We start from the raw sequence: 123,571 nt of genomic DNA, 5'->3' as shown, positions 1-123,571 counted from the left end.
TATTTATTTTCTTCTGCTGATATTTCTGATTGAGTATTCAGTGTTGCTGTTAATATATTTTTTCAGCATTTCATACAATGCAAAGATTCTTCAGATTCTTGCTTTAGATCCAGGAGAAATCTTGATTCTCACCACTGTGGCCTTTACTCAGTGTTTACTGTGGTCTTAGCTACAATATCCCAAATCATACTATTTCATTTGATCCACAGTTTTGCTCCATTTTATCTCACTGTTACTGTCTTTTTCTCCCCAGCCCCAGAACTGCATCCTTCCTTTGTTCTACTCTTCCAGGTTTTTGTTCACCATCCTCCAAATGCTGTCATTAGATCATTGGGAGTCAATATTCCTCTTTACAAATACAAACTGAGACACAGAAGAGTCTTAGCTGAAGCATGTTTATAACATTGCTGCAGTGGTTAATTTGCTGGTTTATTATTTCAAACCGAATTCTCTTGCATTTTTCTATTGCTCCCTTTTTTTCAACCATCTCTTTCCTAGTACAGGTCCATTCCTGTATTGCAAATGCCTTCACAACCCACTCCTCTGCTGCTTCATTAGTCTTTACAAACCTTTAGCATCCTTTGCATGTTGGCAGTTGTAGTGCCATGACTGCTCAGGATCCCTGCTCCTGGTGTGACACTTCCTCTTCTGCACCTCCCCTGCACACCTGGGAATTTGGACCACAGTTTTATTCTTGGTGTTGGAAGAGCACACTGTGATGTGAGCCTCCCCTAAATTCCTGCACAGACCATTGCAACACCAGTTGAAGTGTTTGGTTTGTCTGAGTGTCCTTGAGCTCAGTGAGAGCCTCCCTGGAATCCTCCTTCCCTTCTTCCCTCAATCAGGGCACTTGATGATCTCTCCTTTCCAGTCTTTCTACTGATTCACTCTCTGCCCTACTAATTTTTGGCCATATCAGTGTATACTTCTCCTAACTCTTATCTTGCACTTCAGAGGACAGGCACTTTTTTATTTCTTAAGCCACAAATGCAGGTTGAACTTTCAAAACTTTGGTGGCCAAAACAATGTGAACACGTGAAAGCTGCATTGCAGATTGCCCCCTGTTCTAGGCTTTATTGTAAATTGAAATGAGCAATCTTGACAATGCCTCAGCACATTCTTGTTTTGATTGCAAAACAGAATTAGTTGTGCACTTTATGCAGTATTCTCCTTAATAAATACAATATATACAATATATATATATATATACAAATATAATAAAATAACCTGAAATACTCTGTTAGCAATTACACTTTATTTTTCCTCTTTCTTTAAAGATGTTTATTGCTTTATCTATTTTGGACTGGAAATTCTGTGTCCATTAGCACAGGTTTCTCTGGGGACTGTAACATGTTTTGATTCCTCTGCTAAGGTGTATTTTTGCTGCTCTGAATTCTTAGTTGGGTTTTTTTGTTTTTGTTGGTGTGTTTGTTTGGGTTTCTGTTTGTTTGTTTGGGGGTTTTTGGGTTCTTTTTAGTTTTTTTTACTTTTGGTTTTATTTCCTGGTAGTTTTCTTGCTTCTAGCTCTTGGTCCACTTGAAATATTTCAGGGATGTGAGTTGCCCAGAGCTGTAATTCTCTTGGTGGAGTCTGTATCTCTTTTTCACTTCAATAACCAGAGGAGAGCACAGGTACCTGGCTGTGGATCTTCCCCAGCCCCAGGAGACTCCGGGTTCTGCTCCACGACAGGAGAGATGCTTCATCCACAACACTTCCACCTGTATTCAGTGCAAATTTTGCTGTTGCTTGTAAACAGTTTTCAGCTCATTTCTTTCAAAAGATGATTTCCTTCTTGATACGACACTGCAGATCTCTGTTACCTTCTGGCTCATTCCCTTCTCTGACTGCTGGATTTTGGGTTGTGTGATGCCTTACAGGTCAGGATGTGCTGGAGTTCCTTTTCTTCTAACAGGCAGCATCTTCAAAGAGGGCAGTGGCACCTCTAAAGGAGAGCTAGGGTTCCTGCTCTCACAGGTGACTTTGGGAGTTTCAGCAGTGCTCTGTTTGTCTTCCACTGAGTTTCAAAAATGCAGCAAAACTCAGTCTGTCTTCATGCTCACCCTAAACAGCTGCTTGATCAGACTTGGTGTTTTATTAAAATCCTAGCATGTGTGGATGCTGCATGATGCTGCTGCAGTGTAACTGAGTAATGGAATACCAAACTAAGTCTCTTTCCTCCAGTACTGAGCATCATCTCATTTCATCTGGCAGCTCACACGCCTGCTGTGAGTTTTTGCTGGTTTAGTTACTGTGGGGATCAGATTGGCAGGGTTATCTCATGTCTCTGTATGCTCTGAGATCCCAGAGCAGGTCAGTTCTCAGTTAACACTTTGCTTTCACTGGCAGAGGTACAGCAAGGGGGGATTTTGCTCTGGTGCTCAGCAGGTAGCTCTGTTTGCCCAGATCTGTTAAGCCACCTGTGTTTTGGGTGTAGCCACACTTGTGAGCTCCCTCATGCTCTGAGCAATGCTGTCACACACTTGTCCTGTGCTGGAGGGCTCTCTGCCAATCTCCATTTCAGCCAGAGCCTTTTGGCCCTTCTCTTAGGAAAAGGGCTTCCAAATTCCATGGCTTGAGATCTGTTTGGTGTCCTGAGTGCCAGAGCTGGTGAGGTGTTTGCCAGCTGCACCCTCAGCTGCCATACAGAATGAGAACTCTTTGTCCATCATCCAGACCTTCCTGCCTGTGTCTTCAAAGCACAGTTGAAAATCTTTCTCTCTAAGGTATTCTTTCAGCTTATTTCCTACCAGAACTCATTCTGGATCCAGTGCTGTTGGCTGATTCCTGTAGGAGTTTATGAGCTGAAAGCAGTGAGTCCTTTACCACACGGGCCAAATGCACTCTTCTCCCATCAGCAGCAAGATTCCAGTTTCTTTCTTGGAGCAGTATCCCAAAAAGGCCTAATTTTCACTTTGCCAACCTGCTCCACATTCAGTCAGCTCTCTAACTCACGCTTGTTCATCACTTCTATGGGTTGGACATCTTTTGGAAGACTTTGGTTGCTCCCTTGTAGGGATGTTAGTTCATTTTTGGACACTGGAAATATAGAAGATAGCTTTCATTTTATTTTTTTTTTAATTTTAAAATACTGTAACAGCAGTGAAAATCATACAGAAATCCCTGTTATGTTTCTAGACTCCCTTTCTCCCTGTGCAGCCCCTCCTGAGCTGCTGGGGTGCAGCTGTGCTCCCCCTTATTGCACAGGTAAACACTGAAGTCACTTCCTTGAGTGCCTGACAGGCAGCTTGCAAACTTGTGCACTGCTTCTTTTTCCCTTTATGCAGATATTTTTAATTTGCTTGGGTTGTTTTGGGTTTTTTTTTCTCCTAACAGGAATTTTCATGGCATTCATGGGAAACTTCTTTATGCTCGTAGCAGTTGTAGTTTCTCAGGCTTCGTTAGAACTTCCTAGAATCGTCCCTGTTTTTAATTTCATTATTTAAATATTGGCTGCAAGTCAGGCTTGTTGTGTAGAAATGGGCATTCTTCACCTGTTCTTTGAAAGTGCTCAGCACTTAGAGATTTCTTGGAATACAGCAGGGAGCTAAGAGATAAGACTCTTTGAAAATCAGGCTAACAAACAAAAATGCATAAACCTCTTTTTTCCTTACTTGTACTCAAGTACATGGATAAAGTAAATCTCAAGAAATGAGAAATAATTAACGTGTAGTTGCTCTCTGTGCAGCTCCCAACAGCTCCAGTAGTGTTCTTGTGTGGGGCTGCAGTCAGAACACACCTCTGGAGTATGGACCCACAGGGGTGATTACTGATTTTTTATTGAATTACTGATGCAGCTGTAAAAACCCAAATCCATAATTCAGTGTCAAAGTAGCTCTGCCCATTTATTTCTTCAGTCACACACAGGGAGAAAAAGGGCACTGCTTAGCCAGGTGGGTCCTTCACTACCAAGCACCTTAAGAAATCCACACAAGCACTTTGAAGGTCCCCCTGGAATGAGTAGATGTGACTTCTTGATGTGATTATTTGATGTTTCCTTCTGAACTGAAAACAGATTTACTGTTTCACAGTATCTGGTGTGCCCTTGGTCACTAGTGCAGCCTGCTGTGTCTGTTCCCAGAGGCAGCAGCAGACTCTGGTGTCCTGGGGGCAGTCCTGGTCACCCTGGCATTGCTCTCATTTGGCAATTATGTCTTCAAAAGACAGTGCCAAAAAGGCAGTTCTAAAAATAATGAGCTTTTCAGTTCACAGACCTCTCTGGAAAGCCTGCAGGCTTTTTGCTACCCAGTGTGTGTTGAAATGGGAGAGTGGTGTAGCAGAGGTTGCTGGAGCATTGGCTCTGAGGAGTTCCTGCTGTGTGGACATCTCCTCCCATCCTCTCACAGGGATGGGGAACAGCCCCCAGGCATCCTGTGTGCACCAGAGGAGCCTGCTGGTCACATCTGTCTTAACCAGGTGGGCAAGAGTCACAGAGAAATTCAGATTAGAGCAGACACATAGGGCAGGAGGATCATTACCTCAGTGGCATCTCTCTCACACCCTGCTGGGCCCCTTCCTTCTCCCAGTCCTGCTCAGCACTTGCAGATCAGTGCTGAAATGTGGCTGTTGCCTGATGCAGAGCTGGCCAGCTCTCACCTGCTGGTCACCCATGGAAGACCAGCAGGTGCCAGTGCTGCCCTGGGCACTGGGAAGGGGCTCTGGCATTTGGCTGAGGCTGAGGCTGCTGTGCTTCAGGAGCCTGGAGCACACAGCCCTGCTGTTGCACAGTGGGAATGAAGTCTTTCCTGGCAACAAATCCTGGTCTTTTCCTCAGAATCATTGTAAGAATAACACCCATTGCTTTGTCTTTTAGTAGATTTTATTCATACAAGTGGTGCATCTTTCAACTCCTTATTTTTCCCTCTCCATTGTTACTGTAGCCAGCCCTTCATCAGTGAAATACAACACTTTGCAGGACCTTTAAATTTGAAATTTTATAGAATATATCTGTTATTTCAATGTGCTGACCAAACTTCATGCTTTTGGGTGTTTCTGAGAGTTTTAAGAGCTTTTTTGGAGAGGTTATTTTGGGTTTTATTTTGGATTTTTTTTAATCAGCCACAAGGTTTGGAAGTGGAAAAACTTCTTTCTGTGCTACACACAGTTTCTTTTTCCTTCCTGGATTTTTTTTTTTTTCTGAAGGGACCAACACATAGCACAATTTAACTTAAATTTCTAATCCCATGCATTCCTCAAGGCAGAAACCTTTTGTGCCTATTGATGCTTCTGAATTTAAGAACTGTACGTGGATAAAATCTTTCATAGACCAATCAAAAAATTAAGTCTTAGATTAACCACATAATAATCACAGAAGAAAACCACGTATGGATTTGAGACATTCAAATTTAATTCCCTCAACTTACATTAAGTTGAACTATTTCAGGTGTGTCATAAGAGACAAACTCAGTGGATATTCAGAACAAAAGTTTTCCAGCTGCTCTATCTAGGTTCAGTGAGTGGACAGGACTAATTTTGAATATATCAGGACTATAATTTTGAATATATGCAGGCTTTTAGGGCTACTGACTTAACAAGTAACTGAGTAATGGCTTGTATCTCAACCCTATTAAAATTCTGCTAGTAGATCCCCTTGAAGTGCCTCTTTCAACAGTATCTGCTACAAGCACGTGAAAAATACCCAGATTCACCCTCCAAATTGCCAAACCTCAGGAGCAGCCACTGTGCACAGATCTGGGCAGGAATCTCAGCCCCTTCCTTGCTCTGAACTGTGCACCCTTTTAGGACACCCACATGTCCAGGATCCATGCCTTTGGATCTGATAATTTGCTGTCCAACTCAGGCATTCTAAACTCTAAATCCTGAGAATGGAATGGAAAAAATTAGACTTAAAAGCAACTGCATTGAAGCTAATCTTTGGACTCATCCTTGGGCTCAGTAGAATAAGCAGGGAATTCTGCATAAAAACACTATGCATAAAAGAGTTGTTACACTTTACTGCATAAAAATAATTAATAATAATTATAATAATAAAAGCCCACCACTTTTTTTTTTTTTTTTTTTTTATTACAGCAGTTGCAGAGAAGAAATATTTTAGTCCTGGAGCTCAAAAGCTGAATGTGATTTCAGGGATCTCACACGTGCTAACATAATGATCAAAGTCATGTTTATCCCAGAATTTGGGGATGATTGACCTGAAATCCCTTGTTCCTTTGGAGTTTTTTGATGAAATGGCTGAGATTATCAGAATAACCTAAGGAATTTGGATGTCCATACTCTTTCAGGTCAAAAACAGTCTTTAGGGACAGCAGCCTCTATCCATTATGAAAACAGCAGGTACTAGTGTTGGACAAAAATACTTTTTTCTCTTTCAATGATTTCCTTGTTTTCTGCAACACAAGACAGTGTGAGAATTCCACTGGGCAGTTCTGCAGACACTTTAGCAGCAGGGATTCACAGGCAGGCCAGATTTATCAGTCATACACTAAACCAGAGTTTTCTACCAAAATAAAATTGCTTATTTGGTTCTTTTTGTGTAAGTTTTCCTAAATACTTCTAAATTTCTAGGAAAGATGTCTTTTGCCAGTACTAATGGCTTGTTTTTAAAGATGCTTAACCAAAATTTTATAACTTCCCATAAATTCTGGCTGACTAGACCCCTTATAAATAGTTTATTGATCATGCAGCCTCTGTCTGGGTTACTAGTAAATCTTGGATCATTGTGGAAATTACAGGATGGCTTTTGTTCCCTAAGGATAGATGAAGGAATCGCTTACTGAACTGAAGTTGAATGAAGAAAAGATTTAAGGGGCAGATCTTCAGCTCGGGTAAAGTGGCAGGGTTCAGTGGAAGCTACTTGATGTCAGCTGTGGATCTTGTCCTTCAGTGTTGAAGGCATTTCCTATATGTAATTTTTCTGTCTTACTGTAAAACAATTTCATATGGTTAAACTGTATTTTCCTATATTGTTCTGCAAGTTTATATACACCATAGTGCTCATCTCATCTCCTGTAAAATAAACTGTACAGAGACACATTGAGCATGGAATTGTCTTGACCCAGTTGCTTTTTCTTCTCCCACAGCCCCAAAGCTCACAAGTGCATTTTGATCCAAGACATCCTGTGCATATTATATTGTTGATATTAGCTTGATGCAGCTTGAATTTGCAGCCACATCTGGGGTGTAATCTGCTTGTGCTTACTCTTTTCAGGTCTTTACATGATATTCAGAACCATATTGTTCCTTTGGATTTGATTTTAATTTTTTTTTTTCTGGAAATCAGCTGAAGAAACTCATGTGGTTAAGTGGTTCTTGAGCAAGCAAGCTGAGCACGAGCAGCCTGGAGCAGCTGCTGTGGAATGGGTGTGTTTTCATGTTTTAAGTGATCTGGAGCTCTTCCCCACCCAGTCAGTCCTTTGAAGCTTCACGTGCAGCTTGAAGCTCAGTGGAAAACACTTTTATATCTAAAACCTTGTTAATGAATTTCCTCCTTTTGGTATTTGAGTTAACATGCATGCTGACAGGTTTTCTGACCTGTCAAAATCAGACCTGCCAAAATCCTGCTTTACCCAACACCTGCCTGTGGAAGGGGGCTCCGAGCACTGGGGTCCCAGTTCTGTGGAACAACAACTCCCCTTCCAGCAGGGTGTGACTCTTGGAGGCAGCACACCCAAACATCTCATAAACCTCGGTGGAGATTCTTTCTAAGAATTTTTCCAGTTTTGAACTCACATAAGAATTGGTTTCTGTGACTGCCTGCACTCTGTGTTTGTGCATGGAGGTGGGAGGTGGTGGCAGAGGTGTGCACAGTCTTCTCAGAAAGGAGAAGACACTGAAGGTAAAACATTGAAAAAGTTCCAGGTGAAAGCTCACTTTTCACAGCAGTGTTTTTGCACCTTGTCCAAAGTTACCTAAATCTGTTAAAAACATCTCCAAAGGCTGTTTGAGGTTCTGGTGCATGGTGTAGAGCAGCTGGTGAATACCCTCCACATCCTGTGGTACATTCAGCTACAGCCTGACAGCAAAAATCACTTCCTTGTAGAAGACTTTGACATGACCTTGAAAGCCAAGTTGGGGAGTTACTGAACGAGGCATTTGCTGTGCTGGTGTAGTGCCATGGCCAGAAAAACATCACAGTGAGAGGACCAGAGCAGGTACTGGCAGTGGCAGGGTGGCAGCCTTGCAGTCTGCAATATTTAGATGCAGAGGGCACGAGGTTTAACACCATTCTGCACAGGAATATCTCTGCTACACTTCTGCAGCCATGATAATTAAAAAACAAGCTCAGATTCCACAATGTAATTGAGCCTTTGACTTCTGAGGTCCATCCAAGAGGAGAAACAGGAGATTACTGCACCTACAGTGTTCCTTAGACACCTACAAATGTCTCAGGCCAGAACCTAAAGCAGTGCTCCTGGAGCCATGGGCCAGCCCTAAGGCAGGTAAGTGCTTTGGTGCTCTTGGGGACCCTGACAATGATCTCTTGGGTCTGTCTTCATCTGTGTTCATTTGTGGCCACTGGACACAAAGAGACAGCTCTGCCTGCAGAAGGTCACAGATGTTTATGATGATTTGCAGTGTTCATGGAAGGATTCACATAAGGCCATTGAAATAGGAGTAGACATGGTTACTGCTGTGAGTCAATTGAGAAAGTTAAACTTATTTTACAAGGTGAATGGGCTGAAAGTGTTTTTTAACCTTCAGAAATCAATGTGACCTGTGCTCTGCACAAGGCCCTTAGAAGTGAAAGCTATTTTTAAAGCAAAAGTAAAGCTAAGTGCAAAGTTAAAGCAGTTGGTTTGGCTCAGATCTTGGAATCTTTCCTGGTTTGCTGCACTCTCACCATTTCTGTCATGTGGTTTCAATGAACACAAGGGCAGTTTCTGAACTGATGGTCAGATGGCCCAAGGAATTCTATTTACACATCTTACTTTGAACTATCCTAACACACAGGAGAGGTTTCAGCAGTCATGATCCTCTGGCTTGACTTGAGCCACAGAAATACTCAGGTCATATTTCTTCCTTGGGGAAGTTACTGTTTCGGTCCTTATACAAATGAAAAAAATAATTACAGACATGCACTGGTGAAATATTTATTGTAGGGACAAACAGTCCAACCTCAGTGGTCTGTGCTGCAGGCTGTTTGCACTGTTGTTTTCACAAGTCCCTGAAAGCAGAGGATGAAAACTTTCAGCTCAGATTTGATTCTGACTTCCTGTTTTATCAAGTAGAAAGCCAAACACTCAAGTCTCCCAGAGCTACAGCAGAAGTTGCAGGTTTTTTATATACAGAGCTATGATTTTTTATTTTTCCTTTTTTTCTAAAGACTGTGTGATTTGTCTCTGGTTCTTTTCTCAAAGAGACTGAGACTGGATTTTTGTATCAGCTGCTCAGGTATCTTCAAGCTGAGTTCTACAATCAGCTCTGCTCTCAGGCTTCAGGGGCTCTTCCCACTGTGCTTCCACTTTCTGCAAGTCTGTGTGAAAGGGAGGAAGGCTGGATGGCACTGTGCTGGAACATGGAAATGTGGGGGTTAAGTCCAGACACCCTCTTAGCACTGCTGACAGTTCTCAGGGATCTTTCTTGGTGCCTCACATTCTCATGTGAATGAGAAATGGAGCTGCAAATTGTGTGCAGTTGTGCTTTAGAGCACAGCTACCAGCCTGGCTGCTGAGGAGCTTACAGAGAGCACAGCACACACGAGCTCAGTGCCTTTCTGAGCTTCCCTGCTTTGTGCTTTCCTTCATTCCTGAAACCAGTTCATTTCTGACCTCCCAGGTCTGTGGAAAGTAAAACTCTGGCTTGGGCCAAAGGTCCACACAGCCAAGTGTCCTGGCATGACAGCAGCAGTGAGCTCCAGTTTCACAGGGAAGGGTGGGGGGAGAAAGCTTTGTCATGAATTACATGGAATACATTGTGATTTAGCCCTGGATTTCACTCTGATCCTCTGCTCAGCAGTGGCAGTGTTGGACTTAAACACGACTTGACAGATTTTTTTTGCCTCCCTACAAATAGATGGACAGTTTAGTCAGTGATTGATAATTGATTTTCTGTGATACCTTTCTCAAATGAAAGCAAATAAATCCACTCCTTTCCTTCCCTTGAAAGACAAAAGGGAAAGGGAAAAAACAGACAAATTCTTCCTAATGCCTTTTTGCTGGTTTTGTTCCTTTCCTTAATTCTTCTAGGTGGTGTTTTGCATTCTCTTTGCTGAACTAATGTGATGAACGTGGTGCTCAAGGAAACAGCCTTGGAGCCTTTGAGGGCTGTGTAGGTGGCAGCTGAACTTTAATTTCCTGGAGCTAATTGCAGCAGAGAAGCTCACAAGCAGCTGCTTCTAATTGTAGTTGTGTGTGGCTCCAGGAATGGCTGCAGAGATACCTAAACATGAGGTGACATTTAGCACAGCAGAGAGTTTGTGGGATTTGAAATAGCAGGTGGAAAAAAAATAGTTAAAAATCCAGAAGGATGGTTGCTGTGGAAGCTGGGAAAGATGATGTCAGCAAAATAACATCATGAAGAATTTTACAGATTACAGAATTTTCCTTCATGGGAGCTCAGACTGATGGAAAGAGGGAAGAAAATTCCTGAATCAAATGAAAAGAAGTGAAAGGAAGGAACAGTATTATCAATTCCAAGGCATAACTGACAGAGCTTTCCAGAATGGAATGTTTGTGCTTTACTGTTTGAGCCTTTGAGGCACAGACTCTGGCATGTAGGAGCAATATATTTAACAAAGAATGTAAGTACACATGAATAATTAGCATACATTTGACATCTCTGGCTGTAGGAGGAGCCACTGTGTCTGGAAGGTTGTGCTCTAGGTGTAGTAAAATATAAAAGATTAATATCCTGTCTCACAACAGATTACTGAGATGGAATAAACCTTATTTGTACATACCAGATCAGTTATCACACCACATCTCATGGCAAAGCTCTTCTGAACCCCACAGGCTATTCTGGGCTTGGAATGCAATTTATTAATTATTTTTTTGTCATGCAGGTTTTGACAGGAAGAAAAATCCTTGGCAAAGACAACTCCAAAGCTGTGGCAGTCAGGTTTGGGTGTGGGCTGTCTCTGATGTCCTGAGGATTAATAGATCACCTTGTCTTACTGAATGGAGTGCAGACTCCCAGGACTGTGGGAAGCCTTTATCTCCCACCAGGTTTTCTCATAGGGCAGTGGAAATCTGGGAGTAAAGATGAAGAGAAAAAACCTGTTACCAGATCTGCACAAACATAAACCCCTGGGGAATGTTAAACTTTCTGTAGCCTGACAATTACTCAGTGTGCAAATTATATACATAATTCACATAAAATACCACTTTTAAACACCAGCTTAGGTCAGGCTGTCTCCTCCACTCTTGTTTTGTCAGAACAAGATCCTATTTCTTGTCCTTCCCACTGTTTCTGTGTCCAGTCTGTGCACTTGTAGCATCCCTGGCTGCTGCAGGTGGCTTTATCAGCTCCCCAGGCTTCAGTGTCCCTCCAGGGGCTCCACAAAAGGAGCAAAGAAAATCCCAGCAGGATTCCTGACCTTCAAGTTCCCAGGAGGACAGTCAGCTACTCCTGACTCTAACATATGTGAATTGTGAAGTTTGCTGCTGTCCCCTGGAAATATTTACAAATTGGGAGTTTGTAATAATTCTGTCAAGTAAATCATGCTGTATTCGTGGTGTTATCTACTTAGGAAGGTGCTTTCTGAAGGAATCCATGTGATGGTTGTTTTTGTCTGGATCAGACCTCAGGCCAACAGGACCTGCTTATATAACAAGAGTTGATTTTATAAACTGAAAGAGGCAAAAAGCCCAAACACATAATAGAGAGGAGATAATGCAGCTAGAGGGGCTGCTTTTCAAAACACTCAAAACTGGTTTCTTGACCATATGAAAATCTTTAAAATGCAATTAAAATATAAACTATTTCACTGAGATGCCATAAAATCTTACCATTTCAATGTTTTTAACACCTAAGTAAAACACGTTGTAAATCACTTTGATCTCTTTTGTGTCTTAAACAATGGCTCTAGAAGAAATCAGTCTGTTTTAAATTGAGGAAGACACAATGTGTGCATGTGTGGTGTCTGGTGTTTCCAGTGGCTGCTGAAGAAATCCATTGCAGTAAAATTCTTCATAAGCAGAATTCATATTCTAGTAAAAACCCTTTAAAAACTCCAGATCTATTATTTTAAAACAGATCAAACATTTACAGTTTATTAATATATTACTGAAATATACAACTTTGTATTGATTAAATAAACACAGATAGAACTGTAAAAGAAATACTTTTTTTTTAAGTGCCAGAAATATGTTTTTGAACTAGAGCTAGTCAATGAATTGATCTGTTCTTTGCAATAGAAGAGTATAAATATCACAGGTGGCATGGCTAAACCTTTGTAGCCTGATAAATAATCACTGTAAGCTATATTAGCTGGATCATAGAATATTAACCAACTTTATTGCATTTCATGGGTCTCTTGATGAGTTTGGATGTGAGAAATGAAACTTCACCATGGCTCTTGTTAAATGGAGGAAGAAGGATTTCACAATGTTCTTTTGGTGCTGTCACAATCCCATGTCTTTATCCATTTTGGGTCCCCTGGGAGGAAGGTGGAGGCAGAATTTACCACAGTTGTTTTGTCATTAAGGACACATAGGAAAAACCAGAAGTCATGGTGGCTTGTGTCAAAAAAAAAAAAAAAATCCAGAAAAAAATAAAAAGTAACAAAAACTGCATCAGAACATTTCATTTGGGCACATGCCATGGAAATAGTTGGGGTTTTCATCTCATAATGACATTTCCAGCACTAAACTTTTAAGTGAAGATGCTCAAAAATGCAAGCAAAAGCTTGGTCCTTCCCAAGTTTGTTTTTTGGGTTTTATGTATCTGTTTGGTCTGGTTTGTTCTAGAATTGGGGTGGTTTTCTGGAGCTGGGGTATGATTTCAGTCTGTGAAGGAAGGAGTCTTCCACACACATCTCTCTATTGATGAACCACTCCTATGAAAAAGAAAAACTAAGAACTTCTCATGATGTGAGTCAAAGGCAGTACCTATGGATGAAGCTGATAAAATGTGTCTCCAGAGCCTGCATATTCCCAGAGTTCATCCTGCTTCCTTGTGTACAACTCAAAAGCAAAAATGTCAGCTGAAAGCCAGACTGCTCCATGCAGAGGAGCTCTCCTGCCCAGCCACAGGTCAGCCACATCCAGATAAAAATTGTTTTTCTCAGACCAAGGAAACGGGAACAGCTGGGATATCACCTGCTTGGTCCTCACACTGCACATCCCAGAGCTCTGGGCAGCTGCAGGTGACAGATCTTTGCAAACACTGGCTGCTGGCAGCTTCTGTCCCAGGGACAGCCTCCTAAATCTCACTTTCCTCAAAGACTTCCTCGGTGGTCTCTCCGGTGGTGACCTCTCCCTCGCTGCTGTCCGACATGCTCATCTGGGGAGGGCCTGGGCTGGCCTCTGTCCTCTGCCTGCCCAGCAGCTGCTTCAGCTGCACGTCCCAGGGCTTGCTCACCTCCAGGCAGAAGCGCTGCTTGCTGCTCAGCTGCTGCTTTTTCCGTTTCTGTGAACATTTCCTCAGGTATTTTATGTTTTCCCCGACAAAGCAGAGTTTGCAGCCAAAGGGATCTGCCAGCAGGAATCGGGACCACTGCTTCTGCAGCTCTGCTTTCACCTGAGGGGAGGGGAAAATAGTCACTGGTGATGGCATGTGAGGAGCCTGCAGTTCACTGACACTAATACTGGTTGTAAAATAAGAGCTTCCTGCCCTTTTGGGCTTTACCTTGCACCCTGTGCTTGGAGGGGAGGAACAGATTTGTTTGCTAAATCAATCTGAAGAGTTCAACCTCTTCACACTGACTTAAGAAAGTTTTTCCTCTGTAAATGTGACATGTGAGAGTTCAGATGGCTCCCCTGTTTACAGCCTGCTGCAGCGAGGAGGAGGAGGAGGAGGAAAGCCCAGGGGCTGTGCAAGAGAGGACCACGCAGCTTTACCCAAGTCCTGTGCTGGTGCAGCTGCTTTGTTTTGTTAAAACATTTATTGGCAGCCTGATGGAAACCCTCAGCACTGAGTGTCCCCCTGCCTGTGCTGCCCTCAGTTTCAGCTGTGACATTCTCCAGGTTCTGCACTGGTTCCTAACTCTGAACTCCACACAAAGTGTCAGCAAGGTCTCCTCACAGCTCAGGCACACACAACAATCCTTCTCCAGCCCCACAACCAAGGACAGCGCTGCAGCTCCAGGCCCAAAAAGTGCAACCAGCAGGGAATTGAGGAGAGCAAGCTGGGAGGATGGGACTGCATCACCTGCAGCTGCAATTGCACAATTCACCCCAAGCTGGAAATGGAGCAGAACTGATCCAAGAGTGAAACTCCTGAGCCAGGGCCCATCCTGGGTGTACCTGTTGCTGCCTAAGATAAAGAACGACTCCAAAAGTGATCACGTGGAGCTCAGGAGTAAACTCAGGGCTCAGCCTGACTGACCCCACATTCTGGGCTTTGAGCTGGTTAAAGGGGGGGTTTCAGGTGACCCTAAACCTCCAATGGCATTTCAGACCTCCCAGGCCATCCCCACCTCCACAGTGCTATCACCACTCAGCCTTCCATGGAAAATCTTTGCATTTGAGTCCAAACCTGTGCTAGTTCTTGCTGTTCTCTTCACTAAAAACATTTTTACCAGCTCAAAAGAACACATACATGCTCTCAATAAGCAGAGCTGGTCAGTGTGTTCATCATCCTCAGTGCCATTAATGTACTTTACTAATGAACTAAAAACTTCTCTCACAGCATTGTGTCTTACCTCTCCATTAGCAAAGCAATAGAGAACTGCTACCAGAAAACCCTGTAAGAGAAAGGGAGTGAGAGGAAAAAGTCAGTGTGCAGGAAATACCTGAAGGTATAACTCAAATGTGACATTAGTGGTAAAACCATAAATATAAACAGTGTTCCTTAATGTTCAAAAAGGAAACTAGTTGCCTGCATTTATTTATTAATGAAATACTCAGTCACTTGTTTTTGTGAAGGTCCTTGGCAAGTGCAGGGCACATTCTGTGCAGATGCTGAAGAACAGATTACAAAACCCAGTTTTATCTTCATTTTGCTACCCCATAATGTTTTTCTCCAAACCATTGCTGTTATACTGTGACTGCTGCTATTTCCAAATGTGGTAAAATCAAGAAGATGCAGCTTGGTTTCTCATATCATCTGTATGCTTGTTTGTGACTGTTTCACATTTGGGTTCTTTTTACAAATTATTTCTATATTAAGTGATTAGTGTTAGTTCAAAGTTCAGCTACAGTGAGTGTTATGGCCATTTGGAATTGCGGTTTTTCCTTTGAAACTGACTTAGACAAAAACCTTAAAAAATCCTACAGATACAACTTGTTTTAAACCAACCCCCAAATTATTATTTCCATTTGCCTCTTTCTGTCTGTGTTTGATCTCAGGCTAAAGCAGATTACACAGGCTGCATCTCAACCCCACAGACATGCAGATTTATTCCCACTGCTTCAGGAAATGCCCTTTTTTGGTGTGTCCAAAGGCATCTGTGCCACAAGTTCTGATTAAGAGAATAAATACTCTGAGTCCCAAGGAAATATTTATATCGCAACTAAAAAGGTGCAATTCAGATGACAGCATTCAATTGTTCTCATATTTATCCAGAAATGTTTCTGCTTTGCCCAGACATAAGTTTAAAATTAAATTCACATACACAGAAGCTTCCAACATTTTTCACTATATCTAGAATTAACCAATAGCGTTCTGAGCCTGCTGTTAATTTTCTAGCAGTCCTGAATTATTTAGAGTCATTAATTCCTTAAGCATATGTGCAGTTTATCTGCCACACCAGTGGAAATGGGGACAGGAGAAATAGCAAACAGAATTGCTTTCTCCATGTATTTTACTTCTCTCTTTTTTCATGCTTCACCTGGGTTATGGGAGGAAGATATAGTTAATTAGAGTTAATAATTAGTGATATTAAGTACAAATTGTAACAATTACATCACAAATATATAATGTAGTTTCATTTAATATTTCAAATATTAAAATATCTTGGAATATATTATATCAAATACAAATTTCCTAGCTTAAAAAGCAACTTTTTATGCAGAACTTCTCCTGCTCCTGGAGGCAGTTCTCTTTTTTTGGGGGGGCAGAAAGTTCATGGCTCTGCTGGGTGGTTTTTTGTTATGAGTATGAACTCTTAAATTTGACCTCACAGGCACCTCAAGCAGAATCAGGATTTAAACATCCCTGAGCCTGGTGATAACCACTGGGAGAAAGGCAGGGGCTCAGGAGCTGCCTGTGTGAAGCTCCCTGGGCTGATGTCAGTTTGTAAAAACCTCTGGGAATGTCGTTCCCTGTCGCTGCAGGATCGGAGCAGGATCAGACAAGCGCTCTGAAATCCCACCAGGAGCTGGAAGACTTCGCTGATTATTTCTATTTGATGCTCACTTTATATCCTGGTTCCTTTCATGCTTGCTCATTTTTCTCCCAGTAAATTGATTTTCACACTTCGAAACCTTTCCAATGTGTTGTGACTTCTCCAACACACGTGTTCAGAATTATCCCAGTGTGAGTGAAAAGGCAGAATCAGAAATTCAGAAGAAATGTTCATTAGCACCAGTAGGAAAGGACAGATGCACAAGTGAGCCTCGCTGTTGTTCTTCAGTTCTAATGACAGTTGTAATGTGATAAATTACTCATCAGATAACCCAGTTATCTCCACCAGAAACCAGTGGTTTTTTCCTAAGGGTAACAATTTCCATGCACAAGCGAGCCAAGATGTTTAGATTGCTCCATTTCCTAAAGCAAAGCAGCATCATACCTACAACAGAACTCCTATTTAGAATTTAATTTTGTGCTCCTTGAAAATGTTTGAGTTAAACCTTCAGCTGAGATCCCAGGGATAATTGTTTTTCTTTAACAAAACAGTTTAACTGCCTTTTAAAACTACTGAGAAGATTTACAGACTAAACAAATGTAATTGGGTACAGTTTATGTGCTTTTTGGCTAATCCCTTCATAAATAATGCTGCAGCTAAAAAACAGAATCTGCAATAAACATTGGCTAAGATCTCTGGGTATTTTTTAATGGAGCTTTGCTTCTAAAGCATGGCTTGCTTCCAAGCACATGCATGTTTCTCTAAAAGGAGTGAAGTTTGTGTTCTTTAGCAAGGATGAGTAAGCTAGTTTATATATCAGATTTCTTTGTACAAGCCAGTAAATAAAATCTTCACTTAAAATGATTCTGCGCTTTTAAAATAACATCTAGGCACTGCAACCTCTCTAAATAAGGCTATTTCTAACCGAGGAACCATTAAGCTCCCTTCCAACCCAAATAATTCTGGGATTTTGTGAACACCATGTCAGCAGGCTCCTTGGGGTTGTGGCTCTCCAGGAATTCTCTGCTGTCACTTGGGACATTTCTCCCCTCAAGCTGTGGTGGAAATTTTATATATTGAGTATAGCCTCAGTAACAGTGTCAAAACACTGCTGCATACATACACCAGAGCACAGGTGGATATATGCAAAGGTTAAAACCCAGGATCATCATGAATTGTGGGAAAAGTGCAGCAATGCTGGGATGGCTTCGTGCCTCAGGCTGCAGAACAGGGCAGCAGTGTCAGAGCAGTGAATCACTGAGGAGCTGCCACTTGGAGCCACAGAGATCACTGGGCTTTGCAGCAAATACAGATCTGGAAATTGCTGTCCTGGTGTCCCAGGGAGATCAAGGCAGGAAGATGTGGGTGAAGGACAGCTTTGCTGAGCAGGTTCATCAGTACTGTCTCAACAATCACTGAGCAGGCTGCAGAGCTGAAGACAGAGGCAGAGGCAATGTTTGTGCAGTGCCCAGCTCTGGCCGGGCAGCCTGGAGAGCAGAGTCCCAGGGAAGCACCCCCTGGGCTGGAGTGGCCACCAGAGAATCACCCCTGAGCTCCAGTAACAGCTGCCTCTGGAATCTGCACTGGGAGCTGGATGTTTTATTGCACTGGGGCTCCTTCACCCCCTCAGCCTTGCAGCTGAGCTCTCAGGGCAGAGTTCATGTTCCCTTCCTCACCTCAGGCTTTTCCCACTCACCCCAAACTAAGGCAGGGGCACTGAAGAGGAGCCAAGTGCCTGAACATCTGTAAAATCCTCCTGACTGCATGGGTGTCCATCCACGAGAGACATGATTTCTGTTCCATCCATGTGAGGGCTCTGACAAATTTTCTGCTAAAACTAAAAACTGATGCAATGTACAGGACTTTTGTGGGTGCACACCTAGGAGTCCACTGTGTCACTTTGCAGATAATGTGAACAAATTTGGGAAAAGGAAGCCCAAACCTTGGATGAGGCAGACATTCTCATGGTTATGATTTTGGCTGGGAGTGTTTTAAATGGACCATTTGAATCCTGTTTTCAGGGGTCTTTGATGAACTGTTACTTTTAAAGAGGACACCTTTTTTCTGAAAATGTCTGACTCCTTTTTTTGGTGTTTGGGACTATCATTTTTGAGTATGCAGTTCGTGAGTGTTTTATCTTGTTGCTGCAGCAGAGTATTTGGAGACATTGTAGGTTGGGATACAATATTAAATTAAAATCCACTATAACTGTGGTGAGCAGCAAATGTACACGGATCTATGAAAACAATGCTTGCAAAACAGTACTTACATGAAATGAGCTCATTGTCAGCTGAATGAAGAGTCTTATATGTCTTGAAAGTCCTTCCACCTGTTCATCAGTGATGAAGGTAAATACAAATTCGTGGATCCCCAGCAATGGGATCAGCACAAGTGTAGATCTTGCCAATCTTAAAAAGAAAATGATTGTTGTATTTTTAAACATCCTTGGTGCCAAAATAACAAAAACTCAAAGAAATTATTCCAAAAACTTGGCCTCAGTATTCTGACTTTGGAATGGTAGCAGCAGTTTTGTGAATTATTTTGAGAATAATGTGTGCATAAATCTGTGGAAAGTCTAGTTAAAAGGCATGTGTAAATGAGGAGTTTTCCATGGCACATCCTGGCCAGAATAAAGTAATGTCTGACTCTCCATCAGGCTACAAAGATAGTGCTAGAGGGCTTTTCTTTGTCTTCCCAAATTTCAGTGACAAAGGGAAAAATGTGTCACAAAAATGTGTCACTGCAGCAGAGGGCACAGGTGAGAGGAGATACCTGGGACCAGAGATCTCACTGCACTGAAAATGTGAAAATGCCCCCAAAGCTCAGCACACAGGGGCTGACCTGCCTTTGCCTCTCAGACAGGGAAATGTCTGCAGAGCCTGAGTCCCCATTCTGAATATCTATTAAAAATATTCATCATATTCTGAATATCTATTCAGAATATATCTATTTCCCACATTTTGAATATCTATTACACCTGGTGGTGGTAGGTACATGTTTAGAGAAAACTGACAGGTTTTTGATGTGACAAAATTTTTAAAAAGAGGCCAGAACTTCTGTGTCATTTGTTACATACCTGTATTTGTAGTCATGGAAAGTCATTTGCTGAGCTTTCAGTTTGGAAATCAGCATTCTGAGAATTTTTAAGAAGATGCCAAAGTTAACCTCGAAGGAAAATACATATGGTTTACTTACTGCAAATGTTATGACACTAATCAGTTAACTGTTAAATAAATGTATAATTGATATTAAACACTTGCAAAACCTGCCACCAAATAACTGGAATGCAGCTGGGATGAGGTTGGAATACAAGCAGGTTATTTTCACATACTAATCATGCAAAGTTGAGTAACTTAGCATTGCCTTATTCAGGTTGGCATATAATTTGATACATGATCCTTCAGTACAAAATTACATTTCAATTTTTTAATACAGAACCCTGCTTCCTCATTTTTTGAACAAAGCTTTATCTCTTCTGTCACTTCATGTCTCCCATGATATTTCTGTGGTCTTATTTGTTCCAAAATTTTGAAGGACAAAAATGGCACTAATTACAGAGACCAAGGAGGGAGAAAAAAATACAGGTTATAGAATTCTTACTGCAATGGAAAACAACATTGGTCCTCGGATGATCCACCAAATCCCCATGTGTTCATTTGTTCCCCAGCACCTGGAGAATAATTTAAAATATAATTACTTTCATAGAAAAAAAAAATGTTAAAATGCTCAGATAACTTGTGTATGTATTTCAAAAGGAACTTGGTGAAGTTCAATTTTTTCAGGTGGCCCCCAATAGAAATGGAATAAAACTAGGAAGAGTTTCACCAACAACTCTGAAGATCTTTTCACATCAATGTTGATAAAGGTTTCCCTAGACCATAAACTTCTGAACTGTCTGGAAAACTCAGTCCTTGAATCCACAAAACATGACACCAAACCCTCATAATGGAATTAATCCTACTTAAATTATCTGTCTGAAAATGGAGACTGGAAATGAGTAAACTGGGAACTGTGACCATGCTTCTTGATCTGCTAAAAATATGCACACTGTTTCCTTGAAGCTGTCTGTTTTTCTCCTGTTTTAACCTTCTGGTTTGTCCTATTTCTTCTTGCTGATTAGCCTGAGGTTCTGTGGGATCTTGGCTTGTCATTTACAATTTATAAGACATCTGACTCTGTAAGACCGTAATTATGGTTTGGATGTTGCTTATTATCCATGTTGGCATTGCAAATAAAATTCTCTAGAAACCACAAAAAGTAAGAGGAGAACAAAAGATTCCATACATAAAGCACAAAGTTTCTGTGATGTCACCAACAGCATCCCTGGAGACCAGAAACTGGTGCTTGCCAGTGCATGCTCCTGTCCCTGATGCCCTCACCAAATATCAGCTCTCTCTGACTTCCAGGTTTTGTCATAAGCCTCCATTACAATTCACTTTTTTTTCTTTAAAAAGTGGCAGTGAATCCAAATTGAACTCAAAGTCTCCAAGAGAAGCTCTGGTCTCCTCTCCTCTGACAGGATGCTCTCCATGAAGGTCTTGGTGCACACAATTTGCTTCATGTAAATGGATGAACATTTCAGGAGCAGTGGGAGTTCATTCTACTCCTTGCTAAAATGCATAAGTAAATCTGAGAATTCCTTTTTAAGGAAAGTTTTTTAATGTAAAAGTACTAAAATGAACCTTGAAAACGTAACAAGTATCAATAGGTGCTGTATAATCTGATAATTTGCTGCTCAGTTCTTGTGTCAAGTACTGCCAAGGGCTTTCAGCCAAGCAAGCAGAAAGTCAAGATTCCAAAGAACATTTTCTTTAATAACCTACCCTGTGTTCTCCAGTTTGGATCTGCTTATTCCCCAAGGGCCCACAAACAGGATTGGAACAACTGAAAAGAAGAGAAGAGTCTATTCCAGCCAAGCTTGTAGAAATGTGTGGTGAAAAGATTTCTGCTTTTCAGTTTTCTATTCAGAATGGTACAAAAATCAACTTCATCCTGGTTTTCCCCATTTGAATTTGTAGTTCAAAGACAAAATTATTTTTTGTGGTATAGTTGAATCTTGCATTTTCAGACTGATGAATACATTCACACATGAGCACACTCCTGATCTGCTGAAATCTCAATTTCTGACCCTGAGAACTCAAACTGGCACACGAGGCCTCACAGACCACCCTGGGCACAGCTGTTGAATTTTAAAGGAGTTTTCAGTGAAGGCATGGAGTGCTGCCTGGATATTGAAACAGCTGACAAAGGATTGTTGTCCTGGACCCCTCCAAGAGAATCCAAATCACCTCACTGTTGCCCCCAGCCCTTCCTGGAGATCACAGACTGAGGCTGAAAATAAAACCCCTAAAGGATTTCTGCATTATTCCAATGGACTAAAGCACAAATCTCAAATCATCAGCTGCAACAAGGAATGTTCCACTGAATTCTCAACCCAGTAACACACAGGGGATTTTCTGGTGGAAGTGGAAGAAATCAGAGCTGTGGGTCCAGAGCAGGGATATTCAGGATTCTGGAACTCTAACTGAGGTCATGGAGAAAGCTGGAATGTGGCAACACAGAGAAAGGGCCAGAAACAAAATACTCCCCAAGAGAACAGATTTGTGAGCAGGTCAAAGGGGGAAAGAGATAAAAGGGGTCTCACTTGGGTGGGAGATGATGCAAAGAGAGGGTCTGCAGGAACACCTGGGGCATGGGGAACAGAACAGAACTCAGACCCAGGGGGATCTGAGGAGGTCCCATGAGGAAAGGTGACACCAGGATGAGGAGGGGATGATGCCAAATGCAGCTCCTGTGCAGCAGCTGAGGAAATGGCAGTGTGAGCCCTGGGTCAGGGGTGCTACAAATGGCTGTAAGACATGTCCCATCTTAGCAGGGATTGTAATAAATATAAATAAAAAGTAAAGCTAATTTGTGGGGAAAGCCTTTAGAAAATTGGTGAATGTGAAGTGACCGATGGATGAGGACCAACAGGAAAATAATCATTATTATTATTATTATTATTATTAATACTCTTCTGATAAGGAGGAAATTTCCTAACAGAGCTTGTCCACTGCAGTTTGAAGAAGGAATGAAATGACTGATCCCTGTTCCCACAAGCTGGTGATCAAAGCAATGAGGGGATTTAGAGATAATGAAAGAATAAAACAACCAACCAGCACAAAGAACAGTGGTCTTGGTGCATCAGCAACCTGTGGGCTCAGAGAGCCAAGAGTCCTTTAAAGAGGAACATGAGAGGGAGCAGAGAAATCCAGGCATGAATGGTGAGGACCCCCCAAAGGAATTACCTTTAAATTGTCTTTATTTCATAGATAATGCCTGAAATGTAAGACCTGGCTCACACAGTGTTTCAGATTGTCTCCTAACTTAAAGCACACCTTAGATCTTTCAGGTGAGCTGGGAAGGGGAGCATTTAAATGAAAATTGCTAATGATTTTGGTATTTTTGCTGTAGAGGTGCTCTATTACAAAGGGAGGAAATGAAGGTGCTGGTAGCACCATAATATTCAGTGATGACAATATACAGCCCAATATAAAGAATTTTCCACTTCTGCCCACCAGGCATCTGTTTTCTTATGAAACAATTCCCTGATTTCCTGCTCAAGCTGAACTGCAGCCAATGAACCACTGCTGACATATCTCCATTTACAATTGCTGGCTTCAAAACTAATGAATAAAACAGAATTCAGATTTATTTTATTCCCCTCCACTGACTCAGCAAAGCACCACATAATCAGTGCTTGGAAACAGATCTGGACTTACCCCATCCTATCACGATGTATGTCTGCAGCAGTCGTCTTTCAGAGAGCACCACAGTTATCAATAATGTATGCAGATAAATCCCTTCTACTAAAAGCCAGAAGTAATTTGCCCCAACAAAGTAATGCATGAAAAACTGGGCAGTCCTGCAAATGATTACAGTCTGTGGGGATGAGAGACGAGGAGTCACTGCAAATATAGATGTCATGATCTGTATGTGAGAGTTTTTATTGATGAGCTGTTAAATTAATAGTCATTAACATCTTGCAGGTAATTTCCCTTGTTGACATGGGCAAGCTGCATTCCCACAACAACGTACAAGAATAATTTATTCACAGTGGTCACAAATGAGATGTAAATAGGTGCCAAATAAAATCAGAGATTTCTTTCTAAAGGCTGCAAGGTGTGAGTTGTTTTGCTTAAGTGGCTGTTTCTGAACATTACAATCAATTAATATGTTCTTTCTATTCGCTTAAAATAAATCTCTTACAATCAGGATTTCATCTTGATTATCCCAACTTTTATCCACAAAATCTCAGCATCCAAAGCTCAATTTACAAACACCTCAACACTTGATGCTGTAAGGCAAATTTCCAAAACTGTAACTGTTCTGAGCACTAGAAGCACACATTTACTATTAGCTATGAACTAACATGTTACCTCTGGACTCAGGTATAATATCCATCCAGTTTCATCATTTGGCCTTTTTGAGTAAATATTGTAGTACACAGAGTCTTTTATAAGAACTGCTGCTGCACGCAGGATAAAGGATGCAAATAAATTCATATGGATGTAGTTTCTTGTGCAGTGAAGTTTTCTGTGGGAGAAAAAATAATGTATGAATCCTCTGGAACAGATCTAATTTGCAGAAATAAAAATTATTAAAAAACAGCAAAAACCCAGCAAAACAACTGTTGCATTCTTATTGTTGCCACCAATGGATTCTGCTTAGAAATTGCATTTTTATTGTTCCTTAGCAAAATACAAGTTATTTACATGGAATCAACAGGGCGGTTTGGGTTGGAAAGGATCTTAAGGCTCATCTCATTCTATCCCTCCTGCCATGGGCAAGGACACCTTCCACTAGATCAGGATGCTCCAAGGCCCATCCAGCTTGGCCTGAAAATCTTCCAGGAGTGGGGCAGTTTCTCTGGGTGACCTGTGCCAGGGCCTCACAGAAAATAATTTCTACCTAATATCTACTCTAAATCTACCATCTTCAGCTTAAAGCCATTCCCCCTTGTCCTATCACTCCATTCCCTTGTCCAAAGCTCATCCCCAGCTTTTTTGTAGCCCCTTCAGGTACTGGAAGTCACTGGAACACTGGAAACTAAAGAAAAAAATCAATTTCATAAAAAGAAGAATATGAATACAGGGCTCTGTACATTTAAAATGCATGTAAATTTATACTAACCTGAGTAAAGAAAGTATAAACAGAGCCAATACCAGTGAGATGAGAGAAAAGTAATATCCTACAGTGTATAGCAGCTGTAATGTGGTGAGGAGTTTATGTTCTTCTTCCTGGGAACAAAGAAAAATATGTTATGTAGGCAGGGGGACAGAGCAGAAACACAGCTCAGAAACTTTGGGGATTGTCTTCTTTGAGTTTCAAGGAGCCAGGGCAGGATCCTGAGCTCTCTGCACTGCCTTTTGAAATCAGTGTATGACAGAGACACTTGCACCCAGAATTTCTATTTAAATACAAAGGCACTCCCAGAATATTCCCAATTTCCCAAACACCATTGGCAGTGCAAGGCTGAGCCTTGCTGTGATTCTGTGGTGGGTTAAAAGCTGCAGAGATGAGCTCAGTGAAGCTGCACACACCAGGGTGTGTGGCCTGCAGCCACTGCCAGCTGTGCCTGAACAGTTCTGGGAGTCAGCTCTGACTGACTTCCCTCCTGAGTTCAAAGGAAAACAAATAATTATTAAATTAGAGCTGTCCTGAATGTCTTTGAATGCCAAATAAGACCTCAGAGGAGGAAGATAATCTTTCATAGATTATCATGGCACATCCTGAGCTGAAAGGTGCCCACAAGGACTGTTGAACTCCAGCTCCTGGCCCTGCACCAATTTCCTTCCAATTTGCCTAATTTAACATTTCTTTCTCCCAGGTATTTTGTATTTTAGCTGCTTATGTCTACCTCTCAACTATTCAAACTTCTAGCCTAAGGAAAGCATCTCTGAAGAGGGAATGAGATCCAGGATCTGTAATTTTCATAATCCCTATTTGGCCAACAGAGATTTTCTTGGAACCTGTGTCTTTTCCTCAATGAATTTGCTGTTTTTCTTCTTCTACTACTCAGCACCAGGGACTTCAGCACTGCCTTCCTGCCAGCAGTTTTCTCTAATAATTTGATGCTCATGAGCCAAACCTCTCTTGAAGGGGGTGAAAGTGCCCAGGGAAAGCAGGAGATTCCCAGCTGTCAGTCCCTCTGCTCCGTGGAAATATCCCAGCAGGTAAAAACCTTGTAAGAATCTCAAGTTATCATCTTGGCTATTTCAATTTTGCAGCACCAAAGCACATGAAATCAAGCTGATTCCTCTGATGTGTGAAGATACAGGCTCTGGGTTATTTCCAAAATCTTGGGGGGTTTCAATTATATAAAACAAACAGGTACAAGCCCACATTTAGTGTTGGTAGAAAAACTGGTTAAAGCTTTCAAAGAAATTGCCTGTTGTCACACAAGATGAAATAACATGTCTTGCAGAAACAAATATGCTATCCAGAATGGTCAACAAACCTTGGAAAACACTCAGAACTCATGAATATTTATTACATTTGCATAAATAAACTGAAAGTTTGGAAATCCATGTACTTACTATATAAAGAGCTCAGTAAAAACGTAGCAATACACAGAGATACTAAACTAATAATGTTTCATAGCTAATCAGTAAAGCAGTGGTACTTGATAAAGTAAGAAACAAAACTCGGTCAGTATTAAAAATCAAAAAATAATGGTAATAGTGCTTACCTAAGAGACCTAATTCTGACATCTGCTAGGCTGCACTCCATGGCAAAAGAAGTTTGGCTGACAAAGTCCAGCCCCTGGCCTGATGCAATATGAGAAATACAGGAAGGATGGCGTTAGGTGAGGGTGAATCCCCCAGTCTCTGACCAGCCAACTTGGAAATAACCAATTAACAGCTCATGAAATGCTGCAAGGCTCAGAAGGGAAGTTGTCTGACTTTGACAGACTAATGTGATGTGGGAGATGCTTGCTTGACAAGTTGCAGTGGTTTTTTTTGTATTTTATTAGGACAAAATCAGCACATGTGAACACTGGACTCTGAAGAGAAAATAACTTGTGGCATCTAAAGCAGGAATCCCCTTTTTTAATATTTTCTCTTCTGCTTCTTATAAATAAAATAACAGCTTTCCTCTTGGTAATTTAAATGAAATCTGAAGATCTTTTGCAGGTATTAAATGGAAATATTTTGTCAGTTACTCAGGAAAGGATTAAGAAGATTAAAGTTTTCAACCATAATATAAAACATACTTACATTTTTTTGGAAATGATTTTTCTCAGAACATTCTGAACTATCCCGCCAAATGTCTGTGGAATTTTCCTTTGTTTGCCAAATCCCTTCATCCAAGCAGACTCTGTATACATGTCCTACACTTCCTGAAAGTAAACAGAGTTTTGGTTTGAAAGGTCAAAATAGAGATTTCATTTTTCATACACATCTGAAAGATTTCTGCCTTACACCTCCACAATAGACTCCACACCATCCATACTCAAAAAAATAATAAAACCCACTTTTCTTTTGCCTTTGTCAATATATTTTTTATATTGACATAGGACAAAGTGGGAATGTAATCCAGCAGAAAGAAATTCCCAAAATGTATCTGGCTTTTACAGGAAAACCCACACAGTAAAGCCAAAACAGAAGCCCACCTCTCACTTTATTAATTTTTCCTCGTTAAGCTCATGAATGGGTAATTCATTGAGCAGGATTTGGGTGGGGAATGCTCTTTCTCCTGATGCTGCAGGCTGGTGTTTCATTTCTGTGCTCTGGGGCCCTGCAGCAGCTTGGGTGAACCGATGAAGATTTCTTGGTTTTCCAGCATTATCCCAATTTATCCTAATTAGGAATTTGCCCAGAGCATCAGAGGAAGGGTGTGAGGACCCTGGGTTGTGTTTGATGTTGTCCTTAACAGCTGCCATCTGTTTATTTCTAATCAGACCTGAGCTTTTCCCATCATTTTTGAGTTGAAGTGTTTAAGGGTGGTGGCAACAACCAGAATATCTCATTTTGCTCAGCTCAGAGCTGGGAGAATTGCTTTGGGAGCACAGTTTGTTGTGATGGAGCAGGATGATATGAACACTAGACACTGGAAAAAAACTTAAACCATCCATGAAATGTGATCAGAAATTTTGCTTTTGTAGAAATTCAGACAGAAAAAAAAGTCTCCATTCCATGGAGGCAAGATGCTTTTGTTTATTATGAAGAGCTGGGTGTGTTCTGAATGGTTGGCAGAAGAAGTTGGGGAGATCAGATAGAAACTTGGTATCTTACTGCTTATTAGCATCAAAATTATTTATAAAATTATTATATTTATAAATTTAAAATACATTATATATATTAAATATATATTATACATCTATTTTAATATATATAATGCCTATATTCTAATATATAATATATAAAACACATATAATTTTAGTCTATATAATACAATATATTATTATACATAATATGAGTTTTATATATTTATATATAATATATATAATTTTAAAATATTTTATATGATATATTATATATATCATACAAAATATATTATATTTATAAAATAGATTATATAATTATTATATTAGATTACATTATATAATATCTTATATCTTATGTTTTATATTATATATTACATTTTATATTATATTATATTATATTATATTATATTATATTATATTATATTATATTATATTATATTATATTATATTATATTATATTATATTATATTATATTATATTATATTATATTATATTATATTTTGTGTATTATATATAATATATATTTTATATTATAGATTATATATTATATATTTTGTAGAATATATTATTTATTATATATTATATAAAATATTAAATATATAATTATATTTAGTATAATATATTATTTATTATATAAATTATATAATATATAATTATATTTAATATAAATTATATTAAAGAACAAACCACGTGTTTTTTGCCTGCAGAAAGCTGGGATAAGCAGCTGGCAGTAGTCTCCCATAAATTAAAGGACTTGGGCAGAACTGGTCCCTCCGAGGGGAATTAGAAAAGCAGCTCAGAAAGGGAATTTGGCAGGATTCAGAAATGCTGCCCTGTGGTGATAGCAGAGCCCTTCCATTCCTTCATGGGAATCTTGTTTGGTCCCAACCCTTTTTCTCCTGGGGGTGATTTGTTCCCCCGTTCCCGAGAGGCTCCCAGTGCATTCCCTGCAGGAAAGGGAGGCTTGGGGGGCTGCTCTGCTCCCCACTCGCTGCTGCTCCGCTCTCCTGCACCGAGTTTGGCTCTTCCAGCTCTCTGCAATCGTGTCTGGAGCAGCAGGGACCCCCGAAACTGAACCCTGAGTCTTTTACTCTGAATAAACCCTGGCAGTGTGCTTCTGTGACCTTGCAAATGCTGCTTTACAGCAGAAAATACAGAGCTGTGGCAAGCACAGATGGAGAAAAAGAGCAAAGAAACATCGAAAATGATTTTGTGCCTCAGTTCAGAAGTGGTAGAAAGAGGTGCGACTTTTTCTCCCTTCAGAGGACACTGAATTCCTTTAGCTGAATTCCTGGCACAAACTCCAAGACAAGGTACCACTTTCACGTTACCATTTTCCAGCCACGGCAAATACGAAGGACAAGGGACAGAGACATTTCCTGGGGGTGAGTAAGGCCAGCAAACAAACTGATCAAATGTCCCATTGCAGTGTACTCCTGGGGAGAGAAGCAAATACGAGTTTTACACAAAGCTGTCCAGACAATGGACAATCATGGAAACCATTCCAGGTAACCTGCAGCTCCTCCAGAGTAACAAGATGTTGCAGATAAATGTTGTGTATTCACTGTGCAGTGCTCCATGCACAGCACAGAAACAGGAGCTGCCCTTCTGCCCTGACTCCACTCATCATCACCTGAAGGCTTCACACTCCCCACTGAGCTTAAAATCACCAGGGAGCTCACCAGGGTCTGCAGATTCCTTCTGAGGGACAGCACAGGGACAGCTCCAACCTCTGCTCTGGGACAGGGACAGCAGCCAGGGAACGGCTGGAGCTGGGCCAGGGGAGGTTTGGGTTGGATTTTAGGGAAAGGTTCTTCCCCCAGAGGTGCTGGCATTGCCCAGGATCCCCAGGGAATGGTGACATTCCCAAGGCTGCCAGAGCTCCAGGAGAGCTTGGACAGAGCTCCAGGGATGCCCAGGGTGGGATTGTTGGGGGGTCTGTGCAGGGACAGGGACTGCACTGGGTGATCCTTGTGGATCCTTCCAGCTCAGGGTGTTCTGTGATTCTCTGATTTGATGATTGTATGATCCTCAGGCCTCTGTGGTCCAAATGGAAGAGTCAGATCCCAGCCATGCTGTCCCTCGCTGGGTTTGGTGCATGCAGCAGTTGGGTAAATGGAATATATTCCACCTTTCCACCCCTGTCACACCAGTTCTCAGCTCACACTGCTTCTGTCACCCTCTCACAGTGATCCTTTTTAGTTTTTGGGCAATATCTCTTATTCCTAGAGAGATTATCAGAGGTTATACCTCTGGTAATAGCTCAGAGTAACTCAGTTTTAACCTTCACAGTTATCACATCACCCACAGACTGGAGGTTAAAATAAAACATTTGAAAATGAAGAATTGAAATGGTGCAGGCAGGTGACAGCAACATAAAGTAAAATACATTAATGGCTGCCCTAGTGTCTTGGTTTCTGTCTTTCTTTTAAGATAACACCAAAGTTCTCTCTTAAATGTTTTTGCTCATCCTAAACCAGAAGAGAATATCCCACTTTATTTTCCATAGTGCTTAGTAATACTTTGAGAAAATTGTGTAGGAAAAAGAACACAGGGAGCAAGAAAGATATCTCTGTGCTATCTCACCAGCATCTTTTTGGGGTGCTTCTGCTAAAATGCAGAGCACAGATGTACATTCCTGCTCATTCTGCTGTACCTTTGAGGCTGAGCATCTGTGTTATGCAGCTGTTAGCATTTAGAGCTGCACTTTTATTGTTCTTTTCCCCAATTTCTGTTTGTTCAAGTGTGGACTGGGGAGGCTGCCAGGAGAAAAAATAACTTTTTTTTTTTTTTAATTTTTTTTTTAATTTCATGAAAGCTGAAGTTCTGTTGATCACCCACTAAAAAGTACTGCCCTCTGATACCTTGCTGGGTCACCTGGCTTAGTTCTAATTGCCACCAAAGCCATCATTCTCTGCTTTCCTGGCAAAAGACATTGTTCTTTTGCATCATGCTAATGTTTCCTGCACACCAGGTGCTCACCACAGCCTATTGACCTCCAGCTGCTCTCTACTGTTCCTTTCTCCCCTGTCAGCATTAGTTGGAAGCCACCCTGCAGGTGTACTGCCTGAGCTGATGGGTGATCTGCTTTCCCTGCTTCCCATAAAATCTTTGGTCCCCTCTGCAGTCCTCATCACTGTCTTGTTCCTTGACTGTAGTCACACAGTCAGTCACTTGTGGAAGCTTCTTTTCTCTGGATTTCTGTGGTTTCCCCTTCACTATTTTCCACAAATGGCTCTGACTTCTGACCCCTCCCAGTCTGGAGTCACCAACAAATTTGGGGAGTGCTTTCAATGCCTGCCTATAGGCAGTGAGTCCAAAACAGAGAGCACAAATTCACTTTTCATCTTTCCTTGGTCAACAGCAGCCACACCTTGGGCTTCTCCAGCTGCTCACACCAAAACTGTGCCATCCTCTCCAGGAGACAGACACCTAGCTGAGCAGAGTTTATACATTTAGGAGTATATAATCTTACATTTATACATTTAGGAGTGAAATAATGATGGAATATGAAGTCCCCTTTAGGCAAACAGCAGAAAACTTTGAGCACCCACTCAAAGGAGGGAGGTGTGAATTCAGGAGGAGACACTCTAGGTGTGCTGCTCTTCATCTAAGCATCCAAAACCACCGAGAAAGGAAAAGAAAAAAGGGACTTTGGGCTAATATTTGTGTCAGGTGAATTGTTTACATTTAGAACTTAGGAACAGACATACAGTAAGACAATATTTGCACATTCATCATTGTTACTCTAAATGTTTCATTGTTTAATTCCTTACCACTGTCTACAGATGATTCCTGCAGCATTTTCAAGCATTCCTGTTTATATTTGTTCCATCCAGTAGTGGTTTTTTCCAGCAGAGAACCTTTGGCCTGGGAGTGAAAATACTGTACAGGAGAAAAATCAGAATATTTTAGTCCGTAATGACAAGTTTCTTTCTATTTTAAGAAATTCTGGTCTGAGCACAGAAATAAGGAGAGGAGAGGAAAGGAGAGGAGAATGGAGGAATAGCAGGTAAAAAAGGTCTAAAGGGCTTTTTGGTTTTAGAATATTTTTGAAGATAATCAAGCACACCTGGTTGAGTAGTATAGAAAAAAAAAACCAAAACTGGACAAAACAGGAATGAATAAGCAATGTTATTTAGGTACTAACACCTCTGGTGCATTCTGTACTCCTCCCCAGCATTCCACTTATTTTACCAGCAATTGCAACTGTGCCATTGACACCTTTCTATTCTTCTTCTTTTTATTTTTTATTTTTTTAAGAAACACTTTTGTACATTTTAGTTTAACTTACCCATTTACACCATGTTGCCCTTTCTGCCTCAATAGGGCACCACTTTACTTTCTTCTTGTGTCCAGAGGTGAGAAGAGTCTTCACCCTCTAGATTTCCCACATAATAAAATGACAGAATAATATCCAACTGAACAATATGTGGCTGTGAACTTCACTTTTGTTCCTTTAAACCTATGGTTTGTTTTTTATTTTAATGCAGAAAATCATATTTATTTACTTTCAAAGCAAGAACAGCTAGCTCTTATGCAGGATCACCATTTCATGCATTTTTACTGTGTAAAATGTTGCCTGCTCAAAACTCTGCTTTTAGTCTCTCAGCTAATTTCCAGACACCCTGCTTTAAGCTCGAGGGATTTGAAAGGCTATAATCATTCTTCCCTGGATGGGCTTGCAAGATAAGGAGAGAATATTTACAGCAGCCATGAGAAAGGAATGCATGTTTCCAAAATAAAAAAGCATCTTGACATTTCCCTCATGCAGGCCTCAAAATGTTGGGAGCCAGGGGAGATTCTTCAGACACTTGTGGGTCAGTGAACCTGATTTGAAGAGGCAGAGACATGGGGATGACGCATTTGTGGACAGGACTGCTGGGCTGAAGGAAGAACACTCCGGTTCCTGATAAACAAATGCACTCAACAGCCAAGGAAATAGAAAGGAAAGTTTGCAGTGGCTACCTGGGAGCTTGGCTGGTCCCACTCCATCAGCCAAGAGCTGCAGACACAGCCATGGAAAAGTTCACTGGGCAAGAGTGAGGAGCAGGTTTGGCCTGAATGACAATTCCACATCAGTGCCTGATGGAATTGTCCATTCCCTCAAGTCTGCAGGCACAATCACACTGGGCACTGTCAGTGTAAATACTGTGAGATAAATTTGTTTTGGTCATGTAGCCAATACCTGGTCACTCTTGATGTAAATACTGTGAGATAAATTTGTTTTCTACCATAAAACTTTCTGATGAAAAAAATCAAGTCTGCACAGAATCAAAGCTGCAAGCTCCCCAGAAAAAAAAAAGAGCTGTCAGCTCTTATTTTTATTTTATATTTTTATAATATATAATATATTATATGATATTATATATTATAATATAACATATAACACATAACATATAACATATTACGTATTATATATTATATATGATATATATGATATATGATATATGATACATGATATATGATATATGATATATGATATATGATACATGATATATGATATATGATATATGATATATAATATATTATATATTATATATTATATATTATATATTATATATTATATATTATATATTATATATTATATATTATATTATAAATAAATATATAATATATATTTATATATAATATATATTTTATATATATTGAAAATATTAATTTTAAATATAGTTAGAAGGACATATTTAAAAAATTCAATTTATTAATCAAAACGAAACATTTCACAGAGTAGCTGTGGCTGCCCCAAGTGTCCTTAATGGTTGATCTAAAAGACTCAGAAATCCCCTTAGGTTTATGTTTCAAATAAATAATAAACACATATTCAACAGGAAAAGATAAATTGAATGGCAGCAGCTTGTGAATTGATTATCAGATACTTATGGAGGGAGTACCAACAAAAATAGGCTGAAAAAAGCAATCCTGATGTTTGTGCACAACTATTCAGGGTGCAGGGGCCTGCACCCTGGGGAAAGCCATAAATACAGAGAAAGGCTGAGGAATGCTGGCAGTGCCTGGGAATGGAAAATCAGCTTCCATTCCCTTCTTGGTTTGGAAAGGGTTTGATGCAGGTGCCCCAGGGAGGAGATTTCAGTCTTTTCTGCAGTGGGACATCCTGTTCAGGCCTTTCAGTATGAGCTGTGTGTTTAGAGTTATTTACCATCCTGGGAGAGTCAGAGAATGTCCCAGGGATCCCCCAGTCAGCTCCTGGCCCTGCACAGACCCCCCAAGAACCCCACCCTGTCCTGAGGCTCTGTCCCAGCACTCCTGGAGCTCTGGCAGCCTCAGGGCTGTGTCTGTTCCCTGGGGAGCCTGGGCACTGCTCAAACTCCTTCTGGCTGGAAAACTCTCCTGATATCCAACCCAAACCTCCCCTGACACAGCTTCATTCCACTCCCCTGGGACATGGGTCACAGAGGGAGCATTTTGATACCTCTGAGCTGCCACTTGAAGGCAAAGCAAGCAGACTGGGAATAAGGAAAAAACTTTGGAGGGAAGGGGAAATGAAGTGAGGCACCTTGATGTTCTGTGTTTCAGTGAAAAGGAGTCAATGAAAGGTCAGAGGCAGGCTTGCCTCAGTGTCCTGCTGTGGATGCTGACTCTGAAACAGAGAGCTGTAGAAGTCACAGGCCGCACAGCTTCTCAGTCTTGCCTGAGAAAGCTGCCTGGGAAAACATGAGGAGGAATCAAAACAATCCTCAGAGACAAAAACCAGCCTTGCAGGTGTTGTTTTTCTGTCCCTTGTTTTCTTTGCAGGAGAAGGTCAGAGGGTGGTGAGCCCCACTGCCCAATGATGGTGATGTAGTAGTTTACTGACCAATAAGTTTCCTTTCTGTACTTTCCACATATCGCTCTATAAAACAGACCTGAAGCAATAAACTGAGAGAAATTCTCCTGATGGACTCCAAGAGAGTCTGTGTCGTTCTTCCCAGCCATTCCTAACAGAGCGACATCCTGCCATCCATGGCTCCTCAGAGAGGGGCACAGGGTCTCTGAGGAAGAGGATGGTCTCTAGTGAGGGTCAGTGTGAGGAGCACAGCGATCACTGCTGCACTCTGCAGCCTTTCCTGTTGGAGAAGGCCAAGTGACAGAAGAACAGAATTACACAATGGTTTGGGTTGGAAGGGACCTTAAAGACAAGAAAGATCTTGTTCCAAGGGCAGGGACACCTTCCACGATCCCAGGTTTCTCCAAGCCCTGTCCAGCCTGGCCTTGAGGAGTCCCAGGGACGGGTCCTGTGTGCTGAGAGGAGCCAAAACTCCTGGCACAGCCCAGGAAAGCTCCATCATGATCCAGGGTTTGGCTTAGACACAGTGCAAGTTCCATGGTACAAATACAAACTTCCAGGGAAATTTCCCATGATCTCAACCAGTGGGAGCACACAGCTTTTGATCTGTTCAACCTTTCAGCTGCCATTCCGCCACTGCTTTTAAACAGCGACTCGAGAAAATCAAACTCAGACAGAAACTCGGCAACTCTGTGATCTTTTGTCCTACACTGGAGATCATTTCATGTTGTCTGAAGTTTTTTGGTAAAAAAAGAACTGCCTCAGCCTGCCAGCCTGTCCCCTGCCTGCTCTGAAGTTCACCCATGAGGAAATTTAATCAAAATTCCCTGGAAGTGTCTGGCCATTAATTTAGATTGCACCAAGAAGACACCACTCTTTAGAAATTTGTTGGATGCAGAAGAAAATGCTGCTGGAAGCTTTCATTTAGGAAATGGATTCTATTTGGTTGCAGAGATGTTTAAATTTAAGTTTTTCATAACTGACCCCAGTAAAGTCAGAATTTCACCCTTTTAATTTTTTTTTTATACTAAGTTAGCAGTGAAATGAAATGCTCCTGTTTATTCCGTGTGCTCTTATGGACAGAAAAAAGCCCCTTCAATTTAGGCATAAACTAAAAATAAATGCTGAAAAATATTTATTCATTCTTTCAGCCATGATCCAGGTTGAGTCTGACGGATATTTTCCTAGCTATAGAGGTTTTTGCTAGAAAATACAGATATAGTGATTTATGGCTGTTATTCCTTTAAATGTTTCTTTCTTATGAAATAAAATATAAAGAAATACAGCTCATATTTCTTTAAACAATTTGCAAGAGCCACTATGACAATTTAATTCACTGTGATTAGTCCAGCAAAGTTTTGATCTCACAGAAGTATTTGGGAGATTTTCTGTTAGCAGTGATGGAACTGATGCTTTGGCTGAGGTGTCTCACAAATCTGAGAGTTTCAGTTCTAGAAACACAAGCTCTAAGCAGAGAAACTCCAGATTTGAATTACATGAAATTATTGGGAATATTTTATTTTTAAAAAAAAAAGAAAAAAATAAAAAGAAAAATGTATTTATATCTTCATAATTTTTTCTTCATAAAAATGCTGGAAACACAGATATGTTGGCAGCATGCAGCTGCAAACCCACTTTCTTAGAAACCCAAGAAAATGGAGATTAAGTGGATAGAAATACCTTCTTGTTTTCAGTTGATTGTCTTGATGCCCATACACATCATAGAAATGTACCCTAAATAGATGTGTGAATTTTAGTTAAATTGAAATTTACCAAATGTCAGTAATTGTTTTAAAATTTTATTCAAACTAAGATATTAATAAATAAATAGGGATTACTAAAAATCTAAATCCCAAAAATCTACATGAAAATTTCCTTGAAGTGAATTACACAGATATTTTCTCATTAAACCTATACCCATTCTAAATTATAAGGTAAGTAAGAAGTAAGCATTTCAAACTTTGTAAAGATTTAGGGGAAAAAATAAAACTAAAACAGTTTAATGGACCTCTACAAGAAATAAAGGCAGAAATCTCATACAGATTTATTTGCTTTCTGTGTGAAGGTGAGGTGCAGGATTCAATGCTCACAAGTCAGAGGCTAAAAGGTTGTGCCAGAAACAAATCAAAGCTGGGTTTAGAACAGAGAAAAAACAGTAGAAAAGAAATGTGATTCATAATAGTATTTTTATCTGGTAGGAAAACTGAACAAAAAAATGTAATTCAATATCGATCAATACTGGTATGAAAAGTGATTGTGTAAATTGCTGTAAATATAATTTATTCACTGTATGAATGAGGATTAATAGAATAAAATTGTAATAAATGACCTAGCCAGAGAGAGTTCTAATGTAAAACTACAGCTTTGCAGCCATCATTTCTCATGACTGATTAGTAATAAAGAGGAGCTGTTATGTCAGAAGGATTTTTGGTGCAAACACGCTGGTTGTGACAGTTAAAATGCTACATGCTAGGAATTCACTTTTATACTTTTTGCATTATTAATTGTTGAATTAGCTTACCTGTTTCACAAGAAACAGCACCATGATGGAGCTGGCAGATGTTGGAGGGATCCTGGACCAGAGTCCCATGCTGGAATAGAGAGCAAAAAGTGTCACCATGCCCACTTGAATAAATTTGTCCCAAATATTCTGATATTTCACTCTATAGATCAATTCTACTTAAAAAAATATAAAAAAAAATAATAGAAGTAAAAATTAAAAGTCTTCTTTTATGAATGCCACTGTTCCATGAATCTTCTTTCCAAATAAGTGAGGAAGTCTCCTTAAGTGTTTGGCTTTGCTAGACTCCAGCTACGTTTTGTTTTTTCTGATTAAAGGCAGAGAGAGCTCAGTCTAAACTTCACAGCAACTCTGCTTACTGTAGCTGGTCCATTAGCCAATAAGAAGTTAGAAAACTATTAAAACATTAAAGGGCTGATCCTGTTCCTTGAGGCTCCACAGGAATTTTGCCAGTGATTTTTCCAGAATGCAATCCAGCTCCAGAGATACACATATGTATAAATATATTTATATACACCTCATGAAACCAATAAAGGACACCTTAGAACACAGAAAAATTGTGTAGGAAGCTTGGGTTCTGTCAGAAAGCTGCTCAGTAAAAGTTGGTTTAATGCTTTCTGATCATATTTTGTCAAATGTGCAGGATCAGGGAGAATCTAAATATGAAAAGAAAAAAAAATGTTAGGAGCAGTTAAGTTTTATTACAATTGTTGTGATGTTCAGTGATGTTCAAAGGTGCCAGGTGGATTGTGGCTGTCTTGGTGTTACCTGCAGATATTTGGTTTACACACCTCTCAACTTCATTCCAGCAAAAATCACTGAATATAACACTTTGCTTGAAGTAAAGTCCAGCAAATCGATTTGCTCCTCTCTTATTTTCTTTCTTTTTTCACAGTTTAGACAGAACTAACCAATAAATACTCATACAATTTATTTCTATTAAACAGAGCATTCTTGCTTGAAAAAATTGATTTGAAAGTTGTGGTACCAGCATTGCTAAGGCTCGAGCAAAAAAACTGTCTGTGAAACATCTCAGATTGCAGCTGTCATCCAGAAGGTATCAGTGGTTTCACAGGCCTTAAAATATCTTTAATTACAGCCACATGCAGATTACTGAAGGAATAGGAACACAGAGAAGTGTTTAATCCCTGGAAGGATTTCCCTCCCTTCCTCCCTCCCGCTCCTGCTCTCACACTTTGCTCCCAGTCCTGTTCTCACAAGTGCTACAACCCTGGAGAAAGTGCAGTGAGACAAAGATGCAGGGTAAAAACACCTCCTGGCTCCAGCTCCACTTCTGGGTTTTGTTTTTTTGTGAGATTTGCTCTGCCTTTGTAAAGCAGACCTGCTCGGTCCTGCACTCTGCTGCTGGCCAGCTCTGGAAGCTGAGCTTTGAATCAGGCATTTATCCTGCCAGCCCTGAGTTTCACCCTGGGACTCACCTGCTTCTCCAGCTCTCACATCTCTGGGCAGAGAGATGTCCTGAAAATCCAAATTGTTTTCATTAGAAGATCCCTGTGTGACTTCAGTGTCTGTCCTGTGGAACTGTTCTCCCCCAGGGCATGTTTTGACTTTACAGTTGTAAAATGAAGCAGAATTACTGACACCCCAGCTCCTTTTGGTTCTTTGCATCACCAAACAGGCAGAAAAAACAATATATATATAACTTGTCAAGGTGGGGAATGGTTCCTAGATGAAGGAAAAAGAAATGCTATTTCACAAAGTGAGAATATGCACACATAAAATAAGGATAATTCAGCATTTTCTCTAATGCTTCACCTCACTTGGGCAAAACTTGTGTTATGTGTTCATGGAGGCAGACTGGCCAGAAAATCATCAAGAGCAAAGCCAGGTAATTTATGACTTTTATTTGTCACTGGTGGAACTCTGAACACAGGCAGCCTCCTTTCCAGTGCTGCATGCTGTGAAATGCTGTAGCTGACCAACCAGTTTTAGCTCTTTATGAGTTTTTTATAGCAAAAAAACTGTATCCAATTTAAACAGTGCTCAGTGTTACAAAAGCATTTGGAATTGTGAGATTTTGTTTATTAGCACAGAAATAGAGAGATTCCATCAGTCTGACCCCACCTCCAAGCAAGGTGAATAGCCATGTTTTGTTTGTATAAATAAAACTTTAGTGATTGCACACTGGGGTATATCCAATGCTTCTGTGCTCTGTGTATGATTCATGGGGCAAATTATCATTTATTGTCACACTTCCTCACATTTCTTTCACAATACATTGCTGCCAAGCAACACTGTCCTTTATTCTTAATCTCCCCTGCCACATGATTTCTGGTCATGCCCAGATCTCTGCTCTCTGTCTTAAACTCCTAAGCTGGCACAATTTTCTGAGAGGGATGAAGAATGGGGTGGTGAAAGCAGGCAGGTGTTTCACCAGGCAGATTTGCAAAAGGGAGTTTCTGCAATAATTGCTGGAGCAGTTCTGGAAGATGCCAGCCTCGATGCCAGAGGCAGACAGGCGGCACAGAGCCTCAGCAGCATTTTCTCTGAGTTTCCTCTCTTTAGTCTTCTCTATCACAGCATTCAGCAGCAGTTACTGGTGTGAAGGGACGAGGAAAGTGGCCAAACCCTTCTGCAAGGGGGACAGCAAAGGGGATCTCTGCATCCGCTTCAACAGCGCCGACGGCAACAGCAGCCAGGCTGTGCAGTACATCTGGGAGACTGGAGATGACAAGTTCGTGGAGAAGAAGTTTCATGCTGGGATCTGGTATTCCTGTGAAGAAATGATAAATGAAGAAGGTGAGTAAACCCCTGGAAATTTATTGATAAAGTAATCGTTGTTCTTGCTGCTTATTTGGTGTGTCCTTCCCCTCTGCTTCGCTATTTTATGGTGATTTTTGTGGTGTTTGTAGCCTTTAAAAGTTGCTCTTCTCTGGCAATGGGGACCTTAGAGGGTACTGCCCAGCCAATTCCTAAAGAATTCCTAATAAATTCTGCAAGGAACATTGGTGTGCCAGGCTGGGGTTTTGATTGAGGTGACAGGCTGTGGTACAGATGAAGATTATTTGGTTTTTATTCCACTCACCATAACAGCAGGCGAAATGACTTTAACAGGGAAGCATTTCATTTTTCCAGTGATTTTATTCCATTAGTCAAAAATGAACATTCTTGCTTTAAATGATCTCTTCTGATCCCCTATGACAACATAAAAAACTCAAAATGTTTTTTTTGTTTATTTTAAATTGTTTGCCCTAATATATATGTGGGATCTAAATGAGTTCCTGGATTTCCTCTTGAGCACAAGTATTTCTACTTTCTTACTGTGATCTCACCTTGCATAAATCAAAGCAGAAAAGGATTAAAACATGATATGGACACTTACTAGCCATAAGTGGTGGCATTTAATTGGGTCTCACTCTGAATATGTAAATATTATTACAATGAAATTAGCTTGCCAATACAGAAACTTTCTAATCAATTTTGGATTTTTGTATAAGGGCATTACTGGTTCAAGAATTCAAGCATTTATTGTAAAACCAGATGAACATTTAAGTTTTTCCCTTTATTGTCCTGACCAGTTTAGAACAGTTCTAGAGCAGAACTTCAGAGAAACCAAAGCAGCTGTCACCTATGCTATAAAATGCAAATATTTTCACAGTCCCCTATCCTGAAGGTCCAGTTCTACCAGAAGTTCTTGTAAGTTATTGAGTTTTAAGGGGTAAATGATGAAGATCAGAGCAAATTACATCCAAAAGACACCTTTTATCCTTGCTGTGGGTGCCAGGCTTGTGTAATTTGAGCATCTGCTATGGAAGCTTATGTTTGGGAGCTCGTGTTTTCCGACTTGGGGAAGTTAGGAGCTGGAAAAAAACACCCAGAATGTTCAGATCAGAGCAGAATTAATTCCAAGAGCTTTGTTCACAGCATCTGTGTGGGGGTCAGGAGGGCATGTGGGTTTGAAAATCAAAGCTTACAGGAAGAAATTGGAATGAAGCTTAGAGGGAATTTGTTGCTGCTGCAAGGAGAGCAGCTCTGTCCTAACAGAGGATTGAATCCAGGCTGCCAGGTTTGCAAGGGAATTTTCCTCTCCTGGATTTCACAGCTACCACCTCATGGAAATCAATTCACAGCCTTCCTCTAAATCTCCCAGGCTCTGCTTCTACTTTGAAATAGTTTGTGAGAACTCTCCAGTTAACCTCAGGAGAAGGCTGATGGAGCAGGGTCTCTCTGGACATTAAAAACAGCTTCTGCTGATCATCCCACTTTCTGCTCATGTGATGGATTTTCCATTTTCTTCTTTCTATTAATCTATTCCTTTAGATCATTACAGAATACAAAATAATCCTGAATTTGATTTAATTTTTTTTTCAGGTGAGAAATGTCGAAGCTTTATCAGTCTGACTCCAGCTTCTGATCGAGGTAGATGTACATATTTTTTTAGTAGTCAAAACTTTCCTGATCACACTCACCAGTATAAATATTCTGCATTAAATTAAATTAATTCATTTCAAAAATGCTTGCTTTAATCTCAAATAGTTTTTTTGTCCTTTATTTAGTTTTCCAACTTCTAAATGAGGGTCATATGACTTACAATATCAATCTATGTCTTTCTGAAGACACTCCACTTGAATATGAGTGGCTTTTGAAATATGAACATGGGTACTGGAAGTCAAAATTTGTATATTTTTGCCCTCTCTCTCTTCATATCTCCATGTTTGGAATTCTGTGGCAGTGTGTGAACATCCACCCAGGAGGGGATTGAGGGAGATGTGCTGTGCACCAAACCAGCCTTGGTGGAATCTGAATCCCCTCCCAGTGCCTTACTCAGAGCTGTGAGGAGGCATTTCCATTATCTTCTTTCAAACATTCAATAATTCTTAATAAAGAATAATTAATTCTTAAAGAAGAATTCTAATTTTTAGTATGGAATATTTCAGATATTCTTGGGAAACATTCCTGCAGATGCTGCCATGTGCCTTCCTGGTCCCCAGTATGAAAACATCAGTCCATCACTGATCTGATTAGACCAATCACTTCACAAGTGGCTGATGGAGAAAAAAACCCCAAAACTTTTTCTTTCCAGCATACTGGGACTGGGATATTCTCCTGGAAATGCAATTTTAGACCCTTGGAGAAGGAGAAATGCTCAGTCTCTGAAGGCCAGTTTTCCTTCTACCTGCTGCAGTTTGTCATAGTGCCTTAACAGCAGATCAGAATTCTGCAGCATGAGAAGAAAGCTGTAAATGAGATGTGGGTGCAGTCCCAGGGAGATGAGGGGTGTTTGTGGGCCCTGCCCTGGGGGTTCCTCACAAGGAGAATTGCTGGTGGACAAAGAGCTGAAACTAACTCTGAACAGCATCAGCAAATGTCCCAGGCACTGGCAGGCCAGCTGGAGACTGCCAAGAAGCATCTGGGTACCTAAAACCCAGAAATCTCTCCCTGGCTGGTGAAATCCTGGGTGGAAATTGCCTCCTGCCCTGCACAGGAGGGGTTTGTGCTCTGCCCCTGTGGGTGCTGTGGGATCCAAAGTCAGGGTGCACCAGGCTCAGCCTTCCCAAATTGCTCAGCCCTGGCTCTCACACTGATCCCCGTTGTTCAGAGCATTTCTTAGAATGGCTCTGACCAGAAATGTTCAGATTCTCCCAGCTGGAGCAGCCAGAACTCTTGGGCAATGCAACATCTGGACCTCCTAATGAAAATCACAGTTTTTTACCGAGACAGATTTTCTGGAGAAACAAACCATGTCCAAGAACACCCACACACAGCCTGGCCCAAGAATTTAATGTCTAAATGGCCCATGGATCAGAGAAGCCCCACAGACACTGTCAAAGCCAGAATTTGGGGTTATACACCTCACAGACATCATCTCCTACCCTAGGTGGTGTCTGCTAATCAAGGATGTGTCTCAGCAGTGTTTCAATTTTTAAGCTGTGATTTTTTTGTGGATCTCTTCACATGAAATCACTGCTTGAATCCACAAACAGGTGTCTCAGGACACATTTGTTTTTTAAAAGGTTTGGGGAAGATCATTTGCCAGATCTTGCTACAGCAAACAGGACACAAGAAGGGCTGGTGCTCCTGGCTGTGGGACATTAGCAGGCTAAAGGCTGAGACTTTAATGGGAGGATTAACTTCTTGCATAAGATGTAATTAATTACCAGATCTCCAAAAAGAGAGGAATTAGCAGATAACCAGAGAAATGAATCTCAGTGAAAGCTGGAGGCTGGCTGGGCTCATGAAGGCTCCTCTGGCCAAAAAAAGTCAAGATCCTGTTTGGCTGAAAGTGGAGTTTGTGGGGAAGATTTTATTGAATGAGCAGACACCAGAGGTGTGTGTGGCACTGGCTCTGCTGCTCCAGGGTGCTCCTCTCTTCTATAAAAACAAATTTGTCTCTTTTTATACTAACTTTATTTCTTTTTATAATCACTTTGGTTTTTATTATATTAACTTTGGTTCATGGTGATTTTAGGCTGGCCACTGAGTATAAAACCACACTGTGCCACCTGTGAGATTCTAAACGTGTAGCAGGAACATGCTGAACATGCTTTTCCAATTATTATTATTATTGTTGTTATTATTATTATTATTATTATTAAGAAGAAGAAGAATAAGAATTAGTAATTATTAATAATTATTATTAACTTGATTTTTTATTTCAGATATCAAAGATCTGTAAATTCTGTAAATTCTAATACTAGAATTTATAATATCAAATAATGCTTTGATATGAATAATATCAAAGCATTCTGTAAATTCTAATACTAGATCCAAATGAAACAGTGTTAATGAATACAATGTATCAAGTAGCTTGATTTTTTATTTCCAACATGCTAATTATTATTAGTATTAGTATTAGTATTAGTATTAGTATTAGTATTAGTATTAGTATTAGTATTAATTAATGTATTTATTTTTATTATTTATTATTTATTATTCATTATTTATTATTTATTATTTATTAATTATTATTTATTATTTATTATTTATTATTATGAACTTGATTTTTTATTGCAGATATCAAAGATCTCAAAGCATTCTGTAAATTATAATACTAGATCCAAATGAAACAGTGTTAATGAATACAATGTATCAAGTAACTTGATTTCTTATTTCCAACATGCTAATTATATAATAATAATAACAATAACAATAACAATAATAATAACAATAACAATAACAATAACAATAACAATAACAATAATAATAATAATAATATGATGATGATGATGATGATGATGATGATGATAATAATGATGATAATAATAATGATGATAATAATAATTATGATGATGATGATAATAATAATAATATAATGATTATGATGATAATAATGATGACGATGATAATAATAATAATAATAATAATAATAATAATAATAATAATAATTCCAGTAATACAATCATTATAATTTTGGGTGTCCATTGGCACTGAACTCTTCCACAGATGCTGTCATTATCACAGCATCCTCACAGCCCGTTCTGTTTGTGTGAACAGCACAGATGGAGCAGGCCATGGTGGGAATGTGAAATGCTTGCTGACAGCAGCAGTGCTCTTGCTTTGCTTTCCAGGGGTTTTATGGCTCTCTATTGTAGCAGAGCTGCTCTACGTCGTGCTGCTCCTGACTGGGAATATTCTGATGTCAGTGGAAATCTGCTACTACAGCTCTGGCATTGATGGGCTGAAGATCAACGCCTTCTCTGCAGTGGTCACTGTGTTAGCAGGTACAGCCAAGCATTTCCTTTAATTACACCCAGAACATTCTTCCATCTGAAAATTAATAACAGTGCCCAAGCTTCAAAGCCTTTCCAATACCTACTGAGATGCTAACAGTGCAAAGTGAGGCTAAATTTTATGGGAAAAATATGATTTTTAATTAATTATTTCTTCATGTGGTCTGTTTTGAATTTTGTATTTGTGGCTTTTGCCGTCTTTAACTTAATAGTTTTAATCTGATCATTTTTCATTTAATTGTCAAGTTGGTTGCCAAAGTAGTCTACCAAGTAACTTGATTTTTTATTTCAGATATCCAAGATCTCAAAGCATTCTGTAAATTATAATACAAGATCCAAATGAAACAGTGTTAATGAATAAAATGTATCAAGTAACTTGATTTCTTATTTCCAACATGCTAAATATAAAATCAGCGCTAGCCAAACTCAAATAGCACTTTTAAGAGGGAGAAGAATGTACTTGGATAATTGCTCATAGAGAACTGTCATTAAAATTTGCTTCCATTTTCTGCACATTGCTTCATAATCCAGTGCTATTTAATCTTAGGATTTTAGGCAAATTCAATTTGGGAGAACTTTTCCCAGTCCAGTCTGAGGAATCAGCTCTGAATTATCTGTTTTATAATCTGCTGAGCAGGAGGAGGTTGGACCAGAGATTTCTGAAGGCACCTGAAAGATTCAATCTGTATTACAGAATTTTTATGAGGAATGTTGCAGTAAAACAATTACAGTTAATTTATTTACTAGAATTTCTTGTGGAGCACATGCCACTCTGCTTCATATGTTCTGGAGTGTTCAGAGTGATTTATACTTGATGATAGCATATCTTTTATGACATTTAACTGCAAGTCAGACAGATGGCAAAAAATTCATCTCAAGGTTGCATTTCTCTGCCAAAATTTTCGGCTTTTATCCTGATCCTAATGTTTCTGGATTTAATGTTCATACATTTGTGCCTTTTCTTATGAATTAAAGATTTTTTGTTATGCTTTTTCCTCTTAAACATAATCACATATTTAATTCATTACCAATCTCTTTTTTGGGGGTAAATAAATGAAGTTCATTAAACACCTGATCACGATAATGGGGGAAAAATAGAGAAGATAATTCCTTGCTCTTTGTATTTAATTTTTACATGTGAAGATGGCTCTTTCAGTTCCCTGAGTGCAGTCCCCAGCCTTTCCTCCCTGTAATTGGATTATCTCCTTTCTTCTTAAAGATTTCCCTGAAAGATGTCCAAGCAGTTAAAAATCTCTATTACCAATTCCATTTATTGCTCAAAACCAGCCCCATTTCTCCTGTGTCTGAGCAAACCTCACGATCCACAGACATGGCTGTTTTCAGAGAAAGAGATGTGAGCTTTATTGAATTCCTTAGGCAGTTTTTCCACCTACAATAATCCAAATAATCACAAATATTCACTTTTATTAATATTATTTCTTTGGTTTGGGCCTGTGAAGTATTAAGCAGACCTAGACAGGAAGCAGCAAGTTTATCCTGGATATTCTGTTTACCTCTATGAATAAAATTTCTTGAAACAGTAAAAAAGGGAAGAACATTTGTCCTAGCTGTTAAATTTATGTATGAATCATTTTGTAGGTATAAACCAAATTTAGTTGCCTTAATCTGGAATGAAGATGCAATTTCTTGTACAACATACACTTGATTCTATCTGAGCAATGCAAATTAAATTATTCAGCATCAGCCTCTTCCATAACCCAGATTTTCAGTACTTTCTAGTGTTTGTCCACTTTTTCATTACCTCATACCTGATAAATCTGGCTGCATTTACAGCACTGGGAGAGGGCAGAAAGCTGCATGGCTTTCAAAATCTTTCAAAATTTCAATTTCCACTCAGTGACAGGAAACTGGGAAATGTGTCCTGTGCAAGGCAGCTGAGCAATATTTTCCTGTGATAACTCAGGATTCCACTCCCAGGAAGTTTTCAGAGGATGAGAACCAAGTGTACAAATACACAACATTTCAAATACACTTAAATGGTAATGTCCAATATTTTTTGAGCTCTCTGTAGAATTCAGATACTTCATAAAATATTCTTCAAGAGTTTAAGGGACACCTACAAAGAAGAATGTCCTCAATTTACATTTTCTAATGTTTTTATAATATTGTATTTTTTAGGTCTTCTGGGCATGGTTGCTCACATGATGTACACAACTGTATTTCAGATGACTGTAAATCTTGGTCCTGAAGACTGGAGACCTCACACTTGGGATTATGGATGGTCCTATGGGTATTAACTGGTTTAGATTTGATTCTTCCATTACATTTGAGTCACTTTCACCCTATGTTCAAGGAATTTATAAGAAATTTATATATACCTAATTTAAGAATTATATATATAATTCTTATAGTATATAAATAATATAAATTACATATATATAATATAAATTATATATATATATACCTAATATAAGAATTTATATATATGTCCTTTCCTTTCTCACACTCATTTTCTTAGGAATACCTTTCAATGCTCTGAACCTGCTTTACCCTGCTATTTAATAGTGTCTTCTCTGTTCTTTTTAACACTTTTGGGTAACTCACATTTTTCTCAGTGTCCCCTGTAGATTTATGCTCTTAATAACTCCACCTTTTAACTTTTTATGCATTCCTCATTTTTTTTTAAAAAACCCTTTCTGATATTGAGCTCTGAGTTTAATAGAGAATTAAAGCTCAAATAGAGCTTATAGAGAGAAATTGGAGGTGAGGTTTCATTAAACAGGTATGTTAAATGTAGATATTACAACAAATATCTAGAGGTCAACTCAGTAAATGGTCATTAATCAAGAGTATTTCTTCCTCACCTAGCCTGTTCATCTTTCCCTAATACACACCAACACAACCACACACATAAGCAGTGTTTTCAAAAATAAAATCAAATATGAAAATGTCCAGCTGATTTCTGATAATTTTGGGTTTTTTTGTTTATAGCCTTGCATGGACTTCCTTCGCTTGCTGCATGGCTGCAGCTGTCACCACTATTAATAAATACACAAAAACCATCTTGGAATTCAAGCACAAAAGAAAAAAGCTGGAAAGGAGCTTTAGGATTCAGTACAAGTTTCCTGAGCACACAGCTCCAGAGAAAGTTTGCAATGTTTATGTGAACTCTTTCCAAAACCCCACAGATGACCCCGCACACGCGTTACGGAGCCTGCGGCACCTGGCCACCATCTCAGTCCTGTAAAGCTGAACCAGATCTCACAGCATCCTGTAAATTATAATACTAGATCCAAATGAAACGGTGTTCATGAAGAAAATGTATCAATGTGTAGTATTATTTATTTTTCTTAATAAAAAATATTTATTTCGGTGGTTGTTTCAAGGAAGTCTTGGTGTTGGAAAAGAAGATTCAGGTGTCTCAGCTCAGTTTACAACAGTGACACAAGTTCCCCACAGCTGTAGTTTTAAAGCAGTGTCTAAAGGCCAGAGAGAGTGAGTTTGTTAGAATTTTAGAACATCACTCCACCCTGATTCTTTATTTAAAATACTAAAAAATCCCATCCTGAAACTAAAACCCATGAAAAGCAGGGCAGTAAATCAGGCATGTGGTGCATGGCTTGAATAATTTTTTGTTATGAAAGGCACAATCTCTCCAAGAAAATCTGTGAACCTCAGTTTATGGTTTGAGAGTACACATGGTGGATTTGCTGTGAAAGGAAGGCTGATAGAGAGAACAGACTTTCATTGTAAACACTTACCTAAAATGAGAAGGCAAACTGAAATCTGGAAGATTCATGAGAAAGCAAACTGAAATCTGAAAATACATGGTTGTGGACAGACACAACTCACCTACAGAATTCTCCACGAATCATTCTGGCAACAGAGTCAGAAAGAATCAAATTTTGATTTATACATTTACACATGAAGAATCTATAATCACATTAAAGATGTGGAGGTGGAAATGACTGCAATCATCAGAGATGAGGAACACGGAGCTTCCTCATGGAACAGAGCCATGTGCCAGCTTTTATTCATTGTAGGTGAATCCTGTTTTTACTGAGCCCCTTGGGAAACTCTTGTGAGCTCTGGGTGGCAGAGGTTTTACACTCTGAGCCTCCTGAGCAGCTCTGGGCTCTGGGAAAACCCTTCTGTCTCTTTATTCAGGCAATAAATAGAGTTTGAGCTTGTTATGGCAGCAGGATGTGTAACAGGTCAGGTAATGGCCAGTGATAAGGTGGAGCTGATAACAGAGAAGCATCATTAAGTCAGAAGAAAACCATTAGTGGTAAGAGAGGAGAGGTTTTGTGTGTGTTTAATACATTCAAGAAATGAGATTTCTTGACCTTGTTGACAGCAGGTCCCAAAGCTTCACTGCTGCAACTGTAGAAGAATTATTTCTTAATATCAAATCAGAATGTCCTGTGTTCCAGTTCATGTCCATTAACTTTTTTCCTTCTACTGTGCATATTTGAGAAGGATCTGGCTCCACGTTCCCCACACCATCCTACTAGGTGGCTGCAATAGCAATAAGATTTCCTCTTTAATCTTTAGAAAAGTCTTTCTTTATCCTTTACAGTGCTCTGAAACTGCCACCTTCAGTTCAGCAGGGGAACAAAGCAGTCAATAGAAAGTTTGGTGCCCACTCTGTTAGGAGCAGTCTCAATCCCTTGACCAAAACACAAGATCCTGATTCCTTCCCCTTGTTTCACACATTTCTTTGTGATGGATATGTTTCCAGCACCTTCACTGATAGAGGAATTATTCCTGATTCCATCTGACTTTCTGCTTTTTGTCAACCCTAACTCTTTTTGCAATAGATTTTTACCCATCTCATGTTATTCCTGGGTGTCATGGAGGAATTTACACCTCATGCAGTAACATACTTGTTTGATGCCTACAAATCCTTTGAAAAATCCAATTTAAATAACTGCCTCATTTTTTATTTATTCATTTTCTTAGCCTGCAGGTTACTAACACAGCCTGACAGTCTCTGCCATATGCTGTTTCCTCAGGATTGTTTCTTACACTGGTTTGTGTGCATATAAAGTGCTGTAGGTGGGCAAGAGCCTTTCAGATAATTGTGCAGCAAGAATTTGTCCAGATCCATTCTTAAATCTCAAGCTGTCTGCTTTTTTTCATGCTAACCATTCAAGAAGCTGTATGTCTTCTGCTGGATATCTGGTAAATAAATTCACCTGATGAAATGCAAGATTTTTTATCCCTATTTGTAAGCCACTAATTCATATTCTGGCCTTTATTTTAACTTTGAGACTCAGTAAGCCCTGGAACCACATTATTTGAAAGCAGAGGAATAACAGCAGCATTTTTACTCTGATTCATTAGATCTAATCAATTTGATGAATGTGGCATCTCAGTAAATTTCAGTGGCACAAGGACACAGATCTAAAGTAGTCCTGGTTACCACTGGAAGTTAATGAGAGAAATAGGAAACCTCTGGGGTGCAACTCCTGTTATCCTCAACTCATCTGAATATTTCTTTTTCTCATGATAATATTCTTTATGTGCAACACAAATCCACAGGTGAGACAGTGAAACAGAGATCTACAAATTAAATAGAAAACTTCAGATTAAATAATATTTTTTCCCCAGAGGGAAAAAAAAAATATTAAATCTGAAATGCCAGTGGAGGAACCTCATCTTCAAGATGAGAAAAAGCCACAGAATTAGAGAAAAGTGTGACCCATTTAAAAGGTCATCTAATCCTTCTTTTCTTCTAGGCAGGATAAACTAAAGCTACATTGCTTTTTTACAGATGTTCCATTAATCTCTTCTTTAAAGCTTCCGAAGACAGGCATTTGAAAATTTCTGTGGCAATTTGTCCTTTGTGCTTAACTATTCTTAGCAGAAAATGCTGTCCCTGTAAATCTCCTTTGCAGTAATTTTAGCACATTGTCCTGCTCCAGCAGAAATGGAGAACGGTTCAGTCCTACCTTCTCTGCAGTACATGTTAGGAATTTGAAAATCATTAAGATACGACATTCTTCTACTTTCTAGATAAAAATACATCTGTGTTTTAAAACTTTCTTGATAGGACACAGGTGTTATTTTACCTCTTTCACTGCCTTCTACTGTGGCTCCTTGAACTGCTCACTGTTTTGAAGGGAAATTGTGTGAAGAATTTCTGCTGATCTCTAGAACATGTCAAATGGAGCAGAAGGATGATTTATTAACATGTAATCCACTTTTTTTTTACACCAAAGAATAATAGAAATCACAGAAATCAAGGAGTGGTTTGGGTTGGAAGGGACCTTAAAAAGCACCTCTATCATTCCTGCCATGGCAGGAACACCTTCCACTGTCCCAGGCTGCTCCAAGCCCATCCAACCTGGCCATGAACACTTCCAGAGTGGGGTAGCCACAGACAATGTTAATTCATGTTTAGCTGGGATGTCCTGTGGTGCCTGATCCTTTACTGATGAAATTCTGCTTATTCTGCACCTTGCTCTTATGGAAATGTGGAGGACTTGGCTGTTGCTGAGGTAAAGAAGCAAACTTAACTGAGATCACAGCAAGTGCCCCTTGGTTTGAAAGAGGAGAGTTCTTCTGAGGACCAAGAAAATCTTGAACAAGCGATTGTTTGATTTCCCAGTTAAGGCACAGTCACTCACTCTACAATAAAACCAGAGCTACAACAGCAAACAGCTTCAGGAGGTGCTGCAGGGACTGACCCCCTCATCCCAGAGGTGAATTACCTCCCTGAGTCAGGCTCCTTGAGGCCAGAGCAATTCAATCAGAGACACAGCAGAAGGTTCATGATGGCATATGTTCCTTTGCCCTCAGAATTCCTGTCATGTTTGGTGATTCTACCAATGAATGAGTAAGTGAGCTGGTGCTGGAAGTTGTATGAGCAGAGGGACTTGCAGCAGCAAGAGCAGTTTGGTTCCAATGGCACATTGCACACTCCCTAAAACCAGAGGAGCAGAAGCTTTACAGATATTCACCTGTATGTGTGTGTGATGGTGGCATTGTTCCACCCATAGCAAGCAGCACAAGTCACCAACATTCAAAACAGAAACCTTTTTTTTTTTTTTTTTTCAGCTCAAAAGCAAGGAAAATAACTGAACAAAATCAATTTTCCTCTTCTGTCTTCAGCTTTTCCCTAATCCCTGAGGCAACAATGGCAAAAAACAGCTCGGGGAAGAATGTTCGAATGTAAACTGCTGCTCTGGGGATGGGGTTGGCCATGAGCACCTCCTGCTTCCTCCTGCTCACTGTGGCAAGGACTTCCTCTGCCACCTCCACGGGGTGCACACCATAGGACACCTTCCTGAAAAAGACTGTAAAGGAGAGAGGAGTGAGAGCTACAGACAGACAGACAGACAGACAGGGAGACACTCAGGGAATGGTGTTAAAAAGATACACAGCTCATGAATCACTTTCAATCCCTTCCCCACTCCATTCTCCTCATCTGTATGTGGCCAAGATCTTTTTACAACTGAGGTAAAATCCTTGTAGTCCTTAAGAGAAGGAGCAATCCTTTGGACCTTTCATGCTCTCCTCCCCCTCCACTCCTGATGCCCCTTATTTATTTATTTATTATTTTATTTATTTCCTTACATAACCTTGTCTCATTTCACGTTCCTCCTCATTTCACCAGGCTAATATTACCTCCCTAATACCTCTTTACTTCTGCTCCTTTCTGTCATTTCCATTATTTTTCCTTTTCTTTTTCACTCTGGAAAAGCCTCCCTCTTGCTTTATGTGCCTCATCTTGGTCCACCCAAACTTACATTTCCAAATGGATGCCTCCCAGTTGCCTGGTGCTGGTGGGCGATGGTAGGAACAGATGAAGGTTGGACTCACAGTGCTGACAGAAATATCAAATTCTTCCATTTCAGCTCTAAGACAATCAAAAAAGCCTACAGCAGCATGCTTGGAAGCAGCATCTAAAAGTAAAAAGCACACATATGCATGTTTAGATATAGGATTGCATGGAAGCAGGTGTACAATAAAGTACCAATGTTAGGGAAAATGAGCATGGAATGATGAACCAAAATGCAAAAGAAATATTTCACTCAGTGAAATTATCATATGACATATTTAAAACAAGCAATAAGAAATTATCTATACAGGACAATTGTGCATGCAGTCTCAGCATGTGTCTGCATTTCCCAGTGAGAAACAGCACGTGCTGGGTTAGGAAATAACAATTCTGTTATCTCTACAGTTCAAAAATGTCTTTGGTGGATGGAATTGTCCCTGAGATGAGTCCTCACACTGTAACACATCCATGAAATGCAGTGAAATACATGTCCACTGCTGGAATGCAGTGTTCCTCATGCTCTGTGCACTGATTTGGGCTTTGCCCTGCAGCAGCAATCTCAGCTACTTCTAATGCTAAAGTGAATTTTAAAGTTACTAAATGTGAAGACTTTTTAATCTCCTTTTAGAGGCTTTTTCTGAGAACAGTATGAATAAGATGATAGCATGTGAAGCTTGACCAGCAAACAGAACTGTGTGTTCAGAGCAGCAGAGCTGCAAATGCTCGAACACTTTTCTTTGACTCAGTTTACAGAGAAAATCAACTTGTGCATATCTAGGCAATGGCAGGTGGGCTCTGGGAATAGAGAGATGATTCTCCATGCATTCATTTTGACATCTCTTCTCCTGGCAGCTTCATTTCATGCAAAGAAATATTGCTAGGGGTATTGTAAAAACCTTCTCAGGCTCTTCTCCTTGTTATGGTTTTACACACACGCAGTGTATGTTGACACCACTGTCTGTATCCTAGATGGGAAACATTCCAGATGTCACAGCAATGTGTTGTTTCCTTTCTGAGACTTTTTTGCAGCTCTTCTGAGGAGGGAGACCAGAACAGCACACCATGTTTGAGATGTGGGCTCTGTGTGGATTTATAAATTTATTTATGCATAAATTTACAAAGACATAAAGACATGTTTTAATTTATTTTTTCTGCTGCTGTCCTTACAGCTTATGTCACTGTAGTTTGCTTTCATGGGGCTATAATTCACAATTCTGAGGCCTCACAGACTTTTAAATGCAGAGCCCATCACACACTCTGATTTTCTGTCAAGCTAAAAATGTCTGTTTACATCTGTCCTGAGTTTAAAATGTCTATTTACATCTCTATTTTCTGTCCATTCTTTTTGTATTTTATTAATGCAAAGACCTTCCATAATAATTCAGAACAGCCTCAATTCCTCAGGAGTTTTGGATGAAAGACCTCTAAAATTTTCTGGAAAGCCAAGCAGAAAGCAATTCCTACATCTCCTTTTAAACTCCCACACCAAAATGCATTATTGCTTAACAAAGCAGTAGCTCTTACCTACTCATATTTTATATTTACACATTACTCTTTGTGAAGGTTTCTATAGATATGCACAAGTCTAGATCAGATATAGATTTTAACTATACAATATATATTTATATATATATATATATATATATATATATTTAAAATTCACTGTGACATTTTTTTATCATCCTATTCTCAAGTCCCCTAGGCAGCAGTTACATTACAAAGGTAGTATTTTAACTATTTCTAATTGAGTTCCAATTAGAAAAAAAACCCCAGCCAAATACTGTAGTAATACTGAATTTGGATGCAAATTTGCACTTTTAATAACCTCTGATGAGTGTCATGGACTCCTCACAACCTGTGCATTAGAATGTATGTTTTTGTAATGTATAACTTACAAGCTGCACGAAATGGAATTCCTATTTTCCCTTGGATGCTATTAATTAGAACAATTTGGCCAGTTCTTCTTGAGATCATGTTAGGAAGAATGGCTGCAAAAAAGAGAAATGCAATAAAGAACCATGTAAGTAAAAGAGCTGAATGGATTTTGTGGAAAGAAGCAACAGCTTTTGTGTAAATAACACAAATTCAGTGAAGGTTATCTCAATACTGCAAATTCCAACAGCTGGAAATTGTCTTCTAGGCTTCACCTGAATTCTACATGCAGAGCTGGTTGCAGTATTAACCCATTTAATTGTCAATGTGCTTTAAGTGCTAACAGCAAAAAAAGAAAAACAAAATTAAAATACCTTTGGTTAACGTTATAGGTCCAAAATAGTTGGCATCCATTATCTTTTTATCAAGTTCCAGTGAAATGCTCTGCACTGCTCCTTTCACCTTCATACTTGCATTGTTGATCAGTATATCCACACAGCCATAGCAGTTCAGGATTTCCTTGGCTACATCTCGAATGCAGCTTATGTCTGTGATGTCCAGAAGTATCAGCTTTGGTGCATAGGTCTGATAAACAAAAGACTCATTTCAATGGTACTTGTTATATAAAATTGTATTTCTATTTCTGTTTCTGTTTCCTTGTCTTGTAAATGAATTTACCTTGATACTCAAAGTGGTTTTGTCATTCTCATGCAAACCTAAGATTTTAAGTTTAACTGACTCTAGGAAGAAGGTAGTTCAGCAATGAGAGCTGGGCTTGTTCAGCCTGGAGAAGGCTCTGGGGGACTTTAATGCTCCTTCCAGTGCCTAAAGAGGCTCCAAGAAAGCTGAAAAGGGACTTTGGACAAAGGCCTGGAGTGACAGGACACAGCGAATGGCTTCCCAGAGGACAGGGCTAAATGGGATATTGGGGAAATCCTTCCCTGTGAGGGAGGGTGCCCAGAGGGAGGGGAGTGTGGTGCCCCTGGATCCCTGGCAGTGCCCAAGGCCAGGCTGGATGGGTTTGGAGCAGCTGGGACAGGGAAAGGTGTCCCTGCCATGGCTGGGGTGGCTCTGGGTGGTGTTTGAGATCCCTTCCAACCCATCCAGTGATCCTGTGATGATGGGATTCACAAACACTGAACTTCAGAGGAAACAGAACCCATGGGAAGGGTCAGCTGGACAAGCTCCCTGTGAGTTTTGTCTCTCTTGTAATCAGTGGAAACAGAAAATAGACACAAGGGTGACTCCCAGCAGTTCAAGTCATGCTCTTTCTGGGAAGAACCCTTTGCTGACAAGAGACTGGGGTTTAGTGCTTTGAGAGATGAGCTGCATACATGTGGGACAGATGGAAGGTAGGAATGGTTTGTTTTGCTATAGGTTATACAAATGGACTTTACATGTGTATGATTTCTGCAAAAACACATTTTGTCAGCTGTGGGACAGAAGAATGACTTGAATTTTTTCCTTGATTTAGACAATGTAATCCAGAACCCTTAATCATAGTTAATATTTGTCCCTAGTTGAATCTGTGCAGGCTAACATGAGCACAATACTTTTGTGGTTATTTATGCAGATGAATGAAACCCACTGCAAAAAAAAAACCCACAAATATTTGTAGGTCTGATGAGCAACGGCTACAAAATTTCTGTGATGCCTTCAGGAACACCTGTGCCCTGGAATGAGTCAGCTCTGTGATGGTCACAGCTTTGCCATGAGCCTCAGGAAAAACCTGCCACAAAGCTGGAGCAGGGGCACTCCTGCATGCCCACTGCCATGAGGAAAAGATAATGTTCTTTTTTTACTCCAAATCCCTTTTACCTGAGACATTTCCCCAAATAGTGAAGCTCAAAATGAATTTGATCTTTAGACCTATCTCCCACTCCTTGAGCACACTAATTGTATGAAAAAACTGATGGCATTTCCTGACACTGAACAAAGCCTTTGGATCCCTTTCATCCAAATTATCAGGGAAATTCCTCTGCTGAGGATTTCTAGCTGGGTGGCTTGTTGAGAACACTCAGGATGTTCTGGGAGGATGAGGAGCAGTCAGATGCTTTACAGGATTAGCTCAAGAGAGCAGGATTGTAGCACCATGCTCTAAAGGTGTTTCTTTCTCTGTCTCTCTGGGCTGTGTTTGGTTTTATTACCTGGGTGACCAGAGCTACCACAGAGAGAAAATCATATTTCTTGTACATTGTTTTACTGGATCTAAAATTACATTCTGTCCCCAAGCAAGGTTTATCCCAGGCTGTGAACACCTACCGTGCTGGGGTCTGTCACGCTAATTAAGGCATCATAAAGGGCTTCTAACTTTTCCCATGTCCTGCCACACAACACAAGCCTTGCTCCTCCTGCATGAAACACACGAGAGCATTCTAGGAGAGAAATACATTGAAAAAAAATATTTATTTCTATAATAAATAAATATAATATATTAATATATTAATATTAAAAAAATAATTACAATAGTGGCAAATTGGTTTTGTTTATTTTGCTTGAAATGGGATGCTGGTTTTGCTAAGGGTGTTGAATCTATGCTTTAAAAGAATTAATTCCAAAATAATATGAGAGAAAAAAAAAGAAAGGATTGACGTGTAATAGTACCTAGGTGAGGAATAAATTAAATTTAATGGAATGGGATAATGCATAGTTAATAGTACAGCACAATGCCACTGCTCAGTAGTAGGATTTAGTAAAAAAGTAATTAAGAAAGTAACTATGTCAGTTATTGGATTATGAGATGCAGTTAGAAAAAATTTTCTCTATATCCTTCCCAGACACACTTGCTACAAATAAAACTACACATAAAAATACAAACTGCATCTTTTGTAAAGCTTCATGTCTGCTGCTCTATAAAGAAACCAGCCAGCCCTGTGTGCCACCTGCATGAACCTGGGCAACACAGAACTCATCCACAGCTTTGAAAAACAGTAATACAGGTAAACCCACTTTCTCTGGTCCACTGGTGAAGCCCCCATGAGAGATCCTTTCTCCAAAAGACCCTCTCCTCCAGATGTGATCCATCCCAAGACCTTCATCCCCTGAGCCCTAAACCTCCCCAGTGAGCACAGGCATTAGGGACCAGCTTGTTCAGCTGCATTCCCTGGAGCCTCCCTGAGAAAAGCACCAAAAAGTTTTGGGAATGCAGGGCTGGAACTGCATTTTCTTCACTCAGATATATTCTAAGCTAGGAGTTTACCTCAATTTAAGACAGGTCTCAGAGAATTCTTCTCCCTTTTTTACACAAGTGAATTATGACAGTGCATTTCTGAAAGTGGGGGCTCAAATAACAACAGGAACTGGCAATCAGTGCTGCCTCTCATCCCCACTCAGCACTGGCTACAAAACTGCAACCAACTCATCAGTGCAGGTCTCTGTGGGGGTATCCAAGCTAAATTCTGAAATACAAGGCTGGAACACCTCAATGACTTGTGTCTGCTCTCTAGGTAGTGTTGAGGGAGATTATGTTCCACACCATCCTGTCTGTCTGAGCAGAGAAATGTGTTTAAAAACATGAAGTGTAGATACCCCATGGGCTTTCCTGAGGAATTCACTGTTGGTTGGATCTCTCTGGCAGCTGCAGGCTGCCACAGGTGCCTGTTCTAGCTCAGCTGAACTGAAACAGTGATGCTCAGTCCAGGAACCCATCAAGGCTGTCCTCCTAACCAGGAAAGCTTCACTACTGCCTGCCTTTGTTGGTTTTTTATCAGAATAGATAAATTCTTGCAGATAAGCCTGAGGATGCAGCCAGAGGTCTGCTTTGGGTGCAGCCAGAGAGTTCATTGGCAGTGGGTTGGGTTTGTGTGCTCATATGATGAAAATCAAGAGTTATTTTTCCTGATTGGGTCTTTCTTCAAAAAAGCTCTCAGCCTTGGAGCTCTCCTGTCTGGTCCCTAATCAAATCCACCTGAAAATCAGCATGGCAAGAACAGGAACACAGCCCTGCAATGCCTTGCCAGCCTGTTTGGTTTGTCTCAGCTCCCTTTTTTGAACAGAAGGAGCCCGGTGTGATGGCTTGCTGCCCTCCAAGAAACATTTCCTTCACATTTCAGTACCCACAGGAAATCCAGTTATGCTAATCTACCCATTTTAGATTTCTTAAATTATCAGTTAGGCTCTTAATATCTGCATGGAATTATTTATGGATCCACCCTGGTAGTTTTGCAAACCTGTGCAGCTGGAAGCTTTTATTTAAGCAATCTTTTTCATTATTTACAGCAGCAGTTTTATGAACGCCTTCCATTTTCTTTTTTTTTTTTTCCTTTTTTCTAGCATAGAATTTAATTTAATGCCCAAAAGAGTTTGCCAGAACAAATATAGCAGTATTTTCCAACAATTGAGGCAATCTTGTGAAAAAAAAAATGAGATAAAGACTTCTATGTGAACAGCAATAAAGGTAAAAAGGGAAACCAATGTTCTCCTCTAGAACTTCCCTGTACTTTTCTGAGTTACTGCACTCAGAAGAAACAGGAACAAGGTTTCAATAACAACCACAAACCATTGAAAACATCTTCAATCATCATTGATTTGTTTCTCTTTTTTAACTTTGATGAATGTTGCCTTTAGTCCGGAAATTCTGGCATGTAGGAAAAGAATTTGGCTGTTTCCTTAGAGCCACATCCACAGCAGCTGGCCACACAGCTGGTATTTTAAAGCTTTGAATGAATGGCCATCACATATGCCTGAGTGGAAAGTTAATTTTGCATTATTTGGAATCATTCAAGCCTGCAAATAACATCCCAGTGTCAACCTATGGGATACTGGTCACAGGAATATTTAGGGTAATAAAATAGAAGTGCTTTGAGTTACCTCATTTCTCATCTACATGAAAAGGAGTGGGGAGGCACCACAAACACACAATTGCCTTTCTTGCCTCAAGAGACAGGTAACAGCTACCCACAGGGAAAACACATTAAAAAAAGGAAAAAAAAGAAAAGAAAAAAGAGAAATAATAAGGAAGCTGAAATTAGGAAAATATTCCCCAGGGTTCATGCAGTGCTGGAGAAAGACAGCCGGAGAAATATTCAGTAAATTTTCTTTCTTATTGGAAGAATCCAAGATTTGCCTTGATGCCACAGCCAAATAAATTCAGCACCAATGATATTTCTGCTCCAAGTGAGATTTTTTTAGCTAGAAAACCAGACATCATATAATTCTACAATACATCCAATCTCAGTAGAAATACTCTAAACCATGCCTCTATCAAAAAAAATGGAAATAAAATGTCCTGGTTCTGGCCAGAAGAGGGTTAACTTTTGCAGCAGCCAGAAGGGCACAGTCAGGGCCTGGGTTTGTTCTCCTCCAGCTCAGCCAGAGGAGGGTCACAGACTCACAGAACCTGCTGTGATGGAAGGGACACACAAGGATCAGAGTCCAGCTCACTGCCCTGCCCAGCTCCAAGCGCAGGATCCCACCCTGTGCCCAAGGGAATTGTCCCTGAGTCCCACCCTGTGCCCAAGGGAATTGTCCCTGAGTCCCACCCTGGGCCCAAGGGAATTGTCCCTGAGTCCCACCCTGTGCCCAAGGGAATTGTCCCTGAGTCCCACCCTGTGCCCAAGGGAATTGTCCCTGAGTCCCACCCTGTGCCCAAGGGAATTGCCCAAATGCTTCTCGAGCTCTCTGTGACCATTCCATGGGGAGCCTGTTCAGTGCCCCACAAACCAGAGCCACCCCTGCCATGGCAGGGACACCTTCCCCTATCCCAGGCTGCTCCAAACCCATCCAGCCTGGCCTTGGGCACTGCCAGGGATCCAGGGGCAGCCCCAGCTGCTCTGGGCACCCTGTGCCAGGGTTTCTCACCCTCACAGTGAAGGAGTATCCCAATATCCCATCCATCCCTGCCCTCTGGCAATGGGAAGCCATTCCATGTCCTGTCACACCAGGCCCCTGCCCAAAGTCCCTTTCTGGCTCTCTTGGAGCCCCTTCAGGCACTGGAAGTGGCTCTAAGGTCTTTCCAGAGCCCTCCCTTCTCTGGGATGAACAGCCCCTCTCTGCCAGCCTGGTTCACAGTAGAGCCCCTTGGTCACCTTTGTGACCTCCTCTGGACTAGAGATGATGAGTGGCTGGCCACCCAGGTCATCAGCTGTTTAAACAGATAAATTATTGCATACCCTTGATTCAGCTTTTAGCTTTTCTATTTTTCAGATCCTGCACTGCATTAGTGCATAACTCTGAACCCCATACAGAGTGTCAGCTGCTGTCTTCACATTTTGGTCAGACAAAACAATCCCTCTGGGCCTGAGATCCAAGGACACACCACAGCCTCAGGCCCCAAAAAGCACAAACAAAAGTGAATTGGGGGATAAAGCAAAGTAGGGGAATATGACTTCATTACCTGAAGCTGGAATTGGAGGATTAAACCCTGATTGCAAATTGGCCAAACTTATTTCTGCCTGAAAAACTCATGACCATGATCCAGCTTGGGTGCAGCCTCTGGGAGACTTTGACTGCCCAAGGTGTATTTTTTGAAGGTCTTTAATAAATACCCATTTTATCCTCTAACTGTCTAGCCTCTGTTCTAGCTGGCCACTCCAAGGCATCGCCCTTCCTTGTCCTCTGAAGTCACACAGCACAGAGCTGGGCAGCCCAGCTGCAAGGGAAAAGCAGGAATTAGGGTGATAGAAGGGGAAGAGATGTAAATAGAGACAGAGGGGTGAGCATTGCTGTTCACAAGAAGCAGGAACTGTTGAAGTCTCTAAGGGCAGAAAAGGAACATGTAAAGAGTAAGGTGGCACCTGTTTATGCAGCTACCCTGCACTGACAGCCTGGGTAATGAGATCTTACAGTAGCAACATGCTAAAAATAGCACTCAGTGCTCATATAAACCCTCTCCTTCTATTGAATTAAATAAATACAAAGCTCTGCAGCTCCTACTAGTTCACCAATGGTTCCCAAGGCTGAGGCTAAAAATGTACACTTAAAAATCATAGGGTCTGTTTATACATATATTTATTAACTTGTGCTTCATCCAGCCAGTTATGAATACATCCAAGGCACTGTGTGCATGGTTATCACCCAGAGGGTCACTCTCTGGCTGCTTCTGTTCTCTGACAATGAGAAGAAATGAGACAACTCACCCTTGCCTAGTCCAGAGATGGCATCTGTGATCACCACCACCTTGTTCTGCACTGCTGACTTGGACAGCAGCCACCTGACTGACTGGTAAATATAAATAATTCCACTGATCCCTAAGAGAAGCAGCGGTAGAGCAAGTATAGAAAAGATACCCATGGCTGTGGGAAACAAAAGACCTCATGAGAGTACAGTAATCACAATACACATTCATTATTTTTCAATTATTCCTATCTAAAAAACCAATATTTATTTTTTTTTTACATAGGAAATCCTGTATGCCAAAGCAGCAACTTGAAACAGTAGGAAGGTTATTTTCCAGTCAATGGTGTAATATTGTTTTGTAATAAACAGGGAAATACTGTTCCTTTGTCTGTTTTTCTCATCTTTGTATGGTCTAGGCAAATCTGGATTCCTTTTATGCAAAATTACTGTATGTTGGCAAGACTATAATAAAATACACACATATATATGTGTGTGTGTGTATACAAGTATGTACATTATCTTATGCCTTGAGGCAAAACATAAAATAAACACTGAACTTTTAATGACATTGTTATAATTAAAAAACAAATTTTAATCCAAATTTCAGATAAAACTCACAATAGAAGTCTTTTCTATTCCAAAAGATAGAGAAAACACCATCACTTACCATGGCTATGAAGGCTCCAGATACAGACAGAGCATTCTATGGTATTTCTGTAAACTTTTGCATTAAGGCTTTAATTAAGATCCTTTTCCATTTTCACAGAGCACTGATTTGTCGAGGCTGCTTGCCCTGATTGAGAGTGGCTATGTATGGCCTGGTGACAGAGGCAGTGCCAGAGTAAATATAGCCTGTCCAGTGAGATCTGCATGCCTGACCTATCTACCCCAACAGCCTGGGCAGCCACAGAAAAGCTCTTTGCACACCATCAATTCACCTGCACAAAGAACCAGCCCTTCTTCTGCCTTGTGCTCCGCTGCAGTTGTCTCAGTTTCTTGTGATTTGCCCCCAGGTGACTTCACACATCAAAACATTTGTGTAAATGCCATAACAGGTCTTCAAAACCAAGCATAAAGAATTTGCCAGTTGAAATAATCCCAGTGCAGCAATAGGAATGATGAATGAACATGTCAGGGCAAGGTCTCTGAGCAGGCTGCCTGGGGATCCAGTGCATCCATCACACACACCAGGCTGGCATCCTGTGCTCACAGGGGCTGCTTTCCACTCAAGACAGATCTGTCCCTTTCCCAGCAATTTCAGGACCATTCCAACTTAAGGCAGATGATCTCCACTTTCCATGTTTACATTTACATCTATCTCACATTTCCTGTAGAGACATTAGCTGCTCATAGAATCACAGAATGACAGAATGGTTTGGGTTGGAAAGAATCTTAAGCCTCATTTTGTTGCGCTCCCGTGCCATGGGCAGGGACAGCTCCCACCTGACCACTGGGATCCCATCCAAACCCCACCCAGGGTCAAGGCTCCAAACCTTGAACACTTTGAGGGATGGAGCAGCCACAACCTCTCTGGGCAACCTGTGAGACCAACCCCTTGAGTAAAGGATATGTTCCCAACATCTTATCTAAATCTACCCTTTCTTAGTTAGCTGGACCTCTTTGTCCTGGCACTATTTACACACATAAAAAGCTTATATAAATATATCATTCACCATTAGAAAAAGCTTCTCTCTATCTTCATATAACCTCTTTTCAAGTACTGGAAGGCCACAATGAGGTCTCCCCAGAGCTTTCTCTTCTCTTGGCTGAGCACCCCCAGCCCATCTCCAGAGCAGAGGGACTCCAGTCCTCAGAACATCGCAGGTGAGGTCTCACAAGGGCACAGAAACTGTGATTGCTAACCTGATAACCACACCTACTGACTGATCTTTGGAGCTCCAGGAGGAAAAATGGTTTACCATAAATCATCCCTGTTTTGCTTCTTAAAAATATTTAAGTATTACTGTCTTAAAACTGCAAGTTTCTGCTAACCAGATTCATAGCTCTGTCTGTGCTGTGTAACAGGTCACCTAAAATCCAATTTTCATTTCCAGTGTGAGAATGTAATTCTACAGATGACAGTAATTGATGTTGGAGATTTCTGAAGGCCTTCATGGTCAGTTCTGCAGGCACCAGGACAGTGGTCACTTTGGATGACTGGGAATGGTAGAAGATTATTTAAGTGAGTGTAGGAGGGGGTGTTCAGACAGAGTTTGTGAACCTAACTTACTCCAGAAACTACTGACTTCAAGAATCAAGACGTGTACTCTTGCCTCTGAAAGCTGAAGTTGCCTCCCAAAGAACCCATGGTTTAAGATTTCCAAACCACAGAATTCTATAATGTGTCAATGTGTGAAACACTGCATGCATTTCTAGCTAAAAAAAGACAAAAATTACAGATAGGAATAAATACCTGGCTTTAAATGTAAATTGGTCACAGTGTCAGTGTAAAATGGTCACAGTGTCTGTAATGTGCATCAGTTTCTGCAAACAAATGTAAAAACATTGAGTCACACCAGGCCACCTGCAACAACAGAGAAGAAATCCAATTTTCCATCATTCCTAAAGTCCCAGCTATCTTCTCTTACTTTTAAAGCACTGGCTTTTAATAAACAAATGAGCAGTTCCCTATCAGCAACTGAGCCAGTTTGTTTCTTTTATGGAACATGATGTGTTTATTTAATACATTCAGGGTTCTGGAAACATTTTTCCTGGAAAGTTGAAACATGAAAAAAAGAAAAAGCACACACTAGAGATAAAGGACTTATACATGAGTTCCAAGTGATTTGTTTCCACATGAACCAGAAAAAAGAAACAAGAAATGTGAAAAAAGCAAAAAGGGAAAAAAGTCAATTGAAACAACTAGATAGCTCACAATGTGTAAGACTGCAAAGATAAAACGCTGTCATTATCCATTAATATAATGAAAAATTACAAGGGAAAACTGCCAGAGTCATCTGGGAAAATACAGATATACAGTGACTGCATTAACCAAAACACCCACATCTTCTGAAGCACAGAAATCTCAGGCAGGTGAAATACCAGAAAAATGTATTGTGCACTGCCACCTTCAGAGCACTGTTGGGAACACCAGAGGAACAAGGATACTGAAAAATTGTTCTAGAGGGCAGTTCCCATAAAAAGGGTAAATTATCTGCAGAGAAACTGAAACAGAAGCTTTGAGGCTTTCTCCCTCCCTCAGCTGGCTCTGCAAGTCTCTGTATCCTGAGCTCCAGGAACTGGCCCAGATGATGCCAGAGCTGAACAGTGTGTGTCCAAATCTGAAACCTGATGGAGATCCAGGCCTTATTTCCTTGTAATCCTCAACCCAGGTGGCTGCTTGAGAGCATCAGCATGCACTTGCAAAAAATCTACATTACTGACATTCCACAATGTTCAAAAGTGCTGTACCTAGCCTGGGATGGGTGTTTGATGTTTGATGTTTGGGGCAGGGCTGAGGGTGGGGGATGCAGGGTGCTGTTAGGGGCTCAGAGTGCTGCAGGAGTGAGGCTGCTGTGGGATTTGGGGTGCCTGGGAGCCCAGGGCTGGGTGCCAGAGAGGTGTCCCTGGGTGCAGGTGCCACACAGCTGCAGCAGCAGCTGGGGGATGTGCTCCTGCACATTAACACCTGCCTGCACCAGCCTGAGCTGAGGCACAACCCCCACAAGTGGCACATCATCGATGCCGTGCCCTTCCAGCAGAGAAAGTCTCTCCAAGTGGGCCTGGTGCACAACCCTCCTTGGTGTGGATGTAATCACCTCCTGGGGCTGCTTCTGGTCTTGTTCCCAGGGCCAGTCTTGGGTCTGGATGTGTTCACCACGTTGGTCCTGGTCCTCAGCATGGTCCTGACTGTGGTGTCCCCTGTGCTCCTTGTCCCAGTTCCAGTTGTTATCCTGTCCTGCTTATGATTCTGGTCCCAGCTGTTATCCCAGTCCTAGTCCTGGTCCTAGTCCTAAACATGGTTCTGGACCCTCATCCCAGTCCTAGTTCTGATCCTTACATGATAGAAGGGGCTCAACACCATCCCCCAAAGCCCCAGATCCCCCAGATCTCTGCAGCCTCGGTGTCCAAGAGTCATCACGGCCCTTCCCCAGCCCCGGGGGTTCCTGGAGGCGCTGCCCTGGTCTGGAGATGAGGATGCCATGTGGGACCGTGCCAAAGGAGTCACACCCGGTGGCATTGGTGAGTCTGCCCTGTCACACAGGGCCACCAGAGCGGTGACAGCGCTGCCAGGCTCGGCTCAGCTCCTCACTGCCCTGAGGCCCGTCCTGGCTCTGCACATCCCATCCCGGTGCTCTTCTGCTGCAAGGCCCTGCTGCATTCCCTGCACAGGGGGATGGAGAGCTGTGCACTGAACCGGCCCCTGGGAGCTGCCAGCTCCGGTGTGTGCTGTGTTTGGGGCCGGGTTCCCGCCGCTGTCACCCGCAGCTCTTTCACCGGAGCTCTTTCACCGGAGCTCTTTACCCGCAGCTCTTTACCCGCAGCTCTTTACCCGCAGCTCTTTCACCGGAGCTCTTTCACCGGAGCTCTTTCACCGGAGCTCTTTACCCGGAGCTCTTTCACCGGAGCTCTTTACCCGCAGCTCTTTCACCGGAGCTCTTTCACCGCAGCTCTTTCACCGGAGCTCTTTACCCGCACCTCTTTCACCGGAGCTCTTTACCCGCACCTCTTTCACCGGAGCTCTTTACCCGCAGCTCTTTACCCGGCGCGGCCGCAGCTCCGGGCCCGCCATGCCCAGCGCCGCCACTTCCGCCTGCGGTCACGTGGGCAGCGCGTCATGTGACCTGCGGCACCGCCGGCCGGGAGGTGGGAGCGTCCCGGGGGGAGCCGGTGTGGGGAGAGGGGGAGCCCGGTGTGGGGAGAGGGGGAGCCGGTGTGGGGAGAGGGGGAGCCCGGTGTGGGGAGAGGGGGAGCCGGTGTGGGGAGAGAGGGGATCCCGGTGTGGGGAGAGGGGGAGCCGGTGTGGGGAGAGAGGGGATCCCGGTGTGGGGAGAGGGGGAGCCGGTGTGGGGAGAGGGGGAGCCGGTGTGGGGAGAGGGGGAGCCCGGTGTGAGGAGAGGGGGATCCCGGTGTGGGGAGAGGGGGGATCCCGGTGTGGGGAGAGGGGGATCCCGGTGTGGGAGCCGGGGAGATCCCGGTGTGGGAACCGGGGGGATCCCGGTGTGGGAGCCGGGGTCACTGCCGGGGCCGTGGGGCTGGGGGAGCCCCCGGGATCGCTGGGGGGCCGCGCGGGTCAGAGGGGTCCGAGCGCAGGGGTTTGGGGAAGGACTCCGCGGGGCTAAGCCCGGATCGCCCCCCGGCCCTCCTGACCCACCCGTGTCCCCCCAGGCCATGGCCGCCCCCCGCCCCCCCCGGGTGGTGCCGGGCGAAGCCTCCGAGAGCGACTCGGAGCCCGAGCTGCTGGTGGAGACGGCAGGGGAGGCCCCCGGAGCCGGGCTGAAGGTGCCGGGCGAAGCCTCCGAGACCGAAGAGGAGGAGGAGGAGGAGGAGGAGGAGGAGGAGGAGCAGAGGCCGAAGACGCCGCCGGTGCTGGCGGAGGAGCCGGCGGCCGTTTGGGGGGGCGGCCCCTCGCTGCTGCAGCAGCGGCTGCGGGAGGGCACGGGGCGGCTGCGGGGGGCGGTGGGCAGCGCCCTCCGGCAGAGCTACGGCAGCGCCGCCCGGAGCCTGGGGGGGCTGGGGGGAGCCCTGGGCCGGGCACAGGTGACCGCAGCCGCAGCCGCACACTGCCTGCGCCTGGCCCGCCGTGATCTGCGCGCCGTGGCCGACACCATCGACATCGTCACAGCCTGTCACCTCCTGCCCGACATCCGCGGGCAGCTCTGACCGGCAGCGCCGTGTGGCACCGCGTTCCATCCCCACTGCGGCTGTCACCAACACCTGGCAGACATCTGCCAGCATCCCTGCTGTCCTCGGCATCGCCAGTACCGCGTCTGCCACGGCAGGGTCATCACCGTCGGGATCATCAGTGCAGCGTCCTGCCGAGGGTGGAGTTGTGGTGGCATCGGGTCATGTTTGCAGCATCCCACACTGACTGTGAAGACCACCATCATCACCAGTGGCATCATCACCAGTGTAGCCACAGTGACACCAAACAGTGGCTTTGGCACAGAGAACACCGGTGTGGTACCCCAGGAGCTCCATGCTCTGGTGACATTATTGCTGCTGATCCCCTGGCCAGCTGCCACCATCCCTGAACTGCAGCCTGGTGCTGGCTTGTCACCATTGTCCCCAAATGCCACTGTTTTATATGACATGGAACTGAATAAAGCCGTGGTAGTGTGAGAGCCACAGTGGGAAGAGGACAATAGTGTTGCAGGAGGGCGGACAGAAACACCCTCGGGTGCAGGGACAGAGTAGGGTGACATGGGTGCTGGTGTAACATTACAATTGCCTTTGAATTCACTGGCAGCCCAGGGGACAAGATTGGTGGCCTGGGCTGTATTCCACATAACCCCAAGCACTGGTACTGTCACTCTCTTGTGATGTCCCTGGTGCCCCCAGCCCCCTCACTGTGTCCCTCCTGGGGGACACCACCCCCATCCCAAGAAGGACACACTCTGGGGCCACACAAAGGTTTATTTGGGGGGATACTTGTACCACACCACCACTGTCACCCCCTGAGGACACAGGGAGAGGGTGTGTGTCCCTGGAGGGGGTCACATGCGGGTGTTCAGGCTGTCCATGTACTCCTGCAGAGCCTGCAGCCGGGCGTCAATCTCAGCCAGTTCAGCTGAGTGCTCCTTGGAGTGGTTCTCTGGGGAGGCCAATGAAGGAAAAAAGGGTTAACAAAGGTCTGGATTGGGGTATCCCTTGAACATGTAGGGGCTCAGATGGGGCCTCACCTTTACCAGGGCGCTTGCCACCAGTCCTGCATGCTGGCAGCTTGTGGCTGGCAGCTGTGTGAGGCACCTGGGTGGGAGGTTGGGGTCATCGATGACCTCCTGGTCACCCTGCCTTGGGGTGAAGAGGGTGGGGAAACCCCAAAGGGGCAGCCACTCACCACACAGGGGCCATTGCAGGACGAGGTGCTCAGGGGTCTCCGTTTACGGGTCACTCTCCTGTCCCTGCCCAAGGTGGGGGGGTTAAAGGCTGCTAGAAGGGATGCCCAAGCATCCTGCCCAACCCCAGCGTTACCTGCAGGGCACGGGCTCAAGGCGTTCACTGGCTTTGCTGCCAGAGCTCCCTCCCAAGCGCCAGCTCCGGGAGCTTTCAGCTGCAGGGAGAAATGGAGATGGGGGGAATTAAAGGAGCCCCACACAATGGGTGCACCCCCAGCCCTCTTCATGCTCCCCACTCACCAGACGAGCTGCGCCTGTGGCTCCTTGCTGGGCTGGCGCTGCCAGAAGCCACTCCATGCCGCTGGCTGCACCCCAGGGAGATGGTGGTAAGGGGGAACATGAGGCTGAAGGGGAGAGGAGACCCCCCAAGTACCAGGGAGGGACGGTGACAAGCTCAGTCACCATCACTTACCTTCTGAGCTCAGCTTCCTTCTGCTGGCGCTGACGGTTCCTGACAAAGGCAGTGGGGTCGAAGCGTGGTCGGTGGGAGCCTGGCAGGGGGAGGCAGAGGAGGGGTCAGGGTGAGGAGGGGGTGAGCCGTGCCCTGTCACCACTCCTGGCTGCGTGTCCCCAAGTGTCCCACACCTGCAGGTGACAGGGACTGTGGCGAGGGGCGGCCCCGGCTGCTCCTGTGGCTTTCCAGGGATGCTGAGCGTTGCTCCTTGGGTCGTGGGGCCGGGCTGGCAGATTTCTGGCGGCTGCCAAGAGCACCAGTACCATCAGAGGGGCACAGGGGAACACCCCATGGTCATGAGGGTCCTCCTGCAGGGTTCACCCCAGCCTCACCCCCTCCTGCAGGAGGCCAGTTCAGCTGTCAGGTTCTTCACCCGCAGCTGCAGCCTCTGCTCCGACGCCTTTGCCTGGGTCAGCTGCGAGGGGACAGAAAGGTTCACTGTGCATCCGGCAGCCCCTGTCCCTACCAAGAGCAGCTCCCAACCCCTCCCAGCCCACCTCTGCAGCCAGCTGCCGGTACTCGCGCTGGTGCCGGGCCTCTGCTGCCCGCTTCTCCTCCAGCGCCTGCCACAGCCTGGGGAGGATGGCAGCGGATGGTCTGGGGGTTCCAGTCTCACAGAGTAAGGAAGGAACCCCCAAACCCTTTCGGATGTCACCAGCCCCACTCACGCGTCCCGCAGGTGCTGGGTCTCCTCCAGGCGCCGGGCCCGGAGCTGCGCCAGCTGCTCCTGCAGCTCCCGCACCACTGCCGCAAGGTCCGGCCGCCCCACGTAGGGCAGGGGCAGTGGGTAATGGATCCTGGAGGAGAGCACGTGGAGGACGTGAGGCTGGAGTCACTCCCCTGTGACCCCTGCCTGCTGTCCCCTGTCACCTATCGAACTCCACAGAGTAGATGAGGATGAGGTAGCGCTTGGTGTTGAGGGAGGAAGAGGTGGAAGGGAGAGGCCGGGTGACTGCCCCCACTTTCCGGCTATGCAGGGTCTCCAAGTCGGTGTAGGTGAGGAGCTCCAGGCTGACGGAGTCGCTACTCTGCAGAAAGTTTGAAAAGCAGGAGGGCTCGGTGGGACACATACCCCACCCCAGGTACCCCCAAAGCGCCGTGTGTGGGGGGGGAGAGCAGCACGGCCACACCTGTGTGAGTGCCGACTCCAGCATACTGCAGAAAATGCCAAACTGCTTGAAATTCCCCGTTTTGCGGGTCAGGTCCTCGATGACTGCGAGGAAAAGGAGGTATTTCGGTCAGTGGCAGCCGTGGGAGACCCCCTCATCCCCCCTGGCTCCCTCTGGCACTCACAGGCGGCATCGAACTCGCCCCTCCACAGGTCGGCGGTGCCGTGAGCCTCCACCTCCACCCGCAGCGTGCAGCGGCTCAGGGTCACCCGCACCGAGTGTGCCCCGGGCCGGAACGCGCACTCGGCCTGCAGGTACCGCGGCTCCCCCATGGCTCCAGGGGATCTGTGGGCAGAGGGCACCCTTGGCACACAGGGACACCCCAGGAGTACCGAGGGCACCCCCAAAAACGGAGAGGGTACCCTCGGGAAAGGGGATCCCAGCTGGAGGGCTCGGGACAGCTGAACTGGGGTGAATTCTGGGCTGGTGAGTGCAGAGCGAGAGCAGAACTGACGGGGCAAGAAGGGGAGCCCAGACCACCACAAAGGACCTGAGAGCTTTTGTTGACTCTGGCTCTGCTGGGGGCGGGCGCAGTTTGAGGGGGTGGAGAGAATACAGAGGAACAAGGGGAGAGCCATGGCCTTGGGCCTGCTGCCTGGGGAACAGCGGGGCTCTCAGGGGGCCTGTTCTGGGAGTACCGAGGGAAGGGAACTGGGGGTGTCCCGGGCCCGCGGGTGTGCTAAGGCGACAGGTACCGGGAGTACCCCGGCCGCACCGGGGAAGGCTCACCGCCCGCCGCGATCCGCCGCGCCTCAGCCGCGCCCCGCCCCGCCACAGCCCGCCCCGCCTCATTGGCTGGCCGCGCCCCGCCCCGCCGCATCCCGCCCCCTCATTGGCTGACTGCGCCCCGCCCCTCTGCAGTCCGCCACGCCTCATTGGCTGGTCGCACCGCCCTCCGCTGCTCATTGGCTGTAGGCGCCGCCCGTCATCGCAATGCCGTTAGCCGCTCTGAGCTGCGCAGCCTCCAGCTGCCATTGGTTATAAATAGAAGCCCCGCCTCCCGCCCCGCTACGCCATTGGTTACTGTAGCTGTCACTCATTTTTTTGAGGGGGGGAAAAGGTGGAGCCAGACCCACCTGTGGAGGCCCCGCCCCTTCCCTGGCTCCCTGAGGGGTTCCGGCCGCCTTTGATCATGGCCGCGTCCTGCTCCCGTGGGGGTACGGAACGGAGCGGGTTACCGGGCCCGGGGCGGGTCTGGGCTGGACCTGCGGGGCGTACAGAACCGGAGGCAGTGGAGGAGGGCGCCGACAAATTGTGGGGCCGCGAATCCGTTTTTATTAAACTGAGAGACTGGAGGCAGTCTGGGGGACGCCGCTAGAGGCCCCAGGACTCCACTAGAGGGCCCCAATGTTTGGGAGGATCTGCCCAAAATTACAAAGTTTTCCCATTAAATGGTTGAAAGGAGCAGCCCCAAGGCTCCAGATCCCCAGGACGTTGGTCCCCACAGAATACTGGGCTGGAGAGCAAATACAGCACTCGTCAGCACAGCCCAACGTGCCCCGGGGACTCCAGCAGCCTTTCTGCGGCAGGACTGCAGCCGCGGCTCTGTCTGTGCAGGGGGTGACAGTGATGGCATTGTGAGCACCCCAGATCAAACTTGGGGCCTTCAAAACCACACTCCGGGCCCTCTAAATGAGTCTTTGAACTTAAAAACATAAACCTTTGAATGTATAAATGTAGCATGAAGATGTCGGTTTGGTTTAAATGGACTATTTGGTCTTCCAAGTGTAGGCTTTGTTGATTTAAAAGTGGTGCTGTTTTCTGTACTTTTGAGGATTGCGTTATAAAAATAAAGGTTTGCACTTGGAGAAACTTGGTGCTGAATGTGAAGAGTGGTGCTTTGGAGCTTAAGCGCTGGCAGAGGCAGGACGAGAGGCGCAGGGGCACAAATCCAGAGGCAGAGTGACTCGGGAGGAGATGTTTTATTACTGAGGCTCCTTGGGCGGCTTCTGGGCTCTGCCCGGGGAGGACTCCAATGGACACAGCTGTGCTGCTCTCCCTGGGGCTCGCCTTGCACCCCAGCACACCCTGAAGGGCCCTGCTTCACCCAAGGCTCTCCCAGGCCTGGCAACTCCTGTGTGAGCCCGTGCCGGTCTCTGCTGTGGCAGCCCCAGGAGCTTTCCGTGTTGAGGGACAGCAGGTGCGAGCAGGGCCGCTCACGGTGCCCCCCAGGCCAGCTGGTGGAGCCGGTGGGCAGCGTGGCTCAGCCGGCCGCGGTACTCCAGGCGGCCGTGCAGCCCCGGGGGGACGGGCAGCAGCCCCCGCCGCAGCCCCCAGCAGCCGGCAGCAATGGTCCCCGTGGAATCGCTGTCCCCGCCGTGCAGCACCGCCCTGGCACACAGCTCTTCCCAGCTCCCGCCGGCCGCCAGCAGCGCCTCCAAGGCCACCATGGGGGCGTCGTGGCCGCTGCGCCCTGCCCACCCCTCCAGTGCCCAGCCCTGGTACTCCGTGTCCCGCTCAGCTGGGGATGGCAGGGATGGCACCCGCGGTGGGCCACGGCCTTCCAGGAGCCCACGGGAGTCCAGGTACCTGCAGAGGCATGAGGACGCTGAGGTCAGTGGGGACACTGGTGTCACCAGACAACAGGGTAACCAGTGACACTGGGGGTCACTGGGCTGTGGCTCTCCAGCAGCCCCTGTGACTCCAGATAGCTGAGGGGACACTGGGACAACCAGGAAACCTGGGGGGGTAGCAAGGTACTGCATGCAGTGGGGACACCAATAACACCAAGAAAACCCAGTGCCCCAGGAACCCCAGGGACACAGAGGTCACTGTCCCCAAGGATGGCAGCTCTGGCAGGGACACGAGGAACACTGGAGGTAGCAGGGACAGGATGGGCACTGCCAGCCCTGTGGAGAGACTGGGCATCAGGGTCAGCAGTGGCACCAGTGACACCACTGGGATGCACTGCCAGGACTGGCAGAGAGCCTGGCTGGCACCAGTGACATTAATGAGCCCTGAGCCCTTCTCAGTATCCTTCCCAGCCCCTCCTTGTGCTCCCAGTGTCCCCCCAGAGCCCTCACAGTGCCTGCTCACCGGTGCCACGCCTCCCCAAAGAATGGCCAGGCAGCAGCATTTTCCTCCACAGCCACTCCAGTGCTCTCCACGTAGTCCCATGCCAGGGGCAGCACTCGCAGCAGCTCAGCCCCCCAGCGCTCCGGGGGCTCACCCCGAGCCCCCAGTGCCCCAAAGAGAGCCACTGCCAGTGCTCCAAGGTACCCTGTGAGGACAGGGGTTTCAGTGGGGTTCTGCTATCCCCTCCTGGCCACCCCTGCCAGTCTGGCACTCACCAGTGGGGTGGTGGTGCGTCATGCGCCCGCTCTCGATGCTCACCCGGATCAGAGTTGGCAGCTCCGAGGCATGCGGGTACCTGTGCTGGCATCAGAGCAGTCCCCACTCCCCTGCTCCTGTATTTCCAGCCTCATCCCCATTCCCATACCACCACCCTTGTCCCTGCTGTGCTCATCCTCCTAGCCCCATCACTTCCACATCACTTCTCAGCTGCTCTGTGACCTGTGTCCCTCTGCCCTGCTGCTGTCTCCATGTTCTCTGTCCCCAGTCTCCCAGCTCCAGCACCACATGTCCCCAAGCTCTGGACCTTGTCCTCTCCAGCTCCACCAACCCCATGTCCCCACCACACTCTGTGTCCCACATTCCTGTCCCTCTGACATCCTCATGTCCCTCTTACCCTACTCCCATCCCTTCATGTCCCCTTCCCACCCCATTTTCCCAGCCCAAAAATGCTCATGTCCCCATTCCCCCAGCTCTGACACCCCCTTAACCCCATCCTGTGTCCCCATGTGGCATCCCCGTGTCCCCACTTCCACTCATTCGGACACCCCCACATCCCTGTCCCCACCCCCCCATCTCTGATACCTACATCCCTGTCCCCAGGTGTCCCCAGGTGTCCCCAGGTGTCCCTCAGCGTGCCCACCTGAGGCCGATGGCCAGGCTGCGCATGGCGGCCCCGCAGCCGGTGCCGCGGGGGTTGAAGGGGATGCGATAGCCCTCGGGCTCCCCTGGCCGCAGCTGGGAGGTGCCTGGGAGGACACGGGGGCGTGAGGCTCCCTGAGCCCCCCTGCCTCTCCCCGGATCCTGGGGCTGTGCTCACCTAGGATGCTGCTGGGTCCCGGCTTGCGTCCCTCCATGTCCCCCATGGCGGTCACGTAGCGGCGAGCCAGCTCCTGCAGGAGGGGTTCCCCCTCCAGGCCTGAGCAGGGGTGTGAACACCCACCCTGGTTACCCAGGCTGGCAGGGAGAGGCCCCGAACACCCCCAGAAGTGAAAGGGGATAAGAAGATCCCCATTACACCACCCCCAAAAATGTGGGGAAAGGGAACACTGCCCCACAGGTCTCCCAAAACTGGAGGGGAAGCAGCACTAGTTTTGTGGAGAAATGGGGAATCCTCCTGAGCACTCCAAGCTGAGTGAGAGAGGGGTACCCTTCCAGGTTCCCAAAGTGGGAGGGGGAAATGTCCCCTTCTCCAGCACCCAGTGGGGGAGCAAAGGGCACATAAATGAGGGAAGACACACAGACACAGACTCACACTCCCCATGCCACCCCCACCCTGAGGAAACGAGGATACACATCCCCCCAGAGCCTCCCTGGAAACCCCTAAAAGGTGGGGGGAAGTGGAATAAAGATGCCCCAAAGCTGGACAAGGCCTCCCCAGAGCTCCTCCCAGAAATCCTCCAGTTTGAGTCAGGGATGTAATGGGGACATCCCTGACACATCCAGGGCTGTAAGGGGATACCCAGCCTCACCCCCAGACACCAACCACGCAGCCCAAGGAACAGAGCAGGGACTCTCCATCCTCTAGGGGACATACTGAGGACACTCCCTCCACAACAATGGGGACCCCAAGCCCAGGGACCCCTCCCTTGTGTCCGTGGGGTGTCACGGAGCCCCCGCACCTGTGGCCAGCCCCTCGGCGGTGGCAAGGTGCAGGACGGTGTCATCGCTGACGGGCCACTCGGGGGGCTCCAGGCTGATGGCTGCCAGCCCACCCAGCTGGGCCAGCTCGGCGTGGATCTGGGGCCCCGAGGTGCAGTACTCCCAGCGAGCCCCCCGGTACCCCAGCGCATCCCCCACCCCGCTCAGCACCATGGCCGCCTCGTAGCGCTCCACCGAGGGCACCCTGCGGGAACAGAGGGTTCAGGGGGTGTCTGCAGCGGGGGAAGCCCCGGGGATCCTGGTGCACTCACGTCTCCTCCATGGTGGAGCAGCTGGGAACGCCTGTCAGGCTCAGGGCATGGGGCCAGTGCTGGCCACGGGCCCTTAAGGGGACCAGAACACCCCTGGGATGGGGGGACAGAGCTGCTGCCCCCACAGCGAGGGGGAGAACACAGGGAGGGACTCCAGGGACATCCTGGGTGAGGGAGGCAGAGGGGAAGAGAGGCTCCAGGGGCCCCAAAGGACATCTCTTCTTAGGGGCTTTAAATTGTGGCAACAAAGAATCCTTTGAGGGCACAAAACCTAACTTCAGGGTTCAAACTCTCTGTTTTCAAAGCTCAATTTTTAGGGCCCCAAGCCCCCTTTTTAAGACCCAACCCTTCTTTTGGGTGGTCCAAATCCCTTTTTTACCACTCAAAGTTTCCACTGGAGTACCTGAAGCCCTCTGTTCAGCACCAAAGCTTCACTTCTCGGGGCCAGAGAGGTTCACCTCCATTGCAGGATTTGCAAGGCAATTTGTAGCCTCTCAGCTATTAATTTTTTCCATGCCTACAGCCACCATTTTGGGGCCAAAATCCTAAGTTTTGGGCTCCCAACCTCTTTTATATTAGCTGTTGCCTTTTTTAGAGCACAGGGTTTCATTGTTTGCATCCAAACCCTCATTTATTGGACAGAAGTTCTGCCTGTGCTACAAATTTGCATTGGGATGATCCTAAACTTCATGTTTCCTTCCCAAGGTCTTAGTTTTGGCTTCCTAATCAGCTCCTTTTAGTCTAAAAAGTCTCATTTTTGGTGTCCAAAAATGTTTCAGTTCACAACTTCTCTTTTTGTGAATTCCAAGCAGGGTTTTTCCTCTCCAAAGCCTTCTTTTCAGGCTATTTGGCTCTTTTCCCTGTTAAAAAAAACAACAAAACAAACAAAATGTTGCTCTATTAAGGAACGGCTGGAAAGAACGACACAGACTCTCATGGAGTCAGAACAGGAGAATTCCTTGTAGTTTATTGCTTCAGCTCTGCTTTATAGACTGAGACGTAGAAAATACAGAAAGGAAACTCTTATTGGTTAGTAAACCAATATATCACCATCATTGGTCAGTGGTGCACACCACCCTCTGACCTTCTCCTGCAAAGAAAACATGGGACAGACAAACAGCACCTGCAAGGGCTGTTTTCTGTCTTTGAGGATTGTTTTTAAATCCTCCCATTAATTTCTCAGGCTAGCTCTCAGGCAGGACTGAGCTATGTGGCCTGTAATAACTACAGGCACTCTGGTTCAGATTTAGCATCCATAACAAAAAACCAACCAAAGCCCTGTTCTACAGAGATTAAAGTGCCACCTCACACAGGGTTTGGTTCTGAAGGCAAGTTTATTGTTTGAATAATAACCTCCAGGTTGATGATCATGAAATAACAGGATAATTTGTGAAACCAGGAGGGGCACTAACAAAATTTCCACACTGGGTTTCTGGAGGGCAGGTTTTTGTTACCGCTGAAGATGAATAGATCACACGGACACAGGTCGAGGTGTGGTGAAGAGAAAGAGAAAGTTTATTTTTCCCCCCAGGATTTATAGGCTCCTGACCACAGCCAGGGATTGGATGGTCAGGACAACACTTTCTCACTGCACTGGCCATGAGAGATGCCCATCACAAGACGTGGAACAGAAAGAATGTACACATATCTATGTTTACAGTTACTGTCCTGGGAAAGTCTTTAGAAAACTGTGTTAGCAAGCTCAGAAGCTGAGTTTTCAGGGTGACAGGTTTTGGCCTTTTCAAGAAGCTGGTTTGGAATGTTCCTTGGGAAACAGCCCTTAAAAACAAAGGGGTCCAGGAAGGATTGATGTACTTCAAGAAAGTAATCTTGAAGGCACAGCAGCAGTCTGTCCCTGTATGCTGAAAGATGAGCTGTCAGGGATCACAGCCTGCCTGGATGAGCAGGGAACTTCTGAAGGGACTCCTGTTCTTCGTGTCCAAGCCTCTTTGTGGACGAGGGACCAGCTGGCAGAGCTGGGCAAGTTTCTGCAATGTCTCTCTGAGTGCTTCCTTATTAGAGGCAGCACTGAGAGGAGATCAGGGTGGGCTGCTGGTGCTCTTTGTGCAAGCTGCTCCCTACTAGGGATGCTTCTGGTACTTTCTGCACTCCTCTGCTTCCTCTCTGGCATTGCAGAAGTCAGATCATCTGCTCCTTCCTCATCCAGGCTGACAATCTGACCATGCCACTGCTGTAGTGGGGCGAGTCCCCTGACCCAAGCACCATTCCTCCTGGTGTCCTGTGCCAGCTTGCTGAGTTCTCTCTGCCCCAGCATCAAGGTAAGAAAGACATTCAACAGGATCAGCTCCTGACCCTTGGGAGATGCTGCTTATTCCTGGCTCCATACTTGTTGTGGTGCCACTGAGCAGCACCCTCAGGGCTGGCTCTCCAAGCCCTTTTCAGTCACTATTGGCACATCCAGCCCATGTCCCTTGGAGTGACTTGAACTCTGTGTTTAAAAACACCAGATTGCTAGATGGGCACATGCAGGCACACAGCTTTCAAAATCTCATCACACAAACATCTCATGGTGGGTATTTCCAGCACTGCCTCAAAGCCTACGAAGAAGGAGCACCCTGTAAATGATTCTTACAAGACCATGTCACCATGTCACCATGCTCACCAGTCAGAGGCATGATGTTCACTGTAAATTGTCATCAGCCTCAACAAAGGCACTGGATGATGTGTCAGGGAATTCTTTATGTTTTATTGTTGCCATAACTCTGGCAACCAGCCCAATATTTAAGCTTAAAAGATGTTGGCTAACAAACCCTTAAATCCTACATTAGGCTTCCATGAGTGGTGGCTGACAAGCCCTTAATTTCATAAAGTACACTTCAATAATTTCTCAACTCCCACCACAAGCTCCTCAAAGGTGCTGGATAACAAGCCACAACACACTTCCACAAGCTTCCCACTCCCTCAGCAAACTTCAGTGTGAAGCACAGGGTAGAGTATCATGGCCATGCTTTGTCCAGACCAACCAAGGGAGGAGAGTAATAAAGACAGAAAAGGGAGAGAGAACAAAACTTGTCACCAGTCCATAGATCCCATGCTGGTTCTAGTGTGATGATCTGGAGCTGGGATTGCAAGACAAAAAAAGCCAGAGAAAAAGAGGAAAAAGAGCCAGGGAGGCAATTGGATTCCTTTTATAGTTAATTTGGTGGCTACCAAACTACTACACAGACTTAATTTTTTGAGCTGTTTTCTTCACGCATGCACAGCCAGCTCTTTAGGCCCTCTTCTGGGAAGTGAGCATGAGTGTCAAAGCAGAGCAGAAATTTGGCTCAGCACACTGCTGCCCCACCTCTGCAGGACTCTCCTCCAATGTCCTTTCCTATTGTAGTAATCAGAATGTTTGACACAAAACATACTTAGGTCTGGTCCTCCACAAGCCAACAAGGAGTTTTAATTCTGGCTATGGTTTTTCTGCTGGTTGATTCCAAACAGGTGGGGTTTTGTTTGTTTCAGATGCTGTGCTGCTGCATCATCCAGGCTGTGCTTGTCTGACATGCATCTCTGGGATGCTCAGACCTCCTCACTGACTGGTAAGAGTTTGTGATATCCACAGCCTGGCTCCAGAGAGCATAGTCCTGCCATGAGGATCTGCCCAGCTCTCTCTGTGCTGGCAAGCTTTGCACCCAAGCAAGGCTTGGTACAGGCACCTGCTGGCAGATCCTGCTGGAGGGCCCCAGAGCTGTGGCGTTCCTGGGAGCACAGTCAAGGCATAAAGGACTGGTTCTCTTCCTCCTCCTTCCTGTTAAGTTGCCAGAGTTGGTGCTGTTGATGATCCACCTGCAGAGATCATGGCCCCACTGTGGGGATCTGCTCCGGGCCCTCTCCCTGGCGTGGTACCTGTGGCTGTACATCCCCTTGATCCTGCCAGGCAGACCCTGTGCTGCTGAGGAACCTGCCTGCTGCTGGCTGGCCCCTCCCTGGCTGAGGATGGAATGGGAATAAGGTGCTGCTGCTGAGGAAGCCATCATTTCTCTCATTCTCAAATCCGAGCACCTGGAGGAAAAAAAGAGTTATCTCTGCTTCAGGCATTCCTTGTAGACTCCTCTGGGATTCAGTCACTTCCTTGGAGCAACAGAGAGAAGACTTCACCAAGGTCACCAATAGGAAGTTTAATCAGGGTCTTCCCACCAGGTCTGCCACTGTCAGAGCGAGTCCTTGTCTTTTTTATCCCCTGTGGCCTCCACAGAATCCTAGAATCTGCATGGAAGAAATCTCATTCCAATCCCTGTGCCATGGCAGAGACACCTTCCACTATCCCAGGTCCAACCTGGCCTTGGACGCTTCCAGGAATCCAGGGACAGCCACAGCTTCTCTGGACATTCTGTGCCTCACCAGCCTCACAGGGAAGAATTTCTGCCTAATATCTAATCTAAATCTTCCCTCTTTCACTTTAAAATCATTTCCCCTTACCCCATCACTACACTCCCTGACAAGGAGTCCCTCCCCATCTTTCCTAGGGGCTCCCTTTAAGTCCCCTTCTCACACGAGCCAGCTTCAGAGAGCAGACAAGGGGCAGTTCACACAGGGCAGCACCCTAAAGCCCAGCAGGGAAAGAGGAGGACTGGAGAGGGGTAGTTCAGAAGTGACAGCATTGAAGGATGCAGGAAGGAATTGTCTCCTATGGCAGAATCAGGAGAAGGAGAAAACAAATGGCTAAGACAGGATAAGGAAATGTTTTCTGACCACATGATCCTGGTTATTACCTGGCATAGAACAGCAAGTAGGCTTGCTGCCCTAGAACTGTGTGGATGTCACAATTATCCACAGACTCATCGTCCATCTTGTACCACAGCCCATTGCTGGCCTGCAAAGAGAGGTGTCCAGTTCTGGAGAGGAGCTGCAGGGTTTCTCCACAACACCAAAGGCAGGAAACTGCCAAACCAGGAGTGCTCAAAAGCATATCCAGTAGAGCCCCAAAGGAGACCTTCTTCCCCAAAACCTTGGCTGCCAGTAGCACTGCTGGGAAAGTTTGTCTCTGCCAACACACATTTCTCCCTGTCAGGAGGGAAGTTGCTCCTTACCTTTGTGTAGCACAGAAAGTGTCCCTCAAGACAGGTGTCCCCACTGTGAACCACGATGGCATATAAGGAGCAGAGGAGGGGTTCTCCAGCTCTGTCAGACATGTATGGCCGAAGATCCAAGTACTCAGGATACTCCACAAACTACAGAGAGACCAAGAGGGCTCAGAAATGGTCCCCAGCTGCCACATTCAATAGTCTTCAGCATGTAATGGCTTGGGTGGCAGGAAACTGTTCTCAGCCAAAGCAGCTCTGTCAGAGCAGAGTCCAGGCTCATCTTTTCATGGGAATTCTCCTCTCCACAGAAGGGAACACAAAAATCCCAACGTGAGCATCTTGTGACACCTTGTGTATCACCCTGAAACTAAAGCCTTCTGATTGTCTAGAAGATTATTTTCTTTGTTATTTTCCTTTTTGATTGTTTAAGATATTGTTCATTTTCTCTGTTCATTTTTTTTCTTTTTTTGTTTTTAAAGAAGAAAGCGTGAGATGTTGCCCTGAAAATTAAGCCTTCTGATCTTTTTTCATAGTTGTAGTTACTTTCCCAGGAAAGTAACTGTAAACATAGATGTTTATGCATTCCTTCTAAGAAACATCTTTTGATGGATGTTTTGCATGACCAGTGTGATTGGGAAGTTGATAACTTAATTATCATCCCATGTCATTGTCAACAATCTAGAAATACTGGAGTCAGAAAAATAAAGTGTTTTTTTTCTTTCCTATCATACCATCGATACATGTCTGTGTGAATCATTCTGTCTTTTAGTGACACTTGTGACATGGAGATCTTTGGGGAATCTGCTTTAGAAAGTTGCCCTCCAGTGCATACACACCTTGTTGATCTTTGTGCCAGTCCACTGGTCAGCCCTTTCCAGACACAGTGTGAGGACTCTGGGTGCACGATGGACCGTAACCACCTTGGAGGCAGCAGCTTTCCTCTTACACCTTGAAACCAAGTGTAATGATTGTGTAAGTAGAGACCCTTTTGTTCGCCTAAACATACAAGATACGATGCTTTGCAAAGCATTGCTTTGTGGAATCAGGATGAGGTTGAAGGTTGCTTCTGATGGTTGCATAAATTATTAGTGCCCTTGTGAGCTTTCTTGAATTCCAGAAAGCAGCTGAGATAAGCCTTAAAAAGAAAAACAGTGAGAAAAGGTCAAAGGGAGGACTGAGGAAGACTCTGGATCTTCATATCGCGACCACCAGGAGGCAGGGAAAGACCCCCGAACAGCCGGAGACACATGCGCAGAGACATCCAAGAAAGGACACGTAACCTGGAAGCTGGATAGCTTAAAAGGGGGAATCCCGAAATTAGCAGCGCGGCAGTTTCGCGGAGAGGGAACTCCCCTGCTCCCCTGTCGCCCAGCGCTGATCTTTTGCTTATTGCTTGCTTGCTGTAATTAAAACTTTTCTTTGATTGAACCATATCATTCTCTTGAGTTCATTCATAACACCAAGCACACAGCCAAGTGCTGAAATGCACCTCATCTTCCCCCAAGAAGGCCAGGCAGCCTCTCCTCCGTCTCACACATCTTTACACTATTTTAAGGTTATTCAGAGGCAAATTAAAAAGTTGTGTCATGTTACTGAGAATTAAAGCTCCTTGAGAAGATGATTTCTGTTCAGGGCCATGCAGCCCCTCACACAGGATCTGGTGTTATGATGTTGTGTGGAATCATCTCACCTGCCACATCTGAAGCACTCTTTCTGATCCAGCTGCTTGGGTGTCACACAGTCCTCCAGAACTGTGGTGAGGGATGAGGCTGCCTGGAGGAGTGGGAAAGGAGCTGCAGGAGATGCTCTCACCAAACACTTCCCAGGAGCTGACAAGACCCAGGCAGCTGATGCTGAGGAGACCTGGCATTACCCCAGAAGGAGGCAGGAGGGTGTGATGCTGAACATTTCCCTCATGTCCCAGGGGCTCCCAGAGTCATCAAATGCTCCCTCTGTGTTGCCACCGCTCAGTTCAGCTGCCAATGGCATCAGCAGTGAAAACTGATCCTACCTGGGAGCCTGGGAGCCAGATGGATATTGAGGGAAGGCAAAGGGAAGGAATAGGAGAGTATGTCAGGGGTGCAGAGGGGGTAATGACTGCTGGCCCAAAGCCTGGCAAAGACCAGGGCCATGGCCTCTGCAGGAGGACACTGAGGACACTGTGCTTTCCCCTTCCCACTCACCACCAAGCTCCCTTGTGCTCGCAGTATAGGTTTTTAAGACAAGTGCTTTGGTTCTGGAAAGCTACAGGGGCCTTGGGATGTCTTGAAGCTCAGTTGCAAACTTCTTACTCTGATATCCAAAGAGACATCCAGGAAGGCCTTGTAGGAATCAACAACTGCTTGGCAGCTCAAGCACGTGACTGGAAGGAAAATCGAAATGTCAAGTGAAGTTAGTTGACTGTGCTGGTTTATGCTCATGGTTTGTCCCATGCCAGTCACCACAGGACCAGCTGCTTGTCCCAGGCAGACAGAAGGGCACAGACAAGCCAAGGAAAGCAGCAGTTGTTGAAACATACCTCTAGATTTCATGAAGCCCCCAAATATTTGATGGATGATGGTAGTTTCTTGCAAAGAGACATCCAAGCTGGAAAGAAATGTCAAGGCAGAGAGTTACCTCCTCCAAGGGTTTAACACTGAAAGATCTGGATGTCAGTTTTCCTTGATGGGAGCACATCAAGGAGTCCAATGGGTTTGGGAAGACTGGAATTTGCAGTTTGCTGGTGCTTACTCGCGGCGTGCGCTCAGACAAGCTCTGTGCATGGCACTGAGAGTACAGCGTAAGAACTCGTAGGCGTTTTCCTGCCTGCCGTATTCAAACTCTTCTCCTATGACTAAGAAAGAATTTAGTCACTCTCCCCTAGAAGAAGGGAAGACCAAGAAGAAAGCCTGTTGGAGCACCTGGAACAACTTACATTTGAGGTCCTTGAGGACAGCTGCAGGCAGGATGGTGCTGGCTGAGGAACACAGGACCTTCCTGACGTGTGCTTCCATGGTGCACATCATGCAGAAGCCTTGCTGCTGACCTGCAGAGGGAGGGAGGGAGGGAGCAAGGAAAGGAGGGACAGAAGCTTCTCAGGGTAACAAAACATCTCATTTTCTTGGGAAACTTACTGGAGATCTTGAAGTTCTAAGAACAGTCTCCACTTTACTCCCAAACTGCCAATGTCCCAACAAGCCCAGGACATTTGAGTGCACACAATACAGGCTTCAGAGGGAGGCTAAACTGGCAGAAGTGCTCTATGCAATAAGCCAAGAGAGTTCAGCTTGCAGAGGTAGAACCTTGGGGCTAGAAAGAGGTGTTCTGCTGAAGGTGAGTGCACCTTGATAGGACAAGCATCTTTTAGCTGTTGCTCAAAGATCATAAGCTCATGGGGCCGACAAAGAAGGGCTCCTGTTCTTCTAAACCTGATTCCAGGTTCTGGGAATCCTTGAGATGCACGCAGGAGATTTACAAGATGTTCCTAAAAGTACTCACATGTCTGGCTGTGCTCATAAGAGAGCAGGTAGTTGGCCAGAGGGGGTGTGTACGTCAGGCACTGCAGGATAACGTTGATGTAGCAAGTATTGCCCAGGTTGAAAAGTCCTGCTCCAGGTCTCTGTCTTTGCTGCCAGTCCATGCAAATCTTCTCTCGGGGAAAAATCATTTGAGCCATTCCCTCAGCAGTGTCTGCAGGGAAATGACGTTTGAAAAGAGGTGAGACAATGTTGTTGAAACCATATTCACATGTTGAGTTGTCTACAGGAGCACCAAGGACAACAGCTCGAGTCACTAACTCAGAAACATCAGGGAAAGCCCAGCACCCTGCTGACATCTACTGCTAGGGAAGCAGTTTTGGAAAACCCTGTTCCCCTGTGTACTCTGCCAAAAATCCAACAAACCCACTCTGATTTCTGGGCCTCAGGCCACCTTCCTTTCCCTTCAGAGTCTTGTATTCCCAGAACTCACAGGAGCTGTTCCACCCTGCAGCCATCGCTCCTCTGGGGAACAGAGGGGAAATCTTTGGATGGCAAAGCTCCAGAAAGATCTCCTCCAAGTATCAGGTCAGCACCAATCCCATCACTTGAAGGGAAAGGAAATGATTGTAGCTCAACAAAATTATTTCAAAACCCCAAACATGACTCACAAAGTACCTTCAGCTATCAAAAAAGTTTTGGTGGTGCTTGTAGCTGTGGTCAAGGATGAAGAATGCTTGGAAAAAGGCCAGGCCACAATGGAAGGAGTCTAGATATCCTGAAGGCCAGCTCAGCCCAGCTAGCTTTCAGTGGGCATTCTCAGGATGCCAAGCATTGGTCAGGTGAGATCACAATTGCTGGGCCACTGCCATATCTCTGCCCCTTTGTGACATGAGGCCACATGGGGTCATGTCCCTTTGAGGCCACAGAACCCCATGGCTGTCACAGCCCGGGCACCTCTCACAGCTGAAAGTCACTGGACCAGGTGCTGTGGATAAAGGGTTGTTTGTCTGTCAGCACAGCTCCAGCAGCCAGAGGAGCCAGAGGCTGCTCAGGGCTGTAAATGGACCTGGTCACAGTTCAGGTTAGCACATTTGGAGTGCTGGAGGTTTCTATTCCACTCTTCCCAACTTCTTTCAGGCTTTAAGCCCCTAAAGATTCCTTTTTAGGAGGAAAAGCCTTCGGTTGTGGCTGTGAACCATCCTTTGAGGGCACAAAACCTAACTTTAAGGCCCTCATTTTCATTTTCAAAGGCCTATTTTTAGCTCTTACAGACCCACTTTGAAGACCCAAAGTCCCTTTTAGAGGGTCCAAGGCCCTCTTTTTCAGCTCTGAGCTTCCACTAGAATGCCTAAAGCCCTGTAGTCATCATCAAAGCATTGTTTCTTGAGTCCAGAGAGGAACCAGTAGCTTCACCTCAAGTTTGTAAATGGGCTCTGCAAGAGTGAAAAAGTCAATTCAAAATTAACAAATTAATTACCGTTGCCCTTTGGGTGTGGTGCAAGTACAAGTCTGTACTTAGAAGGGGAAGGTGATTTGAGAAGAGGGACATTTGCAATTCAGCTCTGAATTTGGGGCAAGTTTGAGCTGGGTTTGGAGCGTTTCCTTATTTTGCAGCACTATCGTGTGGCTGTTTTGATGAGCTCTGATGGAGCCCAGGAAAAAGCCAAATGCTTTTCTGCCCCAGCCCCATCTGTGTGAGGGCTCTGCTGTGGATCCTGGCTCTTGGAGGCTGAAGAACGTGGTCCTTCATAGGGCTGGGAAGATGAATTGTCTCGTTGTTGGTTCTGCAGTTTATTGGCTGCCAAAGAAAAGTGAATTCCAGCACTGCCTCTTTCTTCTACAACACTTCGTGTGGGACCAGCTGTTAAACGTTTTTAGTTTTGTAACTGGGCTGTGTGAGACTGGAAATGCCTGAAGGTGCATCCAACTGTGCTGGGACAGAAAAGCGCTTGGTTTTTTCACTCATGGAAACAGCCACACGATAGCGCTGCCGGCTCGCAGGAGAAGGAACCGCAGCCAGCCCCAAAACACCCCAAGCACAGAGCCAAAGCTGGAAAGAGACAAATTGGGAGCTTCCCTGCTCTTAAATAACCTTTGTCAGGACAGAAAGTTTTCGCTGGCTTTCCCCTTCTAAGTACAAACTCTTGTTTTCAACACACCCAGAGGGTGTGACACAGCGTGAATTCCTCTGCTCTAAACAGGCTTTTTGCAGTCCAAAAGCCTGAAAACATCCAGCAGAAACAGAACTCACAAAAGTGCCAGCTGAGAAAGCTCTTGCTGCCTACAGCTTCATCTGCACCCATCGAACTACCCTGGTGCCTTCGCTTTCCTTCTCAGCACTGTGTCCTGTCAGTCCCACACAGTCAGATCCACACAGAACACAACAGCACACATCCCAGTGCTGCTCACACACCAAACACACAGACTGCTTTGGTACCAGGACTAAAAGCTCAACAGCCTGGAGTTTGCATTCCCACTCTAACTACTCAACAGGTCCAGCCCATGGAGCTGCCTGCTGGGAAAAGTGATTAAATTCACCAAGGACCACCCAATGTCTGGAATCAAAATTGGTTTATTTGCCCAAGAGAGGAACTCTAAGGCCGTCTCAAAAGAAATGGGATTTCTTCCTCCAAACTAGAAAAGATGTGGGAATTGATGCCATAGAAAGGTGCCAGGACTCTGTTACAGGGCATTACCTGCCCTGGCAGGACAGGCAGGGACAGGGAAGGGAAGGGAAGGGAAGGGAAGGGAAGGGAAGGGAAGGGAAGGGAAGGGAAGGGAAGGGAAGGGAAGGGAAGGGAAGGGAAGGGAAGGGAAGGGAAGGGAAGGGAAGGGAAGGGAAGGGAAGGGAAGGGAAGGGAAGGGAAGGGAAGGGAAGGGAAGGGAAGGGAAGGGAAGGGAAGGGAAGGGAAGGGAAGGGAAGGGAAGGGAAGGGAAGGGAAGGGAAGGGAAGGGAAGGGAAGGGAAGGGAAGGGAAGGGAAGGGAAGGGAAGGGAAGGGAAGGGAAGGGAAGGGAAGGGAAGGGAAGGGAAGGGGTGCACAAGGCCATGCAGGGCAAGGGATGGGTACTCAAGACAAGGCAGGAACACAGAGGGGTCAGAAATGCGAGGCAGAGGAGAGGAAGGCATTGAAAGGCAAGGGAGGACAGGAGCAGGCAGGTGAAGGCAGGGGATTGAAAGGCAGCACAAAGGAAGGGAATGGATGGGCAGGGCTGGGAATTCAAGGGGTGGCTGTGCAAGGCAAGGCAAGTGAGAGATGGGCAGGGCTCAGGGGGAGCAGGCAGGGCAAGGCAAGGTGAGGGAGGAAAGAAGCAGGCAGGTAAAGGTGAGGGATAGGTGTAAAAAGCAATGCAAAGCCAGAGGTGTAGGCAAGGCAAAACAAAGTAGGGGATGGAAAAGAATAGAAAGGAAAAGCAAGGTTTGGTAGGAATGGCAAGGCAAGGCAATAGACTGAGAGGCAAGGGAAAACCTGGGGGTTTTAGGAAAAGCAGGGCAGAGGAAGGGAAACCCAGTGATGGGTAGGCAAGGCAAATCAGTGGCAGGGTAGTAAAAACAAGGCAAGGACAGGGAAGAAAGAGGAAAAAGTCATGTTGGGTCATGGTCTCTGAAAAATGAAAATGATATTTCTATTACACAGGAAAGAAGTCCTGTAACCCCAGTGATCCAGGTGCAGATGAGAGGTGGCCCAGACAGGTCAAAGCCAGCCAGGCCTGTCTCTGCTGGCTGCTTTAGGCTGGGAGAAATCCTTGAATGTGCTGAGATTTGGAGGTGCAATGCAAATTTCAGCCATTGGCTTCTGGATGAGAAGGGCAGTTCTTTGCACAGGAAGAAAAGCATGAAGCCCCAGAGTTCAAGGTTGAGAGGAGGCCCAGAAGAGGACAAGGCCAGCCAGACTCATCTGTCCTGGCAGCTTTCATCTGTGAGCAGTCCTTGCAGCGCTGAATTTTGGAGGTGGAATCCCAGTTTGAGCCAAGAGCTTCTGGATGAGAATGGCAGCTCTTTTCCATAGCAAAGAAATCACATGGCCCTGGTGTTCCAGATAAAAGACATCTCAGGGGAGGTCAAGGCCAGCTAAAGCCACCTGTCCTGTCTGATTTTGTCTGGGAGCAATCCTTGGAGCTATTGAATTTTGGAGGTGCAATAAAACCATGGGCTCCTGGATGAGAAGGAGAGCTCCTCTCCATAGGAAAGAAAGAACACAGCCCCAGGGTTTCATGTGCAGAGGAGAGACAACCCCTGGGAGGTTAGGGTTAGGGGGTTAGGGTTACATTTATGCAAGGATTAGGGTTATGGTTAGGGTTAAATGAGGGTTAAGGTTAGGTTTATCTAAGGGTTGGTGTTGTGTTTAGGGATAGGGTTCAGTTTAGGGTTAGGATTTTGGTTATGTAAGGCTTAGAGTTAGGGCTAGGTTTATCAAGGGTTAGGGCTAGGGTTGGTTTTGGGGTTCAGCTTATATAGTGATTAGGTTTATGTATAATTAATGGTTAATTTTTGTGTTATATACAGCTTGGTGTTACAGATAGTGTTGGGATTAATGGTTTTTTACATTCCAAGTTAGGGTTAGGGTTAGTTTTAGGATTTGGGATGGTTTGTGTCTGAGTGTAGGGTTAGGCTTTTGTGATGAATCAGGATAGGTTTAATTTTAGTGTTAGGTTTAGGGTGATTTTTGGGTTAGGGTTCATTTTGGGATTATGGAAGGTTTTGCCTAGGGTTATGTGAGGTTTACCCTTGTGGTTAGTTTTAGGGTAAGTTTAGGCTTAGGCTTTGTGTTAGTATGAGTGCTATGGTTATGGTTAGAGTTAGATTAATGTTTAGGGTGAAGTGTGATGTCCTGTGTTGGGGTTAGTTTTATGTTCTCAGTTCAGGAGAGTTGTTATGGCGGGAAAACAAAAACTCAAAATTGTAAAAATCACCTTGGATAAGAAGAATAGAAAGAGCTGGGTAGGTGAGCCAGCTTATTAATTAACTAGCTCCCTCATTAGCTTCAGGGGAGTGTGGGGCTGCTCTTTGCAATGTGCAGACAGGAATAAAGGCACTTGGGAGAGGTGGCTGGAGCTGGCAGGAGCTGTGGCAGCAGAGGGGTGTCAGCTGAAACCTGGGCAGGGCACAACCTCTGCAGGGTGACCTCCCCACAGGACCTGTCCATGGCTTCCAACAGCCTCCTCCAGCCTTGGGGACAGCATTTGAGTCAGTGCTCCCAAATTGGGCTGAAAATATGGGGTGGACATGCACCCACTCTGGCCAGGGCTTTTCCCTCATTGCAGGACTGCTTTTCAAGCAGCCCCTGCAGCTCTTTTGGGTTTTGTCACATGGCTTAACCATTTCTGGATAAGTGGGGCCGATGGAGTTGGGCAGCTCATCAGCAAGTGCTAAATGGCAGCAGAAGTTCTGGGGCAGGGGCTGAGGAGGGCTCAGGCTGCAGCATGAGGAGCAGGAGCTGCCTCCTGCCTTCCCCTCAGCAAATATTTATGCTTTAAGCTTTCTCACTTAAAGCCCTAATTGGAGTCTAGGTGAGCTGGCACACTAGAAGAGAGCCTAATAGAGACATTGCAGTGCTATTAGCACAGATGGTTGTCATATGTATGCAAATGAGGAGCAAATTGAATTTGGTGTCCCCTCTCACCAGCTGTCCTATCAGCACTGGCTCCTGCAGCAGCAAAAGGCACTGCCACTGCTCTGCTAATCTGTCATCGCAGATTAATTACAACTAACACATTAATCTTCATTTGTTTGCCCATACAAAGGAAGTATCCTGTTCTTTCAAGTACACTCTGATGGGATGGGGTGCTCCAACCTGGGAAAAGGAGAAAGAAAGGGAAGGAGGGCCAGGCAGCTTCATTAGTGGCAGCCCTGGGGCTTTCCTGCTTGGAGGGGCTTTCGTGCTCCTTCTGGCAAAGCAGAGCCCACTGGGGGCACTGGGAGCCTCAGCCACCTGCCTGCAGCTCCTGGGACCTCCACTTTGCTCCGGGAGCCTTCCCGGGACACGTTTCTCTGCTTGGCTTTGTCCTGCAGTGACAGTGTCACTCCTTTCGAGGCTGGCAGCTTCCAGGGGTGTGCTGGCCTTAGCACAGGAGTTTGCTGTGCTGGGCCAAGGAGGCCCTTCAGGTGCTTTTACTGCTGCCTTGGGTGGCAAGAGAGCGACTTGCTTCATCTCACTGCTAATTTTGACATTTTGATGGAAAGCAAAATAATTATTTCCTTTTTTTTTGTTTTTTTTTTTTTTTTGTTTTTGCTTTTTGTTTTGTTTTGGTTGTTTTTGTTTTGCCTTTTTTTTTTTCCCCAGTGAAAATATTGCAGCTGAGACATTTTACAGGCTTCTGGAGCACCCACTATGTTTTTGGGTAGGAGTCTAATTAGTCTCTAATGGTTTCCACCCCCAGTTTTCTGCTGTTTATTGGAGTAACCCATCGTTCTCCTCAGCTCTCTGTTAGTTTAATGTTTGGAGTGCTGTCTGCTCCATGTCTGCTCTCTAATGCTGTGATCTGAACTGTCCTGATGACAAATGTTAATGATGTCTATTTAATCAGCCTGTAGAAGCTCAAATCCCATGTATCCCATGGGCTGGAGAGATGCTGAAGGAGCCAAGGTGAACAACTTCCAGCCAGCTTGAGACAGCAGGAGCTCTCTTGAAGGCAGCAGCACCAAACAGGCACTTCCAGCCACCCTGGAGCTGTTTTCACATGTCCTTTTGATCCTAAAACCTTTTTGCCTTGCTGGGCTGCTCTACTCCACCACTGCCCAGGATTCACCATTCCCTTTGAGTGCAATCTGCCAATGAGCCACACTGGATTACTGAAATGAAATGAAATGAAATGAAATGAAAGCCTTGTGATGGCATCACCTCATTTCTCCTGCACTAGCAGAGCCACCTGGCTGTGACTCTGCCCCAGCTCTGTGTGTGCTCTGCTCTGAGAGCCACCCAAGAGTCCCCATTCCCTTCTTGCAGGGCCATGGAGCTGCTGCTGCTGTTCAGGAAGGAGGAAAGACTTGGCACTTTCCCAGCCCACAGCGACACTCATCTGTTCTCTGCCCTCCTGATGGCACATTGGGAGCTTTGCTAGAAGTGACACCAACACCAGGGTGGTTCTGCTGCAGAGATTTCCTGTCAGGGGGTTAAACCCAACTGCAGAGCGATTCCCAGATGAGAAATCCCAGGAAGGTGGAGTTGGATCTGTGGGAGCAGGTCAGGAATCGAGGGATAACCAGGACTGAAGTGTGATCACTGCTAACCTGGCATTACCAACAGCAGGGATTCAGCCACAGCCACCCTTTCCATGGAACCTCCAGAAGGAAGCAAAGCCACTCCTGTGAGAAGGGTTTGCAAGGACACAAACAGCTGCAGAGTCTGGCGACAACATCAAACATTTTGCGGCAATAAATGGAACGTACACTTCTGTTGTTGTAAAATTTAATGTTTTGTACTGTTCCAGTGATTTTTAAATCATGGGAAATTGCATTGCCTACTGTTCTGATTGTCATGCCTTGTTCCCAGAGAGCTGAGCTGGCCTAGGTGGCAGTGGAAGGGAGCAGGGCTGTGTGGGGTACACTGCTGGTAGCTGGAGACAGCAAACCCACTCACTTGGTGCTTTAATATCTCCCCACAGGAAAGTTGAAGAAAAATGTTGATTAACAAGAAATGGCAATTCTAATAGCTAAATGTCTTTTTGCTGGAAATTTTCTGTAATACCTAAAAGACACAGTTTGTTCTGAACACAGAAAGTTCATTTATTTTGGCCAAAGCACAGCCGTGTCTCATGCCAGACTGGTTTCCTCCCACGTGCTCCCTGGGATGAGCAGTGACCACAGCTGGCCCTGTCGTGGTGGTGAACCCCAGGAGCCTGTGCCACACTGCTGGGCTGGGCACAACAAGGAGCCCCATGGCCAGCTGGGGGGTTTGGGGACAGGGACATTTCCAGTCCTTATCAAGCAGTGCAGATGAATGCATTTCTGAATGCTTCTAGAGTAGGTTAATGATGTCTTCAGTGTAGAACTGGGCAGGAATGCTGGATTTGGGGTTCATTTCTGGTCAGGGTACAGAAGATTTTCTTTTCTAACCTTGTATGAAGTGCTTGTATCAATTCCAGCATGAGCAGGGCAGCCCATTTCTGCCCCAGTCCTGCTGCAGGGGAGTGGTGCTGTGCTGTGAAGGAGCTGCTTAGTGTGGGGTGTGTGCAGAGGGAATCAGACCCACCAAAATGGGAATGCCCCCTTCATTTTGGGGTCACCAAGAGTAGTCTGTGGGGTGATGTGGCCCTGCATGTACTGAAGAAAGATCAGGAAAGGCACAGAGCACACTTTAGTGTCTTCAGAGGCACCCTGTGCACACAGTTTTGTGGAACTGAAGTTTGTGGTGCTCTGCTATTAAACTTAACTGGCATTTGCATTTCTTAGAGATGGGGTTTAACTCCACATTTCTACTGCTTTTCAGAGAAGCTGTCACATCCTCAGAGGGTTGGCTTCTGTCATTGATACCTTTGGTCAGTGCAAAGACAACTGCAGAGCTGTGCTTCAGGACCTCTGCCACGAGTAGCCAAGCCCTGTGTCTCTGATCAGGTTATTTCAGTGAGACAAGAGCCCTCAGACCTGTCTGGCACCTTCAGACTTCTGCTCCTGGCACTCCTGTCTGCCACCCAGCAGCTCCAGTGCCACCCCTGCCCCTGCTCACACTGGAGATTCAGTTTCTTGCAGTGACTGATGATGGGATTATCCTCCTGCACCCACAGCAGGACAGCTGGAACCACATCCCTCATGAAGGAAATGTTTGTGACCGCTTGGCATGTTTGCTCTGTCAGGTTGAGCTCTTTATCTGTGCAGAGTCCTCCAGCTGCCACTGGTGCTACCTTGTGTGGCCCCCATGTCAGCAGAAATCAAAGGGCCAGCAGAGATGCCCCTGAACAGCCAAAATGGATGTTTCCAGCAAATTCCTTGCACAACACGTTGCACTTGAGGCTGATGTGACTGCTGCAAGTAGTCACATTTTCCTGCTCCATGAGGAGCGCTTCCCTCTGAGACACAGAGCGTTCGCTCTGCTTACGGTGTGGAAATTCAGATTTTCCTTCTGTCTAACAGGGTTTGAAGCTGTCTGAAGCTGGGCAGTGTTTCTATTAACTGCAGTCCTCATACCCAGCCCTTAATTCATGCTGGGCTGGCAGGAGGCGTGGGGGGAGTGCCTGGCACGAGGGCAGGATTTGGGGAGTCCCTGAAATTTGTATTCTTTGGCTGAAGTTTGCTTGTGGGCAGAAAGGCTTTTGGGGCATGAGGCTTAAAAGGGTCTTTGAGTAGTTGTGCTCAATACTCCATCAGGGTTATGTTAAAGTGTCCCTTTTTTTGTCAAATATATGTCTAGACAGCAAATTCGTACTTGTGACCGAAATGTTTCCCTCCTGGCCTCATAAAAACATACCATCACCTTTAAAACATCATGCTCCTGGAGAAAAATTTGCTGCTCTGGAGTTACAAGGAGCACTTGAGCATCCCTGCAAATGGAAAAACAGAGTTAAAAATAGTGTCTGGTTTTCCAGGGAGGTTTTGGGCAGCACGTGGGGCATCATCAGATTTACCAGAGGCACATCCTGGTTGTTCTTTACAATTGTTTATGTTCTGTGTGAGTGTGTTCCTCCCATCCCAGAGAAGAGGGAAGGCACCCAAGTACTGTCCACCAATCCAGAGCTCCAGAAAAACCAGATTTTCTCCCCTTTCCCCCCTGCTGCAGGGGCCTCATCATAGCAGGAAGAGCCAGTTCACCCTCATCACCTCCTCTCCGGTTTGCATAGGCAAAGAAATGCAAAGCACATGGCAGGAAGGCGATAATTCCTTGGTGCCACCCCTGGCACAGGTGACAAGGTGATCCCAGCTCCCTGCTTTGTCCCCCAGCATCCGCATCACTTCCTTTGCATTCCAGCCGCGATCTGCGCTGTTTGGAATTTATTGGGATGCAAACACACTTGGACAATGCAGGTTTGCAATGGTTGGTGCCCGAGCCCTGCTGTCTGGGTGAACAAAACTCTTATTTTGGATCCAGCTCCACCTGTGCCCGCTGAGTGAATGGTGCGGGGTGGGGAGGCAGCTGCAAATTCAAGGCTTTTCAGTGACCCCCAGCAGGGTTTGGATGCTGCCCAAATCTCTGCTAATTGGCCCCGGGAGACCCCCATTTGCTGCACCCTCATCAGTTTTCTGAGCCTGACAGGGGGGAGAAAAATCCCTGGCTGGAGTTGGTGGGGGCAGCGCTTGGCATTCACATTCAAATCTCCCAGGTTTGGGGAGCAGCGAGCACCTCCTGCCCCTGCAGAGCCCACCTGGGGCTGGCACCTCCCAGTCTGCCCCAGCACCCCCAGAACCATCGGGCTCGTCCCCAGGGATGAGTTTTGCCCGGAGTTTTCCAGGCAGAACTGGGGAGCAGCTGGGAGGAGCTGCAGCTGGCCCAGGGAATTTCTGACAGTGAATAATAAAGAGTTGCAGTTTGAAAGAGTGAGATTTGGGGATTCCGTGCTGTTGGTGACAATGAGCTGCCAGCCCCAAGGTGGGTGAGATAAGTCAGAGCTGGCAGGAGGTGAAATCAGTGAAATCAGTGAAATCAGTCCCTCCTGAGCAGCCTGGCTCCATCCCTGACTCCCCCAGGCTCTGCCAGCAGCTCTGGGACAGCAGGGAAAGGTTTTCCCCTGGCTTTAGCTCCCAGACTCTGCAGCCACCATCAGCCAGAAGAGCTGATGAAAGGTGGAGTTTGGAGCTGATGAATGCTGGCTCTGAAGGTCTCCTCTTCCTCCTGATTTGATTTGGGCCCCTGTGCCACTGCCCTGACACCATCTCTGCTTCCTCCCTCTGGTGCCTGATGAGGTTATGGGTGACTTCTGTGGGCTTTGTGTCAGCAGGGTCCATCTCTGCCTTGTTAATTTATTTTCTACCAGTTTGTAGCTGATCAGAACCTCACCAGCAAAAGCAACTCCCCTTATGGCAAACACTGGAGAGGGGGTCTGTGCAAACTGCTGGCTTTTTATTTCATGGGACCACCCTCTTCCCAAGATAAGATTTATCTTAATTTGTTTCCTGCAATTTTAAGTGTTTAATTGTTTTTTTGTTTTGTTTTTTGTTGGTTTGGGGGTTTTTGTTGGTTTGTTTTTTATGGGGTTGGGTCAGGAAAACACAGTGTTTATCTCAGCGTGTTGTATTTGATTCTTTCTGTTTCCTCCTTTTTCATTATTAAACATGAGTATCTTTTGAAACAGAGCTTGGTTTCTAGATGAAACATCAGAAAGTTTTCCTTGAAAATACTGAGGAAAATGTGGTTTGGTATTTTCCATTTTGGTATATTCCAGAGGAACCATGATTTCCACTTGGTATGTCCCATTTTTCTCCCTGATTTTGTTGCCAAATAACCCAATCAATTTAATGTGAGTTTGCTATTAGTTCCAGTCAATTGTAATTAATTTTTTTTTAAAAAGAAATGCTTTCCCTTGAAAAAAGAGGAAGGGAGAGGAAATTATGCTTGTGGCAGAGCAGGATTTTGAGTGTTGCCTTCAGACAGCACAGAACAGCTTATGGAAGCTGGAAACTGGAGTTGTAAATACGAAAAAACTTTTCATCTCTAACCAGGCAACAATTTCTCTCAGGCAAATCACAAAGATCTTACCAAGACCCCAGGAAGTAGCTGGAAATGTTCCCACACCATAAATACACTTGACATCTGCCATTGAACAGTCTGTTGTGTGAAATGGAGCCAAATTGGATGAATTGTGTATCTGTTTTCTACTTTGCAATGTTTTATGTTCACTTGCTACAGTCTTCCAATGTTTTAATACTTTTTATTTTCTTTATTTTTTTTGGTATCTTTTCTCCACCTGGTGCTCCAGTGACTTTGTCTGCAAGGAAAGGTGATGCTGCCACACAGGCTGTGGTGGGGAGTTTTGGATGCTGCCAAATTTTGTGGTTTCTGCTGCCTCCCAGAATGACAAACAACATCTCCAAAGCCTTGTGACACCTTCTGTGCCCTGGATGGGACCTGGGGCTTCTTCCTTCTCCAGGCAGATGTAGAAGGATGTCACAGAACCTCCTCTCAGACTTCCCACCCCAGGTTTAATGGCCTTTCAAGGGTCTATTGTTTTCTGGTTTGTTCTCTTTGTGCTCAGCACCTGGCATGTAGAAAATGTGCTTGGAAGGACAAATAAATCATTCTGATCATCCTGATGGTCACAATAAATCACACAGGCCATGGGAATTGCTCCCAAAGGCGCTGTGGGAGCTGGGTGTTGGGTTTTGTTTAGGCCAGACCCTCAGCTCAGATCCCCTGCAGGTTTTGGTGCCTCACAGCAGGAGCTGATCCCTCTGGCTCAGGGTGGGATGGAGGCAGCAGCTCAGGGAGAGCTTCTCATCATCAGCTTTGGCTTTGCTGTCCCAGCAGGTTTGGTGTGGGTGGTGGGGACATGACATGGGAAACCAGCCAGCTTGGGTTTTTCTACTTTTAATGAGGTCAGAAAGTAAATAAATGGACTAAATGGCAGAGCAGAGTTGCCTATCCAAGTGCCTGAGAACTGTGAACCAGAGGGGGAAAGAAAAGCTTTAAAACTCATGCTATTTTTGGGAAACTGTTAACACAAGATTCCCATTTGGCTCTTGTCTTTTGAGCCTGTTCTGCTTGGGATTTTTTGTTCAACCTGACTAGAAACCTATTATTTTGTTTAAATGAAAGATGATCCTGATACCTGGCTGAGGAAGCCATTGCAAAACAAACTTGCCAGCTTGCAAAAGAGAATTGCAACACTGGCAAGGAGCAGCTAAAGTTTAAAGATCCTCCTCATCTAATAGCCCCAAGCTGTTATTAATCAGGTAAGAGAGAAAGCCATGCACAGCTCTCCCTTCTGAAGTGACTCATGAGGAGGAACGCTTCTACCATTAAAAGTTTTCATTTCAGCAATTCCTTCTTTGTGCACAGAAGCCTCATTAAGCCATGGTCAGCTGCCTCTCCTGTTGGACTTGTTTGCTCTGGGGCTCTGCCTTGCTGGGACAATTTAGGGAAGCGTTGGTTTGCAGACCAGGGTGTTTGCTCAGAGTTTGATCTCCGTGGTGGGTGGATGTGAGGAAGAGGAGCGACTTGTGGCGTGGCAGCAGAATCAAGTCTGGTTAAAAGGCAGCAGAGGATAAATGGAAACACTTGACTCCCCTGCTCCACGTTTCCTAGGAGCATTTTCTTTTAATTGAGTGGGCCATTGTCTGTTGAGCATAACCTCTTGCTTCCCTTTGTAAGTGTGCCACCCCCTTTAATTAAGAGGGATGAAAAGGGGATATTCCATCCTGCAGAGGGGCAGGAAGGGGTGCAGCTGAGGCTGCTCTCTCCCAGACAGCTCTGCACAGCCTGACACATTCAGCTGCATCGCTCATCCTCGCTGGGCAGCATCATGCACTGGCTCCAAACAACCCAAGGATGGCAATTCCAGAGCCATGGAGGGGTTTGGGTCAGAAAGGACCTTAAAAACCACCTTGTTCCTGCCATGGGCAGGGGCACCTTGCACTGGACCAGGTGGTTCAGGCAGATTCCTGTGGGCTGCAGGAGTTTGGGTGCGGTCAGAGCCTGGATCAGGGGTGCAGAGTGACCCTTTGGCTGCAGGAGTTTGGGTGGGGTCAGAGCCTGGATCTGGGGTGCAGAGTGACCCTTTGGCTGCAGGAGTTTGGGTGGGGTCAGACCCTGGATCTGGGGTGCAGAGTGACCCTTTGGCTGTAGGGGTTTGGGTGGGGTCAGAGCCTGGCTTTGGGGTGCAGAGTGACCCTTTGGCTGCAGGAGTTTGGGTGGGGTCAGAGCCTGGCTTTGGGGTGCAGAGTGACCCTTTGGCTGTAGGGGTTTGGATGGCTCAGAGCCTGGATCAGGGGTGCAGAGCTGCAGGAGTTTGGGTGGGATCAGAGCCTGGATCAGGGGTGCAGAGTGACCCTTTGGCTGCAGGAGTTTGGGTGGGATCAGAGCCTGGATCAGGGGTGCAGAGTGACCCTTTGGCTGTAGGAGTTTGGGTGAGGTCAGAGCCTGGATCAGGGGTGCAGTGACCCTTTGGCTGCAGGAGTTTGGGTGGGGTCAGATGTCACTGTTGTACACGATGTAGAAGTGTGGGTTCAAAGCACACACCAGAACGAGTCGTAAGGAAAAGGGCTTTTTATTCTTTGAACTTTTCAGCTTTTATAGGGTTTTATGCTATAGGTTTAACATGATTGGGTAAGGGAACATCACCTCTTGCCCCATTGGTGGGACAAGAGAAAAACACACTATCTACAGTTATGCAGAACTGTTTTGAGAAAGCAAGATGGTTTACAAATGTTGTAAATGTAAATGTTGTCCTTGAGTGCAAGATCTCCCAATAAACTTTCTCTCAGGAACAGATCTGCCACTGACAGCCTGCAATTCTCTCAGGCTCAGAGAAAATCAGGTGCACAGTCAGAGCCTGGCTCTGGGCTGCAGACCCAGAGAAAGCCAGCACAGGGCTGAGCATCAGTGGGGACATTCAGCCTGGCTGAGAGGATTGGCAAAAAGATGATTTTGAAAAGCAAAAGCACGAGGCAATACGAGCTTTAATATCTTATTGAGGAGGGTGCTGCCCATCCTGTACTGAAATTGATGCCTAATGGGTTTTGATTTTCTTTTTCTTTTATATATTCTCTGTATTCTTTGCACAGAAATTTGGAGCTCTGTAGCCTATTACTGCATTTCTAGCTAGTTTTCCCAGGATTTTTGCCTGCCCTGATATACAGAAAGACAAAACTTATTCCAAAACCCCTACACTATTTTGGTTCTCCCTGGGAACCAAGGCCAGAACCCAGCTCTTTGAGACACATTTTCATCAACAAAGTAAAGTCCCATCTGAGGGGGGATGGATTTAGAAAGGGCTTGAGCTGGAGAAGAAATGCATCACCAGTTGTGCTCCTAATTGGTGCTTTTTGTCAATTCATTATTATTATTATTATTATTATTATTATTATTATTATTATTATTATTATTATTATTATTATTATTATTAAATTTTTAGTTGTTGTTGTTGCTTTTACTAAACTTCTAAAACTGTATTCACCCCTGTTGGGGGGGTGGCTTTTGTGAGCATTTTCTATCTCTGCCCCTGGAGGCCATCAATAAAGACCAGGCTTTGTAATAAATCTATATTGTATTATATATAATAAACAAAATAACAAAATAATATAATATACATAGAATATATATAACATAATATAATACATATAGTATATAACATAATATATATATAAGATATTATATCTATTATATATAATAGATATAATATTATATATATAATAGAAATAAAATACTATATATTACATGTGTTATTTTATAATAATTTATATTATTATATATTAATTATTACATTCATATTACAATATTATACAATAAATATAATATAATGTAATATAATGTAATATAATGTAATGTAATATGATACAATATGATATAATATAATGTGATATAATGTGATATAATGTGATATAATGTGATATAATGTGATATAATGTGATATAATGTGATATAATGTGATATAATGTGATATAATGTAATATAATGTAATATAATGTAATGTAATATAATGTAATATAATGTAATATAATGTAATGTAATATGATACAATATGATATAATATACTGTGATATACTGTGATATACTGTGATATACTGTGATATAATGTGATATAATGTGATATAATGTGATATAATGTGATATAATGTGATATAATGTAATGTAATGTAATACAATATAATACAATATGGTACAAGATGATACAATATGATACAATATGATATAATATAATGTGATATAATGTAATATAATGTAATATAATATAATGTAATATAATACAATATAATGTAATATAATATAATAATACAATATAATGTAATATAATATAATATAATACAATATAATATAATATTTATATCTGTATTTATAATATTATTATGTATTATAATGTTACTATTATATTACAATATAATACTAATATTATCTATATTATACTAATATTATTTGAGCCCTTCAGTGGCAGGGCCGTTTGCAGTTAAAGGGTTAAAGTGCTGTGTCCCCAGGCTGTGCTGGCCTGCCAGGATTGATGTGTTTGGCACATGCACATCTCCCTGCAGACACGAGGAGCACAGGGAGCTGCTTTGTGCCCTGTTGGTGGCTGGGGTCACCCCTGTGCTCAGGGAACATGTGCTTCATCATTTCAGAGCAGGGAGCAGGAGACTGGAGCTTGGGGTGTGCTGCACAGGGCTGGAACCACATCACAGCTCAGAGTCTGCACTCCTGCTTCTCCAGACCCTGGAAGGAATGGGGACATTCATGACAGTGGCTATTATCTCTTGTTCACCTGCAGATTTTTTCTTCATGGCATGGTCAAAAGCTGGCAGAGTTAATTCAGATTTTTTCTTCATGGCATGGTCAAAAGCTGGCAGAGTTAATTCAGATTTTTTCTTCATGGCACGGTCAAAAGCTGGCAGAGTTAATTCAGATTTTTTCTTCATGGCATGGTCAAAAGCTGGCAGAGTTAATTCAGATTTTTTCTTCATGGCATGGTCAGAAGCTGGCAAAGTTAATTCAGATTTTTTCTTCATGGCATGGTCAGAAGCTGGCAGAGTTAATTGCAGGCAGAATCTGGCAGGGAAGGGGTCAGGATCTCCCTGAGTGATGCTCGTGTTCAGCCCTGACAGCTCAAACACAGCACAGGGATGAATGCTGGGCAAGTGGATTCCCACCCCCTGCAGTGGCATCCCCTTCACAGGAGCTGAGGAGTCCTGCAGGGAAAGGCATGGGATGAGAAGATTGTTGAGGTTTGGTTTTGGCTCAGTTCCTGCTGTTCTAAAGACCAAGTCTTTAGTTAAGATTCCTATTGTGATGAATAGACTCTACACCTGATTTTTATTTAATTTCAAACCAGTTCTCAGGACAGGAGGTAATACAGACTTCATCTAACATGCAGGATATTCTCACTGGTATTGATGAGTAACGTGTCCAATTCACTGATTTGGGTCTTCCAAAATCACATCTAGATATTTAGGAATACCCAGACATGAGAAGGAACTTTTTTTGCTTCCTCTTGGCCCGTTCTTCCCATACTGCAGAAATCATGGAGGAGATGCAGGTAGAAAAGCCTGGCAGTCTACAAGAACAATATTTTTGCTATCCCAGACTCTCTGAGGATCGCAGTAGATCTTCAAGGTAGTAGCAGACACTGCTTTTGCCTTTTTGTGTTTTTCATTAGCTCTCTGATGGCCTTTCAAAGGGAAGCAACACGCTGAATATGGGCTGTACAAATACGCTCTTTTCCATCTGGAGAGGGGAAGTGATATTTTTTTAATGCCTGTGATTAGTCTGCAGTAATTTGTTTGTTTGCCTGTTTGCTCTTTTCCTCCCCTCCCCAAAATGAAAACCCAGAAAATTTTTGTTTTTTCTGCAGCCTGAAATGCAACCTTTTGTTTCCATGCCTTAGTAATTGAAGGTTTACATTATTGCTGCTACAGCCTTTTTCCATCAAATTAACATGAAATCAGTAATTAATGCTCTGCTGCTGGAATGTTAGTGGCTCTGAGCTCTGGTCTGTAGGAGAGTTTGTCCATCAGCATATGAGAGAGACCTTTTGCTCCTTCCTTCTGTGAAGTCTCTTGCATGGGCTATTTCAGAAGCCACTCATCTGGAAAGTGAGCATAAGGCAGATTCTCCAGCCTGGTGCTCAGGGGGTGCTTTTGGGAGCCAGGATCGCTCACTTCCAGTCCTTGCTCCAATGAACCTGACATTAAAATGCTGACAATGAAAGCAGCTTTATTAATACTGCCAGCCCAAAGCCTTTGGAAATCATGGTGTCAATCTTGTAAATGTTGAGATAGTGGGAAATATAGCTGAATCTTTGGCTGGTTTTTATTTCCCTTTTGGTTTGTAGCTTTTGAGGGACAAGTTTTCAAGCTTATGACCATGACCAGGGCTAGGAAAAGCTGTTTGGATAAACCTTTCCCCTCCCTTCACAGTAACCCCCTTGGAGGGAGTTCTTCCTCCTTGTTTTATTTTATCATCTCCTTTGTACCCCTCAGCAGAGGAAACAACCTTTTAGTGAAGGCACTTCAAACTCCAGGGCAAAATAAGCATCCCCTCCCCAAAATCCTTGCCTCCAAAGGGGATATTCATACCTCCCTTTTACACTGGTGCTGACTTCAGCTCACCAATTTTAGAAGGAATAACCTTGAGGTGTCTTTTAGCACTATTCCAGACTGAAATGATTTGCTCATCTTCAGTTTGCAGCAGAGCCTGACCAGATTTTCTCCCAGCGACCTCATTTGAGCCTCATTGTCAGATTATTTTTCCTGCTTTCCCTCTGTATATCAATATTGAATCAACAACTTACCTATTAGACAAACAGGTCCCCGTTGATCTAGAAGTTAAATTTCAGCCTAAACCTATTGCTTGGAAAGATTCAGTGACACTTCTCACTAAAAAACTCAAACTCTTCAGTGAAGATGATGAAAAGGTATCAGGGTTACAGGGAAGCCCAAGGAGATGATTTGGGGAAAATGCCTCATTCCCCATTTCTGCCATAAATGTTGGAGAAGGGGAATGTCAGAGGCAGTTAAGTGAGCATTTTTTAAATTTATAAACAAAATAATCAGCCTTTCCAAAAACAACAGGCCATCTCTGTTTATCTAGAAAGAATGTGAAATGCAAGGAGCCTTCCCTTTGCAAATTGTGGTGCCAAAATAATGAGGTGAGCTGGGTTAGAAGAGTGGAGTGGTTAATAGTAATCTTGCTTTTAAATTCACCACATTTGAAGAAGTCCTTAAAGAATTCCCACAGATGCCCTAGTGACTGATTTCAAGCTATCTGCAGCTCAAAACATAACCTGCTCTGACATGGTCCCAAGAGGGACTGACATAATTTGTTCTTATTTTGAGTTACTATGCATAACAGGGTCGTGTTCCAGCAGTGAGACCACTCTAAAGAGGCACCACTGCAATTTCAGAAAATAATTCCCTCTTCCTACACTGAATATTTCAGTCTTTACAGGCTCAAAAGACTTGGAGAAAATGAGTCTTTAAGCAGCAGCCACACGCTCACCTCTGGCTTCCTGCATCCCCAGCTGTAACCTTCACAATGTTCAACTGTTATTCCTCACATGGATATTTTAAAGATTGGTCATGCCCATTAATACCTTTGTTCCAGCCCATGTCTTGCTGAATGGTGTGATACGATACAAACCATGATTCATAAAAGTTTCTTGGAAGTGGCTCAAGAGAGATTTGGTGTTTTCAAACAGCTTTTTGAAATGTTAATGGCTGTTTAAGAGCAGCAGTGAGCAATTTCAGCTGGGGATGATTCAGCTGAGGAGGTTCTTGAAGCAAGTTTGTAGGAGTCAGAGAAAACAGGAAAACTGGTATTTTGCTTAAACAGTTCAGAGTGGGAATTGCAGCTTTTTTAGAAGGAAAAATATTCCAGTACATTAAAAACCACTTTAAAAATCAAGAGACTTTCTGGAGAGCAGAGACTTTCCAAAGTTCCATACACACATAAGCAGGATTGGAGCAGTGGCTGGAGCTGCTCCAGCTTTATCCCTTTGATAGAGGGAAGGATTCCATGGTGGCTGTGCTGCCTTCAGGAGTCCCATCATGGGCTCTGATAGAAAAGGGGGTTTGTATTTGTATTTTGTTACCCTGCTTGATCCAGCTGCCTGTGCTGATCCTGGGTTGCAGTGGAGTCCAGATTCCTGTGCAGGCACCAGCTGGAAAAACTGAATTCCTGCTGCTGGGGGGGACCTGGAATCTCACTCAAGACCTTGGACAAGTCACTTCACCTGTGCAATGGGGATAATGATGTTTCTTGTCAGAGAATTGCACAGTTAGGCATGCTAAAACCATAAATCTGAGTGGGGGGATCTATAAAACCAGACCTATATAGAATATAGGAATATCTGTGGAATAACAGATCCATAGGAATAACATCCCTGACCCTGGTTAGCTTTGTGTGTTCTCAAGTGTTTTGCCTTAACCAGCAGCTTAAACTAGCTCACAAAACACATCTCCATGTCCTAATCCAGAGAAATGGGATGTGCTGAAGTTCTGAATGGGAAATCCTTCAGAACTCCAGAATCCTTCATTTCAGCCTGAAAAGGAAAGCCTGACTCAGGAAAACCAACAGGAGCTGGCTGTATAGTTGTAAACGACCTTTCAAATGGTGATGTGGCTTTCCCTTCTTCACTACCACTAAAATGTAGCTGGAAAGAAAGGAACTTTAACCATCTTTCTTGTGATAAATGTGCAGCTCATTGAGGTTGGACTTGCAGCTCCAGTCCTGAGAACAAGCTGGCAATTAATGTCAGAGCGATGCCATCTTGGTTTCTGCCTTTTATTCTTTGATATATTCTCTGTATTCTTTACACATATATTTGTAGTTTTGCAGTCTATTATTGTAGCTTAGCTTCGGTGTTTTCCTAGGCAGAAAGACAAAACAAATTCCAGGACAAACTCCCTGCCCTATCTTGGTTCTGCTCAGAAACCAAGGTTGAGACCAGCTCTTCCAGACAAGTTTTTATAAACAGCTTAGTCCTCATCAGAGGGGGGAGGATTTAGAAGGTGCTAGAAATGGGGGCACTACTTCACTGGGCATGCTTCTAATTGGGGATTACTGTCAGATATGCTAATGTGCATATATCATTTATTAAATCTATAAAAATTGTGTACACATAACACACGGAGTGCATCTTTCCCACTTGACAAACTCTGCACCCAGAGATCCTCACAGAAAGATTTTCAACCCCCTAACCGTGTCCAGAGAAAAAGGCATCAAGATCAAGAGGGCTGTGGAGGAGGGACCTTGCTCCTGAAGGATCTTCACAACCCTCAGCACCCCGTGTGGAGCTGGCTGTGCCCTGCCTCTGCTCGCCTGGCACACGGTTTATTGCCGATGGAACAAGCCTTCCCAGAAGGAAATACCGCAACAACAACCTTAGGGGTGGCCAAAACCCAGCTGGAAAGTTTTCCAAGGCTGCTGGTGCATAAATAACACGTTGCAAAAGCTGGATTTAAAGCCCAGAGAGTCATGGATGTTCCTCAAGGCCAGAAAGCAAAGAGAGGCAAGGTTGGGGCACAGTTTATTTCACAGAACTGGGAAGTCTGGGCTGTATTTACCCAGCTGGAAACAGGCTCCACATCTATTTATGCCTAAGTTTTGCCTCAGGTGCATACTCTCCCATTAGGTTTAAGTGGCTGGAAAAGGCCAAATACACCTGAGGTCACTTTTGGCTAATTAATATGGCAACAAGTGCTGATTAATTAGTTTGGGCCTGAAATTAGCTGAGATAATTTTTTTTCAATGGCACAGGCCATAGATTTATGAGCACTTCTTCTCCAAGACAAACAGTACTCTGAAAATGCTGTTTTTTGGGGTGCATTCACCCTGAAAATTACTACCTGCATTTCTCAGGACTTCAACAGTAACTATTTTATTTCATTTTAATGCATGTTTTAATTTCTTTTTAGCTGATGGAAAATCTTACCACATGCAGCATCCAGTGACAATCACTTGCTTTATCATGACCCACTCTGCTTGATGGGTACCTGTATGTCAGAGCAAGTTAAAAAACCTTTGGGATTGAGGTGCAGATTTTCAGATCAGCTGGACATCATAGCAGGCAAAAGGTGTTGAGGCCTCAATGAAAAATGGGGTGTCCTCTGGTCATCAGCATACTTAACACCCAGACTTGCTGACTTTTAACAGCTTGGGCAGTGAACTACCAATTTTTGGTGATGATTTATTAATGTGGGCTGTGGTGTGTCTGACTTGTGGATATCCAGAAGTCCAGGAGCTCAAAAATGATGGGGGAAATTATCTTTACACCTACACAGAGAAACTCTGCTTTTTGCAGTGTATGTGCCTTGGTGTGGATGGCAAACACGTTGTCAGATAATAATTACAAAGCTGATGTGGGCATGGACAGTGATGCTGGAGAAATATTGGAGTCTTGTTCACAGATTGCTGTAGCAGAAGGGCCCAGCACTGTGTCTGGCTCAGGGATTCCTTGTGCAAGAGATTTAAATTGGGTTTGGCTTCCATTGCAGCCACTTTGGGAATATGAACTTGTAAATGGGAGTGGCTGAGCCCACTGAGGGCTCAGCTCTGCTGCTGTTACAGCAGCTCAGGAAGGAGGATTTCCTTTGCATGGGACTCTTTTAGCTTTAATTTTGTTTTCAGTCCAAATCTGGACAAAACCATGAGTGTTCACATTTCTCATGTGCTGGAGGCACGATGAAGAAAATTCTATTAAAAGAAAAATCCATGGAACAGCTACAAATGGCTGCCAGTTCTCAAATCCAGAGCTAACCCTGGGACAACAGCAGTACCCAAAGATCTCTCAGGTGGGAACCCAGCAAAGCCCATCAAACCCAAAATAAAATAAAATTAATAAATATTTAGGTATAAATGTCATGTCATTTTGCCATTGCATAGGGAGTTCTTTATAACTCTGCTCCATCCATCCATCATCCATCCATCCATCATCCATCCATCCATCATCCATCATCCATCATCCATCCATCATCCATCCATCCATCATCCATCCATCCATCATCCATCCATCATCCATCCATCCATCCATCCATCATCCATCATCCATCCATCATCCATCATCCATCCATCATCCATCCATCATCCATCCATCCATCATCCATCCATCATCCATCCATCCATCATCCATCCATCCATCATCCATCCATCATCCATCCATCCATCATCCATCCATCCATCCATCCATCATCCATCCATCCATCATCCATCATCCATCCATCCATCATCCATCCATCATCCATCCATCATCCATCATCCATCCATCCATCCATCATCCATCCATCCATCCATCCATCCATCATCCATCCATCATCCATCCATCATCCATCATCCATCATCCATCCATCATCCATCCATCCATCCATCATCCATCATCCATCATCCATCCATCCATCATCCATCATCCATCCATCCATCATCCATCATCCATCCATCATCCATCATCCATCCATCCATCCATCCATCATCCATCCATCATCCATCCATCATCCATCATCCATCCATCCATCCATTCATCATCCATCCATCATCCATCCATCCATCCATCCATCATCCATCCATCCATCATCCATCATCCATCCATCCATCATCCATCCATCATCCATCCATCATCCATCATCCATCCATCCATCCATCATCCATCCATCCATCCATCCATCCATCATCCATCCATCATCCATCCATCATCCATCCATCCATCCATCCATTCATCATCCATCCATCATCCATCCATCCATCCATCCATCATCCATCCATCCATCATCCATCATCCATCCATCCATCATCCATCCATCATCCATCCATCATCCATCATCCATCCATCCATCCATCCATCATCCATCCATCATCCATCCATCATCCATCATCCATCCATCCATCCATCATCCATCCATCATCCATCCATCCATCCATCATCCATCATCCATCCATCCATCATCCATCATCCATCATCCATCCATCCATCATCCATCCATCCATCATCCATCCATCCATCATCCATCCATCCATCATCCATCCATCCATCCATCATCCATCATCCATCCATCCATCCATCCATCCATCCATCCATCCATCCATCCATCATCCATCCATCATCCATCCATCCATCCATCCATCATCCATCATCCATCCATCCATCCATCATCCATCCATCATCCATCCATCATCCATCCATCATCCATCATCCATCCATCCATCCATCCATCCATCCATCCATCCATCCATCCATCATCCATCCATCATCCATCCATCCATCATCCATCCATCATCCATCCATCCATCCATCCATCCATCCATCCATCCATCATCCATCCATCATCCATCCATCATCCATCCATCATCCATCCATCCATCATCCATCCATCCATCCATTCATCATCCATCCATCATCCATCCATCATCCATCCATCATCCATCATCCATCATCCATCCATCCATCATCCATCCATCCATCACCCATCCATCCATCATCCATCCATCATCCATCATCCATCCATCCATCCATCCATCATCCATCCATCCATCCATCATCCATCATCCATCCATCATCCATCCATCCATCATCCATCCATCATCCATCCATCCATCATCCATCCATCATCCATCCATCCATCATCCATCCATCCATCATCCATCCATCATCCATCCATCATCCATCATCCATCCATCAACCATCCATCATCCATCCATCCATCCATCCCAGGTGACTCTCCCCCCCTCCAGGGGAGTGATTATCAAATTTTAGCAGAGGTACCCAATAATATTTCATCTGGAGCACATTTTTGCCAGTAAAGCTTCTCTAGTTGCAAGTTTTTCTCCTCCTCTTCTTCTTTCCCTTTAAACTGGTAGCTCTGTTGCCCATTCAAGCCAGTCTGGCATGAGGCTTCTCTTCCTTGACAGGACTCTTCTCACATGAAAATTTCTGTGAATTTGCAAGGCCTTCATTAGGTGAGTCCCATGATTCGGTGTGGAAAGGCGTGTATTGCAGAGGGTCTGTTTATCCCAGAGGTGACAGAAGCCAGATCCCATCACTGCCACGCAGAAAACAATTCTACAGAAGATCATGCAGATGGAAACCTCAGAGAAGACTTTGCAACCCAAAGTCCTCAGGGTTTTGTTTTATTTTTTGCCAAAGATGAAGTCACTAATGTCAATTCACTCCTTCATCCCATTTAATTTCATTCCTGCCTGCAAATCCCCAGCCTGGTGTGTCCCAGCAGAGCCTTCACGGGGCAGCAGTTCCGTGCCACGAGTCCAGGTTCTCTGTGTAGTTACAGCTGAGTTTGGAATTGACTTTACAGCCTGTTCACATCCTCTGCACCTCTGTCCTGTGCTGCTGAGTGCTGCCTTGTGCCAAACCCCAGAGGGAACCAGTGACAGGGCTCTTCAGACTTCATTGTCTGAAGTGTTTTGTTGGGAGCTGGCACAGTCCTGCTTGGATTTCCATTGCTGTGTGATTGCTCCAATCTCCTGGTCATGCTTTATAATCCAGTTATCCCAGAGCTGCTTCATAACATCTTGTCCCACAAGTCTCCAACTCATGTTTTTGCAGCTTCTCAAGGGTTTTTTTGCCACTTTCCCCTAAAACACCTTTTCCCTTTTTGTGATTTCTGAGCTCTCTGAGCTGCTTTTACATGAAACCACAACCAAATCCTTCCCAAGGCTTCATCATCCATTCTGCTGCTTCTGCTCTATTTCCTGGGAAGTTTGAGCTGGTTTTCTCACTCAGTATATTGTCCAAGTATTTAATAGCACCTGGTTCTTCTCAGCTGCATACTTGAAGGAAGCCCTTAAATTTCAGTCTCTCTCTTTACTGTCCTGTTGTATGCCAAGATAATCTGGAAAAGATGGTTGTATGAAATTGGCTCTTTGCATTATTGGAACCCAAACTGGCCTGTGCAGCTTAGCAGAGGCTAATGGACTCAGCTGGTCATTTATTTTCCTTCATTCAGTTGTGAAAAGGGTTGTCCAGAGAGCAATTCACTCCAAATGGTTTGGGTCTGGATGAAGCACTTTTTGGAAAGTGCTTATTTCTGCTTCTGCTATTTCCAGCCTGCTGGGACTTAAAAATTCCGTGTAATGTTCAAACATTGACACCTTTATTTGATATATTCCTGGACATCAGGAGTTGCACTTCGAACAGTGATGTTAATAGTGATATTAACATCTTGCTAACCCTTCATTAAGACTAGACAAGAGAGCAATACTGCATTTAGGCTGATCACAAGCTGATCTGATCAGCTGATCATATAAATTTAGCCTGATCAGATCACAAGCTCAGGCTTTTAAAAGGGATTGGGAAGTTTTGTTACCTGGTAGGCATTTCTTACCTGGTCATGCCATGCAAAATTCAGCGTCAAACCATCAGCATTTCTGTCTTCATTTGGCATTTGCAGCTGGTCATACAAAAAGTTTTTAAACCCTTGCAGGCTCTTTAAACCCTGCTGCTCTTGGTAGGCATTTTTCAGTGGAAGGGCCTTCAGTGGCCCCTGGGCTGCACACCCTGTGAGCAGGACATAGCAGAAATAACAGATTGCTGCATGTTTTGTTTGGTTTGTGGTCAATGCACAGTGGAACTGGGAAATTAAGGAGACCTATAAATAGCAGATCTTACACCTGAGCCTCCTGAGACTGGACCACCTGCAAGGAAACCAGAGCTGGAGCTGAACACCTCCAGCCCCTGTGCCTGTGAGCAGGGCTGTGACCTCCTCCCTCCCTCACTGAGAAGTGCTGGGATGTGACACTGGTGGTTGGGTTCTTTTCCCCAGGACTGAGACTGATGAGAGAGAGGCTCTTTTCTCTTGTTTGGACTTGGTAGTTTATTCTTTTTTAATCTATATTACATATATAGAGTACAAGGAGCTGCATGCACTAAGATAGAAAGGTGCAAAATGGCTAACAGAGAACCTCTTCAAGGTCCTTTATACGTTTATTCGTCCAATAATCAAATGCCAAGTAAGTTATTTTTCTTAGTGACCCAGTGCCCTGACACCTGTGTGCTGCACTGCAGAATTCTCTATCCAATCACTCATTATTACCCAAAAACCTGTAAAAGAAGATGAAGAAGGAAGAAAAAGGAGAAAGGGACAATGCCCTAAGTCCTCCATCTTGTCTCTTATTTTCTAAAACAGCTTAAACCTTAAACTCTAAACTAAACTCTTAAATTTTCTCACCCAGTGACTTAAGAAAACTCTAACCTACACACTAACATTCCCAGTTTCTCTGCTTAACTTTAAAAGCTGTCTGCATGGTGTTATGTGAGATTCAGTGCTCTCTTGGGTGTCAGAGCCAGGCACCACAGACAGGGGCACATATCCTGTACCTCTGTCCCCAGGAGGGAGGGAGGGAGCTGAGTGTGTCCTGAGTCAGGCACTGCCTGTGGGGATGCAGCTGCTGGCAGCATCCCCCAGCCAGGAGGAGGCTGCCCACGTGGATGTGCAGAGGCTTCAAAGGGGCTCAGGGACAGCCCTGGTGGTGTTGGTCCCACTGTGATGGGGATATTTCTGGGCTGTTCTAGCTTGCCATCCCTCTGCCAGACCCTCAGGGTGAAGCAGAAGTGACCCTTGGGTTGGGCAGGGAGCTCTCCTGTGCCAGCCCTTTCCCTGTGCTGCTCCAAAACTGGGGGCAGGAGCCAGGGCTTGTCTGAAATGGGCATTTCCTGGCTGGAAGGCAGAGGATGCAATCATTCTGGTTTTGAGCTGGGAGAACAGGAGCTGTTGGGGTTGCTGATGTGAGCCTGCCTTTGCAGCCACTGGGACCAGCCTGGGCTGTGGTCACTCCCCATCACACTGGAGCAAAAGGGAGAAGGGCAGAGGAGCTCTGATGGAAGGTTGAAAGCCAGATATTAATGTGTAGGATGGAAGGAGGAAGCTGACTTTGCAGGGAAGGAAGGAGAGGGAGTGTCACAGAGGTGTGGGGCCATCAGCAGCTGGTGCTCAGGGCGCTGGGACTCGGGCTGTGTGGTTTGCTGTGGCTCCATGGAGCTGTGTGGACTCCAGCAGGATTGCCAGGCCCATCACAGGGTGTGCTCTGCTGGCCCCACCAGCCCAGGGTTCACCTTCTTCTGCCTCCATCTGGAAAGGAAATCATTGAATGCAGTTTGGATGGTGATGGGCTGGAGAGAGGCAAGTGACAGATCACCACAGCATCGTGTACAGAGGTTTTGGCTCAGCAGGAGGTGCAGGCTCCAGGTGAAGCTTGCTCTGGATCACCTCTTTCATGGCAGCTCCCTGCTAGGAGGGCTGAGCTCCTCCTTGCATGTTTCCCTCTCAAACTCAGGCACCTGGTGTTGCAGAACTGGTGGGAGCTGCATAACCTGTTACAGCAATGGCCTGGTCCAGTCTGGAACAGATGATGGCCCAGAAGTGGGGAGGAGACATCCACACACACACAGGAAATCTCGTGAGCTTCATCCTCTGCAGAACCCAGGATGAAGAGACACGGAGGAAAGCTCTGAGGCTTTGTCAGGCAGAGCTCAGTGGTGGCTCTGGTAATGCTGTTTCAGTGGAGTGAGCACATCATAATGCATATTTACATGTTTAAATCAGTCACAGCCTCTATGCCTTCCCCACATGTAGATCCCATCAATAGCAGCTTTATGCAGGCAGGAACAGAACCTGGGGACTGGAGCAGCAGCACAGTGTCAGGGGAAGTCAGTACAAATTGCTCCATCGGCTGGACATTAAAGCAAGGAGTGATATCACTCTTAAAATAAGAAACCTCATGTAATGTGCTTTAATAGCTGAATAATTGCTGGGAGCAAAGAAAGAGGCTTTTGTGAGGGAGGATCAGGGAGAGCCAGGAGTGAGTGCTCATGACATCATGGCAGTGCACAAGAGGAACTTTATTCTCACAGCTCCACGAGAACGGCTCATGGAGCTGCCAGTCCCAGATAACTCGCTGGGAGACTTCAGAGAAGAGTTAATAAAATGATTGATTTACAGCTGGAAAAATTAGAGCCTGAAAACTGGCAGGATGACATTGTTTGAAAGATGCACAAGAAACCTCCCCCGCTTTCTTTTTTTTGAGAAGAAGGCCATTTGCACCTTAATTTGGAGCTTGCAGCACTTGAACTGGTATTTTGGGGGACTCACTGTCAGTCACCCTTCCTGGGAAACAGTTATCAAACTATTATCATCTTAATTTAGCTATATAAAAATAGATCTTAAAAGTCTGTACCTTCTTATAGGATGGAGTGGGCTTAAAATATTTTATTTCAATTTACCAGCTGTGGATCAAACCCAAAACCTTTATGCAACTCACACATTTCTTATTGCTGGGTTTGAGTGCAGCATGTTTTCTTTACTTGTTAGGAAAAACTGTCAACTTTGTCTCAACTCTGTATATATTTTTATGGTGGTTTACAAGCACAAGGGAAACTAAGGGTCCTTTCACAACTTTTGGAGCTGGTCCATCATATTTTTTTTTATTTTTTTTTTTTTTTTAAGAATTTACTTTGTAAAAATACTTCTTAAGGTTGAAACACATGATTTACTGTTGATAGAAATAAAATCCCAGGGACACTTCAATGTGTCTTTGCAGAGAGATAGTCTGGTTTGGTGTTTTTATGGAATTTCTCAGGCATGATGGTGGAGGAAGCTCCAGGAGCCATTTTCACCCCAGTGGTGCCACAAAAGGCAAAGGCATCCATAAAAAGTAGAGCACTTTTATGCTTTCAATCTTCAACCACTCATTTAAAAACAGTTTTTTTATTTTTGGTGTCAATATGTTTGATCCATCAGTTATACAGCTAATAAGGCACAAGTCTGGCTTTCAGAAATCTTTCAGAAATCTTTCATGGGCTTCCAAAGACGTAGCAAGATTTGCTCCAGACTGGATTGGACTCAGACTAGACGTGAAAAACAAAACCAAAAACATCTTCACAAATTCATGTGAGTGTTGAGGGTAATCACGTAAGATGCAATGAACAGGAATCAGAAGGATTTCTGTAAATGGTGTTTGTTGCAGATGAAGAAAAAAGAAAGGAAAATAAGGCCAAACATCAGCAATACACACTTTGGGGCAGCCACAAACACAGTGACTTTATGTCCAAAGCTCATCTCTGATGTTGAAAGTGAGTGTCTGAGAAAGAGCAACACAATTGATGAGCTTTAGTCTCCCTCAGGAAAAAATGTAGGCTCTGTGTTGGATTCTGCATGAGATAATTATCAGGCTGTTTGTGTTTTTAGAGAAGAATAGAAAGGACCAAGGTAAACTACAGAGGGAGAGCAGCTGAAAAGGTTTAAAAATTTTCTGGTGTTTGAGTCTAATGGACTCTGAAGCCAGATGAGTTTTACCAAGAGCTAATATCTTTATTTAAGACCTATTTAGATCTTATCTTCATCAGACAAAATCATTGGTATATCAACAGTCTGTTATCACAACTTCTGGAGTCTTGTCAAGTAAATCTACTTAAGGAGTTGTGCTCTGTGCTAAAAACCTCCTGAGCAACTCAACAACTCTCCCATGCTAAAAACAGCCCTCAATTTTACCTAGATTTATGCTGACATGTAAAAATAATTTCATTTCCTCCTTGGGAATGAGAGCCAAGTGATAGTTTTTGAATAAGGAGGCTTCTGACAGAGTTTGGATTGATGCTGTCCTAATTTAGGGCAGCGCTGTCTGGAGAGAAACACCAAGAGAAAGATGTCATTTCAATATACACTTGGTTGGAAACACCTCATGAGAACAAAAATGATCTTAACAAGCCATGCAGCTGATGAGGAGCCCAGCAATGTAACATTCAGGGGGAACTGTAAAAAGGGACATTTTAGAAGAACACAAATGCACAAGTACCACATCAAAACTAATTGACTGAAAAATGGGCTGGTGTAAAAATGGATCACAAGTTAAACACGGGCCAAAATCACAATATAATGCAAATTCCCAGTCAAAGCTCATTCAGGGATGTATGAAGATAACTTCTTTGCTTCCTTAGTGTGTTCACTACAAACACCACATCCCACTTTGAACCCAGTGCAGCTGAAAGAGAGGTGAGTACAGGCTGGAGGCCAGGAGAATGCTGTGAAGGGCAGGAGGGAGCAGCAGAGAGCAGCTGAGGAAGGTGAAGTGTTTGGTTCAGAGGGGCAGGAGGTGACCCTGGTGCTGTGGGAGGCCAGGGAGTGCCGGGTGCCTTCACACCCCGCTGCCATGGCTGGGGTTCTGCAGCCTGCAGGAGGAGATGAGTGCCTGAATCTCTTCCCTTTCTCTGCAGAACTCCTTGGAAAAGCTCAGTATGAGCTTTCCCTGTGCCATTTCCCAGCAGGTGGGAGGTGTGGGGATGCTGCTCCTGCCTCTGGCCAGGTCCCAGCGAGGTCCCAGCAAGGGCTGGGAAGTGCCAGCTCTTAATGCTCAACTCCAGGATTCTTCATCTGGAGCATTTTCATGATACCAATTTATTTTTAGTGCAAATGTGTGTATATTTGTCATGATCTTGTTTCTTATTGAATATTTTCTAACCACAATGAAAGTTTTTCTTTCCTTTTGTACTGCTGGGCTTTTAGTGTCTCTCATTTCTGAGGAGGCGAGGTACAATGATTAGCAGAGCAGGCAGTCAAGTAATCCTTTAAAATGCCAAACTGATCTTTTTTCTTTAAATTAAACCCCCAACTAAAACAGAAAGCACAGCCCAGGGGTGGAAGCCACAGGAAGATTATTGTTAAGAAGAGAAGAACAGGAGGATAAAAAGTGTGGCTTTTGAAAAGACCTTTCTGTAATGACACAGTTCTCTCTGTTAGCAGATGACAGAATAAATTAAAAATATTTCTGCCAGTCTAAAGATATTGATTTAGGAAGCCAGGGTTGCCTAATGGACTGGAATATCATCTCCATGTTTTCAATTTCCTCTGCTTTACCCAAATCATTCACTTCAATAATTAAGGCATAATTAACCAAACAGTTTCCTCCTTTATTCCCAACTCTCTCTGGATAAAGATTCCAAACAATAATTAAAAAATAAAAAGGAATCCTGTCTCCAGAGCACGTCTGCAGTAATGGGAATATCCTTCACTTTCCCTCTCCTGGGGATTCCTGGCTGCCTTTCTCTCAGCTGCCATTCCTTGGGATGCTGTTAGGGGCCATCCTCCTTCAGGATGATCTCTCCAGACCCACATTCCTCACACAGACACAGCCTCCTGCCTGGAAAACAGGTTTGTGTCCATCCACACAGAGAAACCTCATTGATTAGGTCGAAAGAAAAATGAGAAAATCTTAATTACTGCACTTGTTAAACTTCTCTTGACCTCCCCTGACGCCGTCACCTCTCAGATCCCCTTCCTTGCCCAGCCTGTGACGAGGATCAGGGAAAGGCAGGGCTGGCCTTGGCCAAAAAGTTGTGCAGAAAAGGGGATTTTCCACAAAATCTGCACTTCTTGCATTTTTAAAAATCTAGTGTGAAAGCAATATAAACAGTGAGCAGCTCATGCAGGAGAACATTCCTAAACCTTCCCATCCCTGGCTGGAGCCTCAGGGCATTTCCCTGCCCAAGCCAAGGCCGTGCTGTGACCTCCACCCATCCCAGCAGGGAATTCTGTGTTTTCCCAGTCATTCCCAGCCCTGTGCAAGCAGCAGCTCCTCTGGCCCATCACCACACTCAGCTCTCTCCTGCAAGGACACTGAGCCCCTTCAAACATCTCAAAGACAAGGCTTGGGTTTCCTCAGGATCAGGACTTTTAAAAGTGGTTTGTTTAACAAAAGTGTCAATCAGATCAATGTTTGATATTTTTAAGGGAGCAAAATTCTTTCTGTCTTTTTTTTTTTTTTCTAAAATCACCCAATGCACATTGCCTTCCCTCATCACAGTCTGCTGCCCCTCCTGACCACCAGGGGCATAAATAAATTAGTTATGAGATTTTCCAAGCAGTAAACTTTCTTCTTTGAAAAAAAAAAACAAAAAAAAGAAAAAGAAAAGAAAAAAGAAACAGCAGTATCTAAGAGCTTTCCATGCTGGAGACTTGGAGCTTTTCAAAGCCATGAAGTATTTATTTTAGGGCTGGTTTTTTGGTTGGTTTTTTTTTTTTTTTTCCATTAGGTTCTAATTCTCAATATTTTATAAGAATTTAAATTATCCAGGAGAACTGAGTTTTCATTTTGGAGGGAAATAAAAATCCCAAAAGGCATTTGCCTAATTAGAAAATGACCATTGAGCACAGAGTGCAAAGAGCATTTTGGATGGAGAAAACTGAGCACAGAAGGAACTGAGGACAGACTTTAAAAAATCAGAACTGTTTGTTTTTCCTTCAAAGAGGATCAGCTTTAAGAACTGAGCAAACTGCAGTTAATTCAGACTCCTTTATATTTCACCCCAAAAGCAAAGCAGTGCTTTTTATTCTTTCCTTTCACTTCCTTCCCTGAGCTCTGTTTGCTGGACCAAGCCCCCCTGGCTCTCCATGTGCCTTCATCCCACCACACTCCTCACAGCATCTCTCTGCCCTGAGCGTGTTCAGCCCAGGGCAAGCAAGAATTTGAGGTCCCCAAATTTAGGCTGTATTCCCAGGACTGTCTATTCAGACCTTGCAGCCCCCAAAATCCTGTTTTTGTGTCATGTGGAAGCTCAGAGAGCTCTGTCAGTGCCAGAGCACTGCGTCCTCTGGGGAGCTCCAGGTGTCTTGGCTCAGGCAGGAGGGAGGGGGAGAGGGGCTGAGAGAAAAGGGGATGTGTTTTGTCAGAGTGAGAGCAGGTAAAACACCAATTCCAGGCCTTCTCAAACAAATCAGTTTGGCTGGAGCACCTTGGCACAAGTAAAACTCATGGGCAAACAACCTGAGTGAATTTCCACCCCAGGAAGAGGGAAGGAGTGATGGCCCAGGGCAGGAGGAATGAGGATGAGGAAGGGAGTGGGAGCAGGGGGCCCTTGGGCACCCATCTGAATAATCCTTGGTGGGAACACACAGATTTCTATCAGTTCACTCTAGACCGAGCACTGCTGGGGAAACCCAGCCTTGGCTGATTTCAGAGCTTGTCTGAGCACAGAGATTTCTCAGAGCCAGCTGGGCTCTCTGCTGCCACACCCCAGGCACCCCAGGAATGTCCCAATTGTCCTCCCAGAGCCTTGTCCTGCCCCTGCAGAGGCTGAGCTGAGCCCAGGGAGCAGCACTCCCATGGCTGGGGCTGATGAACGCAGCATGGACGGGGGTTGGGATTTGCCATAACTTTTCTCATTAATTACATTCAAAGGTTATTAATTATGAACTCATTTGTCGATATGAAGCTGTTTTACTGTCCAAGAGGCAAAGCTGGGTTGGACACAAAGAGCTAGAGGCTTGTGCTTCCCTCTGATGAACCAGCCACCTTGTCTCAATGCTATCTCCATCTCAGCCCCTCTTTGTCCCCCAAATCAGGAAAGAATTTGCATTATTCCTCTGAAAGCGTTAATTGAGAGGAGAACAAATGGAGTTCCAGGCAATTTGAAGAAGCCTCATTACTGACTGAGGGCTTGTTTTGAATCAATGTCCATCAAAACAACAATTGCACTGCCCTGGCCCAACACCAAAACTGTTCTGGGGGGGCTGGGACAGGCAGAGACGGGGTTTTGTTCTCCAGGAGACAGTTGTGCACTTCTAATGATGCCCATTGCAGCCAGCTCCTGGCTGATTGCTGCACAGTCCAGTGCATCCTTTCCAGCATTAAACCCTTGTTATCCAGCAGCAGGATGAAGCCCAGGGCCCGGGACACGCCGGCCTCCTCACTGTGCAGAGCTCCCAGACAATGTCACACTTCTCTGCCTGCAGACCACCCGCAGCAGGAGGTGCCACTTGCAATTAGGATGGGTTTTTTCTGCTTTGCCTGACTTTTTCCCAGCTGGAGGAGAGCTCCAGCCTGGCCCAGGGTGAGCTGGGAATGCTTTGCAGGAAGCCCAAAGGGATGAAGTTGATGCCTGGAGAGGCTCCTGGAGCAGAGGCTGGGCAGGGTTAAAGGAATAAAGCAGGGATTTATTAAAAGCCCTTCCAAGGATGCACCTTGGGCACTGCAAGAGCCCGGCCGTGGCTGCACCCAGGATGGGCCCTGGCTCAGGAGTTTCACTCTTGGATCAGTTCTGCTCCATTTCCAGCTTGGGGTGAATTGTGCAATTGCAGCTGCAGGTGATGCAGTCCCATCCTCCCAGCTTGCTCTCCTCAATTCCCTGCTGGTTGCACTTTTTGGGCCTGGAGCTGCAGCGCTGTCCTTGGTTGTGGGGCTGGAGAAGGATTGTTGTGTGTGCCTGAGCTGTGAGGAGACCTTGCTGACACTTTGTGTGGAGTTCAGAGTTAGGTACCAGTGCAGGGCAGAACCTGCAGAATGTCACAGCTGAAACAGGAGACATTAAAGTACCTTCTGCTTCTCTGCACAGGAAGGAGGCCCAGGGAAGGCTGCACAGGATTTCAGCTGGGCTCTGCAACAGCTCCTGGAGCTTTCTCATTTTTCTCTTTCCTCTTGCTTCCCTCCGTCCCCTTTGGCCTAAATTCCCATCTTCAGTCACTGTTCAGTTCATTGGGATGATCTCCTCCATCTCCAGGCATGTTGGGTGTCTAAGGAGGGTACAAAAGTCAATGTGGAAAACCAGGAGTCCAAGGGTGTTCCTGCCTCTCTCCATTACCCTCATGGACATCAACCCATCCCCTTCCTTTCTCCATAACTCACTGCATTATCCTGGCTTGGCTGGTAAGTCTTGAATGGGTGAGAAGGATGTAAGGGATGGAAAGAGTTTTTTCCAGCAGCATCCAAGGCTGCTTGGACCCAGAGATTTTGCTTTCAGCCCATCTGTGTTTTCTGGGTGAGCAGAAGAAGGGCTGTAAGCAGGATAAGGGTGAGCAGACTTCTCCCCTGATGCTGGACAAGATCTGTGGTCTGATCACTGAATTCAGTCAGAGCTCAGGGACATCCTGTTAGGGTTAAGGGCAATATTTTACCAGCTTGTTTTGTGTTTGCTCCTTGGAACTGATGCTGAAATGCCAGTGTGACAGAAAAGGAGCTGGGCTGAGCCTGCTTTGGATAAAAGCTTTGGTAGCCTGAGCTGTACATGTGCAGCTCATCACCAGCACAGTCCTACAAGTGCCCAGCTGATTCAAAGTGGTCCTCAAACAATCCAATAGTAACTGTTTTCTCTAAACATTTACAACCAACAAAATGTGCCTGTGTACACCCAGCAGAGAGCCAGGGAGAAAAACGGCAGCTGCTCCCCGCATTCCTGCTGGAGCTTGTGTATATTCCAGTGCTTTTTAAAGCATCTATTTACATTTTCAGTTCTGGATACCTCTTCACTTCCTGACAAGGCTTGGCCAGCTCCAGTCCTGGTGCAAAGAGGGTGACACAGGGGCACAGCCACACTCCTCTCTGCCAGGCAGAGGGGTGACATGGGGTTTTTTTCCATGACACACACCTGGACCTCTTGCTTTGCTTCTGACACCCTGTTGATTTTTGCCTTTTCTTTGATATATTCTCTGTACTCTTCACACATACATTTGTAGCTTTGTAGTCTATTATTATAGCTTAGCTTCAGTATTTTCCTAGGCAGAAAGACAAAACACATTCCAAAACCTCTATCCTATCTTGGTTCTCCTTAGAAACCAAGGTTGAGACCAGCTCTTCCAGACATATTTTTTATAAACAACCTTTAGTCCTCATCTGAGGGAGGAAGATTTAGAAGGTGCTGGAAGTGGGGGATGACTTCACCGAGTGTGCTTCTAATTGGGGATTATTGTCAGATATGCTAATTTACAAAACCTGTGAAAATTGCATATGCAGAGTGTGCATCTTCTTGTCCACCTGACAAATTATGCATCTAAGGATCCTTCTAGAAAGGTTTTATCACCCTAACTGTGTCTGGCTCATAATTCCAGGAGCAGCAGCAAAGGCATCACTTATGAGAAAAGGCTCTGGCCCTTGGCAGCCTCACTGAAGTGTCCAGCCCGGGGTCTGTGCTGGTGTCTTGTGGCCTCTCGTGGTCCCTGAGGTCCCTGGGAGCTCCCAGGGATGCTGCTGAGGGAATGTTGCACCTCATGGGGTGGCTCAGAGCCATGGGAACCCAGCTTGGACATCCCAGTTTCACCTGCAAACCAGTGTGGCAGCACTGCAGCTCCTCTGCTTTCAAACACAGCCCTCACACGGAGTTCAGAGTCTTTTAGAGCTGGAGGAATTGTGTTGGCTTCAGCAATGAGCATCAACCCATCACAAAGGGATGCAGGAAACTGGCTCAGCAGGAGCCATGGCTCTCACCAGCTCCTTCTGGGAAGTAATGAAGCTACCAAAGGCTGGGAGGAGAGAAAGTGCCATCCAGCCCATGCTGGGCTCTGGGGAGCTGTATTTTTATCAGACAGCATGGGATAATTTCAGTCTTTCCCTCCGTAACGATGTCCTGGAGCAGCACAATTCCCATCTCATTCCCTGCAGATGAAATCTTATTGCCCAGAGAAGCAATTCTGCCAAGAGACAGAAGGACAGGCAGCTGTGTGTGTCCTCCCAGGATCATGCTTCCCTTTGGAAAACTGCACACCTCCAGGATCAGTGTCCCTGCTCTTCCACTGGGACTGTGCCAGGAGAGGTGTCTGCAGCCATCTCACTCCTCCTGCCACCAGCTGAGCCCTGGCTTGAAGCTGTCCAGGGGTGTTTTTGATGGGAAGGCAGCGTGGCACTGTCCCATCCCTGGAAAAGCGCTGTGGGATGGGCCAGCCAGTGTTCTGCTGACCAAAGAGCTCCCAAAGAGCTCCCAGAGCATCACCCCAGAGCATCCCAGCAGCATCCCCTGAGGGCACAGCCCTTGCTGGAGCAGGGTCAGAGCCGAGGGACAGACAGACAGACAGACAGACAGACAGACAGACAGACAGACAGACAGCTGTCAGCTCAGGGGAAATTCCCCTCAGTTCTGACCCACAGTGCTGGGCCATGTCAGGGATTAAACTCCTTCTGAAAGACAAACCTGGAGCTCGTGGGTGTGGGTCCAAGGAGGCATGAATGCTGTCTACAAGGGTGATCCTCTGCTCATTACAAAATATAAAATATGTGAGAGTGCTGAGGCTGCTTTTGGACTCTCAGAGCTTTCTGATTTCTGCTAACAACCTGCCTTGGAGCTGCAGGTCATTGAGAAGGTCAGGAGAAGAGGAAAGGGCACTCTGGGGTTATATCTGATGCCTCCCATTCTTTCTCTTCTCTTTTCCCTGCCTTTGCATGGAGGGGATCCTCAAAGCAGAAGATACACATTTCTATTTGTTTCATTCCAGGTGTTTTTTTTCCCTTTGGATGGAAAGATAAAAAAGCCTTTACATACAGCAAGACACAAGTGATCTTACACATTAAACAAAATGCTGACTATTTAAGGCCAAAACCATCCAGGGGGGATTTTTCAGAGCATTGCCCTAGGACCAGAAGGGAATTGGAATATCCTGTGCAATGCTGATAAATGATAAAATCTCCTGTAACTCCTTCTGCAGGGCATGATCCATAAACCCAGGTGTTCCCCTGGTACAACACAGGGACCTCCCTCTCTCCCCAAGCTGCCTCCCATTCACTTTAATTATCTGGTGCACCACAGCAGGTATCTTTCATGGTTGGTCACCTTTAATGGCTGCTCAACAGGAGAGATTTAATTAAATTAGCAAGTTCAAAAACAAACGTGGAAATGAGGAGAAAATAGGCCTGGCACATTAAACATAGAAACCTTCATCACTTAACAGTGACATTAACAAATGATGCTCACTACTAATTTTTCAAATGACCAAGTCTGATATCTGGTGTTGATACAGGGAATTCCGGTAATTCTCTTTTAATCATTTCCCTTTCCATGGTGGAAGGTGGGAGCTGCTCACCAGGTGCTGGGCCCAAGAGGAGAGGCAGCTCTTTCCTGAAGAGCAGTTCAGGTTTTGTCTTGGTGCAGCATCAGTGTGAGCAGAGACTGAGACAGAGCAAAGTGCAGCAGGGTTTTAGTCAGAGAGCAGGTTTTGATTCCCAGGCTCAGGCTGGCTGGCTGATGAGCTTTGCTTCCATGTGGCAGCACCTCCAGAGAGAACATAAAGACCTGAGTGCTGTAAAGCACTGCAATTTCATAGCAGTTAACAGCAAGAGGCCGTAAAAGCCACATTGCTTTTTGCTTCAGCCTCCCCTTGAAGATCCATCTTCTTGTGCCTACGTGAATCTCTGATGAGTTCCTAAAAGCCATGAGTTTATTTCTATTTCTGTGCCACTCATTCCTGTTTGCTCGTCCCCTGTTAACTGCCACCATCTGCTTTCACCTCTGTGAGTTGTGCTGTCCCATCTTGGACTCTGCTTTCACTCCCAGATTCCATAAATAAACCTTACAGGAAAAGGCAGTGGGAACTGACACTGACTGCAGCATCTCTCTCCATCAGTGTTTGATGGGGAGGAGCTTTGCACCCCTACAGCAGCTTTATTTTCTCCTTGCTCACCTTTTGGAGCAGCTGTCCCTTGGTGTTTTTCCCTCTGCACAGTGTTTGAGGGTGTTTTCTTCTGCAGATGTGTTCTGGGGAGCACTGGTGTGGGCTGTGACAGGACACGCTGTGCCAGCAGTGCAGAACAGCTGCTGCCTTTGCCTGTTGTGTGCTGTTATTGCTGTGGGGAGTGGTCAACACCTCCCCACAACCACACAGGGACCAAAAGGTGGGAGATGGCTCTGCCTGTGCTGGGATCCTCGTTCTGCATCACAGCACTGGCCACAGCGCTCAGGCAGAGATGATTTCAGACACTGCTCATGGTTATAAGTGTGCATTGCATTTCCTGGACAGGCCTTGTCCTCCTAAGTCCTACACCTCTAAAAAAGGCAACCTCAGCTCCAAAGAGCTGGCAGCAATACCCAACAGTGCCTTCCCACAGTGGGGACAGACAATTCACCCTGCAGCAGGTAATTCATGAGTGCATGGAGCATCCCCAGGCAGAGCAGCAAGGGCAGGCACAGCTGTGATCACTGCTGAGACTGCAAACTGCACTTCAGGCTGCCTTCATCCTCTTGTTTCCTCCTGGTGTCTGCCATAGAATCACAGAACTTCTGGGCTTGGATGGGACCTTTAAAGGCCATGGCTGGGGACAGCTTCCACTAGACCAGCTTGTTCAGAGCCCCATTCAGGCTGGCACTGAGAGCTTCCAGCAATGGGACATCTCCTGCCTTATTTCTTGCTGGAAATTCAAGTACTTTTTGTCACCCTGCTGACTTCCCAACATGCAGGATGGATCTCCTGTCCTTATGGGGTCTGAGTGTTGTACCTTGGCAATCTGAGGGCAGCAGGAGCAGGACAATTAATGTGGATTTAATTTTTCTTAAGTTCCTGAAGATAGACAAATGTATTTCAAACCCTCTGCTTCAGCTGAGCTAAGAGGAGAAGCCAACACCAAGGGGTTGATGGAAATCAGTGGTGATTTTTGTGCTGTCCTACACAACAGG

At 44.7% G+C, this 123,571-nt stretch overlaps 6 protein-coding genes across 10 annotated transcripts; 2 read left to right on the top strand and 4 right to left on the bottom strand.

Moving 5' to 3' along the window:
* Nucleotides 1-12,258: 12,258 nt before the first annotated feature.
* Nucleotides 12,259-38,394, bottom strand: GLP2R (glucagon like peptide 2 receptor). The gene is made up of 14 exons (XM_058852477.1): nt 38,338-38,394; nt 36,899-36,968; nt 31,367-31,475; nt 28,922-29,026; nt 26,602-26,723; nt 24,515-24,621; nt 23,761-23,917; nt 23,104-23,263; nt 21,166-21,226; nt 19,943-20,012; nt 19,419-19,507; nt 18,612-18,750; nt 14,759-14,800; nt 12,259-13,635 (listed from the first exon to the last, which is right to left on the bottom strand). The coding sequence occupies exons 2-14, from the start codon at nt 36,965-36,967 to the stop codon at nt 13,318-13,320; spliced, it is 1,548 nt and encodes a 515-aa protein (XP_058708460.1). The 5' UTR covers nt 36,968; nt 38,338-38,394; the 3' UTR covers nt 12,259-13,317.
* Nucleotides 38,395-38,759: 365 nt separating this feature from the next.
* On the top strand, nt 38,760-50,580 carry GSG1L2 (GSG1 like 2). The gene is made up of 5 exons (XM_058852572.1): nt 38,760-39,658; nt 41,231-41,278; nt 44,428-44,580; nt 46,729-46,840; nt 47,542-50,580. The coding sequence occupies exons 1-5, from the start codon at nt 39,349-39,351 to the stop codon at nt 47,795-47,797; spliced, it is 879 nt and encodes a 292-aa protein (XP_058708555.1). The 5' UTR covers nt 38,760-39,348; the 3' UTR covers nt 47,798-50,580.
* A 996-nt stretch (nt 50,581-51,576) lies between these two features.
* On the bottom strand, nt 51,577-62,094 carry DHRS7C (dehydrogenase/reductase 7C). 2 transcript variants are annotated; one of them, XM_058852570.1, is made up of 7 exons: nt 61,932-62,094; nt 61,285-61,440; nt 56,471-56,583; nt 54,583-54,793; nt 54,232-54,324; nt 52,305-52,460; nt 51,577-51,851 (listed from the first exon to the last, which is right to left on the bottom strand). In XM_058852570.1, exons 2-7 carry the CDS (start codon nt 61,436-61,438, stop codon nt 51,643-51,645), a joined length of 936 nt encoding a protein of 311 aa, XP_058708553.1. In that variant the 5' UTR covers nt 61,439-61,440; nt 61,932-62,094; the 3' UTR covers nt 51,577-51,642. The 2 variants fall into 2 exon arrangements, with proteins under 2 accessions (XP_058708553.1, XP_058708554.1); XM_058852571.1 differs by having other exon boundaries at nt 56,471-56,559.
* Nucleotides 62,095-66,016: 3,922 nt separating this feature from the next.
* BLOC1S3 (biogenesis of lysosomal organelles complex 1 subunit 3) lies at nt 66,017-67,561 on the top strand. 2 transcript variants are annotated; one of them, XM_058852636.1, is made up of 2 exons: nt 66,017-66,070; nt 66,593-67,561. In XM_058852636.1, the coding sequence occupies exon 2, from the start codon at nt 66,596-66,598 to the stop codon at nt 67,085-67,087; it is 492 nt and encodes a 163-aa protein (XP_058708619.1). In that variant the 5' UTR covers nt 66,017-66,070; nt 66,593-66,595; the 3' UTR covers nt 67,088-67,561. The 2 variants fall into 2 exon arrangements, with proteins under 2 accessions (XP_058708619.1, XP_058708620.1); XM_058852637.1 differs by lacking the exon at nt 66,017-66,070 and adding an exon at nt 66,073-66,094.
* Nucleotides 67,562-67,826: 265 nt separating this feature from the next.
* CCDC61 (coiled-coil domain containing 61) lies at nt 67,827-70,727 on the bottom strand. Of its 3 annotated transcripts, none has more exons than XM_058852383.1 (14): nt 70,675-70,727; nt 70,070-70,230; nt 69,907-69,989; nt 69,647-69,804; nt 69,445-69,573; nt 69,274-69,349; nt 69,109-69,191; nt 68,908-69,020; nt 68,735-68,813; nt 68,563-68,627; nt 68,399-68,477; nt 68,265-68,328; nt 68,107-68,173; nt 67,827-68,018 (listed from the first exon to the last, which is right to left on the bottom strand). In XM_058852383.1, exons 2-14 carry the CDS (start codon nt 70,215-70,217, stop codon nt 67,921-67,923), a joined length of 1,242 nt encoding a protein of 413 aa, XP_058708366.1. In that variant the 5' UTR covers nt 70,218-70,230; nt 70,675-70,727; the 3' UTR covers nt 67,827-67,920. The 3 variants fall into 3 exon arrangements, with proteins under 3 accessions (XP_058708366.1, XP_058708365.1, XP_058708367.1); XM_058852382.1 differs by having other exon boundaries at nt 70,641-70,712; XM_058852384.1 differs by having other exon boundaries at nt 68,265-68,322; nt 70,641-70,712.
* Nucleotides 70,728-71,857: 1,130 nt separating this feature from the next.
* On the bottom strand, nt 71,858-75,183 carry LOC131585827 (ADP-ribosylhydrolase ARH1-like). Its single transcript, XM_058852385.1, has 7 exons — nt 75,150-75,183; nt 74,859-75,082; nt 74,057-74,155; nt 73,880-73,985; nt 73,236-73,315; nt 72,982-73,165; nt 71,858-72,474 (listed from the first exon to the last, which is right to left on the bottom strand). The coding sequence occupies exons 1-7, from the start codon at nt 75,158-75,160 to the stop codon at nt 72,102-72,104; spliced, it is 1,077 nt and encodes a 358-aa protein (XP_058708368.1). The 5' UTR covers nt 75,161-75,183; the 3' UTR covers nt 71,858-72,101.
* Nucleotides 75,184-123,571: the final 48,388 nt, after the last annotated feature.

This window comes from Poecile atricapillus, chromosome 17 (assembly GCF_030490865.1).
Source record: "Poecile atricapillus isolate bPoeAtr1 chromosome 17, bPoeAtr1.hap1, whole genome shotgun sequence".
Taxonomy (NCBI): Eukaryota; Metazoa; Chordata; class Aves; order Passeriformes; family Paridae; genus Poecile; species Poecile atricapillus.
This window is presented reverse-complemented; position numbering and strand designations above follow the sequence as displayed.

Bases quoted from the DNA above. Each gene is read 5' to 3' on its own strand.
- GSG1L2 (XM_058852572.1), top strand. From the start codon at position 39,349: ATGCCAGCCTCGATGCCAGAGGCAGACAGGCGGCACAGAGCCTCAGCA. The intron at 44,581-46,728 runs GTACAGCCAAGC...TGTATTTTTTAG, and splicing joins AGTGGTCACTGTGTTAGCAG to GTCTTCTGGGCATGGTTGCT. The intron at 46,841-47,541 runs GTATTAACTGGT...TTTTGTTTATAG, and splicing joins GATTATGGATGGTCCTATGG to CCTTGCATGGACTTCCTTCG.
- CCDC61 (XM_058852383.1), bottom strand. From the start codon at position 70,217: ATGGGGGAGCCGCGGTACCTGCAGGCCGAGTGCGCGTTCCGGCCCGGG. The intron at 69,990-70,069 runs GTGAGTGCCAGA...TTTTCCTCGCAG, and splicing joins GGGCGAGTTCGATGCCGCCT to TCATCGAGGACCTGACCCGC. The intron at 69,805-69,906 runs GTGTGGCCGTGC...AACTTTCTGCAG, and splicing joins TGGAGTCGGCACTCACACAG to AGTAGCGACTCCGTCAGCCT.
- DHRS7C (XM_058852570.1), bottom strand. From the start codon at position 61,438: ATGGGTATCTTTTCTATACTTGCTCTACCGCTGCTTCTCTTAGGGATC. The intron at 54,794-56,470 runs GTAGGTGTTCAC...TTTGTTTATCAG, and splicing joins GCGTGACAGACCCCAGCACG to ACCTATGCACCAAAGCTGAT. The intron at 51,852-52,304 runs GTAAGTTTGGGT...TCTCCTTTACAG, and splicing joins GGAGGCATCCATTTGGAAAT to TCTTTTTCAGGAAGGTGTCC.
- LOC131585827 (XM_058852385.1), bottom strand. The intron at 73,986-74,056 runs GTGAGCACAGCC...GTGTCCTCCCAG, and splicing joins GGGACCCAGCAGCATCCTAG to GCACCTCCCAGCTGCGGCCA. The intron at 72,475-72,981 runs GTGAGCAGGCAC...ATGCCTCTGCAG, and splicing joins TTTGGGGAGGCGTGGCACCG to GTACCTGGACTCCCGTGGGC.
- BLOC1S3 (XM_058852636.1), top strand. From the start codon at position 66,596: ATGGCCGCCCCCCGCCCCCCCCGGGTGGTGCCGGGCGAAGCCTCCGAG.
- GLP2R (XM_058852477.1), bottom strand. From the start codon at position 36,967: ATGGGACTCTGGTCCAGGATCCCTCCAACATCTGCCAGCTCCATCATG. The intron at 26,724-28,921 runs GTAACGTGAAAG...GTTTACTTTCAG, and splicing joins TTTGCCGTGGCTGGAAAATG to GAAGTGTAGGACATGTATAC. The intron at 23,264-23,760 runs GTAACATGTTAG...TCATCCCCACAG, and splicing joins TATTATACCTGAGTCCAGAG to ACTGTAATCATTTGCAGGAC.